The sequence below is a fragment of the Triturus cristatus genome, chromosome 9, assembly GCF_964204655.1.
Source record: "Triturus cristatus chromosome 9, aTriCri1.1, whole genome shotgun sequence".
In the NCBI taxonomy this organism is placed as follows: domain Eukaryota; kingdom Metazoa; phylum Chordata; class Amphibia; order Caudata; family Salamandridae; genus Triturus; species Triturus cristatus.
Genome location: NC_140592.1, coordinates 52,616,448 through 52,760,626, shown reverse-complemented (window position 1 = coordinate 52,760,626; position 144,179 = coordinate 52,616,448). Strand labels below are relative to the sequence as shown.

Below are 144,179 nucleotides of genomic sequence, written 5' to 3'. Positions count from 1 at the left end.
TAATAAATAAGTACGAACAGGTATTTCAGATTCCCACCACTCCTGAGAAATATCTAAGTCGCTTGTTCTGGTTTGTCTATACATTAGGACCACCTAGCTAGATCTAGGTTAACGAATGAGACACTAAGCTAGTCGGATAAGGGGTTCTGGGTTCTGAGGGGAGTTTTCTGGTACACCACAATTCTCTGAGGTCCTGGTCTCCTGCGCATAGTTCTGTGCAAAAGCAGAATCCCTGCAACACCCCTATGTTTGTTCTCATAGCAAGCTATAGTTCATTTCCTCTTCTTGCATGTGTATGATCAGCATACTGGACTCAGTGCAAAGCAAATTTCCTACACCCTCCTTTCCTAGCTGCTTCTACTGCCCTGCTCCAAGTTCTGCTAGAATCCATCAGAGTGCTCCACCTGCCCCGGTGTGCCTCTAGACGTCCAGGTACTACTTCAGAAGACCCTGCAGGCAGGAGTCTCTCCAGGAAAGTCTCAGTGACAGCCACTGGCACCACATCCAGACTTCTCTTTCATGGTGGATCACATGTGATCATCTCACTACAGACTCGAGATGTGTGTTGAATATTGCAACTTCCTTTAGATAATCTTCTTGCAAGAGGCATCTTTGGAGATTGTTAGTGGTGAATGTATTGTTGTATTTACCCTCTAAATACGGCAAACTGGACATCCATCACCTTTTAGCAGCTGTCCATCATCGACCAAATTCTAAATCATGCCCTTGGTCAGAGCATTCACCAGAACATCCCCTCTGTAGGCAGGGATTCCTATGCATGGTGACAGTTTTTCACTATTTTGTCACTGAATATTTCTTTACCCACTTATTTGATGTTATCGGGTTAAACGTTACAGACTATCATGTCGGTACCCCTTGGATATTGATGACTCTTTTCTGATGCCCCATGGCCTGCCAGATGTCTTACTTCCATGCCCAGTGTAGCAGCAGATCACACCAAAACACATTGACTAGCAGCTCCCTTCCGTGGCTTTGTGCAAATCCACCTGGGCTGGACTGGGGAACCAAATGCAACCGTGGCAAAAATGCTAAAACCAGCCCTGCTCCCTTTGTCTCCTTGCGCAATCTCTCTCTTTCCATCCATTCATTCTCTCTCTCTCGCGTTCTCTCTCTTTCCTTCTCTCCTCTTTCTATTCACCCTCTCTAATCACTTTCTCTCTACCTTCCCCCTCCCTCCCTCTCTTTCTTAGCCTCTTGAAGCCCACTGTGCCTGCTGCACTTCATCTGGTGGGGAAGTGACAGAGGCACCACCAGTGGTCCATGGCTATCAAAATGGGTCTCCAGCCAAATAGACTCCAAACCACCAGGGAAAAGCCCAGTGAATTAAAAGGCCTGTCCGGCCCTGAAATCCTCCTATCTTTATCTAACAGTTCAGAAACCCTTGATAGCACTAAGTGTGGGGTCATCACATCTAGGTCTGCCCTGTGTGTATTTTTGCTTACTTTGACATGCAACAAAGTTCTAGGTACAGAACAAGGAAGTGGGATAGAGAAGGAGGTGATGGCTCACAGCCTGCACATGTCAGAGAGGCTTTACACAAGTCTGTTGAGTGAATCAGTAATGTGTGGCACCTTCAGACACTCATGCCCTTATCTTGTGCAGTTGAGAGTCAAGAACCTTCACCATAGTATCTTAAAGAAAATCCCACAAGTCTGTTCACCGGCCAGTAGAAATTGAGTGACTGGATCTGTGTCTCACTGGGCTTGTGACTCTTCTCTAGGGCTCTTCTTGTCAGACTAATTTCCATCAAGGCTGTTTAATACATTTCTTCTATGATACAACCTCCCCGTTACGATCCGCGTCCGTTCACATAGTCTTTGTAAGAGTGCGTGTCTGATTTATCCTTTATTGCGCGGTGTGTGAGTAACTCCGTGACCTACCCTGTGTCTGACTTGCTGTTCCATTTATATGTAAGTGTTTCACATACTCTTCGAAGTTCTCACATACGTCTCTGTGTCACACCGCTAGACACTGGTATGACTTGTGCAAGCTCCAGAACCAGTCAAGCCTCAGTGGTTCCAAACCAAGTTCATGTGCCATTTTCAAAACCTGTACCAGGCCAGCAGAGTAATCTTGTTAGCTTTGATATTATCACTCCTCCAAATCCATTTTGTTGTTCTTTTTATTATTTACTCATGTTTTTCTACAATACTGGCGTAATCCAGGAGTGCTGTGCAATGAGTATGTGACATATTACATTTGCAGTTTAATGTGTATTGGTCTTGTAATTTACATTTAGATTAGTTTGTAGACTTGATACAGCATACATAAGAGCTCATGAAAATGTGTACATTACAGTTTTTAAAATATCATTTATCCATTGTAGTTTGGAAGACTGAATGGGACGTGTTCCCACAAAGCTTTGTGCCTCGTGCTGTTGTTACCAGGTCCGTTTGGATCCTCTAGACTCGTCGGTGTAAACAATCATTGCATCTTCTCTTTGTCTTGAAGAGTTACACACCTTCATCCGGTTCCACGACTGAAAGTTCTCTGTGCCCCATTGGGGCCTTCTCAGACCTCCATCAGGTGTGTAACATCTGTCTGTCCCCAGAGGACGACAAAACTTTCTGTGCACCTTGTCTCACCTTCCGTAATAGGAAAAACGTGCGCCACCACCGAGCTTGATGCCTCACATCCATCTCCATGCAGCATTAACAGACCGGCGACACTCCAGATCAATAAGGTGTCCACATCAACTACCTGGAGCTGCTGGCTATGTAGCTCTCAGAGCCTTCCTCTGCCACATCGAGTACAAGATAGTCCTCAATCCCACAGATAACATGATCACCATGTTCTACCGAAGGAAGCAAGGCACACTCCCTCTCCGCAGTTGTCTGCGTTAGCCCAGAACATTTGGTGGTGGAGACTCCATAACACAGTCACTCTACTTGTGGAGTACCTACCGGGAGCGGACAGCGATTTTGCAGACCTGCTCAGCAGGATGCAGTAACAAGTCCATGAGTGGGAAATTCACCCACAAGTCCTACTCCTGTACTTTTCAGGTACCCAAACCCCAAATCCTTGGGCAATACACTATGGATGAACTGCTAGGGATATTTGCCTACTCTTTTACACCTCTTCCACTTCCTTCGTTTGTGGTTCAGAAGCTTTGACAAGCATCCCTCACTCTTATTTTCATGGCCCCCACCTGGTTCACCACCGTCCTTGAACTCTCTCTTAAGTGCCTCACAAGAAGCTGCCCAGCAGGCCGAACCTTGTCACGCAGAGCAGTGGCACGCTGAGACACCTAAACCCCAAGTAGTTAAATCTTGCAATTTGACTTCTGAGGTCTTAGAATTTGGCCACCTCAGCCTATTCATAGAGTGTATGACGATCCTGAGGGAGGCCTGCAGGCCTTAGATGAGAGCCTGCTATTCAGTCAAATGGAAAAGATTTGCGCACTACGGTATTGCATATCAACCTTCTCCAAGCAGATAGAAATCCAAGACATTGTCTGTTACCTGCTTCACTCGCAACCATTGGGCCTTGCTTATACCTTCATAGACTTCAGTTAGCTGCTGTTGCTGCTTCCCTTCAGGACAAGAAATCTTTATCACTGCTCAGGATGCAGTTTTTAAAGCTTTTATGGAAGGACTTTAAAAAGTCATCCCACCCAGGGTGGCCTGGAATCTCAATATAGTCCTCATCATACTTATGGGCCCTCCTTTTGAATGACTTCACTCATGCCCTCCACAATTCCTTTCCAAGAAGGTACCTTTCCTAGTAATGATCACCTCCTGGTTGTGTGACGTGCGAGTGCGCTTCAGGTTCTAACACTAGAAGAACCCTTTTTTGAGTTAATAGTGATAGACTAGTCCTTATCCCAAATTCCTACCCAAGGCGGTCTCTTCTTTCCACCTCAACCAAACTATTAAGCTCCCAGTGTTCTTCCCTCGTCCAGAGTTCATAAAAGAGAGGGATCTTCACACACAAATGTTAATAAAGCCTTCATGTACTACATTAACAGGACAAAACTCTTCCTTGAGACACAGCATCTCTATGCTTCCTTGGCCAAATCACATTGTGGAAATTTTTAGGGGTACATTGGTGCAGGGTCACCCTTCTGTCCACGGGTTCAAAAAACAACAAAGTAGAGATCAGCACTGGAGTAGGAATAAATAACAAGTTTATTAATCACTCATGAGTGGGACCACGTCCACACAGCACTCTCAAGTGCTGAAGGAGGTAGTACACTGAAGTCACACAACACAGGTCTTTTATACAGGTTTTCTGCTTAGAAGCATGTGAACAGAAATAAGGAGAACAAGTTTTGGAAATAGTTTTCAGCAAACAAGGGCAGATGAATAACCACTTGGTCAGCAAAGTGGGAGGAGGAGCAGAGTGCAGCAGTAAACGATTGACAGTTAACAGGTGTACTGGCAGCTACAAACTCTCTGCACGTACATTGCTTTTAGCTGAGTCAGGAAGTTAACTAAAATAGATAGCACAAGCAGAGTGAAAAGACGAAAGAATTACAAAGGAAACTTGAATGGACACCACAGCCAAAGTGGCTGCAGCTTATGCCAAGCAAAATATTACACGTTTGCCACAAAATAAGGGGTGCACTCTTCAAAGCAGACCCCACTCTGTGGCCTTCTTGGGTAACATTCCAATAGCTGACATCTGCAAAGCAGCTATCCGGGCCCTTTTACAGATAGGGTGCACTTAGCCTGTTTGCGCCACGGTGCACCTTAAAGTAGGGTGCAAACAGGGAAAGTGTGCCCAATTAGGAAGAATGTGCTGCCTCATACAGTCTCAAACTCATGCTACTCCCTTGGGCATTTTATTCAAGAGATATATGGAGTAGCTGTTTAACAGCTACTCCGTGGTTCTCTATGCAGGGTGCACCCACCTGCAATTTTCAAAAGGGTTTAGAGGTCCCCTTGTAGGCAGGTGCAGTGAGTGACTGCACATGCCTGCAGGGGGATGTCTGTGGGATCCATTGGACCCCCTTTCATCCTTTGAGAGGGCTGCCCTCAGTGGGCTCACTGACAGTGTGCCACCTTTTTGTGGAACACTTTCAGTGCGCCTCCTAAGGTTATGTTTGCCTCTGCGCCCATTTTGGTAATACAGCATGAGTGCAGAGGCAAAGAGATTCCCTCATTCGTATAGGACCAAAAGGAAAATGTTACTTACCCTGTGATCATCTGTTTATGGGATGTAGTGCTATAGATTCACATGCGCCCATCCTCCTTTCTGGACGCCTTTGGATGTTGCAGATATTTTTCTTTCTTTTTTCTTCACATGGTCATCATCTTCTGTATCTCTATGCTCCATCCTCACCCGCCGTCCTGGAAAAACAATCTAACAATGGATCTGATGCCCATGCGCATTACCAACAATAGGTGCAGTGGTTAATTTGAACCTGTGGTTTCAGTTACTCAGCACCAGCACTTAATTTCTGGCACCGGCACTTTATTTCCAGAACCTGCACTTATGATAGCTGCCACATGGTAGCACTGTTTGTGCAATTTGAAGATGAGCAGAAAAACAGCTGTTTGTTAATTCAATATACATTAAAAACAACTAATACCTGCCAAGCCATTCTTAAAGCTTTGGCAGCCTCTAACACTCTGACTGTCACACTTGTAGCAGTGTGATGGTTAGTAGTTTTGTATGTACAGTGGCAATGTGTGGTGCAAACTGCAGTGGCCTCCTGAGGAGGGTCCCAGCACTTTTTTTTTTTTTTTTACAAATTAAGCACTGAATAGGTGGAGTGACTATACCTTGTGAGTCTAAGACCTTTTCGAAGGAAAACAATTGCACACATCCATGCCCAACACTAGATGGCAGGAGTACGCACAACATGTGAGTCTACAGCACTACATGCCACAAACAAATGATAACAGTGTAAGTAACCTTTTCCTTACTAACTCAGTGCATCAAGCGTCTGATATTTAGCAAGTCATAGTTTGTGTTCTAATAGTATGGAATTCTTTTTCAGGTCCATTTCTTGCAGCTGTCATTTGTTCTTCAGGGAAAGCGACTTTAATGTTTAGTAGATTATATTAGCACCTTAGGGGGTTTGTAAAGAGGGATTTCTCCATTTATATTACAGGGAACATGTATGTTTGTTTCTGTGTTAAGGCCTGTAGACAATCTGTGATGGTGACCATGGAACACATTTAGTTGTTGTTCTAGTGATGTGTTCTCATGTTCCAGGTTTGAGAATGTTGTGGTAATCATGGATTTCAGTGTTCTTGATTAAGACCTATCAATGCCCCATCCCCTCCTTTTCAGCTCCTCGAATGAGCCAGCCTTGTCTGCGCCCCTCAAGCCAAAAGAGGTACAGAAAGGAGAAACCCTAAGAATATTCGTGAAGAGATTTCTGCTTACTTTGAATTTGCTGATGTTCCTGCATCTTCATATAGATTGAAGAGCAAAGCGGGGACGTGATGCAATGAAGGCTCTGAAAGACAAGGGGCTGAGCAAACTAAACCCCATAATAATTATGTGTCACCAAACACCGCATTCATCCAAAAATACTATGTCTTGCTAAGCAATGTGGACATTAACTGGAGATCACAGACATAAATATCCGTCCATTGGCAGGTGAAGTGAGGGTTGGACTGACTTGGAAAGTTCTAAGAGCAGAATCAAAAGAAGGCCTATAATACAAGTCAATGGAAGCACCAAGATGGCGTCCGGTGCGCGGTATATCCAGCATGGGGTTAAAGAACACACCGCAACATGGAAAATGAAAGGGAGAAAGGAAACCTACAAGGTGCCTGAGGCAATGTTTATGACATGATGGGAATTCAAGAATATGTTGAATGTTTGGTTCTAGCCATCAAAGTAATACATTTTAGGATATGCAAACGGAAACAAATCTTCCCTCACAAGACATGAGTAAAGCAATCCACTCTCCAATTAGACCATCATGATACTCTAAGTTAATGGAGTAAATATTCTTTTGTAAAAATGCAATCTTCTGCAGGCGCTACTTGGAACAGTAAAAGGGATCAATATATTAGTTTCCCAATGAACAGTCATTTGTTGCACCTAGATTCCAATTCTAAAGCCCCACTCCTGTATGCTTATTAACTGTTTAGGAATAGATAGATGTGATTAGGGAGTTAATAATACCGAAGTGAAACCCTAACTGTACTGCGAGAAATTGCGTTATTGGTTGAGGGGGTAAAACCTTACACAAGCAACAAAAACAAGCTCTAGCAAGGGGGACCATAAAAATCACTAAATTATTCTCTATGTAACCCTCTGGTAGCTTGACACACAAGCAGTCAGGCTTAACTTAGAGGTAATGAGTAAAGTTTTTATGCAGCACACAGGCAGTAATAAAGTGAAAACGCAACACAAGAAAAATCCCACACAAATTCAGAAATGTCGAGTATAATTTAATTCGTTATTTGACACCAAAATTCCATTTAGTAGAACTGTAGATATGCAATTTCAAATATCTAAGGTAAGTATAGTGTCTAAACGCACAATGCGCTATTCGCTGTTAACTGGTCGTTCCTAGGTGAAAGTCACATGTTCAGGCCGACCGCGCTGGATTGTGGGCCAGATACAGGGACTAGTTTAATTCTGCTGAAAAAGTGACCTTCTCAAAGTTTGGTGACAAATGAGCCATTTTGCTGTAGAGGAGGCCTCGAGAAGCAGGGAGAGCACTGCGGATAGTCGTTGCTGTAGCACAAAGAACAGGCCGGGCATCACGGACAGTTGTCGCTGTGACGTGAAGATCCTGTCAGGATTTGCGGTCTATAGTTGCTGGAGTGTCACGTTGGCAGTCAGTGCCGGTGATCGATGCATAGCGCAAAGTGCAAATCTCGCGCTGTTAGTCACTGTAGCGCAGAGTTGGGTCCCCCGGAGCTTTAAGTAAGCTGTCATCACAGGTGGAAAGTTCTCAGAGCAAATAAGCCTGTTTGTATCACAAAGATCCAAAAGCTTCAGGATTTCTCTTCCTTCTTCAAAGAAATGCTCTCTGATGCCAACCAAGGGCCATGGCCTGGAGAGGACCCTCTTGGGAATCAGGGACTCACTATTTGCAGAGGCCAGCAGGGCTCAGGCAGGTCCTGTAGCAGATGCAGACAGGTCCAGTTGCAGCAGCTAAGCTGGGCAGTTCAGAAGGCCTCTGGAACTTGTTGTGACCCTGTAGTTCTGAACAGGAGATCAGTCATTGATCCTTGGAGTCACTTTGCCTTGGATTAAGAGAGCAGGTCCAGTCTTCCTTCTCAGACAGCAGGGCAGGCCTCAGGCATCAGGACAGTCTTCAGACAGAACGGCAGTCTTCCTTCCGCAGTATCCACAAGTCCAAGGGTATACTCAGGAAATGGTCTGAGGGTCCAGCATTCATACCTGGTGCCAGTTTTGAAGTGGGAGGAAGTTCTAGCCATCCTCCCACATCTGGTTGTGGAATTTCCTTCCTCTCTGCCCTAGTTTCATGCTATATTGACTCACAAAAGGCTAGTGGGAAGTTCTTTGTGTGTGTGCTAAGGCAGCTCCTTGGAAGTGTAAGTGTGATAGGCAACAGCTCCGGCCCTCCCATGAGATCAGGAAGGCCCATCCTGCCCACACCCTATCCTCGTTTGTGATACTGTCTGGGAGAAATACGCAAAGACCAACTGCCAACTTCACCCAGTCAGGTGACCCAAGACACAGGCTGTAGGCACCAAATGGTTAGGACCGAAAAAATAACAACTTTCTAAAAATGGCATTTTCAGAATTGTGACTTAAAATTCGATCTGGTCAATAAAAGGGTTTTACATTACAATCCTTTAGAGACTAAACATGGCATTTCTGTCTGTTCCCAAGCAAACATTACCACTTATTAAATGTAATAAGGTAACACAATATTATCCTATGGCAGAGGTAGGCCTTGCAGTGATTAAAAACTAATTTAAGAACTTTCGCTACCAGGACATGTAAAACTTAAAAGTACTTGTCCAACTTTTTTAATGCCCTGCAACCTGCCCCGTGGGCTGTTTAGGGCCTACCCTAGAGGTTACTTATATGTATTAAAATGTAAGGTGTTGGCCTTTCCAAAAGGATTTTTTTGCCAGGTCGAAATAGCAGTTTAAAACTGCACGCATGCTGCAATAGCAGGCCAGAGACATGTATAAAGGGCTACTTGAGTGAGTGGCACAATAAGTGCTGCAGGCCTACTAGTAGCATTTAATATACAAGCAGTATCACGTTACTAAGGACTTATAAGTAAATTAAATGTGCCAATTGGGTGTAAGTCAATTTTACTATATTTAATTGATTGAGAACAAAAGCGGGTTCACAAAACACGAGGGGTGAAGGCAAAAGATTTGGGGGGTTGATCCTACAGAGAGGGCCAAGTCCAGCATGTACTCAGTCCTTCAACCCATATTCTATGAACACCTAACGATCCTTTTACTTATTGATGCAATATGGGTTTTTCTCTTACTCATTTGCCACTTGGCGAGAGAGTTAACATTTTGATTTGTTTGAATTGATCACAGAGCCAAGAACCTTCTTTTTAATTTTCGGAGGCAATGTTTCTGTTTCGTAGTGCTGTAAGTATGAGCTGCTGTGACATCAGTGGAACTTATTTCATGGACATCAGAAGACTGGCTGCCTAGCATGACTTCATTGGGGTTCCAGTAGGCACCCTCCGGGGTGCACTCCTATGCCTACTTTGGATGGAACAATGCACAAACTGATAGGGTACCTCAGTGAGGTAGGCACCTGCTGCTGCAAGCTCTAGGGGGCATTTCAACAACAACCGGCGATAATTATCTCTAAGCACACTTAGCGTTAGGATAATTATCGCTGGCTAGCGTAAATTTTTATCGCTGAGATAGCGTGCTATTAGCAACGCTTATCTCAATAGCGATAAAAATCCTCACGCTAACAGGCTAACGTGAGATTATCGCTGGAAACCCAGCGATAATCTCACGTTACCTTGTTGATAGGGACAGGCAAACTTAGCCATGATATCCTCCTTCCATGGGATATCATGGCTAAGTCAGAAAAATACCAGACGTAAAAAAGCAGCGTTAACCGCGGTTAGCGCTGCTTTTTTTGTCTCTAACAGGGTTAGCGATATTCTTGATAATAGGAGAAATGTCGCTTAGCGACATTTCTCCTATTATTTTACACTGGAACGCCCCTTTGCATCTCATTAGAGATGCAAGGGGAAGCGTAGAGTAAAAGGGTGCTAACATGCAAATTTGCATGTTAGCACCCTTTTGTTGATAGGGCGCTAGTTTTATCTCTCCTTCTTTGGCTTTTAAAGCCAAAAAAGCAGAGATAAAGCCCTTGTTGATATGCCCCTAGAACACTAATTCCTTAGGTTGGAATCCTGACCCGACTGGCTCACTCTTTCAGCTGTCTGGGGTCGATAAAATGCGTGACATTGTTTTAGGCATTATTAGCACCAATTCTGATACAGAACAAGCCCTATAAAATCACGTTACTACTATCTTACTGGCAATCACACTGCACTATTTTGTCTGTGAGGTATGTTTTCGCATTTTTTGCCTTCTGTTTTGTCTGAAAAGAGTTGAACTTATTTGAAGTCATTGGAATGTTTTACAGAAATTTGCTCCCTTTTCATTTTTAGCTCAGATTTTTCATAAAACATGTTATTTCAGCATAGTTCTCTTTTATTATTTTCTGCTGTGAATCTGGTCTATTCAATAATTTGCCTCCATCACCCCTGCGACTTGGCTTCCCTTCACACCTTCTGTTGGAGACCCTCGGTGCCCCCCGCCCTTTCCCCCTGTTAGTACAGTGGGGGGTCTCTTATCACGCACCTTCCTATCTGCTCCTAGGATGGTATGTCTCGGGTCAGGATGAGGGCAGCCAAGGGCGCCCTCGAGTGTCGTGTTACTTACAGATAAGAGGAGTAAAAGTATCACCTTCACGACACGCAGAAGCCTTTCCTAACGTCCCACCTTTATGATCCGTCCCCCGGAATGTGCATCTTGTCGTGGTATGCGCGGCATGCCATGTCCTCCTTGGTGGCTCTCCGCCAGAGGCGCAACTAGAGCCAAATTTCGGGGGGGGCTGAGCAAAAATTTCGGGGGGGGCTGAACTTTAAGCAATCGGCAGAGTGGAGCTGCAGGGGCTCTTAGAAGGGGTGAAACAACAGCGAGGCGTCATTAACATGCAAATGGTCTTTTAAAGACCTGTGAAGTGCTCGGGTGCGGCTGCTTTTTTGCCCGGGAAGGTGTCTCATCCCGGGCTGCCACACACGACGGGGGGGGCTGAAGCCCTGTGATTCCAATGGGTGTTGCGCGCCTGCTCTCCGCTCTGTCGGTTCCCCTTTTTTCAAGGTTTTAATATTTTACAAAACTCTTGTATTTCCTTTAATGTTTTAAAAGTATTTTTGCATCTTTATATAGCGCGAACTCGACCCAAGGGCATGGGTTTGCTTTACATGAGCACGCGTCATAGGTCAGACTACCTTTTTTAAGGCACGGCGAGGTGAAGTGATTTGCCCAGACTCACAGGATGTTGAACCGCCGCCGGGAGTTATACCTGCTTCCCCAGTTCAAAAGTCGGCACCTCTGGTCCTAACGCCACATCCTCACCTTGTACTGTTGTTGTGTTCATTTCATATGTTTTTCGGACAGTATAGCAGCTCTATGTTATATTTTGTGTATTTTCGTCTGCCTGTAGAGTTGTTACGCGCTTGAAGCTTGTTTTTTGGCAGCACCGCATCTGCTATACAAATAAGCAATACTGGCATGGTTTGATATGGCATATCATGGCACAGTATGATGTGGTAAGCATGGTATGTTGAATTTCTGGTAGACTAGAGGAGGTCATGGCGTGGCATGAACAAGTCTTCTGAGATGCCATGACGTGTCATAGATGACGGCATTCAATGCTATGCTAATGCTGTGTTATGCTAAAGGATTTATAGTGTCGAACGAACACCCAAAGTGTGGGCACCATTTGAGCCAATGGATGCCCTTGGGGCGCTAAGGCGAGGCACAAAAAGATCTCAAATTAAATGTCTGCTTGAACAAATCCAAGTTTTGAGATGTTTGCGATAATGGCAACAACAATCGATCAATATGAGTTCAAGGGGCGCCAAGTTCCAGTATCTTGCATCGAGAGTGGAAGAAGCGTGGCCGCCAGAGAGGGTGGTAGGAAACAGAGGGACAGTGAAATCGAGCAGAGTAAAAGCGAAAAGAAGATGGTGGATGGTAGGGCAGACAGAGAGGTCCTCTCTCGTGATAAGCCAGGTGGGTCACACAGAGAGCTTGGATCGAAGAGCAGTCGTAGCGGAGAAGGCACGAGGAAGACCAAGGATGGGCCTCGCTGCTGCATTTTGGGATCTTTGAAGGAAGGGGAGTTGACATTTAAGAAGTCTGAAATAAAGTGTGTTGTGGAATTCTAGATGAGCGGAGAGGGTGGTCTGAACAGCAGGCGGACCAGAAGCGACGAGCAGCTTAGGAGGTTTACTGGTATACTGTGTCATGTTGTGGCATGGTAGAGTATCTCAAGATATGATACGGTATATCTATAGCATGAGCTTGGCGATGTATGTCATGGCATAATATGATATATATGCAGGATCTCACACTTCTTTGTGCCTATGTTGTGGGTGCTTCAGACTGGAGACAGCCCTGTGCTACCCGCCTTGAGAAGCACTAGATTTATTCAAGTTCACCAAAACCGACTGCTAGCCTTCACCCTGCCCTGATCACCAGATGGAAATGGGAAGAGGTGCTCAATCACAAACATTTCAAGTACAACTTTCCTAGTTTGTGGTTTCTTTCCATCTGGTTTATGGGAAAATGAAAGGATGTTTATTTAACTGTATTTACCCAGTGTGTGGTGGTGGTGTGTGTGAACACTGGGGTTCTCATGGCCTACAGTGGTACGTTTTTGCAAGCATCAAAATGTTGTAAGTTTGTGCCTGTTTGAGTTATGACTTACACTGCATGGTTTAGTTGTTGTTTTTCTGGAGTTGTGCTTTTAAACACGATGTTATAGGAAATGTGTTGCGGGTAGTATTTAATTTTTCCTTGGATAATAGCGGAGGGTGTTTATTGAACGTATGGGTTACATTAAAAAGATTATCATTTGTTGATTGTTTTTACTCTCGGTGGTTGGGCAGATGTAATATTTTTTGCACTAAATTATGGTAGAGTGCTGATAATTAGAGGCGAGAAATGCTGTTTGAGAGAAACGACTATAATGGTATTTTCGAATTTTCATGTTACGGTGACCCCTGAGGAAGCGAGCAATTCTCGAAATGCATTGGGTCTAATATAAATCATGTCACCAGGATGTAACACCATGGAATTATTTGTCAATGGAAGATTGTAGTTGAAAATAGCGTTCTGCTAATAAAATCTTTCAAACGTGTATGGCTGCGAACTCAGCTTGGTTAAATGAGAAGAGAAAGGGACAAGATTGTTTGAACTCAGAAAAAGAAAAAGAAATGTTTAAGCGAAAAGAAAACATGGACTGAACTTTGTATTATATGAGCCAATGACTCGCTTTTCACAGGCTGCGCACTTCGGACTGTTGAACCGAGTGGGCCACTGTTGCCGTACATTGGTATTGTAACACATGCAAATAATGTTGTTTCATGCAGTATTTGCGCGCTATCTCCGAAAGCCTCCACAATATTCCCTTAAACCCTGCATGAAAGCCAACCTTGACTTCAAGCGTCCAATTGTCGACTCTTCTTTTTCCTTCAAATGACCCTCTCCTTCCTTTCCATCCTCTGTGCGCCTCCTCTCTGTGAGCACAGTCCACTCTAAGTCACCTGCTTATTTGCCTTAATCCTTATTGTACCGCTGCCAAATGCCCACACCTTCTTTCCAAGATCACAACCTCTCCTTTAAAAGTCATATCCCTGCTCCCTACCAATACCTAATCTCCTGAAGCTGGTCTATTAACAGTGCCAACTAATGCATGACAACCAATATCACATGTATATCCACAGCACATCCGCTGAAAGGTATGGCTTGGAATGACCATAGTGTATGTTGGATAATGTATCTCCTATGTAGGATACACTGACTCGAAGTGTCACGTTAATCTATTGAATCCAGTCGGGACTATCGATATTTCATATCATTAGTAGTAACTTCAACATCCTTAAGCGCGCTATCCAGACCATGCAATCTTGGACGTATTACTTTATTGGTTCCGCACTGGTCAGCATCCAATGTCCATGTCTGCCGATTAGCTTGTGCAGTCAGAACCGTATGAGTCACATTATTATTCACATTTGTATTGGAGGAGAATACACAACAGCAACAGAAACCTCTCCAGTGTCAGCGTAAAGCACAGCAATGCCTCGTCTGTAATCACAATACAATATAAGACACACACTAAAGCTAATACCATAACCCTCAGCAGTCAGACAGTCGATTGTCGTTCATACTGGCTGCCTAATACTCCCCTTTACTGCTTGACTCTCTTACACTCACATAAGACAAACGGCTACGGAGCATATCCATCACCCAGCGCTACACCAGTCCACAGCAATAAACCACCCACTACCATCTGAACAGGCATGGGATGACTGAAGAGGTCTGCTACATACCCAAAACAATCTGTGCCAAAAGATAGTACACTTCCTACCCCAAACCCCTACATCCCTTGCAACCCATCCATCAAATGAAGGTTAGTTATCTTTTTATCAATGGAAATAAAATATACTACTCATACATGGAAGCACTTCCCACTTAGGATCAAAACAAAGACCATATGTTTCCACCAGATCCTACATGGTGTAGCGTGCTACCAATGTAAGCAAGCGTTTCAGAGCCTCACATAAATGGGTAGTATGTGCTGTATAAATGTTGCAATGCAATAGACTATGGGGCATATTTATAATAACTGACGCATCCCTGCATATCAGCAGGGATGCGCCAGTTATTTTGCGCCCCAGGTCCGCCATCATGGATGAGCCGCATTTATAATGCGGCGCACCATGGGGCAAAACGGCACAGATGCGTCACGCATCTGTGCCGTAAAAGTGGCGCATTGCTGGAGTTGCGTCGCAAGCGCGACGCAGCTCTAGCAATGCTTTGGGGGGCCCTATCTGCACAATGCTGCGTCAATCCTTACGCCTGCTTCAAGCAGGCGCAGGGTTTTGACGCAGCATGGGCTCAAAAGTGACTGAGTGAAATCTTGTAGATTTCACTCAGCCACTTTTAGGAGGCGTTCCTGCACCGGAACGCCCCCACCTGCCCTGGAACGCCTACATGTGGCGCAGGGCTTTACAACGTGACGCATCTCCCAGATGCGTCACGTTGTAAATACCCCGCACCATGGCGCAGGATTTGCGCCACTGCTGCGTCAAAAAAGTGACGCAACGGCGGCGTAAATGAGGCACAAGTCAAACATAAATCTGCCCCCATATATATAACACATGGGATCTTGTAATCCCCAAACAAAAACCCATCTCTGTTTTCCTTATTACAAGCAACTTGTGATGTGTCTAGTCAACTGTAATAAAGAAATGATGTTGCTGCTCAACTGTAATAAGTGATCACAGTTGAGTTCTGATGTTCTGCCAGCAGCAAGCATGAAAGGCAGGTCATGGAGCTTAATTATAGCCGCAGTTTAAACAAAAGAAAAAGGAACTGGCTTTTCTTTCTTCTGATATGTTTTTCTAAAATTAAGTGTTCAGGAGAAAGGATATATCCATGGAACATGCCTATTTTACACGCTAAGGTAATTACAGGAAAGATAGAATTTCTCCGACTTTCGACGCAGTATTTTTTAATCTGAGTTACATGAAACTGATCCAGATATCTTTTGGCACAACTAGTGACTGCTTTTCGGTGTAATAAGTTTTACAGTAGAAGTTCTACATTTATTGTTTATATCTATAATAAACATAGAAGAGCCAAATACCAAGAATATAAGCAGTTTAGGGGAGAGTGATGTTATGACCAAGTGATATGGGATAAAATACCCATTGGAACTCCTTGGAGACTGGTAATAACCGTATAATGTATGGCAATGGGTATGTTATCCCATATTTCATGTTCTGAGCTATATATATATATATATATATTTTTCTTTTTTTTCTTCCATATAATACATGGTCATACCATCACTCTTCCCCTAAACTGCTTATATTCTTGGTGTTTGGCTCTTTTAATTTTTCATATATATATTTTAATGTCTCGACTGAGCCGCCACACCGAGATTGGACTCACCTCCATACCCAGACACATCGCAACTCCCCCCGCCCCCAGTGCCTTGAGACCCTCACAGGTGAGTTGCCGCGCTATACAACTCCTGATTGGTACCTTTGTCCAAGTAGGGACCCTTGCTTCTAGTCAGGGTAAGGGGGATACACTCCTAAATTAACCCCTGCTCAGTCCCTTGGTAGCTTGGCACGAGCAGACAGGCTTATCTCAAAGGCAGTGTGTAAAGCATTTGTGAACACATACAGTACTACAGTGAAAAAACTAGAAATGGACACCACAGCAGTTTAGAAAAATAAGTAATCTTTATCTAAACCAAAACAAGACGAAACAACAAAAATCCACAATACAGTAATTAACAAGCATTGGCATAGCCAATAGGTCTCGCCTTTGGGACCTTATAAGTGTTTAGCTATGCAACAGTTGCATAACTAAATACTTATAAGGTCCCAAAAGCGAGACCTATTGACTATGCAAAGTGGCCGTGCGGCCGCGAAAGTCAAAGTGATCGCGATCACGACCAAACATCAAAGCGGCCGTAAGGCCGCAAAAGTGAAAGTAATCGCGGTAAAGCGCTGCACGCGTGCCCGCGCACATGCACTGTAGTTCTAGGCTGGCCTGGTAGCACTTTTTGGAGCCCTCTCAATAAGTCTCGCCAGACCAGCACATGTGCTGGGTCAGGCGAGACCTAAAAAATGACTTTCAAATGGTAGAAAACTGTTCTGTTCCAAGAAAATGTGCGATGCGACACTTTTCACATCAAGTACCTTGGAAGCGTCGCACACACAAACAAAAAGGGTCCCAGGGAGGGTGATGCGTTGGTTCCTTACACTCAGGGAAGGTGATGCGTTGGTTCCTTGCTCCGGAGGAGGTGATGCATCAGTTCCTGCAAAATAGACAGTTAGGGAAAGCAACAGCTGCACTACCCTCCTATACACAGGGTGTAAATAGTTTGTTAGATTCAGGTTGCCCACCTCTTTAGTCCACTGCCTTAGGACCATACACATCTAACACATAAAAATCATACACAGAGAGGCAACACTCCAAATTGTAAGAATTATGTATAACGTCTTGGAGTCCAAGTTTTTTAAAATATAAGGTGAGTTCTTTTATTGTTGCAAGTTGAACAGCATCAAAAGTACAGCCAACGCGTTTCGCCCGACAGCGGGCTTCCTCATGGAAAAAATGGAAAATAATCCAATCTAGTACAGATCCTTTAGATTGCCACAATCCCAGCTTGAAATGCTTGGCACTTCAACACCAGTTATCCTCAGATATCCAAATTTGTAAAAAAGAGAAAGAGGGGAATTCTTCAGTTGATCCCAAGTTTGAGGAAAGTGTTCCACCAAAAGAAAACTGTGACATAAGTAAGTCCGCAAATCACGATTAAAGAACGTTCTATCCCCGAAGACTGTCGGCGGGTCCAGGAACGAAGGACTCGGCGTTTCATGGAGCCGACTACTGAATAACCGTTCATGCTCAGAAAATTTCACCAATCGCAGTGAATTTTCGTGATTGTACCTAACTTTGGATCTTTAATCGTGATTTGCTCCCACCAAGTCAGAGCAAACACAAACTCCATTCTCAGCAGGAGGGTAGGTTCTTCCCACTTGCTGAGAATGGAGTTTTTGGGTATTTGCCTGCCCATGGTCAATTCCACTGTGGGGGACTTACTTGTGACAACAATAGGGGTTCTGGGCCTGCAACGACCCTCCGCAACCAAGGGGACTTCATCCCCCAACAAGTAGTGCGCCAGGAGGCTCCTTTGCATAGTGGTTGAGAAAAGGGGTGGGGCCTCCGAGGTCTCAGCAATTCTGCTGTGTGGGACTTACTTGTGGCAACAATAGGGGTTCTTAGCCCCAACGACACTCAGCAGCCAAGGGGAGTTCATCCCTCAACCAGTAGTGCACCAGGAGGCGTGTTTGCAGAGTGGTTGAGAAAGGGGACGGGCCTCCAAGGTCTCAGCAGTCCTGCTGTGTGGAACTAACTGGTTGCAACAATAGGGGTTCTTGGCCCCCAACGACCCTTAGCAGCCAAGAGGAATTCATTAGAGGTAGTGGAGCAATACTCTGTCCGCTCAGGAAACTCTGGAATTTGGCAGAGTTTTAGGTAACTCCATGGAATGTTCACTCTGCCTCTCTACCCCACTCACAGATCTACTCAGAGACTCCCGCACTGACTCACAGACCCTCTAGAGACTCATATACCCCCTAACAGCCCCACTCATACTCTCTCCCACCCACTTACAAAGCTTCTCAGACACTCATTCACCCACTTAGACACTCACTCACACTCTCAGTCTCAAAGGTTAATGGTTACAGTTAGAAAACAGAATAAAATAAACCTTAGAAATTCACTGAAAAAAACAAAAGTTATAGGGACATTATAGTTAGGCTGAGATTTCACTCATATACAACTAGTGAAATTCAGCAGTTATAGTTAACGGAGCTAACTATAACTTATGCCCCCTCAATGCACTGCTTAAGACCTCACATATTACATCACTCATGACATGGTCAGTGACGTCACCGATGACATCTCAAATGACATCACTGATGACATCACCCCAGACCCACTCACACCCCCATACAACCTCTCATACGCGCACACACACACACACACACACACAACCACTCACATACCTATTCACAGACCCATACAAGTACTTACACAACCACTCACATCCATAGAGCCACTTACACAGCCAGTCACTCACTTATAGAGCATGATTATACAACCAGTCTCTCACCCATACAGCCACTCACACAGCCACAGACTCACTGATACAGCTACTGACCCACCCAGTTATTCACCTATACAGCCACGCACACACCCACTCACTCACCCATACAACCGTTCAACAGAGCTGCTCACATAACCATAAAACCACTCGCACACTCCCTCACACACCCACACAACCACTTACATAACCATTCACACATCCATACAACCACTGACAGAGCCACTCACTCACCCGTACAACCAATGCCACAGATACTCACTCTTCCATGCAGCCACTCACACATCAACTCACTTAACCAAACAGCACTCACTCACTCATACAGCCATTTATACAACCAGTCACTCTCATACAGCCATTGACACACCGAGTCACTCATTCATAAAGCCATTCAGACATCCACTTACTCACCCATACAGTCACTCACACACCCGCCCATAGTCACTCACACACCCACCCATACAGCCACTCACACACCCACTTATTAATACAGCCACTCAGTCACCCACACTGCTACTCAGACACCCACTTATACTCCCATACAGCCACTCACACACCTGTACAGTCACCCAGACTGCCACTGACATACAGATACACGCAGTCACACAGCGACTCACATAAACTGTGTTAAAACAAGGAATTGCTCATTAGTAGAACACAAAGTATACTAATTTAACTTTTGTGGTACCTTAGTGTATATGTTTAACACAAACTACTAGAAAACACAATCACTGGATGATGTCATTTGAGATGTCATCTGTGATTTCACTGACCATGTCATGAGAGATGTAATATGTGAGGTCATAATCAGTGCATTGTGGGGTGTAAGTTATAGTTGGCTCAGGTAACTATAAAACTATAACTGCTGAATTTCTATGGTTTTGTTTGAGTGAAATCTGAGCCTAACTATAACGTCCCTGTAACCTTTGTTTTTAGTGTGTGAATATATATATATATGTATGTATGTAGGCTCTTTCTTTGGAAGAGGTGTTTTGGGATAATTTTCACGTCAGCTGGCAATGTGATTCTGAGGCCCCCGCTTCACAAGTTGGCCACGGACATTGCTGGTGGCTGCGTTTGCAGATTTGTTTGGGATCTGTGGTATCGGAAGGTCCGTGGCTCGCCTCTCTATTCAGGACACCAGACGGCGGCAATACGTAGGGCGGGTTGCATTTCACTCCTGCCTCCGCTACATTTGCTGCCTGAAGTGTGGGGCTGAAGCGGTGTTTGGGGACCCGAAGAGACACCAGGAACATTACTTAAGCAGGAAATTGGCAAGTTTGTTTCACCATTGTTTGTCCTGCACCCCGCGACTCCAGTTGGACAGCATATTCCCCCAGCAGCACCATACCTCGATCACAGATGCATCTTGGGACCTGTAGTTTTCACGCATTGCAGGTCGGTGAGCAAGAACTAGACAAGGGGGCGGAGCGGGTCTCCACCAATGGGGAAGCTGCGGGACGTTCATATTCAAGGTGTCTCAAAGCCTCCTGACATATAGGCATCTGAAGAAGGCTGGACTAAGCCGAAATGCATCATGCCGCATATTTCTATTAAAGGTGTTTCCGAACAGTCTCCCGTGAGGATTCGGCTCTTTCTTTGGAAGAGGTGTTTTGGGATAATTTTCACGTCAGCTGGCACCGTGATTCTGAGGCCCCCGCTTCACAAGTTGGCCACGGACATTGCTGGTGGCTGCGTTTGCAGATTTGTTTGGGATCCGAGGTATCGGAAGGTCCGTGGCTCGCCTCTCTATTCAGGACACCAGACGGCGGCAATACGTAGGGCGGGTTGCATTTCACTCCTGCCTCCGCCGCATTTGTTGCCTGAAGTGTGGGGCTGAAGCGGTGTTTGGGGACCCGAAGAGACACCAGGAACATTACTTAAGCAGGAAATTGGCAAGTTTGTTTCACCATTGTTTGTCCTGCACCCCGCGACTCCAGTTGGACAGCATATTCCCCCAGCAGCACCATACCTCGATCACAGATGCATCTTGGGACCTGTAGTCTTCACGCATTGCAGGTCGGTGAGCAAGAACTAGACAAGCGGGCGGAGCGGGTCTCCACAAATGGAGAAGCTGCGGGACGTTCATATTCAAGGTGTCTCAAAGCCTCCTGACATATAGGCATCTGAAGAAGGCTGGACTAAGCCGAAATGCATTATGCCGCATATTTCTATTAAAGGTGTTTCCGAACAGTCTCCCGTGAGGACTCTGCTCTTTCTTTGGAAGAGGTGTTTTGGGATAATTTTCACGTCAGCTGGCAACGTGATTCTGAGGCCCCCGCTTCACAAGTTGGCCACGGACATTGCTGGTTGCTGCGTTTGCAGATTTGTTTGGGATTCGAGGTATCGGAAGGTCCGTGGCTCGCCTCTCTATTCAGGACACCAGATGGCGGCAATACGTAGGGCGGGTTGCATTTCACTCCTGCCTCCGCTGCATTTGTTGCCTGAAGTGTGGGGCTGAAGCGGTGTTTGGGGACCCGAAGAGACACCAGGAACATTACTTAAGCAGGAAATTGGCAAGTTTGTTTCACCATTGTTTGTCCTGCACCCCGCGACTCCAGTTGGACAGCATATTCCCCCAGCAGCACCATACCTCGATCACAGATGCATCTTGGGACCTGTAGTTTTCACGCATTGCAGGTAGGTGAGCAAGAACTAGACAAGGGGGCGGAGCGGGTCTCCACCAATGGGGAAGCTGCGGGCCGTTCATATTCAAGGTGTCTCAAAGCCTCCTGACATATAGGCATCTGAAGAAGGCTGGACTAAGCCAAAATGCATTATGCCGCATATTTCTATTAAAGGTGTTTCCGAACAGTCTCCCGTGAGGACTCGGCTCTTTCTTTGGAAGAGGTGTTTTGGGATATATATATATATATATATATATATATATATATATATATATATATATATATATATATATATATATATATATATATATATATATATATATATATATATATATATATATATCCACTCAAAGGTTTGCCTGCTGTGAGAGGACACCACACAGGTGAGTTCGTTATATAGCTCCATTTATTCAACGAAGGCATGCTCAGAAAGAACCAGCATCTCGGCTAAAATCAAAGTCCCTCCCGACGCGTTTCGTGCTCTGAAAAGCACTTCATCCTGGGGTGCTGGGATACTGCTGTTGGAAGCCGGCAAAGTCTGCTTGCACATTTAAACAATCAGTCCCCGCCCTGGTGGGCGTGGCCACAGCCTGCGGCCTGATGGTAAATGTAGTGCTTGTATTCCTCAAGTGAGTTGCCAAGTCACAAACAACAACTTGAAATAAAATCCACAGTGGGTGAGCACACAGTATGCCAGGTTCTGTGCTGCCTCTCAATTCATTGAAAAGCACTCGCCTGCCCTTAGTGTTGAAATGCCAAGTGACACCGCAACAGGACTGCGCAAAAGTGTAGCAGGGTCTCTCCCGCGGCTCAGGCGGGGCCGCAACAAATCCACTCAAAGGTTTGCCTGCTGTGAGAGGACACCACACAGGTGAGTTCGTTATATAGCTCCATTTATTCAACGAAGGCATGCTCAGAAAGAACCAGCATCTCGGCTAAAATCAAAGTCCCTCCCGACGCGTTTCGTGCTCTGAAAAGCACTTCATCCTGGGGTGCTGGGATACTGCTGTTGGAAGCCGGCAAATATATATATATATATATATATATATATATATATATATATATATATATATATATATATATATATATATATATATATATATATATATATATATATATATATGCAGTCTTGATGCCTGAGTTGCTGTTGTATCCCAACACACAGGTACGGACCTCTTAATTTCTGCAAAGACGTTCAAAGAAAGCCGCTTCAAACAACCGGGGTAGCTTCTTGATGTAGTTTATTCAGCCATAGTAAAAAACAGACAAGTGTCCGCCCTGGACGCGTTTCGATCGACAAAGCGATCTTGATCACCTGACGCGCCTGTGACGGGTTGCCTTATTTAAATTACTTACAACCAATGACAACCTCTCAGTAATTAGACTCCCATGGAAACTTAAAGAGATACTAACATACATAGTAACTGAGGGTTTTTGACAGATTACTTTCAATTGAAAATGGTTACAGAGTAACACGCAAAGTGTAGCAGAGTTCAATGCCAAGCATATAAGAGTGAATGTCCTTGAATGAAGATGCATAATATAAACAAATAATTTGTTAACAATAAGTTCATGTCCAACTCTTAATATATGCAGTGACTAATTGTTTATAACAGTGAACATGTGAACACTGTTCCCCCACTGAATTTCAGATATCAAAGCGTATTTCAAAAGTGCATTTTTATATCGACATAAGACCCCAAAATGGACATAATATTGTGCTTAAGGCAAGTGCCTAGTAAATCCTCACTGCAGATTTAATCATGACTCAGTTTGTATTTCTCTTGTATAGGGCATGTGCCAAATGTTGTTTAATTAAAATTAAAACCACTGCATCAATAAGCTCATTCACCCGTTTCTCCTGTGAAACTATAAAATAACACCCACTGTTATTTACTATGCATTTCTCCAAGCATATTTATATGTCATTTTGTATCAGTTTCCATAATTGAGAAGCATTTTTGAAAGGATAATTCACGGTTGATTGTTTTTGTTAAAATCTTTTTGCTTTGGGTGGTACTGCTGGGAACAATATTTGTGAATTATATGCGCTTATTATAAGACAGTTGACGTGTGGATATGGGCATCAAACATAAAAGTTTTAATCATATGAGCTGTGGCGATATTGGGCAATGTCACCAATAGCCAAAATGGCACCATCTCCACATATTACGTTTAACAGCTTCAGACTAGAAAAAAGGAGAGAGGGGAGGTTTTTTTAATCCTCATATTACATTACCTAGGGCTTAACAGGTTTCCATAAACATATGATGCCCATATTTGAAAGGGTCTACAATAAACATGTGTAGATTTTTTACCTCATGTTTGTGTCATTCAGTTTTAGAACTCAGATCTTACATATTGTTTATAGAAAATGATGTAAATCTTCACTTGTGTTTAATCCATGCGGAATACGCGTATCTAGCATGAGAATAAACGAGGACTCTAACTGCCTCAATCTTCTCTCCCTGTTGCCACCCCGAAAATAAGGAGGGACTGCCCCAATCACGGAATAAGTCAGATCTTGTAGCCTATTATTATGAACTGCTGTGAAGTGCCGTGCTACAGGATAGTTTTCATATATATATATGTGTATGTATATCTTTGTTGGCCTGTCTGTTTGTTAATTCAATAAAATAACATCACTCGAATGGAGCCGTGCCACTTGTCTTCTTGGGTTCCAGTCTCGAAGTGAGGATGGAAGTTGGGAGCTGACCGTGGTATGTCTGTATATGTGTTAAGTTAAGTTATTAGATTTTAAATAAATGTATCTATAGAATCTCTATATTTAGTACCACAGTATTGTTGTAGTGTACAGTATAAGTGGTGATCAAATCACATTACGTAACAAGTGGCATCATTGTTGGACATCTATGATTTCACAAAATGGTTCCGAAATGTCATCAGTACATATGTTAGAAACAGTTTTTGAAGCCACACGAAGAACAACTGCTAGCATGTGTGCACAGTGTGTTGTTGATAATACATGCATTATGCTCTACACTGATGTGGTTTATTATTTTTTGACTTTGGAAATGCCCATCTTTAAAACTACATGACTAATTAGATAACAGCCTGCTTGAACACTGTTCACTGATTTGCAGAATCTTAACACCTAGTAGGTGTAAACTTCAGACACATTTGGGATTCTGCACTTTATTGGTTACAGAGCACACTACATGCAGACTTTCCTACCACCTAGTTAATATTTTACTGAATGCGTTATTTTTTGCTAAAGGTTACCTCCACCATGAAACGCTGTCCATAGGTTAACATGTGAAACATACAAGACAAATTTAGGTAACCAAACCATACAAACTACTGTTCAGCCCATTATTCAAGAAAAGTACTTAGGGGCATATTATCAACTGCCAGCGATAATTATCACTGGCCGTGCTTAGCGTTAATAATATTATCGTAGGCTATCTCTGGTATTTAGCCCTGGTAGTGCATTATTAACAACGCGTTTCTCCAGGGCGATAAAAATTCCAGAGATAGCGAGGTTATCGCCCTTTTGCAGGGAACATTGCTGGTTTTCCTGCGATGTTCCCTGCAAAACGGCGATAACCTTGCTGATATGACCCACAGGGTTGTATCAGCATAATCCACCCCCTATATTAGGGATGGCTAAGTCAGGATATTAGCAGATGTTAGATTTTGGCAAAAACTGCAGTTTTCGCCAAAATCTAACGTCTGCTAAAATCATGTGGGCTGCCTTGTAAATATCCAGGTAGTCCATCTGGGGTACGCCCAGTAACGCCCACTTTGCATCTCATTGGAGATGCAAAGGGAGGCGTTGGGAAAAGGGGTGCTAACATGCGATTATGCATGTTAGCACCCTCTTGTAAATAGGGCGCTGGTTTTATCTCCTCTTTTTTGGCTTTGTAAGCCAAAAAAAGCGGAGATAAATCCCTTGTAAATATGCCCCTTAATCCCTGCCTCCAGCTGGTGCATAATGTATGTGAAGGTCACAACCCTCATCAAGGGCAAGCATTTCTGCGTGGAGATTAATACTCAAATAGTACATCTTTCAGTGACACTTGGAGGTCTCACTCCTTTAGCCCAGTATTGGCTACCCAAAACATGAGGTGACATTGGCCATCTCTCTCGATCCTAAGTGCACACGGTCCATTTGTACTTGGGACTTGGGTAGGTTCTTCAAGAATAGTCTCAGATCTCAAACCTTCTCCCTGGCATTCATTGTACAGTATGTTTTTTTTTTTTAACCTATCTTTGGACTTTAGAAAATTCCCTAATCATTTTGTGTGCAAGCTTGACCTTCAAAATCTCTGCATCACACATTACACTTGTCTACACACAGTAGTGTGATTGATGATGTCTGAAGTGATCTCATCAGTGCTCATCAATGATGTGTGTGACATCATCAGTGATGTCATGTGTGAGGTCCAGTCTGTGGTTGCTTGTGCTCCTGTTCAGAGGAGACTGGGCCTATCAGGAGCAGGGCAATGGCTGCTTTGCATATTGCTAGTTCCTTCTGGGGTGGCATGGTAGGCAGAAATCAATGGACTGTGATACGGCTCGAGTAATTACCAGTTGCTAATATCAATTCAAGCATTCCACACATCACTTTTGTTTTAGCCGCGTTGCAACCACTTAAGTGCAAAGAAGATGCAATATGCCCAAATACTGGACCATGTTCACTGTGCCACAGGACCCAAGTGATATACCACTGGCGAGGCCGAACAAGGCTGAATCTGCTTGTTTTCCCATTCAGAGGGGGCCTGGCAGTTGGGGTGGTCGATTCCGATTGGAGCAGGCCCACAACTGATTTGCATATGTCTAGTTCCTATCTGAGATGTCACAGTGAGGAAAACTTCAGATTAGTACAAGCATTCATCCCTCACGTTTGAGAATTGTTACGCATGACGTCATGAGCAATGTATGGCTGTGCCTTGTATAATGGTTTGCGTAGGTAGCCACAACTGACCAATTTATGGTCAAATTGAAGGTGACTTCCATGGCACATGAATATTATTTCACTTCCTCTTGTGTTTTGGTTCTAGTTAAAAGCCGGAGCATAACTAATAGACATGAAATAACAGAGGGCGCGATCCCGCGTGCTGATCCACAGATTGAAACATGCTGTTTCTTACCATTGTTGATGGGGAGGGGCATCGTGACGCACTCCAGGCTTCGCCTTTTGAGGGCCATGGCACCCTAACACTGAAAGATGCTTCCATGTTAAATAGTTTCTGTAGCTCATAATAATGACCAGTTTTTCCCCTAGCAATTCATAGCAAATCTGACCTGTCGCGCTGTAATGAGCAAGTTCTCCAAGTTTCCAAAGTAATGCTTCTCAGTTTACCGACCTCACTGGGATGAAAGGCAGGGTTGGTATTGGCAGCATTCAAACTGGCGACGTGTAGGCTGCAAGAGATGTCAGCAGCAAGCATTGAACTACCTGAACTGGGCTACTTAGTGGTTTTAAGTAGAAGCATAACATGGCATCCGTTCGACGGCGCTAGGCTCTGTGAGTGGACCTTTCCTGGTGGGATGTGCATCGTCTACACGTAAATAACCTTGGGTTGATAATGTGTACCATTAATAAGGAGATGTTCTCGTTGTTCGGATTACAGACTTCTTGTGCTCGACTGGCCAGCATGTCATCCTGTGTTATGTAAAAGCACAGGCCTCTTTCCAGCAGCCTTCATCACTTACTTGTCTGCCCTTCAGTGCTGCGGCCTGTCCTGCGATTACCTTTTTGTGCACCTAGTTTGTCCGGTCCGAAGTTTCTCTTCTGTGTTTTGGGACAAGTTCAGTTTATTTCTGTGGTGCGGCCCAGTCTCAAGAGTGGGTCTGATATCTGAAAAGTGGACTTTCGAAGCATAAGACATTCTTTCCAATTCCACCTCTCCCCTTTCACCCGATTTGTGTGAATCTGGGCCAATCCCATCATCCTCATGTGTCTCCGTTCCCTCACTTGCTAACATTCTTAGTGCCTAGAAAGAGTTTAGCTGTTGGCGTGCAGCGCTGTATGTTTACATTCATACTGGTACCACTCCTAAGGGGAGGAAGATGGCGCTTTTCGTTTTGAGGCTCTTTGCTCCGTCGTTTGTGATAGTCTTTTTATTCCGATAGGTTTCGTTTCAGGGGTGCTAGCCTCTAAACATGCTCCCCTGTTCTTACCAGTCTCAAAAAACCCACTAGTGAGGCTATTCTCCTTCCTGAAGGCTAGGGGTGAAATATCCAAAATATGTGGGGCAGGGGGGCTTGAAGGGGTGCGTCTCGAGGCGCAGAAACAATACCGGGGGGCAGTAATTACAAAGCCTTGACATAGAAGTGCAAAAAAAACTCTGCTGAGCTCCGCAAGCAGCGGAGTGCGTTAGATAAATGCCGTTCGCAGTGATTTTCAGTGCCGGGTGTTTGTCCGCACTGTGTAATCATTGCGAACGGAACAATGCACATCGCAAGCGGGTGCTGTTTCCTTTCTACCGCTCGAGTAGATGTTTTACTCGAGCAGCAGCTTTCTCAGCGCAAGCAGACGGTTTCTCAACGTGAGCGGTTGTGAGCACACGCGACCATTCGCAATGAGAAATCCGACTGCCCATGTTGAGAAATCTAGCCGGAAGGTTAATTTTCCACGCTTGCCAACTTGACATTGACGGTCACAAACGAGGAAAAATCCCGCCTGGAGGTGGATTTTCCTCGCTCGTGCTCAACCAACTTGATGTTGACAAGTGCAAGCGAGGTAAAAAACGCTGCTACGCGGATCGGAGTTTTTCGGAACTCCGCGAGCTCCACGTAACATGGAGTGCGAAAAACTCCGCAAACTCCGTGAGCGGAACGGAGTTCACTGCCCAGGGTTAGTAATTACTTCGAGGGCGCTCATCGAGGGGACAGTGCAGGGGCCGAGAGTTGAACCTGCTGGTTGTGCTTCAGGTCCCTGCCCTGCTCGGCTCTCTAGGGTCTTGCTTCACTACTGCCCTTCTTCCCCATTCTACACACACACACACACACACACTGGATACCTCACCTCTGCACTCAATCATACTATGAAAAGGTACCTCTCATACCTGGGAGTCCGACTTCCCAATGCCCCTCCTTTCCCCATGTCAGACCTTCTCCGGACTTACCACTTTACTCCCACTCACCACTACCCTGCCTGGGGGACCTCCCTTGCATATGCGATCACTGGCAGCACCAGTCTGACCATCCTCTCTCCTCCATCCCTGGTCAATCCCCTCCATCTCTTCCTCACACTAGAGGTGGGCTAGCCTAGATATCACAGGGAGAGCGGAGGCAGAGCCGAGCCAAGGGTCTGGCTTGGCTCTAAGAGCTCCAACTCAAGTCGACCCCTTACAAGCCTGTAAATTGTACAGCAAACATTAAGTAAAGATATGATCAGGTCTTTTCCAAAATTCAAGCAAGTGCGTTTCTGTAACTCGAGGAAGCTTTTTGCTCTTGTACATCAGATTACATCACTGCATAGAATGCATTTATTACAAGTGATAGGTTTTAAATACGAACTTAAAAAGATTGATGCCTCCCCCGCCCTGAAGTCAACACCACGAGAGAGCTAAGATGCAAGTCAATTGTCATCTGTACTCTATACGTGGCCTAGATTCTTATACAGTAGTGTCTATAAATCAGACACCAGTTTTTGTACAGCGCACACCCTGATGTGAGGGTATCCTCAGATGTGATGATAAAAGAAAGGAGGCTTGGTGAAATAAAATACGCGTCAAGGATCACACGGTTTGGTTAAGCAAGGAAGCTGGGATCGGTCCCAGGTGTTCTGGTTCCATTCTGAGTAGGGGTCGGCGTTAATAAAATAGATCTAAATGCAATGGAACACCAGCTGGTCGCGCTCGCCAAGTTTGGTGTTTCTGTGCTCCTGTGGTGGATTTTTTTTAGCCAAATTACTCATAATTACCCAAAAGAGCATAATTGTGTAATTTTGAGTTCTATCATGGCAAAAGAGTAACACAACATTACCGAAATTACTCCAATTACACCGGCGTAGTTAACATTTCAGCCAGGCCGATTTGTCAGCCCCTAAGTGGGTATTTGTTTCTCGCGCTTGTTTTACATCAAAGGCTGCAGCTTTGTTTCTAATACTTGGCACACGAGGTTTGGGCGTGAGTGGCAGGCAGAAGCCACGCGATGAGTCTGGCTTGTTTTGGTCTCAGGGCCCAAGAGGACCTAGAGCGGAGCCAGAGCCAGGCATCTGGAGAGAGCCGGGCTCCATCCTTCAGCGGCTCACCTACCTCTACTTTATACCTCGTCTTTCTCTTGCTCTCCGCCGTTCTATTTCCAACGTGCCGGGCCGACCAGCGCTGCCTCTCTCCTCTACCTCCACTTCCAGCCTTCCCTTTACCGGGTGCAAGACTCGCCAGCGCTCGCCCTCTCTCTCTCTCCTCCTCCATTCCCTTGGTGCAAGACTCGCCAGCGCTCTCCCTCTCTCTCTCCTCCTCCATTCCCTTGGTGCAAGACTCGCCAGCGCTCTCCCTCTCTCTCTCCTCCTCCATTCCCTTGGTGCAAGACTCGCCAGCGCTCTCCCTCTCTCGCTCCTCCTCCGTTCCCTTGGTGCAAGACTCACCAGCACTCTCCCTGTATCTCCTCCACCGTTACCTTGGCTCACCAGGCCCCCTTCACCTTTCCTTGGTACATGGCTCGCCAGGCCCCTCTTCACCCTTACCTTGGTGCATGACTCACCAGGCCCTACTTCACCCTTCCCTTGGTACATGACTCACCAGGCCCCCCTTCACCCTTTCCTTAGTGCTTGGCTCACCAGGCCCCCTTCACCCTTCCCTTGGTGCATGGCTCACCAGGCCCCCCTTCACCCTTCCCTTGGTGCATGGCTCACCAGGCCCCCTTCACCCTTCCCTTGGTGCATGGCTCACCAGGCCCCCCTTCACCCTTCCCTTGGTGCATGGCTCACCACGCCCCCTTCACCCTTCCCTTGTTGCATGGGTCACCAGGCCCCCTTCACCCATGCCTTGGTGCATGGCTCACCAGGCCCCCTTCACCCTTACCTTGGTGCATGGCTCACCAGGCCCCTTTCACCCTTCCCTTGATGCATGGCTCACCAGGCCCCCTTCACCCTTCCCTTGGTGCATGGCTCACCAGGCCCCCCTTCACCCTTCCCTTGGTGCATGGCTCACCACGCCCCCTTCACCCTTCTCTTGATGCATGGCTCACCAGGCCCCTTTCACCCTTCTCTTGGTGCATGGCTCACCAGGGCCCCCTTCACCCTTCCTTTGGTGCATGACTCACCAGGCCCCCTTTCACCTTTCCCTTGGTGCATGACTCACCAGGCCCTCCTTCACCCTTCCCTTGGTGCATGGCTCACCAGGGCCCCTTCACCCTTCCCTTGGTGCAAGGCTCACCAGGCCCCCTTCACCTTTCCTTGGTACATGGCTCGCCAGGCCCCTCTTCACCCTTACCTTGGTACATGACTCACCAGACCCCCCTTCACCCTTCCCTTGGTGCATGGCTCACCAGGCCCCCCTTCACCCTTCCCTTGGTGCATGGCTCACCAGGCCCCCATCACCCTTCCCTTGGTGCATGGCTCACCAGGCCCCCATCACCCTTCCCTTGGTGCATGGCTCACTAGGCTCCTTTTCAGCCTTACCTTGATGCATGGCTCACCACCCCCCCCCCCTTCACCCTTCCCTTGGTGCATGGCTCACCAGGCCCCCTTCACCCTTCCCTTGGTGCATGGCTCACCAGGGCCCCTTCACCCTTCCCTTGGTGCATGGCTCACCAGGGCCCCTTCACCCTTCCCTTGGTGCATGGCTCACCAGGGCCCCTTCACCCTTCCCTTGGTGCATGGCTCACCAGGGCCCCTTCACCCTTCCCTTGGTGCAAGGCTCACCAGGCCCCCCCTTCACCTTTCCTTTGTACATGGCTCGCCAAGCCCCTCTTCACCCTTACCTTGGTACATGACTCACCAGGCCCCCCTTCACCTTTCCCTTGGTGCATGGCTCACCAGCCACCCATCGCCCTTCCCTTGGTGCACGGCTCACTAGGCTCACTTTCAGCCTTACCTTTGTACATGGCTCGCCAGGCCACTCTTCACCCTTACCTTGGTGCATGACTCGCCAGGCCCTACTTCACCCTTCCCTTGGTGCATGGCTCACCAGGGCCCCTTCACCCTTCCCTTGGTGCAAGGCTCACCAGGCCCCCCTTCACCTTTCCTTTGTACATGGCTCGCCAGGCCACTCTTCACCCTTACCTTGGTGCATGACTCACCAGGCCCTCCTTCACCCTTCCCTTGGTGCATGGCTCACCAGGGCCCCTTCACCCTTCCCTTGGTGCAAGGCTCACCAGGCCCCCCTTCACCTTTCCTTTGTACATGACTCACCAGGCCCCACTTCACCCTTCCCTTGGTGCATGGCTCACCAGGCCCCTCGTCACCCTTACCTTGGTGCATGACTCACCAGGCCCTCCTTCACCCTTACCTTGGTGCATGACTCACCAGGGCCCCTTCACCCTTCCCTTGGTGCATGACTCACCAGGGCCCCTTCACCCTTCCCTTGGTGCAAGGCTCACCAGAGATCTCTCTCTTTCTCCCCTGGATGCATGGCTGGCTGACACGTGTTCTCCCCCTCCCTATCCTCAACTTTTCACTTTCCTGTGTTTCTGGTTCACTAGTGGCGCTCTCTCTCTCCCTTCCACCTCCATGCTTCCCTTTCCTGAGCGCAGGGCTCACCTGGGCTCTCTCCCTCCTTCTCTGTCCTCCACCCTTCACTTTACTGTGTACCAGGCTCACTGGAGGTCCCCCTCTCTCCTCTCTCCTCTTTCCCCTCCACCCCCACTCTTCCCTTTCTGGTGCCCGGCACACCTGACCTGAGCCTCTCGCCCCTCCAACTCCATCTCTATCCTTCCATTTCCTGGGACCGTGGCTCACCTGGGCTCTTTCCCTCCCTCCCTCTCTGCCCTCCACCCTTAGCTTTCCCATGCGCCTGGGCCCCCGGAGAGCTCCCTCTGCTCCAGCCCCACCCTCCCCTCCCTAGGTGCCTGCTTCGCCTCGGCTCTTCCCCTCTCCAGCCTCCTTTGAAGATCTTCCCGAGGACCTCTCAGCCTGTAAAAGGCTTGTGTACAGAGGGAGTGGGGTTTCCCAAGCCATAAAGTGCTCGGAGAGCGCGAGAGGGGGCAGAGTGTGCAGAGACAAGTGCCTGGTCGGTTTGATGTTGTGTCTCCGGGGAGGGGCAGTGAAGAGAGCATGGGGGGCAGACTGCTCTCCCGCCGGTGCCTGCTGCCCTGGCTGTCCCTACTGGTGCTGATGGGGCCGGACATGCTGGGCTGCGAGAACCCCGACTGCAGGGACCGGAGGGAGGACCCCTCCTGCGTGGACAGCCTGGTGGCCATGCCGCCCGAGGCTGGCTGTGAAGGGGCACTGGGCTGCAGGCTGCACTTCCTGGGCCCCGAGGAGCAGGCGGCGCCCGAGGAGGTGAGGGAGACCCCCCAGGAGCCGCAGCAGGAGTTCAAGCAGACCCTGAAGCAGGCCGGCGGAGATGGCAGTGCCAAGCAGCAGAGCACGCGCTCCAAGAACGTGGGCGACCGCCTGGCAGTGGCGGAGGCCGGCTTGCTAGCCGTGAGCGCCCGGCTGCAGAGGCTGCAAGACGAGAGTCGGCTGAACCTGAGCAGGATGGAGGAGCGGCTCAACTCCCTGGTGGTGCTGCTTCTGGGCATCCTGTCCGGGTGCGAGCTGCCCTGCAACGAGTCCGTGCTCCGGCTGTCGCTGCTGGGTGAGTGAGTGTGAGGGCATCGGCGCGGGCTGTCTCTGCTACGTCTGTGTGAGAGTGCAAGGGCCAGCCTCTACGGCTCTCTGCTAGGGGTGTGTATGTGAGTAAAAGGGGGAGCCTCCGCTCTTGTCTGCCAGGTGAGTGTGAGGGACATCATCATAGGCTGTCTCTGCTAGGTGTGTGTGTGTGTGAGGGGCAGCCTCCCCATCTGTCTCTGCTAGGTGTGTGTGTGAGGGGCAGCCTCTACAGCTGTCTCTAGTAGAGAGTGCAAGGGGCCAGCCTCTACAGCTGTCTTTGCTAGGTGAGTGTGAGTGCAAGGGGCCAGCCTCTACAGCTGTCTTTGCTAGGTGCGTGTGAGTGCAAGGGGCAGTCTATACAGCTGTCTTTGCTAGGTGAGTGTGAGTGCAAGGGGCAGTTTCTACAGCTGTCCCTGCTAGGTGAGTGGAAGGGGAGCTTCTACAGCTGTCTCTGCAAGGTGTGTATAAATCCGCTGGGGTATAATCTTAAGCTGTCTCTGACAGGTGAGTGTAATGGGCCTACCTCCCCACCTGTATCTGCTAGGTGTGTGTGAGTGTAAGGGGAAGCCTCGACAGCTGTTTCTGCTATGTGTGTGTGAGTGCAAGGGGCAGCCTCAACAGCTCTCTCTGCTAGGTGTGTGTGAGTGCAATTGGAAACCTCGACAGCTGTCCTTGCTAGGTGAGTGCAAAGGGCCAGCCTTTACAGCTGTCTCTGGTAGTGAGTGCCAGGGGCCAGCCTCTACAGCTGTCTCTGACAGTGAGTGCAAAGGGCCAGCCTTTACAGCTGTCTCTGGTAGTGAGTGCAAGGGGCCAGCCTCTACAGCTGTCTCTGGTAATGAGTGTGTGTGAGCGCAAAGTGAAGGCTCTACAACTGTCTATGCTAAGTGCTTGTGAGTATAATGGGGCAGCCTCCCACCATGTCTCTGCTAGGTGAGTGTGAGTCCGCGGGGGAATAATCTTAAACTGTCTCTGATAGGTGAGTGTAAAGGGGCCAGCCTCCCCACTTGTCTCTGCTAGGTGTGTGTGAGTGTAAGGGGAAGCCTCAGCAGCTGTCTCTGCTAGGTGTGTGTGAGTGCAAAGGGCAGCCTCAACAGCTGCCTGTCTCTGCCATGTGAGTGCAAGGGGCCAGCCTCAATAGCTGTCTCTGGTAATGAGTGTGTGTGAGCGCAAAGTGAAGGCTCTACAACTGTCTATGCTAAGTGCTTGTGAGTACAATGGGGCAGCCTCTCACCATGCCTCTGCTAGGTGAGTGTGAGTCCACGGGGGCATAATCTTAAACTGTCTCTGATAGGTGAGTGCAAGGGGCCAGCCTCCCCACGTGTCTCTGCTAGGTGTGTGTGAGTTTAAAGGGCAGCCACAACAGCTGCATGTCTCTGCCATGTGAGTGCAAAGGGCCAGCCTCAACAGCTGTCTCTGCCAGGTGAGTGCAAGGGGCAGCCTCAACAGCTGTCTCTGCCATGTTATTGCATGGGGCAGCCTCAACACCTGTCTCTGCTAGGTGTGTGTGAATGCAAAGGGCAGCCTCAACAGCTGTCTCCAGAGCCGGCTATAGGACAGTGCGACTGGTGCGGTCACGCTGGGCGCTGACCTGTGGAGGGGGCAGCCTTAACAGCTGTCTCTGCTGGGAGTGTGTGAGTGCAAAGGGAAGACTCAACAGCTGTCTCTGCCATGTGAGTGCAAGGGGCCATACTCTCAAGCAGCCACTCAAGAAGTCATAGTCAATTTTAATGTACGATAATTTAAAACCATTGCAAGCAAGCAAAGAAATTGAGAGTATTCAACATACAAAGTCTAAAACACATTATAAGAACAAACAGAGGTAAGTTTGGGACAGAAAAGATTCAGCTGAGCCATATTTTAAGAAGATAAAACAGGCAAAAGAGTAAAGTGAAGAACCACTCTTTTTTTCCCCGATCGATGCCGCACAAATTGGGGTGAAGAGTGGTTGTGAACGACGATGGCATAATGTAACAAGCATTGGCATAGCCAATAGGTCTCGCCTTTGGGACCTTATAAGTGTTTAGTTATCCAGCACAATATCCTTGGTGCAATAACATCAACTGTTGCATGGCTAAACACTTATAAGGTCCCAAAGGCGAGACCTATTGGCTATGCCAATGCTTGTTTTAAAGGCTTGTTATACAGTCTTTAGGTGGCACTGTAATATTTGAGTTCTGGTTAGGTGTTGATTTCTTCTTTTTCCTTCATAAATACTAAATTAAAATACAATGGACATGCTGTGACCTACCTCGTGCCTGCAGTCTGATTCATTTGCTGCCCACTCAAGTTCTATCTGCCACTTTTTTCTCAATTTATAGGGCCTGCACTGCACCACTTCATGCCGCCAGCCTTTGTTCTCTGCTTCGCCTGATCAACTTTTCCATCCTTTTTTTAAAAGTTCTTTGTTATATTCCAGATAGCTGCTTCTCATAGTTAACACTTACTGGAAAGGTCGCTTAATTTCCTTTCATTCGTTATATTGATTAAGACATACATAGCGTGCAAAGTCAGTAAAATGGACGATTCCCAAACACCTCTTTGGAAATTAATAAAACCCATTTTAAGCAAAACCTGACTTTAACGGGGTACCGCAGGGGCATGCTCGAGGCATTTGCGCCTTCATGTTTCGCATATCAAAACCAGACATATTGGCTTTGCCAATGTTTATTTGTGGTACGTGTAAGCACCATGCACCATATAAACACATAGGGTAGATCGTGAGCTTACCTATAGTGAAATGGTTAATTATCATTATAATAGTTGAAGCAGGCACTTTATTTGCTTCCTTAGTCCAGAGAGGGGGTTGGGCTAACAAGAGGCAAGGTTTGGGGAGATAAGACCTCAGGGATGCCTGCAGGAACTAAAGGCTCTATCAGTACATCTGCATTCTTCTACCCGTCGACGGCCTGACCGTAAAAAGATATTTCGCATGCATTTGCAAAGGGGAAGGGGTCCGCTGGTAATTGTGAGTGTTTTGCGACTGCAATTGCGGTCGCAAAACATTAGTACATTGTTTTGAGACTCGCTATTTGGAAGGGAACGCCCCTTCCAAATAGCGAGTCTCAAAACCTATTTAGCGAGTCACAAAAATTGCGACTCGCTAAATAGGCTATGTACATGGACCAATATGTTTTTGCATCCGCAAACGGGTTCGCAAACTTGTTTGCGTATGCAAAAACACGTCGTACATCATCTGGCCCATAGTGCTCTCAGTACACGTTTAGGGCTAAATCCTGATCCCTGTTTTACCAGGAGATTTTACAATGATTGGAATTTCGAGTTGTGTGATAGTTACCACACCCTCACAGTTTTCCCCTGATAGATTCCGGCAGGTCAGACCTGCTGAAATTTCTCTGGGTTGGTGGGTGGAGTCTTGAAAAAGACAAAACGTGTGGATTTGGGTGCTTCATTGAAAAACGGTCTGCATGTTATGCCTCATTTTCATATTATCAGGTCGGAATAGATAGTGTCTTCCTCACCTGGAAAATACTTTATCCCGTGGTAATAGTATTTACCTGGCGTGGTTAATATCTCACCCTATTCCGCACAACTTCCGGGGACCATAATTAGCACGTGAGGCCTAGCTCTGAGGGAGCTGTGTGTGTTCTACTGTCTGAAGACCTGTGTCCTGAAGCAGAACTGTGCTGTCTCAGGAGCCTCTTAAAGATTTGAATATCCTACGGGTGAGCTTGTTCCGAGGCGCCCATTTCTACTGCACTCCTGAGTCACTTTTAGACCCAGAGGGGGAGCTTTGTTCTGAAAGCAAATAAGTCAACAGCGGACGACATTTATGCTGTTTAGGTTGTGAAACCTCTGACATCTCTACTGCCCCATAGACATACTGTGAGATGCGTATATTGTGACAGCTCCTGCTTAGACGATCAATTTTTTAAGAATGTAACTTTTTCTTAAATAAAGTCAAGGTACCTTGAGACGTAATAATACCTCCTTCAAGCGTTCTTGGTCGTGTCGTCATTTTAAAGCACTTTTCCCCACTGCCAGCCACTGGTTTCCAGATCCTGAAAATAAATCTGCACACATAACCAAGGCGACTGTGTAGGCGGGCAACTGCCTGAAAGGGATATTTTGCTTGAATTGTCAGGAATGTTTCGCCCTGAAGGTCACAGGTCACAACCTTGGAAGAGCAGGTTTATTGGTGGTTTCTTTTTTTGATGTCGAGTTGGGCACCGCCTCCATTGCTCTCTCCCCGTGTGCCGTTGAACCCTCCCCTCCATAGTATTTATGGCCCAAAAATCATAGGCTTGTAATTGGAAAGGAAATTGTGCCCCTGGCTTTCACAACAGAATCATTTACAGGTGCCTAATGATTGCCGTTCAGTCTCACACAAAGGCACGACATTCTCTGGAGGGAAGACAAAGGCGTGCGCACTCCTAGTAGAATGTAAAATGTGCAACAGCCTCAGTGAAACAAACATACACATAGAAGCGCAGAAGGTAGGTGGTTCCAACAACCGAACGGTTTTCTGCAAGTAAATCGGCATTTTCAGTACAGAGAGGCACTCCAAGGTGAGCGGGCCGCCGGATAGTGCAAGACGCGCAGCGTTTACCTTGCCACTTGTGCACGTTTGGCATTTCCCTTGCGGGAGCGAGCAGCAGAGCAATCTGTTTTGAAAGCGCGATCAAGATAATTAAAACCAGATGGCGACGCTGCTCGCCCCCGCAAGGGAAACGCCAAATATGCACGAGTGGCAATGCAAACCAATGGAAAACATGCATACGTTTAGGCAAAAGTCCTGAGCGTTGGCTAAAGGTCCCCCTATGCCGTGCTTGCGCGCTACGTAGGCGAGACCTAAAAACACTAGGCAGCACCCAGTGCCAAGCAATTGGAGCAGCAGACTTGGTCGTTTAAGACAATGTTCAAAAACGCAATAATGGCAGTGGGAAACCAGGTTTTAAGCAGCATGAGTAGTCACTAAAGTGCAAAATGTGCTGGAAGCATGACTAAACCCAGCCCGTTTACAACGAACTGTGTTGACAGGGATGTCATTAATCTTAAAGCTGTAGCGTAAAGGCCGTAACATTTGTGAGGGGCTCAGCCCGGCCCGATATTGCACATGCAATGATAAATACCACAAATGTTAAATAAAAGAATAAAAAAAAATAACGAGTGCATGGCAGAAAACAAACAGGAAAGTAAAATGACAGCATTTGGCAGCATGTTACCACAGCAATGGGAGAACTGACATTGTCCAGTTTGGTCTCAACCATCCGGAGAAACTTGATAGTTTTGAAATTTAGTAATGAGTTAAAAGGAGTCAAGCAAGCAATAACTGCCCGCCCGCAGGTGCGGACTCCGAGTCGGATGAAGTCGGGACAGAGAAGGATTCTCCAACGCTGCAACAATGAAGGGCAGATACAAAGGATGTCGATTAGAGTTTCTTTTCCTTGGCCACAAAGATGGCAGTCTCTGCCAGGTGAGTGCGAGAGGCAGCCTCTACAGCTGTCTCTGCCAGGTGTGTGTGAGGGGCAGCCAATCAAGCCATCTGCCAAGTGAGAGCAAGGGGGCAGTCTCTCAGACTGCCTCTACCAGGTAGTGCGAGGGACTCAACAAATCCTGAGGATACTGTAGACTTCCCATTCCACCCATAGGTGCGAGTCTGTGTTGAAGGTGAGTGCAGAAGGCTCAACCACCCACCCTGCATCATTCCAGGGTTGAAGCTGTCTCTGTTGTGTGAGAGCATGGTGCCAACCACCCATCCTGCATCATTTCAGGGGCTCAACTGTCTGCCGTGTGAGCGCATGATGCCAACCATCCTCCCTGCATCATTCCAGGGTCTAAGGCTGTCTCTGCTTTGAGAGCATAGTGCCCACCATCCACCCTGCATCATTCTAGGGGCTTAAGCTGCCTGCTGTGTGAGAGCATGCTGCAAACCACCCCTCCTGCATCATATAAGGGCTAAGTTGAGTCTGCCTTGTGAGAGCATTGTGCCAACCACCCATCTTGCATCATTTCAGGGGCTCACGCTGCCTCTGCTGTGTGAGGGCATGGTGCCAACCATCCACCCTGCATCATTCTAGGGGCTCAAGCTGTCTGCTGTGTGAGAGCATTGTGCCAACCACCCATCCTGCATCATTTCAAGGGCTCAAGCTGAGTCTGCCGTGTGAGAGCATGGTGCTAACCACCCACCCTGCCTCATTCCACGGGTTCAAGCTGTCTCTGGCATGTGAGAGCATTCTGCCAACCACCCACCCTGCATCATTTCATGGGCTTTAGATGTCTCTGTTGTGTGAGAGCATGGTGCCACCCACCCAACCTGCTTCATTCCAGGGGCTCAGGCTGTCTTCTGTGTGAGAGCATGGTGCCAACCACCCACCCTGCATCATTCCAGGGGCTCAAGCTGTTTCTGCTGTGAGAGCATGGTGCCAACCATCCACCCTGCATCATTCTAGGGGCTCAAGCTGTCTGCTGTGTGAGAGCATGGTGCCAACCACCTGTCCTGCATCATTTCAAAGGCTCACGCTGCCTCTGCTGTGTGAGAGCATGGTGCCAACCATCCACCCTGCATCATTCTAGGGGCTCAGGCTGTCTGCTGTGTGAGAGCTCGGTGCCAACCACCCACCTTGCATCATTTCAGGGGCTCACGCTGTCTTTGCTGTGTGAGAGCATGGTGACAACGATCCACCCTGCATCATTCCATGGGATCAAGTTGTCTCTGGCATGTGAGAGCATGGTGCCAACCACCCACCATGCATCATTCCACGGGTTCAAGCTGTCCCTGGCATGTGAGAGCATTGTGCCAACCACCCACCCTGCATCATTCCACAGGTTCAACCTGTCTCTGGCATGGGAGAGCATTGTGCCAACCACCCACCCTGCATCATTTCATGGGCTTGAGATGTCTCTGTTGTGTGAGAGCATGGTGCCACCCACCCATCTTGCATCATTCCATATGCTCGAGCTGTCTCTGCCGTGTGAGAGCATGATGCCAACCACCCACTCTGCATCATTCCAGGGGCTCGAGCTGTCTCTGCTGTGCGAGAATATGGTGCCAACCCACCACCTTGCATTATTCCAGGGGCTGAAGCTGTCTGCTGTGTGAGAGCATGGTGCCAACCACCCACCCTGCATCATTCCACGGGCTCAAGCTATCTGCTTTGTGGGAGCATGGTGCCAACCACCCACCCTACATCATTCCAGGGGCTCAAGCTGCCTCTGGCGTGTAAGAGCATGGTACCAAGCACCCATCTTGCATCATTCCATGTGCTCAAGCCGTCTCTGCTGCTGTGAGAGCATGGTGCCAACCACCCACCCTGCATCATTCCAGGGTCTCAGGCTGTTTGCTTTGAGAGCATGGTGCCAGCCATCCACCCTGCATCATTCTAGGGGCTCAAGCTGTCTCTGCTGTGTGAGAGCTTGGTGCCAACCCACCACCTTGCATCATTCCAGGGGCTGAAGCTGTCTGCTGTGTGAGAGAATGGTGCCAACCACTCATCCTGCATCATCCCAGGGGCTGAAGCTGTCTGCTGTGTGGGAGCATGGTACCCACCACCCATCCTGCATCATTTCAAGGGCTCAAGCTGAGTCTGCCGTGTGAGAGCATGGTGCCAGCCACCCATTCTGCATCATTCTACGGGTTCAACCTGTCTCTGGCATGTGAGAGCATTGTGCCAACCACCCACCCTGCATCATTTCATGGGCTTGAGATGTCTCTGTTGTGTGAGAGCATGTTGCCACCCACCCATCTTACATCATTCCATATGCTCGAGCTGTCACTGCCATGTGAGAGCATGGTGGCAACCACCCACCCTGCATCATTCCAGGGGCTCAAGCTGTCTCTGCTGTGTGAGAGCATGGTTCCAATCCCCCACCTTGCATCATTCCAGGGGTTGAAGCTGTCTGCTGTGTGAGAGCATGGTGCCAGCCACCCACCCTGCATCATTCTAGGGGCTCAAGCTGTCTCTGCTGTGAGAGCATGGTGCCAACCACCCACCCTGTATTATTCTAGGGTCTCAGGCTGTCTCTGCTTTGAGAGCATGGTGCCAACCACCCACCCTGCATCATTCCAGGGTCTCAGGCTGTCTGCTTTGAGAGCATGGTGCCAGCCATCCACCGTGCATAATTCTAGGGGCTCAAACTATCTGCTTTGTGGGAGCATGGTGTCAACCACCCACCCTGCATCATTCCAGGGGCTCAAGCTGCCTCTGGCGTGTAAGAGCATGGTACCAACCACCCATCTTGCATCATTCCATGTGCTCAAGCCGTCTCTGCTGTGTGAGAGCATGGTGCCAACCACCCACCCTGCATCATTCCAGAGTCTCAGGCTGTCTGCTTTGAGAGCATGGTGCCAGCCATCCACCCTGCATCATTAGAGGGGCTCAAGCTGTCTGCTGTGTGAGAGCATGGTGCCAACCACCCATCCTGCATCATTTCAGGGGCTCACGCTGTCTCTGCTGTGTGAGAACATGGTGCCAACCACCCACCCTGCATCATTGCACGGGTTCAAGCTGTCTCTGGCATGTGAGAGCATTGTGCCAACCACCCACCCTGCATCATTCCACAGGTTCAACATGTCTCTGGCATTTGAGAGCTTTGTGCCAACCACCCACCCTGCATCATTTCATGGGCTTGAGATGTCTCTGTTATGTGAGAGCATGGTGCCACCCACCCATCTTGCATCATTCCAGGGGCTCAAGCTGTCTCTGCTGTGTGAGAGCTTGGTGCAAACCCACCACCTTGCATCATTCCAGGGGCTGAAGCTGTCTGCTGTGTGAGAGAATGGTGCCAACCACTCATCCTGCATCCTTTCAGGGACAGAAGCTGTCTGCTGAGTGGGAGCATGGTACCCACCACCCATCCTGCATCATTTCAAGGGCTCAAGCTGAGTCTGCCGTGTGAGAGCATGGTGCCAACCACCCATCCTGCATCATTCCACGGGTTCAACCTGTCTCTGGCATGTGAGAGCATTGTGCCAACCACCCACCCTGCATCATTTCATGGGATTGAGATGTCTCTGTTGTGTGAGAGCATGTTGCCACCCACCCATCTTACATCATTCCATATGCTCGAGCTGCCAACCACCCACCCTGCATCATTCCAGGGGCTCAAGCTGTTTCTGTTGTGTGAGAGCATGGTTCCAACTCCCCACCTTGCATCATTCCAGGGGCTGAAGCTGTCTGCTGTGTGAAAGCATGGTGCCAACCACCCACCCTGCATCATTCCAGGGGCTCAAGCTGAGTCTGCCGTGTGAGAGCATGGTGCCAACCACCCACCCAGCATCATTTCATGGGCTCACACTGTCTCTGCAGTGTGAGAGCATGGTGTCAACCACCCACCTTGCATCATTCCAGGGGCTCAGGCCGTCTGCTGTGTGAGAGCATGGTGCCAACCACCCACCCTGCATCATTCCAGGGGCTCAAGCTGTCTCTGCTGTGTGAGAGCATGGTGCCAACCACCCACCCTGCATCATTCCAGGGGCTCAAGCTGAGTTTGCAGTGTGAGAGCATGGTGCCAACCACCCATCCAGCATCATTTCATGGGCTCACACTGTCTCTGCTGTGTGAGAGCATGGTGTCAACCACCCACCCTGCATCATTCCAGGGGCTCAGGCTGTCTCTGCTGTGTGAGAGCATTGTGCCAACCACCCACCCTGCATCATTCCAGGGGCTCAAGCTGTCTGCTGTGTGAGAGCATGGTTCCAACCACCCACCCTGCATCATTCCAGGGGCTCAAGCTGAGTCTGCCATGTGAGAGCATGGTGTCACCCCTCCACCCTGCATCATTCCATAGGCTCAAGCCGTCTGGCATGTGAAAGCATGATGCCAATCAATCACCCTGGATCATTCCAGGAACTCAAGCTGTCTCTGCTGTGTGAGAGCATTGTGCCAACCATCCACCCTGCATCATTCCACGGGCTCAAGCTGTCTGTGCTGTGTGAGAGCATGGTGCCAACCACCCACCCTACATCATTCCAGGGGCTCAAGCTGTTTCTGTTGTGAGAGTATGGTACCAACCACCCAACCTGCTTCATTCCAGGGGCTCAGGCTGTCTCTGCTTTAAGAGCACGATGCCAACCATCTACCCTGCATCATTCCAGGGTCCCAAGCGGTCTCTACTTTGAGAGCATGGTGCCAACCATCCACCCTGCATCATTCCACGGGATCAAGCTGTCTCTGGCATGTGAGAGCATGGTGCCAACCACCCACCCTGCATCATTCCAGGGGTTCAAGCTGTCTCTGCTGTGTGAGAGCATGGTGCCAACCACCCACCCTGCATGATTCCAGGGGCTCAAGCTGAGTCTGCCGTGCAGAGAGTGGACCACTTGTCCTGTGTAGCCAGGGTCTTATCTCAGTTAGTTCCTTCATAAAAGAACCCTCATAACTATACACAGGTATCAGAGGCGGCATGAACTGGGTTACCGCTTATGTGTATTAGTGCAGCATCATCATTGGGTCTTTTTTGAATGTACGCTGCCCTCCACCCGGAGGAAGACCTTCTGGTTCAACAGTAGTATCCAGACATGAAAAACAAAAAATGTGAAAGGGTTCGTATCTAGTGAGCTAAAATCTATTGGTCATTGTTTCCATAGTGACTTTATTACCTGCATTATTGCAGGTGCTCACGCTGTCTCTGCTGTGTGAGAGCATGGTGCCAACCATCCACCCTGCATCATTCCACAGGCTCAAACTGTCTCTGACATGTGAGAGCATGGTGCCAACCACCCAACCTTCTTCATTCCAGGTGCACAGGCTGTTTCTGCTGTGTGAGAGCATGGTGCCAACCACACACCCTGGATCATTCTAGGGGCTCAAGCTGTCTGCTGTGTGAGAGCACGGTGCCAACCACCCATCTTGCATCATTTCAGGGGCTCACACTGGCTCTGCTGTGTGAGAGCATGGTGCCAACCATCCACCCTGCATCATTCCACAGGATCAAGCTGTCTCTGGCATGTGAGAGCATGGTGCCAACCACCCACCCTGCATCATTCCAGGGGTTCAAGCTGTCTCTGCTGTGTGAGAGCATGGTGCCAACCACTCACCCTGCATCATTCCAGGGGCTCAAGCTGAGTCTGCTGTGTGAGAGCATGGTGCCAACCACCCACCCTGCATCATTCCAGTGGCTCAAGCTGTCTGGCATGTGAGTGCATGGTGCCAACCAACCACCCTGCATTATTTCAGGGGCTCACGCTGTCTCTGCTGTGTGAGAGCATGGTGCCAACCATCCACCCTGCATCATTCCACAGGCTCAGGCTGTCTCTGACATGTGAGAGCATGGTGCCAGCCACCCAACCTTCTTCATTCCAGGTGCTCAGGCTGTTTCTGCTGTGTGAGAGCATGGTGCCAACCACACACCCTGGATCATTCTAGGGGCTCAAGCTGTCTGCTGTGTGAGAGCACGGTGCCAACCACCCATCTTGCATCATTTCAGGGGCTCACACTGGCTCTGCTGTGTGAGAGCATGGTGCCAACCATCCACCCTGCATCATTCCACAGGATCAAGCTGTCTCTGGCATGTGAGAGCATGGTGCCAACCACCCACCCTGCATCATTCCAGGGGTTCAAGCTGTCTCTGCTGTGTGAGAGCATGGTGCCAACCACTCACCCTGCATCATTCCAGGGGCTCAAGCTGAGTCTGCTGTGTGAGAGCATGGTGCCAACCACCCACCCTGCATCATTCCAGTGGCTCAAGCTGTCTGGCATGTGAGTGCATGGTGCCAACCAACCACCCTGCATTATTTCAGGGGCTCACGCTGTCTCTGCTGTGTGAGAGCATGGTGCCAACCATCCACCCTGCATCATTCCACAGGCTCAGGCTGTCTCTGACATGTGAGAGCATGGTGCCAGCCACCCAACCTTCTTCATTCCAGGTGCTCAGGCTGTTTCTGCTGTGTAAGAGCATGGTGCCAACCACCCACCCTGGATCATTCTAGGGGCTCAAGCTGTCTGCCGTGTGAGAGCACGGTGCAAACCACCCTTCTTGCATCATTTCAGGGGCTCACGCTGGCTCTGCTGTGTGAGAGCACGGTGCCAACCATCCACCCTGCATCATTCCACGGGATCAAGCTGTCGCTGGCATGTGAGAGCATGGTGCCAACCACCCACCCTACATCATTCCACAGGGTTCAAGCTGTCTCTGGCATGTGAGAGCATTGTGCCAACCACCTACCCTGCATTATTTCATGAGCTTGAGATGTCTCTGTTGAGTGAGAGCATAGTGCCACCCACCCATCTTGCATAAATCCATATGCTCGAGCTGCCTCTGCCGTATGAGAGCATGGTGCCAACCACCCACCCAGCATCATTCCAGGGGCTCAAGCTGTCTCTGCTGTGTGAGTGCATGGTGCCAACCCTCCACCTTGCATTATTCCAGGGGCTGAAGCTGTCTGCTGTGTGAGAGCGTGGTGCCAACCACCCACCCTGCATCATTCCACGGGCACAAGCTGTCTGCTTTGTGGGAGCATTGTGCCAACCACCCACCCTGCATCATTCCAGGGGCTCAAGCTGTCTCTGGCGTGTGAGAGCATGGTACTAACTACCCATCTTGCATCATTCCATGCGCTCAAGCCGTCTCTGCTGTGTGAGATCATAGCGCAACCACCCACCCTGCATCATTCCAGGGGCTCAAACACCCACCTTGCCTCTTTCCATGGGCTCAGCGTGTCTCTGCCATGCGAGAGCATGGTGCCAACCACCCACCCTGCATCATTCCAGGGGCTCAACCACCCACCCTGCCTCCTTCCATGGATTCAACATGTCTCTGCCGTGTGAGAGCATGGTGCCAACCACCCTCCCTGCATCATTCCAGGGGCTCAACCACCCACCCTGCCTCATTCCATGGGCTCAACGTGTCTCTGCCGTGTGAGAGCATGGTGCCAACCACCCACCCTGCATCATTCCAGGGACTCGAGCTGCCTCAGCTTTGGGAGCATGTTGACCCACACACCCTGCATCATTCCATGGCCCCAACCACCCACCCTGCATTATCCATTGCCCCAACCATCCATCCTGCATCTCTATGGTCTCAACCACCCACCCTGCATCATCCATGGCCCAACCACCCTGCATCATTCCTTATGCTCGGGCTGTCTCTGCTTGTACATGGGTCACAAACACCCACCCTGAATCACTTCTGGTGCTCAAACTGCCTCTAAGGGAGTGCTTTGGCCCCGATAACCGCCTTGCATCACTCGCACTTCCGCCTAATATGTTCTCAAGGTGTCTGTGCTAGGTGCGTGCAAGGCTCCCAGCCGTCAGTTCTCATAGAAGGCTCTGCCTCTTCTCCTGGTGGAAAGTGACGACCTGACACACTGACAGACTGACTGGCGCCTGTTTACCCCCGGAGTATCCACTTGCACTCGAAATCCCCTGCCTCGGAGTTAGTGTAACCTCTGCTTGTCCAGTAATCGTATTCGCGTCATCAGCTGCCCCCTCCCGCACCCTCACCCCTCCACACTCGCTTCTCCCCTTGACTCTCCCATCCGAGACCCCCTGTGTGGAGCTCTTCTGTACCCCACTTCTGCACACCTCTCTTTGTTGCTTTGTACCTACCTCGGATATAACGCAGTCCCTTGCAGCGCCTGCGGGGCATGGCGCACCCACTGTACAGTGCCCCCCCCCTTCCTATCACCTATGGGTCTTTCTGAGTCTTGGTCCCCCCACCACATTCTGCAGGGGCGTAGGCATTATTTTATGTTGTGCCATCGATAGCTTGGTTTGTGCTAAGTCCCCCTGGCAGTCTTTGATCCGGATGCAATGCCCATGAAAACAGGGCCATGCCTAGAGCAGCACCGTCCTCCCGCGTGCACAGCTCGCTGAGGTGCTGAGCCCAGGCAGGCCGAGCGAGGGGGCACCAGACCAGTAAGCAGCTGCCCAGCCCTGGCTCCCTCTGTGGCACTCATGGCACCCTGCGTTGGTACTGCCCTTGCAAACACTTGCTGCGCCCCCTCGCCGTGCCGCAGGTGCTTTACCTGTTCAAGGCATGGTGCACGGGACGCACGTGCTGCGCCTGTTCAAGGCACAGTGCACGGGACGCACGCGCTGCACCTGTTCAAGGCACGGTGCACGGGACATGCACGGGACGCACACGCTGCACCTGTTCAAGGCACGGTGCACGGGACGCACGTGCTGCACCTGTTCAAGGCACGGTGCACGGGACGCACGCGCTGCACCTGTTCAAGGCACGGTGCACGGGACGCACGTGCTGCGCCTGTTCAAGGCACAGTGCACGACACACACGTGCTGCAAACGTGGCATGGGGAGTAGGTCAAAGAGTAAGCTGTGCTCAGGAACAGGGACCCGTTATGTCGATGTTTTTTAGGTCGAGCATGGGCAGTGCATTCGCTGTATTCAGGGATGGACTTGAAGCTGCGCCAATTTTCCACCCATCTTTTCAATTGTCTCCTGTTACTGTAGTTTCTAAATGGCTGCTTTTGATTCATGAATAGGCTTGTTAGTCCCCCCTTAGTACCGCCTTGTCTGTATTTGTAACCTCCCATGAGGACTGGACTTTTTACTTGTATTGTTACACGGTCTGTTACAGTCTGTGAGCACTATTTTCCTTAATTTAACGATTTTACCCTATTGCAGGCACGAAGTGCTTTCCTGCAGGGGTGCCGGATTTGCCTCCGGGCTCCGCGCGACGGTTTTAGCATGGCGCCCGCTTTAAATTTTTTATTACCAATAGGGCCAACTTGACAAACAAATGCTTTTTTTTGGTAAAAGGGCCCAAAACCGCGCTTTCACTTTAAGGGCGGCCGTGCACCTTTATTTAGATGAGCCACGTCTAAAGAAAGGGGCATGGCCGCCATTACAGTGAAGGTGCGGTATGGGGTGCTTTTACAAAAAAAATACATTTGTCAACTTGACAAACAAATGCTTTTTTTGGTAAAAGATCCCCATACCGCGCTTTCACGTTAGTGGCAGCTGCGCACCTTTCTTTAGTCAAGTTGCGTTTTAAGAAAGGTGCTTGGCTGCCATTAATGTGAAAGCGCGGCATGCTGCAGTTTTACAACAAAAAAAAGCATTTGTTTGTCAAGTTGGCCCTATTGGTAATAAACATGTAAATGCACTGTCAGACCTGATGTCAGCAGTGGCGGCTCCTCAACTATGGTGGAGGAGTGTCGCCCACCCTGCTGAGAGCCACCTGAGGGAAATGGCAAAAATGAAATGATAATAAATTGGTTTTATTATCATTTTATTTTTCCCTTTTCCCTCTAGAGCTAGCCAAGTCTGGGCGGGGCTTGGATGTTATCACAGTCAGCAGGGAGAGGAGGTGTGCTCACGGTAAGTATGCATGACGGTTTGGCTGGCTGTCCCAGGATGGCCAAACTGTCATGAGCGCTTATAGGTGTCTTCAACGCAGCTGTGTTGCACAGCTGGGTTGGAGAAACAGCACAGACTCCCAGACACTGTCTCAGCAACAAACCAAGCTGCTCAGGCCAATCCTGGGACTGCTCTCATGCCATTGAGAGCAGCACCGGGATTGGGTGGGGAGCCTGTGCTGGTGTCCCTGGGACTGCTGGGACACCTTCAGGAGAGAAAAGGAGCACAGAGGTGGCTGGCAGCAACGGAACAATATGTTTTTTAAAAAACTATAATTATTTCCCTAATCCCTCATCCCGCCCCTGCTCTCCCATCCCCCCACTTGAGATTTTCGGCAGCCGCCACTGGATGTCAGTCCTGTCACCCTCCACAGGTTACACGGAGGAGGCAAATGCCAAAGTGAGTGAGTGTTGGTGGGTGGAATAAAGACAACAGCCTCCTACTCAGCTTCCGGTTGTAAGCCACTGTGCATGTGTGTGATTGGTCTTGCAATAAAATATAGTGCATGCCTTATAATAATCCACATTTGTAAAGCGCGAACACTCACCCGTAAGGGTCTCTAGACACTGGTGGCCGTCGGGAAGATTAAGCAAGCTATTGCCCAGAGTCACATGGTGCTGGGCTAATCTGCTGCCGGCACCGGGGATCGAACCGGGATCCCCAGATTCCGGAGTCAGTCGCCCTGGCTGCGGCGCCACACCTCTTCCACCATCCCTTCTAGTAATATACATCCCTAGGGCCTTATATATACATCAGCAGCCAGGTAATGTATCAGCTTTAGACTGTTACTAGGAAAGTATTTCACTCGGACAGGTACTTTCCTGCTCTTTGAAAACAATGCTTTGACCCATTGAGAAAGAGGGGAGTGTGTGTTTATGTGCGTGTAAGAGCACGTGTGTGTGTGCGTGTGCATGCGTGTCTGTGTGTGTGTTTTTGTCTATGTGTGTGTCGGGGGGTCATATTTCAAGGACTAAGCATTCTGACTGAAGGAGGGTGGTTCATTTTGGTATCAGCATCATCTAATAATGTTCTTCGCGATTGTTGTTATCTATTAAAATGCAGCAGTGGCTGGTAACATTATCTCTGGTTATTATTGTTGTTGTCATTATTATTACATGGTTACCATTACTACTAACCTTTTATGGATTGTTAATCTGAAAAAAACAATTACTACTACACTACTAGGTCTAGTTTTAACAAAAAGAATAATTTCTGACAGTAAAACTGATATGTAGTAATGTTCACGTTATTATTTCTGTTACTAGTAGAATTAGTATCACATGTAGCACTAGAGTTCCTGTCCATGGGAGTAGTGTCAATAGCAATGGTAGTGATAGTAATGTTATTGTTAGCTCTCCAGATAATGGAACGAATAGTACTAAAAGTACTAGTGACCGTAGTACGAAGAACATGCGCAGTGATAACTTGCTTGAATGTAGCGGCTCATCCAACGCGTCCGCTCTTTTCAAGTTCTTCTTTTTCTTCTTCCTCTTCTTTGTTCTTGTCATTGTTGCTGTTATTGGTATTATTATTAGTTGTAATAATGGTATTTTTAGTGGTACTAGTCATAGTATCAGTAACACCATACTCGCCTAAGAACCCATTACCAGTAATTGGCTGAACAGTAAAGTTGTGAACCTCACAGCACCAGCTGCATGCACATCACCCACGCGAATGCCATTTACACCAGTTGCATGCACATCACCCACGCAAACGCCATTTACACCATCGGCATGCACATCACCCATGCAAAACGCCATTTACATCAGCTGCATGCACATCACCCACGCAAACGCCATTTACACCATCGGCATGCACATCACCCATGCAAAACGCCATTTACATCAGCTGCATGCACATCACCCACGCAAATGCCATTTACACCAGTTGTATTTACATCAACCACGTATGTGCTACTTACACCAGCTGCGCGTACATCAACCACATAAGCGCTATTTACATCAGCTGCATGTACATCAACCACGCAAACACCATTTAAACCAACTGCATGTACATCAACCACACAAACGCCATTTACACCAGTTGTATTTACATCAACCACGTATGTACTATTTACACCAGCTGTGCGTACATTAACCACATAAGCGCTATTTTCATCAGCTGCATGCACATCACCCACGCAAACGCCATTTAGACCAGTTTTATTTGCATCAACCACGTATGTGCTATTTACACCAGCTGCGCGTACATCAACCACATAAGCACTATTTACATCAGCTGCATGTACATCAACCATGCAAACACCATTTACACCAACTGCATGTACATCAACCACACAAATGCCATTTACACCGGCTGTATGTACATTAACACACAAACGCCATTTACACCAGCTGCATGTACATCAACCATGCAAACATCATTTACACCAGCTGTATGTACATCAACACACAAACGCCATTTACACCTACTGCATGTACATCAACCATGCAAATGCCATTTACACCAGCTGCATGTACATCACCCATGCAAATGCCATTTACACCAGCTGCATGGACATCAACACACAAACGCTATTTACACCTGCTGCATGTACATCAACCATGAAACAACCTTTACACCTGCTGCATGTAAATCAACACACAAACGTGTGGCCTTCCACCTCAACACATGTCTGTGAGTTCTCGCCTCTTGTCCTTTAGGGCTCTCGGAAGCTGCCTTCTCCAACTTCAGAACTTGCTGAGTAACATCTCGGCCTGGATGTCACTGAACTGTCTCAAGCTTAACTCAGAAAAAAACAAAGTGCTCTTTTTTAATCAAAAATCTCCTCCTCCCCTTGTGCTCTGGTGGCCTTAGGAGATGTATCTTCCTCCAGAACCTGTTGACTCAGTGAGAAATCTCGGCTTCAGATTTGACAATGATCTCTCCTGTAAAGCACAAATTAGGTAAGTATCCTCCTCCTGCTTTGGGAAGCTTGGAAAGTTGCGGAAATTCCTCCACTTCCTCCCCTTGGAATGCTGTCGTACATGCGCTAATCACATCCAACCTAGACTACGCAAACAGTCTCTATTTGGGAGTTCCCGCCTATCTGACGCCGCGTCTGCAGATAGTACAAAACGCAGCCGCCAGATTGATTTGTAAAATTCCTTTCTGACACTCTATTCCCCCACCTGAGGATCCTGCACTGGCCGCCTGTTATCAGGCGCATTGAATTCAAGGCACTTACCCTGGCATATAGAGCATTCCGGGGACTTGGCCCTGCGTGTCTGAGAGCTAGACTCCAACACTACCATCATGACCGGGTCTTGAGATCTAACCACCAGTGTCTCCTAGTCTTCCCCCGCTTTCGTAAGGCCAGGACGGGTGGCAGAGCCTTTGCGGTTGGAGCCTCTAAACTTTGGAATGCCTTACCACTCTCCATCCGCTTATCGTAGTCAGAACTTACTTTTCGGAGTGCCATGAAAACCTGTTTTTTCACCAGCACCTAGTTTTATTTTTCATTTTCTTTTCCTTCCCTCCTGCCGCCTACCGTCTGCCTCAGCGCCGGGACACCCCCGTAGGGGGTAGCTGTGCACTCTACAAATGCCATAAATAAATAAATAAATAAATAAATAAATAAATAAATAAATAGGGCTGCAGACCTTGAGAGTGCTTTACGATTGTTAGTAAAAGTGCAAATAGAGCATGGTACTTCCTGTCTGTACTAACTGTATATTAATAATCCTAGAGTCTTCCCAGTTCATTCCCATTTTAGATGTCTAAGGGCCAATTCACAAAGGCACGTGAGAGTATATAAAAGAGTACTTCATACATCTTATTTTAGGTACTCTATAGTGCCTATATGAATAGGCTCATGGTGTGGATTTGTATGTAAATAGTATGGTGATTTGATCATGTAAGGGGGATAGGATACAGCGTCACAGGCTGGGGTTTTTATTTGAGAATGCAGTGGCGCTGGGTGAGACTCACGGTGCAGTGGGAGAAGCAGCAGGCCTGTCGAGGGGGAGGGAGCTGGCTTGGCAAGAGGTAGTTGGTTGTAGGAAATCAAGAAGGGTAGTCTGACTTCCACGCGCTTGCCCAGGGATGTGACTAGCTTCTTGCAAATATTAGTTGGAATATTTCAAGGCTGTAGTTTTACAGCAGTAGGACTTCTCCCTCAAGAAGGATTATTTTCATGGGCGAATATTTCACCTGGTGATGGGATGCACAAGTACCGTCCTATAAGTCGAGGACAGATTGTTCCCTAACAGAATTTGTCCGGTCAGTGATAACTCTTGACAATTTGCCAAGATCCAAGATTTGCACCCAGTCTAGCAATGATCACAGGTTCATTGGATCAATAACACAAGAAGCACTTGACACCTGCTGGCCCATGCTGGCTTCACCCAGCTGATGGGCCTAGTCACTCGTATTTGTGGTTCTTCCTCGTTTACGCCTCGACACCCCGCTGGCATGCGTTGCTGGATGATTGGTAAACCTTGTAACGGTTTGTAAGGCTGCAGTGGTCCTTAAGTTCTCATCAACATTCAGATGTGGAAGGCGTCACTGTAGGTTTGGAATTAGAGATGTTGACATGCCTCTCAACTCACCTACATTTGGATAATGTCCCCTTCCCAGCAGATCAGCCACCCCGCCTTCAGTCCCTGCTCATCATCATTGTCACCCACAGTGACGTCACTGGGAGGACCTGACACAAACATCTCCACTTTCTTTGAAAACTCAATAGTTTCAGGGATGTGTTTTTGACTCAGTGACTTTGGCAAGTGCACAACCTTCAGACTCATCAGAATCATTGCATGACAATATTTTCTTACATGCTAATTGGCTATGTTATCTTTTCATCATACATGTGTTTTTAGTCCTTTTTGTTTTCATTGGCTATTTGCGCTTATTCCTAAAGACAGCCGGTGTGGTCGCTGTGACGTGTTATTGATTTCATCTTAACTTCACTGGCATGGTGCTAGGCGCTTTCTAGCGTGTGAATGATGTGCATACATTTTTACCATGTAGTTGTGCTGCCACTACACGCTTGTGTGTTTTTGTGACTGTGAAATGTTTTCACCCATTCATCTGCTGCATTCTGAGATATTTTGGGCAGGTGTGTTGCAGTGTTGTGCATGTCTGCTTGTGCTTCCTCACCCTGCTCTCACTGGTAGTGAACAATACATGCGCTGTAACCGAATGAAGATGCTCTTGTTTCATTCGACCGCTGCAGAAGAAAGAGCTCATTACCCAACGCCACATTGTGTGTCAAAGATGTGCTGGTAACAACAGCTCCAGGCTTCTGCAGATTAATATGGAAAACCAGGGTCAGTGTGATTATTGGTATTTATTCCCTATTTATGCGTGGAAAAAGCTGAATCAGCGATGTTACTGTCCCCTCCAACCACATCTGGAGGAGGACCATGATACTTCTGTTCTAACTTCTCATTGGTTGGTTGGCCTGGTGAGCCAGATGCCCTGAAAGAAGAGTTATATTTACGCCAATGGAGCACCCTATAGCATTCTATGGGCAAGGTCAGCAAAGCGCCAACTTCGAATTCAACTCTGCCGAAGATAATGCATTGTCGCTAGGATACCCGAACATAGGTCTACATTTCTTTTGAGCACCCTCAACACAAAATCCATTTTGGCATCTACTAAGCCACGTTTTTTGTGGTTTAGTATATAACATACTAAAGCAACGCAGCGCATGCAGGTGGGTGTTCCCGTACGTCCGGTCATGCATTTTGATGCAACCCTAGATTTACAAAGGCTTGTAAACATGGGTTTGTGCCAAGATGGTGCGCCTACCTGACAGAGATGTAACGAGGAGAAACATCTTTTCTTCCTGCTACTTCCTCTTTGCATCTGCGCTACATCGTGCAGCACACATGGAAAGCGGAATATGCCTCGAAGGCTTGTTTTTGTGCACAAACATAATCCTGCCTGTAACGCAGGCATCCTTGCTCTATGGTGCAAGGGTGCCTGCATTAGCACTAGACCGTCACAAGTGCGCCAGCACATACTGGTCGATGAGCAGTGCCATATCCTGGTAAATATGGCACTGCTCAGCTCTCTCCCATCCACGCAGCGCAGCAACTTGCCTTTCTGTGCTGCGTTGCGTCGTGTTGCATCAACTAGTAGTAAATATGCCCCACGGTGCTTCAGGGGGCCAGTTTAGCCTCTTGGAGAAGGTTAAAGCAGAGATCTCCTCCATGCAGTAGGAGCTCTTCACCCCCTTCTCTGCAGAGATAAACTGAACCTTACATCCATGCCCTTGTAATAATCACATGATAACTCCTTCAGTACTGCAAGATCTACCAAGATCAAACTCATTTTAATTTCACACCCACATACACAGGCCACATATAAACTCAACATTCAACAGAGTGTCACATCCAATCAATTCATGGCACTCTCAGTTTAGGAAAGATATTTGATGTTAAAATTATATGTACTGCACTTATTTGTCATATAGCATGACAGAACCAAGATGTCCCAGCTAACTAAAACAGGCGATTTTTTTAATAAGGGTTTATGGGGCATATCAACAAGCAGGCGATAAAAAATGATCGCCGCTTTTGCGGCCGTTTTCGGCCGAAAAGCGGCGATGATTTTATCACCTAATCAGCAAGGTCACGCTAACGCGTGAAACCTTGCTTTAGCGTCAGGATTCCTAACGCCCAGCTTTGCATCTCTAATGAGATGCAAAGTGGGCGTTCCTGACCTGGCATGACAGGAGAAATGTCGCTAAGCGACATTTCTCCTATCAGCAAGCCTAACGCTATGAAGCATAGCGTCAGGAAAAGTAGCGATAACCCCTGTTATCGCTACTTTCCTTACGCCTGCTTCAGGACTGACTTAGCCATGATATCCTATGGAAGGTGAATATCATGGCTAAGTTTGTGAGTCCCTGTCAACTAGCTACCGTAAGATTATCGCTGGGTTTCCAGCGATAATCTCACGTTAGCCAGTTAGCGCTAGGATTTTTATCGCTGATGAGATAAGCGTTGCGAATAGCACACTATCTCAGCGATAAAAATCGGCGGTAGCCGGCGATAATTATCCGAGCGCTAAGTGCGCTCAGCGATAATTATCGCCGGTTGTTGTTGATATGCCCCTATGTCTTCACACGTCTGGCGCAAAAAAAGCTTACGGTTCAGGGGAACATAAACTTGGGATTCGGGGGCCATAAAAAAAGAATTCATTTTTATATTTAGATTATTAAGTACATCTTCTCTAACACGGGGTCATCTTATGTAAACAGGTTAAGCATGTACCTGTTAGTGTCAAGTTTGAGATCCTGCCCTACAGGAACTGTCCTTAATTATTTTGGACTCTTTCAGATTAAATGTCATGATACATCTTGTCTGTGGGCCAAATATGCTTAATTTATTACCTGCGTACGTTGGTTTTGTTCAGCAGTCGCTCTGATGAGCTAACCTGTCATCGGTGAGCAGGCAAACCTGGTAACGTGGAACAATAGAGATTTATCCGAAGGGCATCCAACAGGAAGCATACCTCCTTCTGTATCCCACTTATCTCCTTTGACTTTCAAGATGTCTTTTCTTCTTTCAGTACCTTTCGTCGCTCCTTTCCAATATCTCGCTTACTACTTGTCTTTGATGTCGGGAAAGCAGAACTGGACATAAATGACTTTGTTGGAATTTAAATGCCCGACCTTTTAAAAAAGAACTCTACCTGTGTGAAAGGTTCAAGGCTCCTTCGTGAAGATAACTAGCACAAGCCTCACTTTGTTACTGCTTGTCCCAGTACTCCGTAAATCGCATTCCCCGATGAACAGCCGCTTGTCCTGATGCTTGTCCCCTTGATCTCGATAGCCCAAGGAGCAGCAACATGTCGGTAGGATGAAGACGGTGCAGCTTCAGAGCTCTCTTTGATGTCGATGACTTCTGATGTAATTCTTCATTTCTTGGCATCTTAGGCAGCGACTAAAATGATAAGAGAGATGGTTTTGACAGCGTAAACACATAATATTCCTTGTTCCGTTGTCGATGTCTTTCACGAAGATCCCTCAGCCAGCCACTCATATCTTAAAGATCCACAAAGACCACAGTTATTGCAGAGCAGTGAGATCAATTTACATGCAATTTGCCGCTCCTACAGTACTTATAGTATGGCTGATTGTTAAAAATGTACATATTATACCTTCGATTCAAATTAGGTGGTGTTTTTTTTTCTCTTTTTTATGTTTTCCCATTGTCTGAGTATTTCACATGGGTAAATATGTATTTAATAAACGTATCAAACATATACTTTGAGAACAGCGGAGGGGCTTATGTTCTTGAAATCTTGATCTGCTAGAATGGATTGATGTGTACAAATACAAAGGTTCAACCAAATTCTAAGTTGTGTACCTGAGTGTAAGGGTTGATGCAATATGGGATCCTGCATATAGGACATCTTTAAAGATTATTTCTCATTTGGTGTAAGTACGAGGACTCAATAGATTGTGAAACATCTTTCTAGTAGTCCTCCTCTGGTCTAGCACCTAGAGCTAAATTCCCAGCTACATGAGTTGCCTGCTATCTCAGGGACCCACAATTAAATTCAAGCAATACTAAGATATCAAAGAGATTTTTTTGAAACCCCTGTTGGAGTTACTAGCTTGGTTAAGAGATATTGCAATTCTAGTTTAACCCATATAGAGCTAGTAACTTGGCTAAGAGGTATTGCAACTCAGGTTCAAACCCTCAGTGGGTTACTAGCTTGGCCAAGAGCTATTGCAACTGGATTTGAAACCCTTGGTAGGCAAGTAGGTTGGGCAAGTGATATTACATTTTGGGTTGATACCTCCATTGTCATAGTAGCTTGGCAGGAGACATTGGCTGGTTCATGCAGAACAGCAGATGCCGGTTAGATACCATTGTGTTTTTGAGACTCCTCTCGACTGGCCAACATACATATGTTCTCCATACCCAATTACACATGTGCAGCATTGATGGACTTGATGAGACCCGTATGAAGAGTTAACTGAAAGAGGAAATACCAGAGCTGCAATTCTTTGCCTGTGTAGGGTTAGAGTTACTATTCACAATCCAGTCTAAGCAACAGTAGGGAAAGTGTAGGAGTTTGGCGGCATCGGATTTACTAATACCACTTCAAGATGAAAAAAAGTAAGAATAGTGTTAAACCTTGGAGGGGTCCGATTTTATGGCCCCACTCCAATCTGATCAACACTGATGAAAGTGTTGATCTTTGGATTGATTAGATTTACTACTTCTCCTCCGACCTAAGCAACAGTAGAGAAAGTGTTGGACTTTAAAGAGTTCAAACATACTTTTCACAATCCAACCTGCCCAGAAGTAGAAAAAGTTCACACCTCTAAACAACAAAAACAGGAACATAGAATCATAGTAAAACATATAAAAATATACATAATAATATAGAAGTAAAACATTATCACTAAAAACATAATAAAGCCAATACATTAAGTAAGTTAAAATAAATCTGCATCAATGTAAATCAAATTTTGTCTAAAAATTATAAATAGACAAAAATATGAATGATAAGTAAAACAGCAACTGATTTAAAAATGTCTTTATATATACATTAAAAAATAAACATTTTTAAATCAATATAAATTATTTAAACAGTTAATTTACAATTTCACCAGTGATAAAGTAATAAATAAATTGTCAAATATTCACATTTTTTGACAGTATATTTAAAAACACTTCCCCAACTGCAAACCAAGCAACCCCCCAAAAATGTTAACAAAATTTACAAAGCAACCAAATACTCATAAATGTTTCCCAAAACATTATTTTAAATAATGTCCATGTTTATAATGCAAAATAATGAATTAAAAATTAATTAATGTTATTAAAATATTTTATTTAAAATGTTCCTCACCCCAATTCACTACAAACCAAACAACCCACTAAAAAAAGGTTTTTAGGTCTTTTCGAGCATGCAAGACCAATTAGAGCGGTTGCCTTTCGGTTAAATTGCAGTCATGGGTGTGCCAATGCATTAAAAGGGACAAGGTTGGTCAGTAGCTAATGGCTCAAATCAGCAAGAGAATTCATCATCTGACCATAATGTAACATTTACAGACCTAATGAGGATGATCCCTTAGAGTATAATCAGTTATTTGTAGAGCTTGCGGGATGGAATGACATATTATATTTTGTGGGAAAACTAATCGCCCTTAGTACCTGAGATTGACATGTCGTGAGGTCCAATATCCACTTATATGAAAACTCTAGAGAAGCTGTGGAACATAATATGAGTATTCATGGGCTCATGGATGGAGGAAGATATTGTTACCCCCCTGAGTGGTGGCTGGTAATTCGAGAAGGAGGGAGGGTGGGCCACGCATGCACACGCATACACCCACCTATATACACATTCACTCACACCCATGCAGTCACAAGTGTGCACACATACACCCACCATTCACAGGCACATACACCCCATTCACAGCGCGCATGCACAAATATCTATACATTCATACATACACCCATGCATGCACACACCAAACATTAAAGAAAAATAACTCATTGGCTGCAGGGGTGATCTCTGGTGGCGGTTGAGAAGCCACCGAGGTCCTGGAGGGTGAGGACTGATCCCTTCTCTAATTGGCTGAGCACGGGACTTGACATATTATCCGACCCCACATAATACCCATTTAAGGATACATGTTATAATGGATTCTCAAGATATGACTCCATTTATATCCATTAAATATACAGCTGAGAATTGTCTTGGATTATACTTCTCTGGTATTGTATACTTAGGGAGAATGTTTCCCACCTGAAAATAGTGAAAGAGGTGGACGTTTGATCGATCTCTTTTGAACAATGGTGATTACACAAAGAATATGACCGAAGTAATCATGGACTTCATCAAAGAAATGTGGGCCCTGCCCGGTAAGTATTGTTTGGGATGCACTGAAGGCTGAAATAAGAGGCGCAACATTAAGGCACACAATTAATAGGGATAAATAAGATAGGGGGAAACAAAAGATCACAGAAATCACTAGAAATCGCTCATACTAGTCTAGCCAGATCCAACCGTGAGAATTCTTTAATGCAGAAAATAATAACAAATAGATTGTTGCTTAAAAAAGATATGGGGCACCACCTGGATTTTCCAGGTGTAGGAACACCAGATCTGATTTCACCGGCTGGAAAAACCGGTTGATAAAATTGATTGAGGCTTCGGATGCAGTAGCAGCGAGGCGTCAAAATCTTGCCCAGAGTGACCTTTTTCATTAGCAAGGGAAGAGAATTCAAGATCTCCACTAACCTCCCTACACCCTCCATCCACACTGCACCAACCAGAATGACCTGCCTACATTTAGCACTTTTTCAGGGCAGGTGGTATCAATCAATCAATCAAAGACATTTCTAGAGCGCGCTACATACCCGTAGGGTCTCAAGGCGCTGGGGGGGGGGGTGCCGCTACTGCTCGAACAGCCAGGTCTTCAGCTTCTTCCTGAAGGAGAGGTGGTCTTGGGTCAGGCGCAGGTCGGTCGGGAGGGAGTTCCAGGTCTTGGCGGCCAGGTAGGAGAAGGACCTTCCTCCTGTAGTCGCTCTTCGGATGCGGGGGACGGCGGCGAGGGCGTGGCTGGCAGATCGGAGGTGGCGTTTGGGAGCGTAGAAGTTGACTCGGCTGTTGAGGTAGCTCGGGCCTTGGTCGTGTAGGGCTTTGTGTGCGTGGGTGAGGAGGCGGAAGGTGACTCTCTTGCTGACGGGGAGCCAGTGGAGGTCTCTCAGATGTCCGGAGATGTGGCTGGTTCGTGGGATGTCGAGGATGAGTCTGGCTGAGGCGTATTGGATCCGCTGGAGTCTCTTCTGGAGCTTGGCGGTGGTGCCGGCGTAGAGGGCGTTGCCGTAGTCCAGTCGGCTGGTGACGAGGGCCTGGGTGACGGTCTTCCTGGTCTCTGTGGGGATCCACCAGAAGATCTTCCGTAGCATGCGTAGGATGTTGAAGCATGACGAGGAGACGGCGTTGACTTGCCTGGTCATGGAGAGGGAGGAGTCCAGGATGAAGCCCAGGTTGCGTGCATGGTCTGTCGGTTTGGGTGCGGTGCCCAGGGCGGGAGGCCACCAGGAGTCGTCCCAGGCGGAGGGTGAGGAGCCCAGGATGAGGACCTCCGTCTTGTCTGAGTTCAGCTTCAGGCGGCTGGTCGTCATCCACTCGGCTACCTCTTTCATCCCTTCTTGTAGGTTGGCTTTGGCGGCGGCGGGGTCGTTGGTCAGGGAGAGGATCAGCTGGGTGTCGTCGGCGTAGGAGATTATGCTGAGGTTGTGTTTGCGTACGATGGCCGCGAGGGGGCTCATGTAGACGTTGAAGAGGGTGGGGCTCAGAGAAGATCCTTGGGGGACGCCGCAGATGACTTCGGAGGCCTCTGACTTGTATGGTGGTAGGCGGACTCTCTGTGTTCTACCGCCGAGGAAGGAGATGATCCATTCTAGCGCCTTGTCCTGGATTCCGACGTTGCTGAGGCATGGTAAATGTGTGCATTGAATCCCTTAGAACGGGGAATACGGTGTGGACTTCTGCACAGTAACTGTCTGCAGCCATGTTTCCTCTGAAACCTATCCCACATACATCTCTGGATTATTTAAATTGAGAGGTTTGGTTTCTGAGTGACTGAACCATAATTCCTTGCAGCTTATTTCGATTGTAGATGGTGAAAACCCATTGTCTAGCTGGTTGTGTTGGGTTGTGTTATCTGCCATCCGAATATATGATGTTACTTAGCATGTGTTTAGTTCGCATGCCATTACTACGCGGTCGTTAGTACGACCGCGTTGTTAGTTTGCATACCTTTACTACTCAATTCGGAACAACGAATTGCAGTAGGGGGCGCTGGATGTTGGAATAGTATAATTTACTATTCCAACTCCAGTCTATGCGGACACTAGGGAAGGTGTTGGATTTTAAATCCGACACCTTCTCCCCCCTAACGCAAGTCGCTGTTCCGACTTGCGTAGTAAAGGTTTGATAAGTAACAACGCATGCGTACTAATGTCCGCGTTGTAATGGCATGCGAAGTAACGCATGCGAAGTAAACGCCGTTTACCCTGCCATCCTCTTGCCAAGTATGTATAGATTTACAATTCTTCACCCCACATCTACATATCTGGAAAATATATATATATAATCTAGGTATATATATGTGGAGTTAAGAATAACCAATCTATACGCACCCTCACAATAGTTTTGTAGTCGATATGCTAGCTACAATATTTTTAAAGCACAATAGGTCACCTTTACCCGGCCCGTGCGCTGCCGGTGCATCACTTTTTGACGCTCTGGTGGTGCAGTGTGCCAGCCCATATTGACAAGGCCATGTAAAGCTACTCTGAGTGGCTTTTCATGGCCTTGTAAATATGGCCCCCTTTCTCGCAGTACTCTGTGTGAAAGGGGCGTTCTATGGGTGTTGCTGTGGGTGTTCCCAGCAGCACCCATGGATTCTGACGCATTCCCAGATTTACAACTTTGTTTAAAACTGGGAATGCGTCAGATTCCAATACCTTTATTTTAGCAGCATACATAGAAGGAGAAAAACACCTCTTGTGATTGTTTTGTGCAGGAATGTGTCTCCTCCTGCTCATAAACAATCATTAAGTAATTACGAGTTGCTACTTCTGTGTGTGTTGCATAGAAGTAACAAATAGCCATTATTGATAGTTTATGTGCAGGAAGGGACACCTTCCTGCACATACACAATCAGGTCACCTTCCTGCACATACACACTCATTCCCTGCAATGCAGGCAGCCTTGCACCATGGCTCTATGGGTGCATGCGTTGGCGCATAGCAGCCCATTGTGCACCAGCGCAGGGGAAACGGACAGGAATGTGCCGTATCTCATATATATGGCGCATTCCTGCCATTTTGTTTTGACCCGGGGCAGCGCCGCAAGATTCCTTCTGCGCTGCCCTGCGCCAAAATCTGATAAATGAGGCCCAGTATTCCAAACTGCATATTCTGGTAGTATACGCTAGTGAAAGCTGAAAACAGCTGTTTACTATGTCTATGCTATGAACCGTTTACATGAAGACAGACTCTGCTCCCTGGGACACCGACTGGTGCCGCTGCTAGTCCAGGGTAAGGCAGCGTGTCCTCCCATGACCCTCGCCTTCTCCTCCCTTCATGATGCGGCAGATAAAGTGGCACTGATGGAAATCACTCTGCTTCCACTCACTGGGCCAGGAATTCCTGGCTTCCCTCCGAGCTCCTGCTGTGCTCCTGGGCTCTGCAGCCTCTCCAAAGCATGCTTCATTTACTGCTGAATGTTCCAACGCTGGAAGGTGCTCAGTCGAAGCTGGCTTCTCCCAATATTTATTTTCGGCAGACTTCTATTTAATTACTGTTTCCCTGACCATTAAGGGCACTGTGACCTGCCAACATTAGCACTACTGAACTTATATTATACAGTGGAAACTCTGCCAAGGAATTAGTTCCTTCATTTGCAAACTCTGCTTTAGTGTTGCCGAGCATATATCCACGTTTATAAGGCACACCGCGCGTGGACATGCTCCTCAGCGCCTTGGTAAAAGATGGCAGCATTGCCCCACTCCATGGCACCCATTACATCCACCTATGAAAGATGAAAGGCTGAGTCCTGGCACCTTCAAACTTGTGTGACCTGCAGTGACTTCCTAAAGTGTCACTCTGGGGAGACCTCAGGTAGTGCTCGCGAAATGTGCCATGGAGGAGACTTGGTGCAATGGTCTTCGTGACTTGGGTATTGTGACTGGCTGTCGCCCCTTTCAGGGGTAGTGTGGTAGTGCAGGGCGGAACAATCCACTGAAAAGCGAAACAAGTGAAATCCAGCTTTTTATAGTTCACCTAGAGTGCAAACTTGAGAGTGGAATCTGCTTAAATCTGCTCCACAACAAGGGGAGAGGATGTAGCCTTACGGCTAGATTGGTCGGCTTTGAAGTTGGGGAACCGGGTCGAGTCTCGGCAACGACGCTCAACATCCTGTGATTCTGGGTAAATCACTTGATCTCCCTGTGCCTAACAAAAATGAATGTATCCTTGTGTAACGAAACTGGTGCTATGTAAAGTGATACCCGATATCTTCGAGTCTAGTTCGCACTATATAAAACTAAAAAAAAAAGGTAAAAAAAGGGTGAATTTCTACTCTGAATAGAAATAAGTGTGTGTTCCTGCTTTCAATGGTTTGTAAAACGTCGTCCAGGAGCATGTGGGTTGCCCACAGAAATTCTGATTGGAAGCAGCCAATCAGAATGGTCCTAACAAAAAGACCATTTCAATCAATTGGGATATGGCCTTGTGTTACAACCATTCTAATTGGGCACATCCACAACCAGTTATTGCTGATGCTGAACAGCATCAGCAAAAAAATAAAATAAATCCCAGTACAATGTTGTATATGCTTCATCATGCATGTGAAAGTATGTGTCATGGTGCTATGGCCCCTGTGTGATGAAGTATGTTCCACCATGAATGCACATGCATATGTTATGAATTTGTTAGTGCAAAAGGAGCTCCTGAAACAATAATTTAGGAAACAATATGAGTGAATACAGGAAGGTTGGAATCGTATGACTCCAGCCTACTTAACTGAATTCATCATCAAAAGAGAATAAATGTAAATATAGATAGGCGTACTCTGTACAAATCAACAATAATAAAGGAGGCACTTTGAAGAAATTTGGGGACAATGTGGAATAATCATTGACATTTCAGTCTCTAAGATCAACAGTACGTGTGACCATGCTCAGGACATTTAACAGCCTTCATTTGCATTCCACACGTTATAGATTCCACAAGATCCCTGGGAATAACACTTGATAAGAATCTCAACATGCAAGAACATTTCATCTCAGCCACCAAAGAAGCCGACCTTCAAATAAACATACTCTGAAAAATAAAAACCCTTCCTCCCCTTCGATCTCAAAGCAGCTGTGCAAACTCCAGTGATCCCCGAGGTTAGACTATGGGAGTGCTACCCTTTGTGGTCTGCCGAGATCCAAGCTGGTCCCACTCAGGGCATCCCTTAGCTCTGCTGCAAGTCTCCTCACTGGATCAAAGAGAAACAACCGCATCACTTCCGATCTGAAGGCACTTAACTGGCTCCCATATGAGTAAGGATACAGCTAAAAATTGCTTGCTTGACCCATGAAGCCCTACACTTCAACACACCGAAGTACCTAACTGATAAACTGGAGTGTCTGGCGGCTGCAGATCCTCTAGGAGTGCCCACGCCTTACTGTTAAAACCTCAGAAATGTCGGAAAAGAAAACCTACAACCGAGCTTTCTCTGGAATGGCCCCTAGAATCTGGAACTCCCTGCCCCCTTAAATCAGACTGAACCCATCAATCTCATCATTCAAAAAAGTCAAACCGCTTTTGATGAACAAAACTCTACCCTAGAACACACTGGCTCAGTATATGGATAATTATTTGACACAGCGTGTCAAACTTGGCTTTCACTAGCCTTACTACATCCTGGGTTATAACTCTCTGACCTTCTTCCGATTTGCAACGGGTATTGACAGCATTTGGGTTTCTTGGTTGTCATGTCTTCTTCTTGCCTACCCATTAGTAAAGTGCTCTGATACCCTACTAGGGTCAAGTTTGTGCTATATAAAACTTTATAAATAAATAAATAAAATAAATAAGACTATGCAGCATACTGCCAAAATGGCCAACCCTTTGAATCCCAAATGTCAAAAGCAGAAGAAAAATAATTCCTACGCTTGGAAACGAGTCGCTACTCAACAAATATATCTTTAACATGCATGCACTTGCAGTTGTATAGTTCGAGGATAAATAAGAATTCTGTCCTTATAATACCAGGACCACTATGCAGGGAAGTGAACACCTACAGCAGGCGCTGCAATTGCTTAGTCAATTGGCTGAGGATGGTCTCACATACTGTTGTCCTTTGAGACCGAAACGTCAGCGATTATTTCACATAAGCCCCAAATTTCTTCACAGTGACTTCTTTGTTACTAATATGAAGATATTTATGGACACTGTCAGAACCTCTACCAGAGGGCTACAGGGCAAGAAGGGGTTACTGGGTCCAATCATGGGGGTGAGGCCTTTTACACCGGATATCCTAGCTCCTGACACACTATGGATTCCAAGCAACTAGGCCAAACGTCCCTCCTGCACTGGACTCTCAGGAATAGCGTGGTCTGAGCAGTCAAGGCTCCCTCGGGGGAAGGGGGGAGGAGAGGTGTTGATACAGGGGAGTGAACACAGGCTCACAACTCAAAATGTACGCAACAGCAGCAACAAATCATTGTCCAGCCAAATACTTATTTTTATGGAAAACCAGAAGTATTTTATTTCTACTGCTAGCATTACAAGGAAAGATATGACATTCACAAACAACTACACAGTCCCCCTGACATCAGGGCTTTAGTGTTCTGTTAAGAACTTCCCCGGGTCCCACTCCCTCCTTGCATCTAGCGGTACTGGTTATTCCCCATTCACCATTGGCAATATCCAGGGTAAGCCCCACTAGTAGTCCGAGTCTCAAGAGTCCGCTATGGACTCTCAGGGAGATGTTTCATGTTGCTTCCTAAATTATTCCTTCTGGCGCTTCTTGAGCACTAACAGTTTCATAGCCAGTCTCCTGGGGATTATTGGGTTGGCCTATTTGTGTTTAAATGTGTTTTGCCTGGGCAGTCGTATTGGCTTTTTAAAAAATGTACTGCCCATCTTGAAGCAGTACATTTAAAAAAGAAAATGGACGGAATACAAAAGCGCATTGGCAGAAGGGAGCAGCTTGTAAGAAAATTTAAACTGCATGGACTACAAAATGCAAATATGTTTTAAAACATGGGGAGCAATGGAGGAGTGGAAAGGTGGAGGAGCACGCACATATAGCTGCTGAGTTGCTGCGGTGGACAGAGAGGGGTAAGGAAGCAATGGAGGAGGTGTTGTGAAAAAAGGCCAAGCAGAAAAGGGCACTGTGGGGAAAGCAAGGGACAAGCTGGGGTGTGGGAGAGCAACACAGTGCAAAGGGGACATGGTATTAATGCAGGAGCAGTGCATAGAGAGGGAGCAGGAAAACATATACACACCCCCTAGAATCCTAAATTCAAAAGAAAAAGTAGTTCCCTCAATGTAAGGAGGAAAAGCATACATGTCATCAGCGGCGACCGGCACCGATTGGGGGTGGAAAGGCGGCGGTGGGGTGGCGGTGAGGTTAAATAAAAAAAATTAATTCAACTTACCTCCTTGCCGCGTCCTCCTTGCTGCTACTCCTGGTGGCGTCTCTCCTCCTCCCGCCGGCAGGAACAGGAAGCAGCCTGGAATCACCCAGGCTCCCCTGAGCCAATCACAACTCTGCAATGCAGCATTGTGATTGATCCGAGTGCCGTGGCTCGGTGCTCAGATGGGGCATGGGGGACTGGGCATGTTCTCCAACCAGGCTGCCCTGCAGCCTGAGTAGAGAAGAGGGCAAGTGCGCATGACTCTTACGGTCGGCCCGAGAGGACAGGCCAAGGAGCGGGGAGAAACCACTCCTCGGCTGCTCTGTCAGCCCCACCCCGCCTCACCTTGCAAAGCTGCTGTGCACAAAAAAGAAAATAATAGAATGATAATAACTAAGTTATTATCATTTTATTTTTTCTTATACTGCTGAAAAAAAAACAGTGGGAATGACGCTTCTTTGCCTTAGCGTAGGAGCCGCCACTGGTAAAGAATGGGAAAAAAGCTCCAGTGTAGGGACAAACACTAAAAGAGGAAGAAAAACATTGAAAAAGAAGCAAGCTAATGAAAGGTACAAAAAAGCCAACCAATGCTAAGCAATGGACTGACCCAAAGTCCACTGTAAATATTGATATTGCCCACAATAGGTCTAAAAACTGTGGAGCGAAGGGTTAGGGGAACTGGTAGAGAGAAAGGTGTCCATATATATGGATAAGGAGATAAAGTGGGTTAAATGAGGTCTGTTGTCCAGGACTAAGCCTTCCCCCACACAGACATGAAGCTGGCCAATAAATCTAACCAGCTGAGAGCTAAGCAAGGGCAGGAGTGCATACATAAAGGTGGAAAAGGGGATGTTTGGGTGCAGCTGGCTCTCACCCTATCCCCAGTCATAGGGAGGGAATAAATAGGGCTAGAATGATTTTTTCTAAAGAACTAGAAATGCAACAAGCTAGATAAAGTGCATCATCCGTTTATCTACCAAAGAGAATAAAACAAACACATTTATGTTTGCAGAGCTCACTGTATAACTTAATTTCTTGTTGATGCTCTTGGGAGAGTCAGCAGTGTTACAGCAGATGGTGTAGATGCGAAGCTGTGTTCTACGTCCCACACTGTGCTCAAGTTTCTTATTGTGCCTGTCATGGGCCCTCTGTTTCCAGAAGAGGTGAATGGGAACAGCGTGAGTTAATTGGTCCATGTAGGAGGGCTGGGCTTTGGAATAGTACCTCTGTTTTGAGGCTCTTGCTTCTGGCATGAGTCCTTTAGATATGCTCTTAGATTGGTCCTTGTCTCCAACAGTCCAAGAGTTTGGCATACATGCTGAGAGAAAACTTGCAAGAGCCTATGTGTGATAGGGCTTGATTGGAGGGCCAGTGTCTGAAAGTAAATGTTTTCAATATTGGATAGCATGGGCCAACATGTTTGCTACTGATTGAAGGCAATGGTAGGTGATATTGTGGCCTAACACTCGAAAACTGCAGAGAGATCACACAAAATGGGCATGCTGAGAGAGCTCTGGGTAGCAGCTTGTACCTCATTTAGAGGATTCGGTGTGTAATCCATGATCCTGCCCTTTTCGGCAAAGCCATCAAATGCAGCATGTGTAAAGCCATTTGGCCTGATTCACAAAAGTAAACTTAGACCAAAAGTTTGTTTAGACCTGAAGTCTAAGTTTAGACCAAAAGTCTAATTTTACTACTACTAAAGTTAGACAAAAGTCTAACTTAGACCAAAAGTCTAACTTTACTACTACTAAAGTTAGACTTTTGGACTAAGTTTAGACCAAAAGTCAAACTTTACTACTACTAAAGTTAAACTTTCGGTCTAAGTTAGACTTTTGGTCTAAACTTAGACCAAAAGTCTAACTTTAGTAGTAGTAAAGTTAGACTTTTGGTCTAAACTTAGACTTCAGGTCTAAGTTTACTTTTGTGAATGAGGCCCCTTCATTTTTTTCCACTGCTCTTTTTAGGTCTCGCCTGCTGACATCACATGCATTGTGGGAGGGGCATTGTTTACTATAAGGCGCTTGGAGCTATTGTTATTATTTCTTGGCATTATTTTCACTTTTCTTTGCTTCCTCCTAATTGACCAGTGCATGCCAGGCATCACTTCCTTTTCTTTGTGTGGACCATGGACCAAGCACAAATCGATTCATCTCAATTAGTGTCCGTCCGCTGCTCGCACTGTGATTCAGGTACCATTCCTTTCACTGTATTTTTTATATATACATATTCTTAAATATTTTATATCATCTATTACCGTACACATACACGCCTCCGGACACTTCTGCTGTTTACAATTCCTGTGCTGCTTTCTCCATTCTGTATTCAAATAATTTTTGAGAACATTGTTTATCTATGCCTGCATCTTTTGGCTTACTTGTACAACGCCTGCATCTTTTGGCTTGCTCGTACAACTATAATAAAATGATATTCTACGTGGGTCTAACTAAGCCATTATGATGTATAAATGCCACACTAACACATTTCCACCTTCATGATGCTTGCCACGCCACGCCTATTTTTGTTGCCTTTCAGCCACCCCCCACTATATGGCTCATACTGTTGCATTGATTTTAAGGTTAATTCCTTGGTTAAGTTACTTACACCTACAACTGTACTACTCTATGCCACTCTACTCCTCTCTACCCCACTCTACTCCAGGCCACCGCACTCCACTCTTAACGACTTCACTCTACCCCACTTTACTCCACAGCACTGTACTTCACTTCACTCTATACCACTCCACTTTACTTCACTCTATTCAACGCCACTCTACTCTATGCCACTCCATTCAACTCTACGCCACCCAAAACTACCCTGTTCTACACCACTCTACTCCACTCAACGCCACTCTACTCTTCCCCACTCCATGCCACTCCACGTCACTCTATGCCACTGTTCGCTACTCCACTCTACTCCACACTACGCCTTTCTACACCACTCCACTCTAAGACACTCTACTCTAACAAACTGCACTCTACTCTATGCAAGTGTATGTTACTCCACTCTTTGCCACTCTATGCCTCTCTACATCACTCCACTCTATGCCACTCTACTCCAGTCTACACCACCCCACTCCACGCCATGCCACTCTGAACCATGCCACTCTGCCCCACTTCTTTCCACTGTACACCTCAGTGCTGCCCTACTGTACACCATACTACTCCACTCTATGCCACTCTACGCCACTCCATGCCATTTAACTTTACTGTACGCCACTCCACTCTACTCTACACTACTCCACTCTGTGCCACTCTATTCCACTCCTCTCTACACCACTCCACTCTATGCCACTCCGCTCCATGCCACTCTATACTACTCTATGCCAGTCTATACCACTCTGTTCTGCTCCACTCTACTGCTCTCCTCTCTAGGCCATTCTGTTTCATGCCACTCCACTCTACACCTCTGTACTCTATGCCACTCCACTGTACTCTACACCACTCCACATTTTTCTATGGCACTCTACGCAATTCCACGCCACTCCATGCCACTCTATGAAATGCCACGCCACTCTGTTACTCCACTCTATACTCCACCACTTCACTCTGTACCACTTCCCTCTGTGCCACTCCACTCTACACCACTCCGCTCTATGTCACTCTAACCTATGCATGTCTACTCCATGCTACTCTATGGTGCGCCACTTCATTCCACTATACACCACTCCACTACCCTACACCACTAAATGCCATGTCACTTTACTCCTCTTCAGTCAACGTCCCTCTACTCCACACCATTCTATGCCCCTTCATCCCACTCTACGTCACTCCACTCCATGCACTGTACTGTACATCACTACCCTCTATGCCAGGGTACACTAATCTTTGCCACTCTACTCCCTCCACTTCACTCTACTGCATGGCACTCTACACTATGGACCTCCACTCTACACCACTCCACTCTACACCACTCCACTCTATGCCATTGCACTCTACTCAATGCCACTCTAATATTCAAGGATGGAATGAGTCAGGCAGCTCCTCCTCAGCCTGCACCCTGAGGGCATCATTTAGGGCTATGGTGTATTCAAGGCTATAGTACATTCGTTTTTTTTCTCCATGGGAACATCCAAGGTAGCGCGACATCCAGTGTGGTTGTAAATTGTGCTGAAGTATTAGGGCCCTGTACCCTGCAGTTAAATAATTCACGATACTAAGGCGCCTAATGTTGCGGGGAAACCCAGGGCTGCAAAGCACCCAGAGCTGTAGAGCATCAGGGACTATGTGACTTCCAATGGAGCATTCCATGGCCAAAAGGCATCAAAGACAGGGGAACATCTGCAGGGTTGGGAGCAGTCAGTACATTAGACCATCAGGGATTGGAGCATTAACCAGAGTGGTACACATTTGCCTGGAAGTGAACACGGTATTTGCAGGTGACATTCACCAGGCCTGGAAGCTTCCAAGGTCTAGATAAGAGGCACACTGTAAGAATCTCAGACAGTATTGGCATCCATTGCTGCAGCAACTAAGACGGGGAAATCAATCGCAGAGCACTTATTGGGCACTCAGAGTTATGGGGGTTTGGGAGGATAAATTGAGATATGGGAGGGGTGTACACAAGGTAGTGGTATTCGAGACAGGGCTGGGAAAGCTGGGGTAAAGTTGACATTCAGGGCTTTTAGATATCCTGCAATGAAGACTTGCCAGGGCAGGTGGGAAGCCAGGGCTGGGAGCAGGTCATCTCAGGCTGTGGGATTTCTTAATCCAAGGAACATATGGGACTGTACCTACTAAGTGGGAGGGGGCAAACCTTTGTAGAGGACATCGAGGATAGCAGGGCCTTTAATGTTGTGGGCCTCCAGTGCCTAGAAGCATCCGGTGTTGTGGCATACCTAGGCTACAAGGGCATCCAGGGTATGTGCTTCGAGGCACCTTAGAGTGGAAGGCAAGTGAGCAGAACTCAAGGGCAGCGCAGGACTTAGAGTCTGGCATTCATGTTAGTAGTCTCAGTGAGAGCCATATATAACATATAGATGGATGATAGTGAATTACAGGCAGGTTTTCCACTAAGAGGTTCTGAGTGACATCAAATAGACAATGAGAGAAAAGCTCAAGTTGTCTATGGTATCTCTTAGAACCCCAAGAAGGAGTTGACTGGTTTATGTGAAAGAGGCATTATGTTGAGCCATCACTTTGGTTATCGCCTTTGGTCGTAGCACACAAGCGCAGCAGGGAGTTGAGGGTGCAAATTGATCTCTGCAGTTTCAATAAGGAGACATGGGTCGACACATGCCCTTTCACTAAGATGACAAAGATATTGACTACTCTAGATAGTGATGCTTGGTTCACTAAGTTTAGGTCTCACTTCCACTTACCATCAATTGTATTTGACACTCAGTCCAGGCATTACACTACTTTCATTTTGCCCATTGGATGTTTCAAATTTTACAAGATGCCGTTTTGGTTGGCTTCTGTGGCATCAGTATTTAGGCATATAATGACCCACATGCTCAAAGATTTCATTGGAGTCTCTATTTTCCAGGATGATCTATTAATCTCTGCAACAGATAGAGATTGTCACAACGGTATGCCAGAGCATATTTTGTCCATTTTTCAAGACAAGGGCGAGTTCTTGAAGAATTGTGGAGACTATCTAGGGCATATTCCTATAAATGGTGTTGAACTACACTCTGCTCTTGTTAAGGCTATATTAATGTTCCTGGTCCCTCTGATAAAAGTGGATTCAAAACGTTTGCAGGCATGTGTGAGTTTTATGCTTGTTTCATTCAGTATTAAGCCACCCATGCTAAACCGTGCCACAATTTACTTAGGAAAAGAGCACCATTCGTGTGGGACCAGAGTTGTCAGAGAGTTTTTGAGTGATCTCATGGTACCATGCTGTATCACTGTGGATGCAGGCAAAGTGTGTCTTGGTGAAGTTTTGATGCAGAAGAAAGATGATGAATTTACTATTCGGTTTGAATTACAGGTTTTGAAGGATGCAGAGCTAGAATTCTCAGTTTTAGAAAAAGAGCTTTTGGTTTGTTGGTGGGCCATTCAAAGTTTCATAGTTATATATGGGTAGCACGATTTGTCCTTCAAACTGTTGACAAGCCTTTGATTTTTTTTTTTTTGTAAGAGGTTGAAGGACCTTATGCGTAGGTCACTTACGAAGTTACTTCTGTACCAATATAATTTCCATATTCCTGTGGTCAAGAGTGCCAGAACAGATTATTTATTAAGATTTCCGGAGGAAAGTGAGTCTTTGGAACAGAATATCGATAATGATCTTCAGAATTGTTTTGTGACAGCTATTGATGTACAAGGCATTAGTGTGTTTTTTATCAGCAGTATTGGCATGAGGCAATGGTAGAGATGAAATGTTGAAACTAAAATGGTTGTCCAAAAGAAACAAATGGTTGTGGAGATATGCAATTGTATATTAAAACATCTGATAAACAGACTGTGGAGGATGGTTTGGTCATGTGTGATGACAGACTAATGCTACCTTTACATCTGAATTCAAGGCTTATGAGAGTTACTTGGGTTGTACTCTCACCAAACGCAGAGTATGCACAGCATATGGGTGGCCATGAATGGACAAAGATATTGACACATTAGTCAAATAGTCTGTCATTTGTCCAAGTTGTGAGAAGAAGTTGAAGATTTCCACTTCTCCTTTACAACCTATGAAACTACCTTCACGGCTGTCAGAAAAGGCGGGGATTGATCTGGTGGGCACGTTCATTGGTTTATCTGCTCAGTCCCAGTTCACACCGGTATTAATTGATTATTACAGCAATAAGCCTGAGTTGTGTTTCAATTCTAAACCTAACTTGATGGCTGTGGTGGATTTTCCAAGGGACAGCTTTCTATGTGAAGAATTCCCCAAGAGTCTGGTATCTGATAATGGGGTACAGTTTGTGAGTGAGGAAGTGTGAGATTATTTCTTGAATCTGATGGTGTATGACACCTTATACATTCTCTGTATCATCCCTAGACAAATAGGTTAGTTGAGCACATGAACAGAGTCCTTGGACAGTACCTCTAATGGGGGAGTCTCTTGTCCTAATGCTGTAAGAAATAACCATGTTCTTGTTTTATTCCACCAAGCCACATTCTTTCACTTAGGTTACTCTTTTAAACTTCTGAGAAACATCAAACCAACAACTACTTGGCTTGCAGATGGGGTCAAGCGAGGCCATAGTTCAAAACTTGGCAGGATTTCGATAGCTTTGTCAGGACCAATGTAAAAGTTAATCAATCTAAACATAAGAGACATTTTGATGAGAGAAAAAGACTGAAGATGAGAACATTCAAGTTTGGGGATGAGGTCTGTATAAAGAAGCAAGTTAATTTGAGGAAAGGTGGAAACAAGGTTGGCAAATCTGTTGTGGTGATCAGACGATGTTTTAAATCTATAAGAGCGGATTGTCGGCATTCTTGGAATGTGGAGAGAGGGGTAAGATTGGAGCGGCAAGAGTTTCATAATAAACATGATCAAGAGGATACTGCTTCAAACTCAGGTGTGCCGGCTCGTTCATATTCCTTAAACTTAGCTGCCTTGTTACAATTCAGTGTAGGTGCCTGTCTATAGAAGTCCACGTGTAAAATCTCTACCTTTCAGATACAGATAACTCTATAACTGGAGTTGTTAACAGTGATCTAGTTTCTAATATCTTAGGAGGTGTTTCTATGTGTCTTCTTATTGATGTTGTTTTTTGTTGTTAGTTGTTTTCTTTTTGTGTGTTTCCCGAAGAAGAGCCATGCAATATTCTATATGTAGTTTTGCTACCAGAGGTTTGGAATGTTGAGGTGAAGATCCATGGAATGATCATGGCATTTGTTTGAAGAATGACAGTTGAACTGCCTGTTGACTTCCTTCGTTGAGATGATTTGCTGGAGCTATTTGTAATTATGCTCGCCTTTGACTCACTTATGAAGATCCAACACTATTACATTGTGTATAGTTTGTTGTCAAATGCAAGAACCAATGGTCTCGAGACAACTGAAGTATACCAGATCACATGCCTACACTAACAAGCATTGGTAAAGCCAATAGGTCTGGCTTTAATGTACTAACAAATGTAATACAGGCGTTTACAAGTGCAGTTTGCAAGCATTGTAGGCATTAAATCCTGTCCTACTGGATTTGCCAATGCTGGTGTAAAGTAGCAAAAAATATTATTTTCTTTGTGGGAGGTATAAAAGAAAAAAGAACTGTAGATGACAAACAGCACTGTTGAGTATATTTTTCAGAGTTAGAATAATCCCTTGTGAATTCTAATGGTAGCACTTCCTGGAAGGTGGAATGATACATCGCCAACTGATAGCATGAGGTGAGAGAGCAACACTCCTCTGAGTGCAACCAAGCCAAAGCCCACTCTATGCATATTTTAAAGAATTCCCCAAAAAATGTCATGCATCGAGGTGTGCTGTCAAGATAGACCTAAAAAGGGAAGTTTACCGTACCTAAATAGGTAATTATTACAAATAATTTATAATAGTCATACACTAATATCTGATGTATTTTGTCATTCACAGTTGCACTGCTTTGGGGGTCATTTAGAATGTTTGGAAAGCTGTAAAAACATTGGTAAAATGAGTAAAAAGTGGTTTTCAGTTCATTTAACGCTATATTTTATTTAAAAGAAAAGTACTGCATTCTGAGCCTATTAGTACCAGAGCACAAGCAAAAAGCTGGTGCTAAAGGTACACCAATAATTATGAAAAAGAGACAAAAATAATCCTTGCACATTTACCTATGAATGTGCAGTAACGCCATGATAACCGATTGTGATAATGGTATTGCTGAATTATGGTATAACTGCAAAACATCTGACATTCCGTAAATTGCTCATTGTTCCCAAATAGCAATGCAGGACAGCTCCACTGTAAATAAACAGCAGAATGTAGGCCTGAAAGTGCTTCCATTGATGCCCTAAAATGTTCTAATAACTGTTTAAAGAGGTAAACCTTTGTGTGTGGTTCAACAACACCAAGGGCCTGATAATCATGCCCCAGATATCACCTGGTAACTCCTCCCCAGAGTTTCTAATACTGGAGCCTTTGAAAACTGCAGGGAGGAGGTGACCATAGAAATAACAGGGATCTCAGGTGGGGCCCAGATGAATAGGGACTTTTTAGCATTCAGGGGTGTGTAGTGTTAAGGAGTAGTAAGAGTTTGTAGGGTTCAGAGAAGGGTAATGTTAAGGTGTAGTAAGGTTTTTTTTTTAGGGCTCAGGCTTAACAGGAAATAAAGTTTTTAAGGTTTAAGTAAGGGTAGCTTTGAGGGGTAGCATGCGGTTTTTAGAGTTCATGGAAGGTTAGCATTTAGGGGTAATAAGGATTATTTGTGTTCAAAGATCTGTACTTTTGAGAGGTTGCAATGGGTTTTTAGCGTTCAAGCAAGGTAGCAGTGAGGGTAGTTAGGGTTTTCAGGGTTCAAGCATGGGTAGCATTGAGGGATAGTAAGGGGTTCGCAGGGTTCAGGAAAGGGTAGCATTAAGGGGTTTTAGTGTTCAGGGAAGGGTAGCATTAAGGGGTAGTAATTGTTTTTTCAGATTCAGGGATTTGTAGCATTAAGGGGTAGAAAGTTTTTAGGGTTTACATAAAGGTAGTGTTAAGGGTTGATAAGGCATTTTTAAGGTTTAGTTAAGGGTAGTACTAAGGGGTAGTATGGGTTTTTAGGTCTCAGAGAGGGGTACTGTTAAGGAGTAGTGAGGGATTTTTAGAGTTCAAGGAAGGGTAGCGTTAAGCTGATTCAGGGGCAGGTTGTATAAAGGGACAGTAAGGAATTTGTAGGGTTCAGGGTAGTATAGCGTTAAGGAGTTTGTAGTGTTTAGGGAAGGGTGTGTAAAAGGGTAGTAAGGAGTTTTTAGGGTTCAGGAATGGTTAGTGAAAAGGGCAATATGGGATTTTGAGGGGTTCAGGGATTTGTAGCGTTATGGGATAGTACAGTTTTCCAGTTCAGGTAAAGGTAGCGTTCGGGTGTAGTGAGGGGTTTCTGGGCTCAGTGAAGGTTTATTGTATTCAGTTAAAGGTAACTGTAAGGGTAAATATTTTTTTAGGGTTTAGGAATAGGTAGCATTAATGGATGGTAACAGATTTTTGTGGGATTCAGGGAAGGGTAGCATTAAGCAATAGTAAGGATTTTTAGGGTTCACTTAAGGGTAGTAAAGACATTTTGGGTTCAGGGATGGGTAGTATTAAGGTGTAAGGTTCAGGGAATGGTAGTGTTAAGGGTCAGTAAGGCGTATGATTCAGCGAAAGGTAATTTATAATTACAGTATATTAAATTAGTAAATAAAATAAATGCATAAAAATATTACATGTGAAGTAAATTAAATAGATTAGTAATGTAATGTTTACAAATTAGTGAATTCAAATAAAAAATCGAATTAACGTTTGGGAGCCAAGTAGCTTAAAAAAACAGTCCCTCCTGCTGATTAAACTTAACATTTGGAATTAGAAAGAAAATACTCTATTCTCTTCAGGAGTGCCGTTGAGGCCTCTTTGAAGTTGATGATGGAAAGGAAAAGGAGGCGGCGGCTGGTACCCTAAAACAAAGCAGCACATTCCTCCTGACTGTCCTCCTCCCATCTGTGCTGCTACCACAGAAGAACAAACACCATAATTATGTAACAGTCTGGGAGACATATACGATTGCAGTGATGTGTGTAACCTAAAGGTCAAGCTCTGTTGAAACACAATAGCTATACTTGGTAAAGAGCTCTGGCTCACACATCTTGGTAAATTATTGAATATGGCTCTCGGGGAGTAAGCATTTATTCTGTGGAAGCACACAACTTCTGCCCAATCAAAACATGTACTCCTGTCCACCAGCATGTGGGTGGAGCCAAAGCCCCTCTCTGTAATACTCCTGAAAGCTGTTTCTTAGGTTTGATCACCAGCGGTATCAATTCAGACCTAATACAAAACATAACCAAGCCTGAATAATGCCTTGTGACACATCTGACTTTGTGCTGTCGTGTGGTGCACTAGTGGTTACTCGGGTAAAGTGAATGGTTTTGCAAACCGTTATTAAGTTTTTTAACAAAGCATCTAGTTAATTGTTGGCAAAAATAAAAGCAGGTGTTGAAAAGATTGAAAAGAAGTAGCCAGAAAATTAGAAGTTACTAGGCTGTCCTTTGCAGACCACCGTAGTGCACTCACCGTCTCCGGACCTGAAATTGCACCAGACTGTCCCATTTGAGGACTGTCCTTTCGAGTCTTAAGGTTTCAATACAAGGCCCTAGCTGAGTAGCCCAATTCGATGACTCCTTTCTTTAGTTGGGCCTTTTCTGAATATAAGATTTGTGTAGGAGAGGCTTGCCTATCAATAGTACAGCAGGTGCAGCGGCACTAGTCTGAGGGGGGCCTCTGCACCCCAGTCAGTGTTTAATTTCTAAATAAAATAAGTGCCAGGGCCCTGTCTCGGGGCCACTACAGAACAGAAATCCTCAGCACACGTATGTTATATTACAATAAACGTGGACGTGTGTAACCTAAGCACAAATTAAATACAAGTAGGTAAGTTCTCGTTCTTTTTCTTTTTATTTCTGGATGTTCAGACAGCCGACACGTGTTTTGTCGCATACATGGGAATTCGCCCCACGACTTTATCAAGGCTATTGTCTTCTTGTATGGAATCCTTTATTTGTGGTGATACTTCCAACCCACAGTGGGGTTCAGTTTCTCGCAAAGTCCCAAGTGTCAGACCTTAAATCCAAGGGATCCCTGTATGTCACCAAAGCTAAAATTCGTTTTTCAGTAAAATCGGTCCCAAACGCAGACGTCGCTCCTCGTGTAGCCAAGAATGTGACTATTCATCTTCAAATGTGATATTACTTTCGTAGGGGGTGTGAACATTAATCAAACAATTCCTAGAGGTGCGGGGCATAACAAAGGATGGAGCCCATTGGCATATCACTAAGTGTAGAGGAGACTCAAACGTGACAGCAGGCTCCTTGGGGAGGTGCGGACCAAGGAACGCTTGAGCTATGGAGAGCTGTAAGCACCTCAACACAGACAACGGTCTGTTCCCCACATGGGTTAATTCCAGCAACAGTTACAGTATGATTAACAGAGCCCAAAAGCTCCTCATTTACTTGTCACGAGCCAAATGCAATGCTCGGTTTTGCCCCCTTCCAGTAGCGCCATAGGTCTATTTGTACTGTGGGATAACCTGTCCAATAGAGGAATATTTGAATTTGGGGGGGGGGAGGGGTGGAGTTGATCATGCCAAAGACAAAGTTAATGACAGCTCAGGTAGAAGTGCCTCCCACGCACATGTAAGGTAAGACCTTTAGAAAATGAAGTATTATACACGTTTCCCTTGCCAGTTGTTAATATCTAGTCTACCCTTGAGTAAGATACAGAAGAGCCACTTCCAAGACACCTGGAGCCTTGACTGCTGATGCAGGGACAAGAGTTTCCTGTCCTGATCATCACAGACCGATGACTAATTCCAGCCTTCCACTCCCATCCCCATCACTCACTGACAACATATAGAGGAATGTTACCAACTATTAGAATACACACATGTAGGACATTATCACTAAAAGTGTGGTTATTTGTATAACTTTAAGCATTGGTACTTAAGATGTTTCTAAGTACACAATGTTGACAGTTCTGGAAACTAAGGAACAGGGAGACAAAGTCCAGAATTGCTGCTGGGCAGTCTTGTAATCCTAGAAGGGGCACCGCACACCCAGTTAGGCCTCAAGGGGGCAAGCATATCCTACCCCCTTCAGAGAAAAGGAGAACCGACCGGTGTCGCTCACTCTTCTCTATGACAAGTTAGGCACATTCAGTTTCAGATTGTTGTGAGTCAGACCATCCTGCCCGATAAACTCTGGCTGCAGGTTTTTTTTATATATATGCACGACCCTCATCCGATTCCTAGAAACAGTAGATATACACAGTAGTTGGAATTTAACAGTTTATTGTTTATTGTGTACTATCAGCAATCTTGCTGTCAGAATGATGCAAATTATTATGATTATCTCAGGAATAATAATATTAAACAAAATGAATATTAGAAAACCCAAAAACATTTTACATCACACGTCCCCACTTCCACAGATGAATTAGACTAATCCCATATATATATTGCAGCTATGCGCCTCTGCATGCCTTAAGTCAAATACGCCCTCCACTGGAAGGGGGCCAGGGACTCGGGATTTTCGGAGTCCTTTGGAAGCAGCGTGATGGATGGATTACAAACTGCGGTGTTCTGGTGAGGCCCATTCAGGGCTGAACAGGGAGAATTTTTGCAGCGAAAATATGGAGGCATTAAATGAAAGCGCACTGCAATTAAAAAACTTCAAAAGGATGATTCCCTTATTATAAGGAACTCTGATAAAGGTGGCAATGTTGTGCTCTGGCCCAAAAAACTATATCTAGAAGAGGCCATGCTGCAACTTAATGACAGATCATGCTACAAATTAAGTAACAAACTAACATTGGTGGCAGCACAAAATGAGCTTTTTAAACGTCTCTTGGCATGGAAAAGCGCAGGATTAATCAACATGGATGAATACAAGTTTTTGAAAAAAGACTATCCTGTCACGCCCGTGATATATTTCATCCCAAAGATCCACAAAGACATCAATAAACTTCCAGGCAGACCCATCATCTCGGCCAAACAAAGTCTGTTGGAGAACATTTCCATTTATATTGACTCATTTCTGCAGGAACATGTCAGAGCCTTACCATCATTCATAAAAGACACTACAGATTTTTTAACAAAAATCCATGAACTTAAATGGTGTAAAGATTTTTTATTGATCACTATAGACGTGTCAAGCTTATATACAAGCATACACCATAATGATGGAATACGAGCTCTTAAACATTTTTTGGACAGGCGACCAATTCAGTTTCTCAATCATAATAAAATGTTACTAACCTTGACTGAATTTTGCCTAAACAACAACTATTTTCTCTTCCAAAACCAAATCTACCAGCAAACTCGAGGTGTGGCTATGGGGGCAAGCTTTTCACCTAGTTACGCTTGCCTCCATATGGCCTGGTGGGAGGAGGAAATAGTACATACCCTGTATCAGGACATAGTCAACAAACATGTAATCAAATGGGTTAGATATATAGACGACCTTTTCTTGGTTTGGCATGGCAACAGGGAAAGTGCAGCATCATTCATTAGCATGCTCAATGAGAATGATATCAATTTGCAGCTCACTTACAATATCAGTGATTATTTGGTTTGCTTCTTAGATGTGGAGGTTTTTATACATAATGACAAATTGGAAACCAGATTATATCGCAAGCCTACAGCGGGCAATACCATTCTACATGCCTCTAGTTTCCACCCGAAACACACTATACATAGCATTCCGTATGGAGAAATGCTGCAGTTACGCAGGATATGCAGCAGAGATGAGGATTTGATTCAAGCGCAAGAAGAATGTAAAAATTGTTTCTTAGGAAGGGGTTATTCTATACGTACAATCTCTGCGGCTATGAATAAAACCAATGAACTAAGCAGAGATGAATTGCTTTTCCCCCTTCCTAACATAGAAACGTTCATAACTTCTGGTCAAAATACAAAAGAGCCTTCCGATCCCAGACTAATAATGACCTATAACAAGCAAAGAGATATTATTAGCCGTGTTATAAGGAAAAACTGGCACATCGTGCGCACAGATCCCATAATTGGCGAACACCTGTCGGCCAATCCAGTCATCACGTATAGAAAGGCTCCATCATCCAGTGATTACTTAGTCAAAAGCAGTCCGGAAATCTCTACTAACAAAAACTGGCTAATGAGCTCTAGAGGGTTTAAAAAATGCTTCTCGTGCAAAGCCTGTAAATTGGGTTTAAATGAAAACTCCTTTACAACCCCATTCAAATCAGCCCCAACTACAATCTCCAAATCTTTGACATGCAAATCAGAGTATGCAATTTATGTGTTGGAATGCGCTTGTGGACTGAAGTACATCGGTAGCACTAAGCTACAAGTCCACAAGCGAATTCTTCAACACACCAGAGCTATAGCAAACGCAGATCCAAGCTATCCTGTGGCCCGACACATAAAGGAAGTCCACAACAGCCTAGTACAAGACCTCAACTACTATGTTGTGGATTCTATACCACCATTAAGGAGAGGGGGCAACAGAGAGGCCCAATTGAGGAAACTGGAGACCAAATACATTTTAGAGTTTGATAGCAAGTATCCGAATGGCCTCAATACAACGGAAGACTTATATACTTGGCTCTAGAAAAATTAAGCAAAACATATTGTCTTATTTGCCTTTTAAATGGATTTTATCAATACGGACAATTGGCAGCTAGCATCAGCCACATGGCCTATATACATCACTCCAGTTACAATAATTGTGGTATCCCCAAAACATCCTAGCTGATTCCCTAAAAGTCCAATTCTAAATCACATTTTTTTTTCCTTTTCTTGCTAAAAAAGGAATATGTTTCTTTTAAGCACCGAATTATAATTGGTCTATTCCAAATCAATTTTTAAGCACTTTTTGCACTTTATCTATTCAGGTGTTGCACATATTTTTAGCACTGTATAATATATGATTTAGCCCAACATATCGCTGAATTTTTTAACATGGGTCAAGAAATTATTGTAAGATATAGTAAGGAAGTGCAATTTCAAATAACATACAATAGGTTTTGAGTGCTAGAATGTTTTTAACACCCATAAATTGTACGCCTGCCTATTTATTTCCTGCCCCATGTTTATGCCATAGGATCACGATATCAGCACATTTATACCGCTGTATTTTTTTACTGTTTTTATGGTATTTATACAGAGAGTGAAATTGTTTACATTTATACAGCGATATAAACAACTATTGCCTTTGGCATTAAGCCACAAAGCGAACAATACAAAGACAGATATCCATAATCTGTCTCTAATGTCTTGTTATTTGGAATAATAGATTAATTACGCTATATATTTCAATGTATTCAAATAGTGTATGTAGTTGTTTATAAATTGCAACATCGTGTAAAGTAACCTTGTGACATTTGGCATTATGTCGTGAATCGATATGTTGGAAGACAGACACATAGTCTGTCTTCATGGTTAACCACTGCACTAGCACTTTAAAATGGGAAAAAAAGCAAATGGCATGTCATGTGATCAAGGGCTTGTGAGCCCGAAACGCGTCATGGCGGCATTTCTTGCATGTGAATAAACAGCAACAGCACTAACTGGTGTCAGTTTCCTGCTTTAGAAGTTTTAGTGCATCAAAAAGCTTCTGACAAGTTGGATTTTGGTTTATATACACATATATATATATATTGATGAAAATTCCACCGCAATTGATCAAAGGAACACTCGCACTCCAAGGTCCGGTATTTCAATAAAGTTTTATTGGCAACGCGTTTCGAGCAGACGCTCTTCTTCACTGGCCACCAAAAGTATAACACTCGTCCTCCATTTAAAACATGAATAAACATAGAAAATGGACCAAGTGTGGCTCGCTATTCGAGCAGTGTAATAGACAGAAGACTTCAAAGCCCTCAAAATGAGGAAGAACGAAATCCTTAAGGTTTACAAACGCAAGTGCGTAAACAAAAGAGTGTAAATGATAACAACAAAGCCAAGTGGCTCTAAACTAGGAGAGATAGCAAATATACTCTTCACAGGCAATTATTTCCATATAAACACTCTAGTAAACACTGGTCATGTGACCTTGAACACATGGTCCCATCAAATAAAAGTCTTTTGTGAGTGAAAAACAAAATCACTGAACAATTGTTTACTATGAGAAAATGAGAAAATGAATGTAGCAGGGGAGAACCCTACAGGACATGCTGGTAAGAAGCTACTTGGGAGCAAGTAAAAAGCTGACATGGATTCAACAACAAAAAGGCTTTTTCAAATGTGGGAAATGCAAGGCTTGCACTACTAGCAAAATGTTAAGACCTATCCCTTACCCACAGGGAAGAGTGGTGCCATTAAGAAGTTCATCAACTGTAATTCTGATTTCTGTGTGTATGTCATCAGGTGCCCATGCTCCAAATTCTATGTAGGAAGTACGATCTTTCCTGTAAAAAAACGTATTTTGGAGCACTTAAGGGCTATCAGAAATGTTGATTTGAACTACTCAACAGCTAGGCATTGGTTGAAACATCATAGCAAGGATGCTAACTGCTTTTCATTCTTTGGTATTGACAGGGTGCCGGCCAACCCCAGAGGGGGAGATCGTCAAAAACAACTGAGAATCCTGGAGTCACAGTACATTATTCTTCTTGAGTCGAAGAATCCCTTTGGTCTCAATGAAGATGAGGAACTTTATGTACATATTGGATGAACAATTTATGGAAATGTATTCTGAATAGCTAGTTTGGTTGTGTGACTTATTTTACACTCCTAGGACAATGGTGTCCGATCAGTGCCCCCGGTTCTCCCCTGCTACATTCATTTTCTCATAGTAAACATTTGTTCAGTGATTTTGTTTTTCGCTCACAAAAGACTTTTATTTGATGGGACCATGTGTTCAATGGTCACATGACCAGTGTTTACTAGAGTGTTTATATGGAAATAATTGCCTGTGAAGAGTATATTTGCTATCTCTCCTAGTTTAGAGCCACTTGGCTTTGTTGTTATCATTTACACTCTTTTGTTTACGCACTTGCGTTTGTAAACCTTAAGGATTTCGTTCTTCCTCATTTTGAGGGCTTTGAAGTCTTCTGTCTATTACACTGCTCGAATAGCGAGCCACACTTGGTCCATTTTCTATGTTTATTCATGTTTTAAATGGAGGACGAGTGTTATACTTTTGGTGGCCAGTGAAGAAGAGCGTCTGCTCGAAACGCGTTGCCAATAAAACTTTATTGAAATACCGGACCTTGGAGTGCGAGTGTTCCTTTGATCAATTGCGGTGGAATTTTCATCAGTATTTACCGGGACCCGAACCCGGGAACTCGCACCGACCCCGAGAGGAGTGGAGCTGACAGTGTCGGGATTCTTTCTACTATATATATATATATATATATATATATATATATATATATATATATATATATATTTATATATATCAAAAAACAGGTGTGCCCATGCACTGAAGTGCACTCAGACCAGCGCAGGTTCGAGGAAAACCTTTATTTAGGTCAAACTGCTTGTGAAACCAGGAGTCAATATAGGAGTGTGGAGCTTGGCTCCACGACGCGTTTCGGGCTCTTCCCTTCTTCTTGGTGGAGCACCATATTGCAGCTATGCGCCTCTGCATGCCTTAAGTCAAATACGCCCTCCAATGGAAGGGGGCCAGGGACTCGGGATTTTCGGAGTCCTTTGGAAGCAGCGTGATGGATGGATTACAAACTGCGGTGTTCTGGTGAGGCCCATTCAGGGCTGAGCAGGGAGAATTTTTGCAGCGAAAATATGGAGGCATTAAATGAATGCGCACTGCAATTCCCAGAATACATCTGGGTGAGTCCACTTACCTGATTGGCCCATTGGAGGGCGTATTTGACTTAAGGCATGCAGAGGCGCATAGCTGCAATATGGCGCTCCACCAAGAAGAAGGGAAGAGCCCGAAACGCGTTGTGGAGCCAAGCGCCACACCCCCATATTGACTCCTGGTTTCACAAGCAGTTTGACCTAAATAAAGGTTTTCCTCGCCTGCGCTGGTCTGAGTGCGCTTCAGTGCATGGGCACACCTGTTTTTATATATATATACATATATATATATATATATATATATATATATATATATATATATATATATATTACCTACTGGCGGTCGCCAGTAGGTAGTTATAGTTAGGACCCCTTTTCCATAGGAAATCCGCAACATTCTATTTTGAATAACTTTGGCGCCGGTCGATGAATCCTCGCGAATTTCTCAAAATAGGTGGGGCGCTACGCTCCGCTCCTACCCTGAAAGTCTCGGGGGGATTCGTCAAGCGGGGGCTGAGATAAAAGGGGGGTCCCAAAACGCGTTTTTCCCATGCATTTTTCCATAGGACCTTTAGACAGAGCTACAGCCCGAACGGCTGAACAGAATTACTAGAAATTTGGCAGAGAGGTAGTCCCTATGTCAAGGAAGTGCCTTTTGTAGGTTTGGTGTAAATCTGTTCAGTAGATTCTGAGAAAATAGCCTTTAAATCAATATATATATCTGAGCCCGCTTACCGTACGCTTACCGTACGCTTACCGTACGCGTACGGTGGCGTGCGCGAGCGCGATTCTGATTGGCTCTTAGATCTTAGTAAACATTCGAATCGGCCGAAACCAGGAAGCGGCGTCTGCCATTTTGTCTCTCGCACTGAGTGTTATTTATCAAACATGATGCCCAAAAACATGTTACGGGGCTGTTTTGACAACTCCCTCCCACATAGTCATGTTGAGGGAGTCCCCAAACATCCCCCAAGAGCAAAAACGGTTTTATTTTTTTTTCGGCAATTTCGCCGAGTACGCTTAGCGTACGCTTACCGTAAGCGTACGGTAAAAAATAGAAATAAAAAAAACACTATCCACACTTACCCCACCCCCTGTGCTTTTTGTGGCCGTAGGCCACCAAATGTACATGGCTTATTACATCAGTAAAAAAACTATATTTTGGCAACATGAAATTATAAAATCGAAATAAAAAAAACACTATCCACATTGACCCCACCCCCTGTGCTTTTGGTGGCCGAAGGCCACCAAATGTACAGGGCTTATTAAAGTTGATAAAAACCGTGCACAGAACGCACTGCGTTAAGTGGGCGCGCACGCCTCGAATGGCGTAAAGTAACTTAGCATTTAAAAAAACGTACAAATTCACTGAAAAAACCATAGGTTTCACACACGTTATAGTTAGGAATTAGCATTTAAAAAACCTTGCAAATTCACTGAAAAAACCATAGGTTTCACACATGTTATAGTTAGCGGAAATTTTACTGATAAAAAACCAATGAAATTGCCCCGTTATAGTTAGTGCTGGCAACTATAACTCACGCGACCGCAATCTTCTGCTGATGACATATGTGTCTTTATAAAAAAAAATATTTGTAATATATGTATAGCTAAAAATGTATGGAAGAAGACATGGGCAAATAAGTGTCTAAATACAGTATTAGCATCAGCAGAGGATTGCGGTCGCGTGAGTTATAGTTGCCAGCACTAACTATAACGGGGCAATTTCATTGGTTTTTTATCAGTAAAATTTCCGCTAACTATAACATGTGTGAAACCTATGGTTTTTTCAGTGAATATATATATATATATATATATATATTGAGAGAGAGAGAGAGAGAGATATTACATTGTTTTATTGTTTTATGGCCCTTCTTAACTGTCATCTCTTGCGCAAGTCATCTCAGATCAGAAACTAATAAATGCTGCATTAGTAAGCTATAATAACACAGACAGCTATGAGGTGTGAACCAAAAGATGCACACAAGAAACTTAACAGTGACAGAAAGAAAAGAAGAATTATTAAAATGACCAAGAAAAAATAAGTTAAAGGCATATGGAGTAAGAGGGCAAAGGAGACAAAGTTGAATGCAAGTAACGAAGGGAGGAAAGAAAAGAATAAAGGAATAAGAAGAATAGAAAGCTAAAACAATGGACAGATGGAGTAGAGAAAATGAGCAGAACGAAAGAAAGAATGAAAGACAATAAAACAGAAAGGTGATGGAAAGAAAGAAGCATAAAAGGAAAAAGAGAAGATGGAAAGGATGGAAGAATGAATGGGATAAATAAGTCAGTATTGGTAAATGTGTAGTTTGGGGTCAAAGTCTTTCAAAACCATGCTGTAGTATCCATCATTTTGCACAATTTTCTCCAAATGTCCTACAGAGGTACAATTCCCATGGCACTTCGTAAGAAGGGTTGGGATCGCCCACTTTGCTCAGACATTTAGCACTATATATTGTTCAAAGTGGGGGGGGGGTATTTTTCTGGCAACTCCCTTGCACACAATCATTCCTCACGTCCATGTAGCATGTATGTACCCCTAGGAAGGCCCTGCCACACACGAGAGCTGGACTCCAACACAGGCTCTGGGCTACTCATGGATGTATGCAAGGGGTTGCTGGTGGGGCTGAATTGTTCTATGCTGGTCTCTAGGCTCGATCAGACTCTGGGTACAACTCTGGACTGGGCTGGGTTCAGGCTGGAAAGGGTTTTTCTCTCAGAATGCCGTGGGCAAAGATAAGGCGTGATTTTAAATCGGACTGGGCTAGGCTAGACTGAGCTGGGCTGCACTAGGCTGTGCTGGGCTGGCCGGGCTGGGGCTGGGCTGCCCTGAACTAGACTGTGCTGGGCTGGGCTGGGCTATGCTGGGCTGGACTGGCCGGGGCTGGGCTGGGGTGGGCTGGACTAGGATGTGCTGGGCTGGGCTAGGCTGTGCTGGGCTGGCCGGGGCTGGGCTGGGCTGGGCTAGGCTAGACTGGGCTGGACACGCTCGTGGGGTTTTGCTCTAAGAAGCCTGTGCATTGGGCTAGGGATTGGGTTTCAATGGGTCTGAGCTGGGCAGCCTGCCAGCCCTTGCTATACCTTGGTTGGTTTCTCTTCTGGATTATGAGCTAGAGTAGGCTCTGGTCTGGCCCTGCATCCCATTGGCGACTGGTTAGCCTGGGAATGGATGCATGGATGTTTGTAAACATACCCTTTACCATTGCCACTTGTTCTGCAGCCCTTTTCTGGCCGGCAGCACAAGCCGCAATAGTAAAGGGTATGTTTCCGGCTGCCGTGTTTTCGGTCGCATCGTAATTCAGCGTGAGACCTCCAACTCCTTGTCGCGCAGTCCAATTCCCACTACGATATCGGTGGGACGCTCGTCTGACCGGCATCGTAATGAGGGCCTTAGAGTCTATTTAGTTTTTGATGCATGCTAAATAGACCTTAGCATAAATTATAACAAAGTTAGAAATAAACAACCAGTCAAAATTTTCATCAATAAAGTCAAACAAAATGGTATCGCTGTCAACGTATGTTAATTACCCCATAACACTTTTTGCTGCTTGTCTATGCGAGATTCCGCTTTATGCACAAATCCAGCATTGACTATAATTCGTTTGAACTATGCAGGCATCATACTTATGCGGTGACTAATCGAGTAGTGGACTAGCTACCAGTTCTGAACTGGGTTTACTTTTTCTACACTGTCCACTCCAGGCCATGTAGGAAGAGGCCCCCAGCACTTCAGAAGCACGTGTTTCTCAGGAGTTCTCTGTGGCTTGTCAGTCCAATAGCATTCATGGAGGTGTTTGCTCCCTCTGTCCATGCCAATACATGGTGTCTGTACTGTGTCCCTGGCATAAGGTCAGGTGGCTTTCCAAACCCTCTTCTCAATGAGGTCATTAAAGGCAACACGGACCCGTCTCTCCATTTATTAATGTGTAAAAATCTCTTTTCCCACCAAAACTAGTGCTTGTTTACAAACACACTGTGCCTGTCTGTGTGTTTTAAGTGCTGTGAGTGGCTCCAGTTCTTCTACTTCTTTCCTAGCTACATTAATGAAGTCACTGGTGTTTTTGGCCTGATGTCCTGGGGTCTTCAGGCACTCTGGAACCTGTACTTGCACAGCGGAGCTCTCTGGAATCTGAACTTGCACAAAGGAGCTCTCTGGAACCTGAACTTGCACAAAAGAGCTCTCTGGAACATGTGCTTGTACAGAGGGGCTCTCTGGAACATGTGCTTGCACAAAGAAGCTCTCTAGAACCTGTACTTGCAAAATGGAGTTCTCTAGAACCTGCACTTGCAAAAAGGAGCTCTCCGGAATCTGAACTTGCACAAAGGAGCTCTCTGGAACATGTGCTTGTACAGAGGGGCTCTCTGGAACCTGAACTTGCACAGCAGAGCTCTCTGGAACCTGCACTTGCAAAAAGGAGCTCTCCGGAATCTGCACTTGCATAAAGGAGCTCTCTAGAACCTGTATTTGCACAAAGGCCCTCTCTGGGACCAGTGGATGCACAAAGGAGCTCTCTGAAACATGTGCTTGCACAAAGGAGATCTTGGTAACCTGAGCTTGCACAAAGGAGATCTTGGTAACCGGAGATCTTGGTAACCTGTGCTTGCACAAAGGAGCTCTCTGGAACCTGTACTTGCACAAGGGAACTCTCTGGAACCTGCAGTGCACTAAGGAGATCAATGGAACTAGTATTTGCACAAAGGAGCTCTCTGGAACCTGTACTTACACAAAGGAGCTCCTTGGAACCTGTGGTTGCACAAAGGAGCTCTCTAGAACCTTTACTTGCACAAAGGAGCTCTCTGGAACCTGTACTTGCACTAAGGAGCTCTCTGGAACATGTGCTTGCACTAAGAAGCTCTCTGGAGCCTGTGCTTGCACAAAGGAGCTCACTGGAATCTGTACTTTCACAAAGGAGCTTTCTGGAACCTGTACTTGAACAAAAGAGCTCTCTGGAACCTGTACTTGCACAAATGAGCTCTCTGGAACATGTGCTCGCACAAAGGAGCTCTTTGGAACATGTGCTTATACAGAGGAGCTCTCTGGAACATGTGCTTGTACAGAAGAGCTCTCTGGAACCTGTGCTTGCACAAATAAGCTCTCTAGAACACGTGCTTGCACAAAGGAGCTCTCTGGAACCTGTGTTTGCACAAAGGAGTGCTCTGGAACCTGTACTTGCACAAGGGAGCTCTGTGGAACCTGCACTTGCGCTAAGGAGTTCTCTGGAACTTGTACTTGTACAAAGGAGCTCTCTGTAACCTGTACTTACACAAAGGAGCTCCCTAGAACCTCTGCTTGCACAAAGGAGTTCTCTGGAACCTGTACTTGCACAAAGGAGCTCTCTTGAACCTGTACTTGCACTAATGATCTCTCTGGAACCTAGACTTGCACTAAGGAACTCTCTGGAACCTGCACTTGCACAAAGGAGCTCTTTGGAGCCTGTACTTGCACAAAGGAGCTCTCTGGAGCCTATGCTTGCACAAAGGAGCTCTCTGGAACTTGTACTTACATAAAGGAGCTCTCTGGAGCCTGTACTTGCACAAAGGAGCTCTCTTGAACCTGTATTTGCACAAAGGACCTCTCTGGGACCTATTCTTACACAACAGATTTTTCTGGAACCTGTACTTGCACTAAGGAGCTCTCTGGAACATGTGCTTGCACTAAGAAGCTCTCTGGAGCCTGTGCTTGCACAAAGGAGCTCACTGGAATCTGTGCTTTCACAAAGGAGCTCTCTGGAACCTGTACTTGTACAAAAGAGCTCTCTGGAACCTGTACTTGCACAAAAGAGCTCTCTGGAACATGTGCTCACACAAAGGAGCTCTCTGGAACATGTGCTTGTACAGAAGAGCTCTCTGGAACCTGTGCTTGCACAAAGAAGCTCTCTAGAACACGTGCTTGCACAAAGGAGCTCTCTGGAACCTGTGTTTGCACAAAGGAGTGCTCTGGAACCTGTAGTTGCGCAAATGAACTCTCTGGATCCTGTACTTGTACAAAAGAGCTCTCTGGAACCTGTACTTGCACAAAAGAGCTCTCTGGAACATGTGCTCGCACAAAGGAGCTCTCTGGAACATGTGCTTGTACAGAGGAGCTCTCTGGAACCTGTGCTTGCACAAATAAGCTCTCTGGAACACATTCACGCAAAGGAGCTCTCTGGAACCTGTGTTTGCACAAAGGAGTGCTCTGGAACCTGTAGTTGCGCAAATGAACTCTCTGGAACCTGTACTTGCACAAGGGAGCTCTGTGGAACCTGCACTTGCGCTAAGGAGTTCTCTGGAACTTGTACTTGTACATAGGAGCTCTCTGGAACCTGTACTTACACAAAGGAGCTCCCTAGAACCTCTGCTTGCACAAAGGAGTTCTCTGGAACCTGGACTTGCACAAAGGAGCTCTCTTGAACCTGTACTTGCACTAATGATCTCTCTGGAACCTAGACTTGCACTAAGGAACTCTCTGGAACCTGCACTTGCACAAAGGAGCTCTTTGGAGCCTGTACTTGCACAAAGGAGCTCTCTGGAACATGTGCTTGCACTAAGAAGCTCTCTGGAGCCTATGCTTGCACAAAGGAGCTCTCTGGAACTTGTACTTACATAAAGGAGCTCTCTGGAGCCTGTACTTGCACAAAGGAGCTCTCTTGAACCTGTATTTGCACAAAGGACCTCTCTGGGACCTGTTCTTACACAACGGATTTTTCTAGAACCTGTACTTGCACTAAGGAACTCTCTGGAACATGTGCTTGCTCTAAGAAGCTCTCTGGAGCCTGTGCTTGCACAAAGGAGCTCACTGGAATCTGTACTTTCACAAAGGAGCTCTCTGGAACCTGTACTTGTACAAAAGAGCTCTCTGGAACCTGTATTTGCACAAAGGAGCTCTCTGGAACCTGTATTTGCATAAAGGAGCTCTCTAGTGAGCAATGATCAAGAAAAGCATAGGTGGTTTAGAAGAGAGGGACCCAGGAGAATAGAAGATGCAGAAGATAAAAGGAGCTTCAGAAGAATATATGCACCTTGACTTCCAGGCCTTAGATGTAAGAAAAGAGAAGCAACTGCCTGCCTTGGATTGAAGCTTATGATGAAGAAAGAAAATAAGAGATTCTCGTACACCCATGAGAGTGTGATAGGGGTCTAGAATTTATTTCCATTCTTTCACTGTTTCTTAAAGTTTAATGTATAATTCATTATTATTTGGCATCATGATGGCTTGAATTGGCTCAAAATAAGTAATAAATGTAAGGTTTTCTGAACATTGAGTCATAAAATACATTTTGCCCAAGACCTCGAAAATCATTAAAATGGCTCCAAACGGTTGGTGGCCCCAATAGGCAGGTATTTCACCCCTCCACATGTTTGGACCAGCAGCTACAGATGCTTGTGACACGCCAACCACAGCAGCAAGTAATGAGAAATGCTGCAAAATAGTTCTGTTGTGCTTTGAGACGTTTCTTAAGTTGTGACTTTGTAATCAGGAGGAATGAGGTTGAACCCAATGAATATTATTTGTCAGTCGTAGGTCATTCGATGATCTATAGAATCCACAAAATGTCCTCAAATTACTTCTGAAATGAAGGTATGAATGTGCGATGGGCTTTGTTCAGGTGTCTGTGAGCCTTTCCACTGTCCTGCACCTCTGTGTGCTCTCCAGGGAAATGGTATCTAAAATGTCTCTACTACCTCGCAGGTATTACAGGTGGATGTCTTTATGTGTGTGGACTTTTCATTCATTCATCCATTCATTCACGGGAGTCTCTGTTTCAGAGAGCAGACGCTTCAAGACACTGGAGACCAAAGAAGAACTGCAGCTTGGACTGAAGGGGGTCCGGCCGGTGGGAACACCAGGTAAGCGTACAGACGAAACCTGCCACCCATTGCTCTCACTGTCACTCGTGTTTGCTGGCAGCAAGAGAAGGGCATCGCGTAGATGTGATGCTACCAGTGAGGTGAGTGGACCGCTCGTACATTCAACATGTTTTACTATGAGGTCGGACCACTTTACTGCACACGTAATCTGTTCCCGTTAGCACTAGTCAGAAGGTGGTGCTATCTGAGGACTTTTAAAGGAGGAAACCCATGTGGAAACAATAACTCAGCAAGTTATCCCCCATTTTTAATTACACTTGTGGGATTAGTATGTCTACTAGATGTGGTGGCGCAATTACAGACTCATGGGGCCAGATGTACGACCCGTTTTTGCATGCGCAAACGGGTTTGCACATGCAAAAACCTACAGTTCCATGTACAAACCCTATTTAGCGAGTCGCAATTTATTTGCGACCCGCGAAATAGGATTTGCGACTCGCTGTTAAGAAGGGGCGTTCCCTTCCTTATAGCGACTCCAAATGCATTTATGACTGTTTTGCGACTGCAATTGCGGTCGCAACATAGTCGCAGTTTACCACCCTTCTGGGAAGGGTGGTAAACCACTCGCAAACAGGAAGGGGTCCCCAGGGGATCCCTTCGTGACTGGCTCTAAAAATATTTTTTAAGGACAGGCAGTGGACCCAGGGACCACTACCTGCCCTTAAAAAATGAAACGAAAACGTTTCATTTTTTTCTTTTTTAAATGCATCCCGTTTTCCTTTAAGGAAAACGAGCTGTAGTTAAAAAAAACTGTTTAATTTAAAAGCGGTCCCAGACATGGAGGTCTGCTGAGCCCAGGAGGCCACCATACCTGGGAGGGCCTGCCATTCCCAATGGGGTCACAAATTGCGAGTGCCTCATGAATATTCATGAGGCATGCAATTTGCGACCCCATTGGGAATCGCAAACAGTGTCTGAGACACTGTTGTACATTGGGGCATATGTATCAAATACCGTTATTGCGGTTCTCAAATAGCGATTTTTAGAGAATCGCTATTTGAGAATCGCAAAATGGGATGTAATAAAAAATTCGCAAATATTTTGTGCTTCCTCTGCATTCCTTAATTATGATTAGCAAATTGCGAATCGCAATTAAGGAATACCTTCCCATACATTCCTATGGGCTAGGAGGCCCATAGGAATGAATGGGAAGACATTCTCAATTTGCGATTCGCAATTATAGATTCGCAAAATGAGAATGCAATTTCAAGGGTGCCAGGGTGTCAAAAGAACACCCTGTTGCACCCCTGAAATATGTATGTGTGCACATGTGATGCACATACATGTCCTAAGGGCATGTATGTGCACCACATGGCACTTTGAAAAATGCTAAAAAGTGCATTTTTCAACGAAATCGCAAATTACCACCAACTTGAAGTTGGTAGTAATTTGCGATTCCTTAAGGCTAAATCGCACTTTTTCTGTGCTTCATACATTGCATTTAAGGAATCGCAATTTGCGATTCCTTAAATGCAATCATAAAATAGAGAATCGCAAATTTTGCGATTCTCTAATTTGCAATGCCCCTTTGGCCTTTTCCCGTTCGCAAACGGGCCGATTCTCAGAATCGGCCTGTTTGCGAACGGGAAAAGGGCTTGATACATATGCCCTATTGTGATTTGCGATATGCAAATTGCGACTCGCAATTTTTTGCAATTTGCGAGCCGCAAATCACAATGGTCGCACATCTGGCCCTTGGTGTTCTAAGTGAAAGGGCAAGTTGTATTATAGTTTAATATTTAGATAGCACTTACTACCCTTAGGTGGAGTACTGAAGTGCTTGTGTGCACTGGTAGCATGGTAGGCTGTGTACGTTCTAGATAAGTGTGTGCAAGGTTGTAAAAGTTTCATAAATATGTTCAGGAGTTTTACAAACTTTGCAATGCTTGCTTACTTTTTGAATATAGTTGTTAAATGAAGGGTATACCCAAAATCACTGGGACCTGGGTGTAGGATAATATATTAAAAAATGGTCCCAGCACACCATAAACAATACAAAACAAACATTAAGTAAACAAAAATTAAAGCAAAAAAAGAGAGAGTTCAAGTGTTATTTAATCACACTGAACATCCAATTTCATGTATACAACTTAAACATTTCAGCAAAAAACACTTCACGGAATAGACCAAGTGTGCCCAAACAGAGAAAAAGTGGGAAAGAAAAATTCTGTGAATTGGTGTGGAATCAGAAGAACAAGTGAAGAGGACAGAATGTAATTTCATTGACAATCAAATTGACAGGCATGTTCTCTTAATGCCACATATTGTACATGAGACTAATCACGAGATATAATACACTATGCCTATAAGTTGCCATGTAGACTGAAAATCACAGCGCAGCATGCACTGTTGATGTTACTGGTAGGTAGATTATGTCGACGTTTCGTGTAGGTTTTCTTCGGGACCTGACAAAATGGGGTCTTCCTCAGGACGTGGGTGAAGGGTGAAAAAGTGGAAGGGCACCTATAGTGAATAATATGGAAAATAAAGTGTGTCAGTTCTAAACATGATGTACCGACGTCTAAGGAAACACAAATACATTAAAGTTTCAAGAAATTACCGTTACTGCCTGGGTTGGCAGGATTCTGAGACGCAGAAAGACGTCAAAGAAAAGGGGTCATAAGTCGCCCAGCGGTACTTGGGTGAGAGTGATGGCCACCTAGAAAAATGAGGGGCTAATTAGTATAGGCCTCATAAAGATTCGAGGTCCCACTATACAACAACCGTCGGCGTCAAACTTACTTAGCCAAGGTGAAATCAATCCCTTATCGATTGGATTACTGTCTGTGTACAGCCATGGATGAATCAAAATGGGCTGCGGCAAGTCGAGGGGTGTCACATCCACTCGATCACCGTGAGAGAACCAATCTAGGAATCAAAGTAGAGGAGAAATAAAATCAATGCTACGGACCGAGTAGCCAAATCTATCGTATGGAAAACTCTGTCTGACTCTCCACAATAGCTGTTACAAGTGGTGCAGTGGAAAGCTTACAGGAGTATACGCGAACTATACGGCAGCCGCTTCACATCCGATGGATGTAGATAACTCACTGTTTAAAAGCAGATGGAAAAAGCTCGGAACTAGTAGGGCTTAGTGTGTTATTAAAAAGAAAGCGCCGTTCTAAAAACCCACAAAGGGACAAAACACGCTACTCGATAAAATCATGACACTCGATAAGTGCATGACACCACAAGATGAATCATTGAAATGGCAAGGTATGTATGTATGCGGTATATAGTCCCCAATTAACATACAAACAAAAAACGGGTTCGTTATCAACCCGAGACAGTCCAGGTGCAAAAAGGGCCTGCAGAACTAGCGAGGTCGTTACTAAGTTTCTATGCGCGAGGCCTCAACGTTTGAAATCAGACCGGCAATGTGTCTGGTAGAATTAGGCCATGATGAACAAAATCTAGCTATTATTGAAAAAAACGGACTCACCCTCAATGTGTGTTCTCCTGCTCTTAGCTGAACCAGAATGACAGAGCTTACCGAGGCTTTAAGCGGGGGACGCGGAGAGACACGTGGTCTCCGTTACCGTGCCGCCGCTAAATGCCGGTGTATGTTATTCATGAAAGGAAGGGAAAAAAGACTATTCCCGAAGTCACGGACCCGTGTAAAATGTAGGCATACGTATCCTTAAAGTCATATGGAGAAGGGACAACAATGATATAATGGTGCGGTCAATGATATAGAAATTACAGATCAAAGGAAAAACCATTATTTACTTGTCATCAATGCACATATCACTCATTATTAAATGAACATAATCAATGAACAAACGGTCATATATAATGTGAGCATATGTGTCCCTACTGCATTGTGTAAATCGATGAAAGAACCAAACAGCAATGCTGCGATCGTACAGTCCCTGATGCATACATAAATTACATACCAAAAGGAGATCTGTGTCAAAGTAAGCAGTACGTGCACAGTATTTCATATACATATTAACAATGATTCATTTGGTCCACATTGTGTCTATAAATGATCATAGATACTGTTGAATTTACACTAGTGAATACGTTTGTTAAGAAGCCAATCATATCCATGTTTTCATATACATACTAACAATGATTCATTTGGTCCACATTGTGTCTATAAATGATCATAGATACTGTTGAATTTACACTGGTGAATACGTTTGTTAAGAAGACAATCATATCCCTGTATTAATAAAGCAGCAGACAAAAGGGGAACAAAACCTTCTCGTGATTCAGATAAGGTCACATATACGGGAGGAGCAATCCTATATGGCCTCCCTCTAGTAGTTGCAACTACCCATAGGTTCTCATGCAGGCTACTCCCAACCTACTGAAAAGGTAGAATAAGGATAAAATCCAATAATGGACTCGGGTGTATAGACATGCTAATTGTGCATTACTGCAGTCAAGTTCGTTTAGCCCATTGGCTATTGTGTCCAAGCGGATCATCCATTTGGATTCCCTCAGGTTCAAGATTGCAGGTAAATTTCCACCTCTCGGTCCCAGAATGACTTTTTCAAGTACCACCCACTGTAGGTCATCTGGATTATGTTGCTTCAGTTTGCAGTGTTCAACCAGTGGGGCCCCCACTACGGTGCAACGGATCCTACTATGATGTTGCAGAATCCTTGCTTTAATCTTCTGTTGCGTTCGGCCTATGTAGAGTAGCCCACAGCGGCAGATGATACCGTAAATCACATTGGCCGAGTTGCAGTTGGTGAATGCATTCAGAACAATTGTATGTTCCTTGTAGACAAAGGTTTTTGAAACGATACAGGTATCACATGCCTTGCAATGTCCACATTTGAAATGTCCCATCACTGGTTGAAGATTCCAGAGGGAATGGATCATTGGTTTCTTGATGGTCTCTAAGAAGGAATGGACTACATGATCTTTAATACTCATTGCCTTCTTAAAAAAATGCATCGGTGGATTCGGCTGGTCGATATCATCAGCTACCAAGTTCCAGTGCTTGTTGATTATTTTCTTAATGGCGTTGCTTTTTGTAGAAAAAGTAGTGACGCAGATCATTCTCTGTAGAGGCTTGTCCATCTTGTCTTTAGGTGTCAACAATGCCTCACGGGGATTAAACCATGCTCTCTTCCGTGCCCTCTTTATCAGTCTTCTTGGGTAACCACTGGATAGCAAGCGGTTGCTTAGATCTTCAGATTCAATCATATAGTCCTCCTTCTTGGTGCAATTCCTTCGAATCCTCAGAAATTGGCCTACTGGAAGATTATCTCTCAATCCTCGAGGGTGATGGCTGTTGTATCTGAGGAGAGAGTTGCGCTCTGCCGGTTTGCGGTATAGCGTAGTGTGCAATTTATTATCTTCACAGTAGATCTTTATGTCAAGGAAAGCTAATTCCTTACTGTCTGATTGTACCGTAAACTGGATGTTATCGTTACATTGATTGAGCCATCCATGGAAGCTAGCCAAGTCGGTTGAATCTCCACTCCAAATGATAAGTATATAATCGATATACCGTTTCCACAGATTCACCCGGTGGGAAAAAGGAATGTTATTAAAAACAAACGATCTTTCAAAATGGTCCATGAACATGATCGCCAAATCCAGGGCAAAGGAAGCTCCCATGGCGACGCCTTTTGTTTGTACATAGTATTCTCCTTGAAAGAAGAAGAAATTTCTCTTCATGGCAATCGTCAATAAGGCAATGATGAAATCTGTGGGTACTCTCATGGGTTCTGGTCGTTCGTTCAAAACATCTCTCATTATTATCAGGGCAGGTTCCTGAGGGATACTTGTATACAAAGATACAATGTCGCATGTTACCAATAATTTATCACAAGAATTGAAGGGTAGTTGGTCTATCAATGTGATCGTTTGCATTGTGTCCCTTAGATATGATTCGGTACTCTCTGCCAAAGGTTTGAGAAAAAAGTCCACATATTTGCATAGAGGCTCAAGCACCGAGCCACACCCAGACACAATAGGGCGACCCGGTGGATTGCACACGTCTTTATGAATTTTAGGTAAAGTGTATATTGTCGGTAAGCGAGGATGTTTCTGGTTCAAGTAATCAAATTCCAACTTGCTCACGACACCTTGTTCAAATGCTTCAGAGGTAATTTTAAGAATCTCATCCGCCAACTCCTTTGTAGGGTCCAACCTTAATTTAGAGTAGCTCACCCCATCCTGCAGTTGTCTCATAATTTCTGCTCTATACGCTGTAGTATCCTGAATTACGATTGCCCCACCTTTATCCGCAGCCTTGATGACAATGTCCTTGTTGTTCTTGAGGTTTGTCAATGCTGTCTTCTCCAACTTGCTCGTATTGGGAGTGGTGTATTTGTGCGTCGACAACAGTTTCATCACCTCCATTAAAACCATACTTTCATAAGCTAGAATCCTGTTCGTCATAGTATTCGTAGGGGGGACAAAGGTAGATGGAACCCTCAGTCCAGTCACTGAACGTGACGTGTCCATCATGGAGTGTTTAAAAAAATACCTAAGGTGAATTTTGCGGAAGAAACTCTGCAATTCTATCCTCGTGTCAAAATTGTTCGGAAAAGACGTAGGTACAAAAGATAACCCTTTAGAAAGGATTCTTTGTTCTTCCTCCTTCAGGGTGTAGGATGAGATATTGACAACAGGGTTGTCCTCAACTCCTACCATCTGTAGACCTTGCGTCTTGTCGATATTTCCCCATGGTTCTCCGGTTGGAATCGAACTTGCTTCGCTGTAGAGGCGTGACCCCTTTCCCAGTTCGCTGTGGTGGGTTGGCGACCTCTCTGTGTACCACACCAGTTGCCTCGTCCCCTGGGCGGTCTCCATTGGCCCTCGCCTAAAAAAGGCGGATAATATGCTTGTGGGGCATACCAGTTGTCGCAGTAGTTCTGATCAGAGCTGGTACCTGGTTGTTCGTTGTCACTTTCAGAACTTAGTGATGAATCGGAGAAAGTGGTAAAATTCCTTCTGCCTCTATAAGAACCTCTGCCCCTGCCGGTAAATCATCCCTGTGTGTCTTGTTTGTAGTAATCCTCGTTGAGGTAGGGATATGTGTTCTTCTTCTCGTAAAAACGAATATCCTTAGAGAGTTTGTCAAGTTTCTTATTCTGGGTTGTCGTTTCGAAATCCTTCAGTGATTTTGTCAAATTTTCCAAAGCCTCCTTGGCGTTCGTCAGTGTTGAGTCAGATACAATCTCCTGTTTAAGGGATGAGATTTCTCTAGTAAGTGTCTGTACCTGCTTGGCGTACGTTCTAGATAAGTGTGTGCAAGGTTGTAAAAGTTTCACAAATATGTTCAGGAGTTTTACAAACTTTGCAATGCTTGCTTACTTTTTGAATATGGCTAAATTTAAGAAAAAACTAAAAAACATAGCTGAATGTGGATTTTAGCCAGTGTATTCTGTCACACAAAAGGTTTGCAGACACTTTTCACACAATTACCTTTTTTGCGTTGAAAACATCTGTGCGCAAAGTTAGGTGAAGTAGGTAAATTTCACCAACTTAGTGAAATTAGTTTCACCCATCTATAGATTTGATCTGTGGTCTAGCCATTTTTACTGGTGAGGTTTTGTTGATCAGTGGAGTGAAGTGCTTTAAACAGTAGCAGGACACTAGTAGCAGTCTTGGCCAGTCATGACAACTAGGGGTAGGATACAGCAGCCTTACCTGCCATTAAGGTGGAGCTGCTTTCTGAGATGATGGAGTTCCTCAAAAAACTTGCAAATTCACTCACCCACAGTCTCAGGGCAAGTAAAGCAAACAGCAGTGAGTAACAATTAGTAAAGAACAATAACAAGCTTCAGTATTACAGTAGAATTCATGCTGGTGACTCAAAAAGAGCTCTCCAAACTCCTTAGAGTGCACAACAGTGTGGCTCAGCTCATTTTCTGTATGTGACACAAGGACCACATCAAACCAACTCTGGAAATCCTGAACGGTCTACCCACAAGGAGTGAATGCAGCTGATGACACAATACCTCGCTTACAGGCTCTTAATAGCCATAGGTCAGAACACGTTTCCAGCATTTTATATAGTCTTATACTTTCCATCCATACAAAACAAAATCACCACCCATTCAAACAGATTCCGACGGCTTAGAGTTAGGCCCTTTCTTGCACGGGGCTCTTCATTCTGGAACCCCTTTTCTGAATATCTGAGACCGGAAGTAGACTTCCTCAAGTTCTGTAAGAGATTAAAGGTCCACCTCCTCAGATTGGTCTATCACAATGGGGTGTACCTACCATAACACGTGAATCATCTTCCTGGCACAAAGGCCCACCAATAGCTCCCCTCTAAAATACATTGATGCCCAGTAGGATGCCTAAGACTAGCCAGCATCTCCTGATGACGTGTCCTGTTTACTACAAAAAAACTCCTCGCTTGACCAATAGTTTGGGCCTGATATGAAGTTTGGCGGGTGGGTGACTCTGTTACAGAAGTGACAGATTTCACATCTGACTGATCACAGGTGCATCCCATCCTGTGACACTCGTAATAAGGTGGACTGAATATCCGTTGCATCACATCCTGTGACACTCGGAATAAGGTGGACTGAATATCCGTTGCATCCCATCCTGTGACACTCGTTATAAGGTGGACTGAATATCCGTTGCATCCCATCCTGTGACACTCGTTATAAGGTGGACTGAATATCCGTTGCATCCCATCCTGTGACACTCGTATAAGGTGGACTGAATATCCGTTGCATCACATCCTGTGACACTCGTAATAAGGTGGACTGAATATCCGTTGCATCACATCCTGTGACACTCGTAATAAGGTGGACTGAATATCCGTTGCACCCCATCCTGTGACACTTGTTATAAGGTGGACTGAATATCCGTTGCATCCCATCCTGTGACACTCGTAATAAGGTGGATTGAATATCCGCTGCATCCCATCCTGTGACACTCGTTTTAAGGTGGATTGAATATCCGTTGCATCACATCCTGTGACATTCGTTATAAGGTGGACTGAATATCCGTTGCATCCCATCCTGTGACACACGTTATAAGGTGTACTGAATATCCGTTGCATCCCATCCTGTGACACTCGTTATACGGTGGACTGAATATCCGTGGCATCCCATCCTGTGACACTCGTAATAAGGTGAACTGAATATCCGTGGCATCACATCCTGTGACACTCATAATAAGGTGGACTGAATATCCGTCGCATCCCATCCTGTGACACTCATAATAAGGTGGACTGAATATCCGTTGCATCCCTTCCTGTGACACACGTAATAAGGTGGACTGAATATCCGTTGCATCCCATCCTGTGACACACGAAATAAGGTGGACTGAATATCCGTTGCATCCCATCCTATGACACACGTAATAAGGTGGACTGAATATCCGTTGCATCCCATCCTGTGACACACGTAATAAGGTGGACTGAATATCTGTTGCATCACATCCTGTGACACTCGTAATAAGGTAGACTGAATATCCCTTGCATCACATCCTGTGACACTCGTAATAAGGTGGACTGAATATCCATTGCATCACATCCTGTGACACTCGTAATAAGGTGGACTGAATATCCGTTGCATCCCATCCTGTGACACACGTATCTGAAAGAAACACGTTAGTTAGATTCCTCACCTTAGAATATCCCCAGGCGTCAGACTGGATCCGGAAGATTTTTCGTCAGCAATACCCCTTGCGCGTCGCTAGGCGTCGTCTGCGGCTCCGCGTCCGTCGTCGGCGTCGTGCGCCGGAATGACGTCGTCGGAGTACTTAGACGCCGCCCTCGCGCGCTGATGTCAGTTCTTCTTTTTTCCGCGCCAGTAAGCGCAGATCCGGGAGAGCTACCCCTTTAGTCAATTTTTGACTAACTTTTTGATCCTTTTTGATCCTGTCAATCGCCGCCGACGCCGGTCGACCTCGTCACGCCTTCTCCGCCGGCGTCGACACCGGTACCACCCCCGACGCCGACGTCGACTCCGCTCGACGTCGAGCCCCGGTTCAGTCCCACTCCGGGCCCGGCGCCGGTACGGCGTCGATGGACGCCGCGATCGGCGCCGCTAGAGACACATTATGTCTACCACCCGGCTCCGTTACTTTCTCCTGTATACCAGGAATCGGATGATGGGGACAACTGGGAGGGATCCGAGGATCCTATGGCTGTTCAGGCTCAACTGTCCCAGGACTGGGCAGATGAACTGGGGGAGGCCAGTGGCCTGGATACCTCTCCAGACACTGGATTTGTCTCTCCTCCGACTGTGGCTTCGGAGGAGGGCGCTGCTTTCTCTGTGGTGCTGCGCAAGGCGGCCGCAGCCCTTGGGATCGAGCTGCCTGCCGTGGCTGTGAGGACTAACGTCCTTACTGAGGTGCTTCAGTCTGCAGCAAGCTCCACTGAGCCTCTGCTGCAATTCAATGAGGCCCTCATTGACGTTCTGCAGGGCACCTGGTCCAAGCCCTCCACAGTTCCTCCTGTGGACAGGAACGTGGACCGGGATTCCAAGAGACTGGAACAGTTTGGCAAGAAGCTGTTCTCCTCCCTTAGTTTGGGCCTGCGGTCTTTGAACACCGCTTGTCTCTTGGACCGTTATTCCCACTCTCTGTGGGATGCGGTGGAGGACGCGCTGCCCCTGTGTCCAGAGGAGGTCCGGACACGACTTACCCAGGCTCTGGCCGATGGGAGGGATGCCACGCGACATGCTATACGATGTGGGCTTGACACCACGGACTCGCTGGGTAGGGCCATTTCTACCACAGTGGCGCTTCGACGTCACGCCTGGCTGCGGTCCACGTCATTTTCGGGCGATGTCCAGAGCACTCTCATGGACATGCCTTTTGATGGCACTCGCCTTTTTGGCGAGAAAGCGGACAGTGCGCTGAATCGCTTTAAGGACTCCCGGGCTACGGCCAAGTCCTTGGGCCTCTCGGCCCGCGGTTGCAAACTTCCGCCTTTCGCCCCTTTCGTGGCCAAGGAAGGGGTGCCTCCTCACGTGCGCCTAGCCACCAGCCGCAGAACCAACCTGCGCGCGGTCGCGGACGTGGTTTCCGCCGAGACGGTTCTGGAGGACGACGAGGTCAGCCCACATCCACCCCGGCAGCATCCGCCTCAAAGCCTTCCTAGTCCGAGCTTTCAGGCCCATTCCACGCCAGTGGGCGGCAGAGTTCGCCATCACCTGCTCCACTGGCGGTCCATCACATCGGACAGGTGGGTGCTGCAAATCGTCCGAAGGGGCTACTCCCTCCCCTTCGAGACGACCCCTCCAGCCATGCCACTGCAGCACCACCGTATCTCGGGGGATCATTTGAATCTTCTCCACGAGGAAGTTTCGTCCCTCTTGGCCAAGGGGGCCGTCGAGCGCGTTCCGAGCCCAGAAGTAGGTCGTGGTTGTTATTCCCACTACTTTCTGGTTCCCAAGAAGGGCAAAGGGGGCCTACGCCCTATCTTGGACCTCCGGAACGTCAATGCCTTCCTCCGGAAGGAAAGGTTCAAGATGTTAACTTTGGCTCAGGTTCTAGCTGCCCTAGACCCCGGAGACTGGATGGTAGCGTTGGACTTGCAGGACGCATATTTCCACATCCCCGTCCTGCCGGCCCACCGGCGTTACCTGCGGTTCACGGTGGGCCAAGAGCACTTTCAGTTTACCGTGCTCCCCTTCGGCCTCACCAGTGCCCCTCGGGTGTTCACGAAAGTGATGGCGGTGGTTGCAGCTCATCTGCGCAGATCAGGGGTTCCAGTCTTCCCCTATCTCGACGACTGGTTGTTGAAGGCGGGCTCGCCCCAGACAGTCGTCTCCCACCTCCAGACTACGGCGGATCTCCTGCATTTGCTGGGATTTTCCATCAACGTGCCGAAGTCACACCTGAGTCCCTCTCAGAAGCTCCTCTTCATCGGAGCGGTTCTCGATTCGGCGCAGTTCCGGGTCCATCCACCGGAACAGCGGGTCCGGGATATACAGGCCCTGATTCCCATCTTTCGGCCTCTATCCTGGGTTTCGGTCAGGCTAGTGTTGCGGCTTCTGGGGCTGATGGCCTCCTGCATCCTACTAGTGCATCACGCCAGGCGGCGCATGCGGGCTCTGCAGTGGGACCTGAAGTTTCAGTGGGCCCAGCATCACGGCAACCTGTCCGACCATGTCTTGATCTCGGAGGGCACTGCACAGCAGTTGCAGTGGTGGCTCACGGACCGCGATCGGGTCAAGGGCAAGAGCCTCTCCCTTCCCCAACCGGAGCATGTCGTAGTGACGGATGCGTCCCTCCTGGGATGGGGTGGCCATATGGGAGAGGCGGAGATCAGAGGCCTCTGGTCTCCGGCGGAGTCTCGTCTCCACATCAACCTGTTGGAGTTGAGAGCGATCCGACTTGCACTGAAAGCCTTCCTTCCCTCTGTCAGGGGAAGTGTCGTGCAGGTGTTCACGGACAACACCACCGCCATGTGGTATTGCAACAAACAGGGCGGGGTGGGGTCGTGGACCCTTTGTCAGGAGGCTCTGCGCCTCTGGACATGGCTGGAACACCAGGGCGTCACCCTAGTGGTTCAACATCTGGCGGGCTCTCTGAACGCCAGAGCAGACAAACTCAGCCGCCGGTGCATGATGGATCACGAATGGCGTCTGAACTCCGAAGTGGCGCAAGGTCTCTTTCAGCAGTGGGGAGAGCCTTGGTTAGATCTATTCGCCAACGAAGAGAACGCGCAATGTCAGCAGTTCTGCGCGTTGGAATTTCCAAGGCGGCACTCGCTCGGCGACGCTTTTCGTCACGAGTGGAGTTGCGGTCTGTTGTACGCCTTTCCGCCTATACCACTTCTGCCCAGAGTGCTGAAGAAGATCAGGCACGACCGGGCCCAAGTCATCTTGGTGGCTCCGGATTGGGCACGAAGGTACTGGTATCCCGAGCTACTCAGTATGTTGACCGATCCTCCGATACGTCTGCCCCTTCGGGAGGATCTTCTGTCGCAGCAGCAGGGGACGGTCCTCCACCCGAACCTGTCCAGCCTCCACCTCCATGCGTGGAGATTGAGCGGCGGCAGTTGATGCCATTTGACTTGCCTCCTGAAGTCTGTGATATCATTCTGGCAGCCAGGCGTCCCTCCACCAAGACGGCATACGCCTGCCGGTGGAACAAATTTGTGGCATGGTGCACAGCAAAGGCTGTGGATACCCTTTCCGCCCCTCTTTCTGAGGTTCTCCTCTTTCTTCTTTCGTTGGCCCGGCAGGGCTCTGCCCTGGGCACCCTGAAAGGTTATCTTGCTGCCATCTCTGCCTTCTTGCGGCTTCCTGATCAGCCTTCTCTTTTCAAGTCCCCTGTAGTTACACGCTTTCTGAAAGGCATTACTCACACGTTCCCTCCTGTCCCTTTTGTAATGCCGCAGTGGGACTTGAATCTTGTTCTCACATTTCTAATGTGCGCTCCCTTTGAGCCGCTTCATAATTGTCCTCTTCGTCTGCTGACGCTTAAGACTGCTTTTCTGGTAGCCATCACCTCGGCTAGACGGGTGAGTGAGCTCCAGGCTTTATCTTCAAAGCCTCCTTTTCTCTCTGTTCATCCGGACAAGGTTGTCCTTCGGCCTCGTCCCTCCTTTCTTCTGAAAGTGGTGACTCCATTTCATCTTGGGCAGTCTGTCACCTTGCCCACCTTCTTTCCGCCTCCTTCCAAAGAGGAAGAGAGGCTCCACCGTCTGGACCCAAAACGTGCGCTCTCCTTTTATTTGGACCGCACAAAGCAGTTCCGGGTGGACGACCAACTTTTGGTAAGAAGGGGAAAGCTGTGCACAAACGGACCATCTCTCGGTGGGTCGTTTTGTGCATCAAAATTTGTTATTCCTTGGCAAAAAAGGACCCTCCTGTTGGGCTGCGCACCCATTCTACTCGGGCCACAGCGGCTACTACTGCTTTGGGACGGGGTGTCCCTTTGCAGGACATCTGTCAGGCGGCTACGTGGGCTTCGCTCCACACGTTTGCCAGGCATTATTGCCTTGACAGCCAAGTCCGGAGGGATGGCTTCTTTGGCCGTTCTGTCCTCCAGGACTTTCTGGTGTGATCTTGGTTCGCAGACCCACCACCGGGGATGGTATTGCTTGGGTATCTATTCTAAGGTGAGGAATCTAACTAACGTGTTTCTTTCAGATGAACAAGTTACTTACCTTCGGTAACGATGTATCTGTAAGAAACATTAGTTAGTTAGATTCCTCACCGACCCACCCATCCTCCCCGTTCTGCGGACTGACATCTAGGGTTAAGGTTATTCTTTTCAGGCCCCTAGATTTTATTTTTGGCACCAGTGTCGGTCTTTGCATGGCTCTGCGTTCCTGGCGCGGAAAGCTATGTACAAGAACTGACGTCAGCGCGCGAGGGCGGCGTCTAAGTACTCCGACGACGTCATTCCGGCGCACGACGCCGACGACGTACGCGGAGCCGCAGACGACGCCTAGCGACGCGCAAGGGGTATTGCTGACGAAAAATCTTCCGGATCCAGTCTGACGCCTGGGGATATTCCAAGGTGAGGAATCTAACTAACTAATGTTTCTTACAGATACATCGTTACCGAAGGTAAGTAACTTGTTCAATAAGGTGGACTGAATACCCGTTGCATCACATCCTGTGACACTCATAATAAGGTGGACTGAATATCCGTTGCATCACATCCTGTGACACTCGTAATAAGGTGGACTGAATATCCGTTGCATCCCATCCTGTGACACATGTAATAAGGTGGACTGAATATCCGTTGCATCACATACTGTGACACTCGTAATAAGGTGGACTGAATATCCGTTGCATCACATCCTGTGACACTCGTAATAGGGTGGACTGAATATCCGTTGCTTTTGTGACAGAGTATTTTATATCAAGCCCTTTATCATTTTAATATCTTTACTCAGGGGGTTTTGCAGTGTAGTCTTGTTCAGGATCTATTTAACCTGCCTGGACCCATCTGATGATCTGGTTTAGGTCTACACTTGGCACTTCCTCATATTGAACCAGTTCTACAGCATTTGAACAGGAAATCCTGGAACTGCAATATCATCACAATACCACAGAATCAGCTGTACTCCTTGAAATACCCTGCAAGGCGCTTCGAGGAAGCTAAAAGTGGCGTATAGGCCTTAAAAACATTAAATAGATGTCTACAGGACTGGACGCGGTGATGGTCTGATCAGCTTCTTTTTCTGAATACCTGATCATTTGGGGCTTACTTCCAGAAGCTATATTGTCACCCGGCACTGTAAAGCACTTGTGAAAAGTGTTTGTCTCCCCTTAAAAGAGCACCAGTTGGGAGGAAAAACCATAAGGTAAAAAAAAACCTCCTTGGCAATGTGATAATACTTGATTGAAGGTGGAGATTTATGTCACAGTAAATAAACCAGGCAACAGACCATCTGACATCACCAAGGATATTGTACTGCATAACTAAATACTTATAAGGTCCCAAAGGTGAGACCTATTGGCTATGCCAATGCTTGTTCTCTATGTAGCAGCAGCCTACATAGAGAAAATGGCCCGGCTAGGCGCTCTCCGCTGCGCCTCACCAATCACAACGCTGCCATTGCAGTGTTGTGATTGGCAGAGGGGGGGAGGCTGCATTGATGACGATGAGAGCTGCAGCCAGGAATTGGAAAATGCAGGACGGCGGGAGTCGGGATTGGACGATTCGGGAGTGGACCCATTCAGAAGCTGAGTTAGCGTGGGATGGTAAGTTGTATTTTATATATTTTTTTAATTAAACCCCTCCTGCCTCTTCCCCACCGCGACAACCCCATTTCCACCCCACCCACCCGCCCGTCATGCCGGCTGCAACTGTTTGTTTCTATTCACGACAGATGTCTGCATAACACTTTCACTTTTTAGCACACTAACGATAGAGGCCGTAGCTGAATAGATCCTTGGTGGGAAAAAAGATAACACACTATAGTCGCTGCTATGGGGAGAATGGCTATTATCAGAGTACAATTTCAAAAAGTGAGAGGAGGTGAATAGAGAATTTCAAGTGAGGATAACAGCTTTGTTTCATACTTTTAACGATTGAGTACAGTACAAAGAACTTCCAGAAACGACTTTCCTTATTCCCAAACACACCGCATAGAGTACTTCCATTGTACCCTTTTGGGTGCCATCACTCACGAAAGGTGAGACTTAACTGTATTGGAAACCAAAATCAAACCTATTAATGTTATTTTTTGCTCACACAAAATAAACGTTTACTTATTACTGTCCAAAATCAGATCGTCTAGCTTTATCATCGTAGCCTCATAAAGTATTCCTTTACGTGAACGTATACCGACTCACTGACAAAAGCACCCATTCTTGAACAAAATAACTCTAGTGGGCTATACACTCTTGATAAAGAACAGAACTAACCAAAGGACAGGCACATTAAACATCAAATATCACCCAAAACTCCCCCTGTGTTCCATGTTCCAGGCAGTGGCATAACGAAAGGTGAGGGGCCCCCCTGCAAGGTACACGGGGGCATATCAGCAAGGGCCGGCGATAATTATCGCTCAGCGCTCTTAGCATGAGTATAATTATCGCCGGCCAACTCTGAATTTTATCGCGGAGATAGCGTGCTATTAGCAACGCTTATCTGCAAAGCGATAAAATTCAGAGCACAAGCTGCCAAATGTGCGATTATCGCTGGAAATCCAGCGATAATCCCACAACTTTTGGTGATAGCTTGCTGATAGGACCTCACATACTTAGCCATGATATCCACCTACCATAGGATATCATAGCTAAGTCCATTTCAAAGCAGGCGTAAGGAAAGTAGTGATAACAGAGGTTATCGGTACTTTTCTTGTCGCTATGCAGCTTTGCGTGAGGCTTGATAATAGGAGAAATGTCGCTTAGCCGTTATCCTGGAAAGGAACGCCCACTTTACATCTCATTAGAGATGCAAAGATGGGCATTAAGGGAAATGGCGATAAGGCAAGGTTTCACGCGATAGCATGACCTTGCTGATAAGGCGATATAATTTTTTATCACCTGCTTGGTGATATGACCCACGGACAGGCCCCGGCTCCAGATTTAATCTGGAGCTCTCGGGCCTTAGTACTGTGCTGGCCCCCCTACAGCTCGCCCCCCCCCTTCCCTGCGGGGGCTGCAGAGGCCCGTGTTACGCCCCTGGTTCCAGGCTGAAATCCAAATGTGCAACACTACAAACTTTCATCTATCATCGCACGCTTCGTGTTCCCCATCAGCATGCACCCTGGACCGAATGCCATATTTGCTGACAGGGTCACAAATACCCTTAAAAGCATATTAATCAATAACCTCAACATCACCAGTATTAACCACTTCACCACATGACTCAACCAGCCTCACAAATTGACAACTCGTACACAGTTGACAAGTAGGCTTGACACGCTAGAGTTCAGACAACTTTCCAGAGATGCACTCATATTCTTTAGGCCACCTGCTACATAAAGTCTGCAGGAGTCATGATTACTTCCATTAACTTCGCCTGGTGCGCCCGCTTTTGGGGGCATATTATCAAGGGCAGTATCGCTGCTTTAGAGGCACTTTTTGCCACTAAAGTGGCGATATTCTTACCATTAGCGCATGTTAGCAAACGAATTTCTAACGCTACGCATCTTAGCGATATACATCGCTAATGAGATGCGAAGTAGGCGTGTCCCCCTTGGGCACTCCAAAATCACACGAATGACGACCACCGCATAGTGAGGTATGAAAACTATTCTGTTAGTAACAACTCGTTAGTTCTTTAAGTTAACCGTGAATATTGCTTTACCGTTTTCTAGTTCAATCTAATCGAACATCCTTGAAGAACCGCTCACGGACATTTTTCACTTGCGTTTATACCCGCTTTCACAATTTGCTTACTAACTTTTGTTACAAATGGTTTGAATGTACTGCTCTCAGCATATCAGACTTTGTACCAACCGCGAACGTCTTTCCTTTCTTTCTTTTTAAAAAAAAACACGGGGGCCACAATTAGCTAATATCACGTTTTCCTTTCACCCGAGAAACGCTGACATTTTTTTTGCAATCACTGTTTCTTAACCAGCACGTCTGATCATCTCTGTTTTTTTTTCGTGAGCATTCAAAAACTTTATTCACAAATAAACCAGCACGTATTTCACTAAACGAACGTACGCAAACATAGCGCGAGTAATTTTCAAGCTAATTCTGAAGGCACATTACTAACAGCTATGACACACAGCACACTTTAATAATAGATTTTTTTAGACATAAAGATAGAACACTCCTCATGGGAATTTTTACGTTCATCCTAGGACTAATCCCTGATGAAGGGGTCAAGAAAACCTGAAATGCATTGGATTGATTAATAGTCTGTACACTATGAATTATAAGCGATTTGAAAACAACAAAACAACATGTATGAAGAATTAAATACATGAATTGATGTTCACAACAAACCGAACTTGTTCTCTTTCATTTACAAACTGAAGAACCTATTTTCATAGGACTTTTGGAGTGCCCAAGGGGGACACACCCAAGAATGGGAGTGCAACATTAATCATTTGTCTAACCGACGTCACGATTGAAGATGCCGCCCCGGGTGCACACAACAAATATCACAACCTCAACAACCTTAAGCAACAAAAACGTAGTAGCGCGTATTTCAACCCCACTATTATGCGAAGTAGGCGTGCCATTCTGAAACAACATGAGAAAGGTCGGTAACACAACATCACAGTATTTACAACGCGGCCCCGCAACCGCGTAGCGATGAAAAAAAGTCCCACTAACCGCGGTTTTCGACGTATTTTAACACCTCAAAAAAATCTGACTTAGCCATCTCGTCAATGGGAGGTGGATTGTCAGGCTAAGTCCACCATGGCGTATTATCAAGGATTTCCCTATCGCTGAGGTTTTATCGCTGGATTTCCAATGATATTCACGCATTTCGCCGCTATTGCTGGATTTTTTATCGCCTTGGAGATAAGCGTTGATGATAACGCGCTAAGTCGGCGATGGAATCCAGCGATAGCCATCGATAAGTAAAACAGCGCTGAGCACGCTTTGCGATATTTATCGCAATTTCTTGATAATATGCCCCTTGCTGTCTGTTTCCACTTCCAAATATTCTCATTCGCACAGAAGCTACGGTCATACAAATACACACCTTGCTTTGAAATGTAGTACCATCTCCAACCTCACCTGAATCTAAGAGGGTTCTTAAAAGTCAACACTTTATTGGCACCTCAACAATATTTAACCTGGCACAATTCTGGACCTGCCTTACACTGGCTAACTAACCAATTGCCAAAACCTGCTACCGAACGACACACACGTCTGCAACTCAGTAGTTTAGCATAGACAGCTAATAACAGCAGGTAAAAATCCCAGCACACATCCTGCTACCGCGTGTCCCACCAGAAAGTATTCGTTTTCAGAACTATTCTCGCAATATAGAATTTAAAGAAGATAAAGAACTATAACATATGGGCGGTGTTTTCACATGTTCGAAGAGCAATTGTTCGAGCATCTGAAGCAAAATGCACATTTCCTTCAGTTCAGATGAGATGCCAAGCAGTGACCAGTTTGATCTCAGACTGATATCCGCGTTGGGTTTTCCTGACTCCTTCACATACTAGATTTGTCTGGCAGAAGCATCAAGAGGCATTTTGGGCGCACATGGCGCTATATTCAATAATCACAGGGGTACCAGAGCGGAGTTAGTACATAACTATCTGCGTGACTTTCTAAGTGCGCAGTCTGTACTACATAAAACAAATGACAGTGTCAAAAAACGAGTAAATTAAAATATCTTAGATGAATAATGTATGTAGGTCGAGTGGCCGACTTTGGCTACATGACATAGAGGTTCGCATTGCAAAGCAAACGAAAGCACCAGAAATTAGAATTACAAATAAGTTGTTTGAAAGCAATAGTATGCAAATGAATATCAGGAGCATGCATAGTTATAATTACCCCTAATTAAAAATTACTAACGACAAAAAAAACCTGTGCGCCCAAAATGGCAGCCCTTTCCATAAAAAGGAAGATATATATTTTTGGGGAAAATAACGTGATTTATTTGTTCATGCCTGGGTTGATCAGCTTTGGTCACATACTGTTTTTAAGCTATTGTCAATTATTGAATTATTTAATTATTGAAGAAACTGCATTGTAGTATACTATGAATATTTAAATACAATCGAGACACCTACGAGTTTTTCACTTTTTTGTTAATATATTTCAAGCACTTTATCATTTGTCTTTAAAACCTAGACTTGGATGTAAAGTATATAGGCTACAAATAATGTAAAAGCAACATTTGATGGACAGAATGCAGAACAATGTCATACATTCACCGCAGTACAGAGATCTGGGCCTAAATCCATCGTCTTTTTTGCTCACCATGCCATTCCAGTTTGAACCCAGTCATATGCAAATCAGTCTTGACCCTGTGCCTCATGGGAACAGTCCAGCCCGAACTGCCAAGCCAGGTCCTTCCTGGACTGGAAACAAGCATCCTAGGACCGGTTTCGGGGTTTCATCCCTCTTCAGCCAGGATAGCTTGATTCCAGTGGCATGGAGAGCACGGGACCCACGTCTGGGTATACAAATAATGTAAACGCCATTTACAGGACGCAAAGAGCATGCATAAACTTCAGTTTTTTTCTATAGGAGGAGAAGGGGTGTGAATGTGTGAGTATGAGAAGAGAGTGGGTGTTTAATTCTCGTGTTGCCTGCAGGTGTTGTGCACACTGGGATGTCAAGTGACATTATGGACAACTCTCAATTTACTTTTTCTGGCTCTTGGAACCCCTCTGGGGGGACACGGCATATTAGACTTCTTTAATTTGCAATGCCATTGTGGTATTCATTTAAGATTGCTTTAAAACATATCCCCACAATGATTACAATGGTAGCCCCAGGGCCTGGAAATGTTTCCGCTAAAAACATTGGTTCTTCAAGGCATTCAGCAGTTTCTTGCATGGTGAAAATACGGCATTTTGTTAAAGCAGAAGAAATGGCTGAGGCCATATCTGTTTATGGAACGTTGATATGATTGTGACTTCCTTTTTGTCTAATTTTTTTTTCAAGTCGATGGATGGATGTATGGATTGATTGATGGATTTATTTATCTTGGTCAGCCCAATTCGGCCACAGCCTTGCCTGCGTTTTTCATGCTTTGCCATTGTTTGGATGGACTGTCTCTCAAGGCTATGGCACTTTGAAGATGGTGTCAATGACCTACTTGTGTTTCCTTTGGTTTTGAGTGATGTGGTGACAACCTAGTCCTGGTTCTCATGTATCTACTGTGCTCACTGATTTGTTATACTTTGTATCACAAACCCGCCTTAAACACACAAGAATGTCAAAACTTGATGGGGTAAACAGAATTTTTTCAACTAAAGTATTTTTGGGCATAACTAATATAAAGTATTTTTTAAAGCAAGTTGTGTTGCATATAGTTTTCTGAAAAATACCATAGAAACTGGTATTTTGTTTAAGTTTCACTCCAATCGCCACCTTGTGATTTTGCTTCTTCTGTCATTGCCTCCAGATATATAATATGAGTGACATTAAACCTATAACCAGCCAGGACTTTAGGCTTTGTCAATGGTTGTAAGTTGCATAAGATAAATAAGAACAAACTGCAGCATTTTCATTATTATATACAATGAAAACATAGGTGGTTCAGAGATGTGTTACAGGTGGGAAACACTTAGAGGGCCTGTTTCCGTTGGTTGTATGTGCTTGGCTTGGGGGTCATTTTGCAAGCAGACCAGTTTGAGGATTGGGCACATTTTTGATTTGCTTCAATGTTTTCTTCACACTTGTGCTTCAAAATGCTATATTTGGATCCCCTTTTTTCAACAATTTGTAGTAAACATGTGGTGTAAAACCCACCATTTGAAACCATTTTTTTCAAAATGTTCTTGCAGGGGGAAAACCACCCCCCGCACCCTCCGTTTGCAGTTCGGCCTCGCTCGCTCGCAAACGCTAGGGTAGAATATTTTTACCACACCACTTTCAAAATCCACCAGCCGCCACTGATATATATCTTTGCACTGCAATTAAAGGGAGGAACTTTCACTTACCTGTGTGGGCTGACATCCTTTCAAGAAGGGGAAGGACGTTTTGTTTTGGTGTTAGGAGCTAGCCACAAGCTCTTTTAAGCCCCCTTCCATAGGAGTTCGGCGGTCAGTGGCAAATGTGTGGAAAATCTCAAAGCGTTTGGGAAACGCTGAACTGCCACACTCCGCAGTGAGTTGTAAAGCCAGGATTTGCTGGGCCATGACTGCGTGGCTACGTTCATGCTCACTGTAGCGGTGGATGTCTGGGCTCGCTGTGGTGACTTGCGGCTGGATGAAGGAATGAAAGTTCAGTTCTTTTTACTACAAGATTCAGTGGTGTAGCTGCAGACACCGCCCACTTGGGCAAGTACTTACGCAGGTGGTGCTGCAGCTGTGGAAGTTCGGACATTGGTTTGAATACCCGCCCCTGAAATCATATGGGAGTGTCTCTACCAATCGGAGTGAGGCGCTTTAAAAAAGTGAACAGTGAATCACTATTCGATCAAAGGCATCTGAGGAAGGCTATTAGGCTGAAATGCATCATGCCGATCGTTTCTTTGCACTGCAATAAAGGGAGCAACTTTCACTTACCTGTGTGGGCTGACATCCTTTCAAGAAGGGGAAGGACGTTTTGTTTTGATATATATATATATATATCAATGTAGATCCCGCTCTCCCAAAGATGAAAGCAGGCACCGGCAACCAGGAATCTGTGAAGGTGTTTATTTAAGAAGAGGTGAACCCTGGACATATATAGATATATATATCTGGCTTTAAACTAATATTTATTACTCTGTTTTTGTGCGGTTTGCATGCTAGTAGCAACGTGTGGCTGCCTGTCCCACTGGTAAAAACTTGTACCAAGCTTGCCTTATCACTTTACGTATGTTGCTGGATCAATCTTCATGTCTAGAAAAGTAATGCAGAAAGAGTATAAACTTTATTAGTTTGTAGGATTACTCACATAAAATGAGAGTTGCAGCGCTCAAATCCTCTATATAAAAAAAAATGGTTGGTTTTACCCAATATTGACGCTCTTATATCCCGCAACAACTTCTGAAAAATACAGTTGTGTGTAATTACAGCCTTGTTTCCAGAAGAAACAATGATGACGCATACAAAGGTGGAACAAAACAGATGTCATAAGATCAAAGACCACACCAACCAAAAAACTCATCCACACTTACTCTTGGAGTAAGTAAAGGGAAAATTGCTTGAGCATGCACATGCATCTGTGTATAGACAATAACAAACCGTTGTGTAAAAGCGTGCATGCTTGCGGGGACTTGGAGAGCCAGTGGGTATCGTAAACGGAGGCCCTCTCAAATGGAAAAAAGAGATGGTACAAGTAATAAAAATATCGAAATAATGGGAAAATAACCTGTGAAGGTCATTTATAAACCAGCGGAGGAAAAACCTTTATTAAATGTGTATATGAATAGACCCGGAAAAAGACTATTAAAAGAAAAAAAATCAAGATTTCAAGGGAGCAATAATAAGCTTAAGCTAAAAAGACTAAAATATGATTTCAAAATGCAACAAGCATTGGCATAGCCAATAGGCCTCACCTTTGGGACCTTATAAGTGTTTAGCCATGCAACAGAAGGTGTTGTTGCACCAAGGATATTGTGCTGCATAACTAAATACTTATAAGGTCCCAAAAGCGAGACCTGTTGGCTATGCCAATGCTTGTTTCAAATTGTGGTGTGGGTTCTCGTGTATGAGTCCCACCACTCATTATACTTAACCTGTGCTGGGTTTCAGACCGCCGGTTGTAGAGACTAACTTTGTGGTGACAAATGGTGTAACTAGGGTGATACAAACATACTAGATAAACTCGAAATTATATGATACAAATAGTACGGACTTTCTTCTAACAAAGTAGACAGAGGAACAATCACCACCCGTCGTAAAGAGACGGGTATTGATTGGAACTACAAAGATGGCTGCATACGATGGCTCAGCAAAGATGACGTCACAAACGCGTCGCTCCATTTTTTTAGACGCAAGCACAGTATGTCTTATTTTATAGACAGTGTTGTTCGAGCAAATGGTTGCACCGTCTCTGAACACGTCGGGACAAGTCTGGCACAAAGTACTGGTGAATGCCACAGTATGGGGATGATAAAGCTAAGGCTTTTAAGTTTGGAAGGACTACGGAAGAGGGGTGGAGAGATACCTCATTCTGTTGGTTGGACTGCTATCCAGCCGGCCTCATCGCCGCCGATCGTTATCCTCATTTCAGTTTAAACCCGCTTTCCTTGTCCACACCTTGAAGATAGCGCTCTCTGTCTCACAGTTCTACTCAAGCACTCAAATGCAGCCTGTTTAAAGCAACGCGGAGCTCTACAAAAACTTCATGTAAAATCACAGTTGCCCTGGAAGGAACAGAGCAAGGCAGGCAGGCAGGCGTCTATTTGTTTTAGAGGCGAAACGTAGCGCGGAGTTCAACGCCTGCTGTGAGTGCGCACTCGGTGCACACTGCCCGCCCGTGCAGTGAAATCAGCACAGGGTCCCGAGTAAGAAGGGGCTCTGAAATTACTCAACACATGAGCAGCGGGATTGTGACATGGCCAAATTAGGGAATTTTCCACTGCGGTTACTTCCGGGATAACAAAGCTGCATTTGTAATATGTAAACAGAAACTCGTCTCGAGATGCACTAAGTGTTTCTCTGGTGTTTTTTTTTTGTGGGAGCTACACTCAGGCATGCGCAGCGTGAACGGAAAATGTGAGGCAGGGGCACTTTACAGCTTTTCCACTGCGCCGTTTCTCTTTTGAAGCGCTAGGGGACTTCAAATAATAAGACTTTAATACATTTGAATCTCGTCTCTGAAGTGCTAATTTCGGAAACCTTTACTTAACTCAAAGTAGGAAGCCTTTGCCTCACGTGGTACCACCACACTGGTTTTTCCGAAGAGACATGCGCGTCGTCAAATGCGAATATTTACTTTAGTAAATGTGCTGATCCGTTTAATGCCCTGAGAGTGATTCTAAACAAGTGATCTGTCCCTCTGATGACCCGCCCTCCCTCCCGCACAGGTGCCTGCAGAGCCCCCACTGCTCCCCGGTCCGCTTTCACTTTCGTCCTTTACGAAAGCTTTTCTTGTCTTTATGGGGCCATATGTTTGAAACACATGGCCCCATAAAGATAAGAAAAGCTTTTACCACAATCGTAAAGGAACCGAGCCAGTCCAACTGGGATGGCTCTAAAAGAGAAAAGTGTACGTCACTAGACGCTCTTTTAAAATGGCTGGCCACCGTTTAGCATAAACGGTGACGCCAGCCAATGGAAAAGAGGGGCGGGGCTTAAAGCCCACTAGAGAAATCTCTTCAAATCATTAAATCTCGCCAGCGAGACTGCGCATGTCTGCGCAGTCTTACGCCAGGCGAGACCTAAAAAGGGGGCAAAGTATTTTAGGTGCAATATGACTACTGAAGAGCCGCATACCCGATCACTGATGCAGGCGAACCGTAAGCAATTCTTACTGAGCACAAATTGTGGCATTGAAAGGATCATCTGTGTAGAACACAATCATTTGGTGTGAGTCATTTGTGAGTGCACAGATAAAAAACTGCGAAGCATTTCCGTTAGGGAAACAACGTAACATTTTACCCATTCCTTACGCTCATCGAGTCCATTCATAATAAAGTCCATGGTATCCATCCATTTACATTCTATGAGATTCAAAGTGGCTGAAATGTCTCCATCCGCTGGGATTGAGTGTTAGCAGTATCGGTGACCCACCATCTCACATCATCCAAGGTGTGAATCAGCGCTTTGAAGTGTCCAGGTAGTGGTGGTCCTGGTATTTCTCACCTTATTCTGCTGCACATGTATAGCATGAACGCCTTTTTGCTTTGACAGTATATTATAAGTTACATGGGCAAAGGAGCACACTCATGGCATTGAAGTTAGTGAAATCATTAGCAGCAGAATTCTTGCCTCCGTGTTGAAAAGGTTTAGTCTCAATACATAGGCCGCACGGCCTACAATTACATATTTAAAGTGACCCACTACTGTGGACCCCTTCACTGCGAGCAAATGGTGGGCTGTGTTTTTCTGGGTAGCTGTGACCATACCACACAACCATCTCTCTCTTTGTTTTACCTCTTTAAAAGACAAATAAAGGTTTGTCTAAATCACTGACATTATCTCTCACCAGACTGCCCTATTGGAGCAGGATCAAGCCTGATTTGAATATGGCTGGGTAATCTAAGGTGGCCGATGAGCAAAAAAACGATGGACTGCGGTCCACGTAATTACCAGTGGCTGAGATTAATTCAAGCATTCCATCCTTCACTTTTTTGTATTCCCCAAGAGGAACCTGTGCTCATTAACTGCAAACCGTATCACGCAGTGTTTGTTTGGGATGACACACATAGGGTGTTACTGGGACATACAGGGCCAAGGCTGTGACATGCACTGAAGCCGATTTCAAAGGCGAGACACACAAACTAAATGTGCTTCATACAAGGTCTCAAGATTGAACTGGCCTGAACTCCTCTCAAAAGATGGGAGCTATTGAAGGATATCAGAGTAATATCCACCGCCCTCTGCCTCGCCCACTCCCGCCGCAGCAACAGTGAAGGACGCTTCTTCTCCTTCCTCGCAGCGAAATCCTGGACCAACCACCCGCTTCACCCCTGGACCGCGTCCTTCCTGCTGGAAGTCAGGAAAGGACTCAAGGCCTGGCTATTCAACGAGCCCCCTACAGCAGCACTCCCAGCGCCTGGATACCCTGATGGGCGAATAACCGCGCTACACAAATCCTGATTGATTGAGATTCATTGATTGATTGATAAGGTCCTCCGTTGCCGACTGCACTCCATCTCCCGTCTTCGACTCAATATCCAGACCTGTACTCACTTACAGCGCCCTGGACCTTCTACAAGGTGGCATACAGGGCTTTATAAAATTGCAATATGAATGTGACACTCAGGCACTAAGCCCACTGAGCTATCTTACCAGCAGACAATGAGATGGATCAGCAGGGATGGTGGTCAGGGTGGCAGCATCATAACTCAGTTTATGGATGCCTCGTGGCCATGGGTGGTAAAGGCCAGGGGGGGGCAGGTTTGGTCAGGGTGGGCAGAGGCTGTGAGTGTGGTTGGGGTGCCAGGCAGTGAAGTGAGCTCGGAAGAATCTCCCGGATTGGTACCCAGGACTGCTCAGCCTGTCCGTCAGACACCTTGAAGGCACTCTGGGAGGACGTGGGCGGAGGGAACTGCAGATCAAAGGAGCTCTGGGGAGTAGAATGTTTAAGATGAAGTAAGGATTAGGATGAGGACGAACATCAAAGGAAGGCAAAGAAAACAACATTCCACCCTGGCTCCAATTACAGGTTTAGTCTGTCTCGGTGCTCCGAGGGGCAGGTGCAGTCAGGCGCTGTCCCTGCAGAACCGTCCCTTGATGCGACAGAGCTGCCTGCCTCGGTAAAACAGATGTGCCTATATTACCACAGCAGTGGTAGAACTAGCGCTTCGAAGCAGAGCAGGTGCAGTCAGACGCTGGCCCTGCAGAACCGTCCATTGATGCGACAGAGCTGCCTGCCTGGGTAAGACAGATGTGCATATATTACCACAGCAGTGGTAGTTCGCAGCAGGAACAGAACTAGCGCTTCGAAGCAGGGCAGGTGCAGTCAGGCGCTGTCCCTTCAGATCCGTCTTTTGATGGTACAGAGCTGCCTGCCTCGGTAAGACAGATGTGCCTATATTACCAGAGCAGTGGTAGGTCGCACCAGGGACCCATCTAGCGCTTCGAAGCAGGGCAGCCGTCCTTTTTAGGAGTCAGTACCAACACCTTTCAGTAGGCCATGTGTACATTTGTGGGGTCAATGCCTCTACCTCTCCGAAGGGCTGCTGTCTCCCTCTGCACGAGTGCTATATATGTAACGGGACACTAGAAACACATTACTGCATCCTTTCAGTATGTTTAATTTGTCAGTAGCCCTTCCCCACCCCTCTTTCCAGCAGCCCTGCTATTTTTTCATTGGAACAGTACTAGTGATCTCAGCAGGGATGGGTCATGTATACATGTCACAAGCGAGCACCACGTGATCCCAGCAGGACTGCTATGCTGTGTTTGGGACAGTGTCACTGCTTCGCAGGAAGCCTTCTGCACTTGTAATGTGACCTCACCCACACTTACCAGGAACAGAACAATCCACCACTTTAGTTGGGAAATGTCGATTTTAATCAACAAAGCTCTATCCTTTGATCCAGACTGTCCGTGCACTGCCTGTCGTATGTTTAATGGGGCAGTGTGGGCAGCAAGGCACTTGACACTCTATACGGGCTCTATAGGTGCACTCGCCTCAAGACTGATAGTCCTATACATGTAAGGGGTCGATAACACCATGTGATGTCTTAGCAGAGCAGCCACGCTTTCAGTGGGACAGTCCCAGCACTTCTCAGTAGGATTGCTATCCCTGTAATAAGACAGTATCAGTGGGGCAGTGCCGGCACTTCTCAGTAGGACTGCTATCATTGTTATAAGACAGTATCAGTGGGGCAGTGCCGGCACTTCTCAGTAGGACTGCTATCATTGTTATAAGACAGCATCAGTGGGGCAGTAGCAACACTTCTTAGTAGGACTGCTATCATTGTTATAAGACAGTATCAGTGGGGAAGTGCCGGCACTTCTCAGTAGGACTGCTATCCCTGTTTTAAGACAGCATCAGTGGGGCAGTGCCGGCACTTCTCAGTAGGACTGCTATCATTGTTATATGACAGTATCAGTGGGGCAGTGCCGGCACTTCTCAGTAAGACTGCTATCATTGTTATAAGACAGTATCAGTGGGGCAGTGCTGGCACTTCTCAGTAGGACCGCTATCATTGTTATAAGACAGTATCAGTGGGGCAGTGCCGGCACTTCTCAGTAGGACTGCTATCATTGTTATAAGACAGTATCAGTGGAGCAGTGCCGGCACTACTCAGTAGGACTCGTATCATCGCAAAGGGATAGTCTCTAAGCAGCAGGACTTCCATGCTTTCAGTGGGGCAGTGCCGGCACTTCTCAGATGGACTGCTATCATTGTTATAAGACAGTATCAGTGGGGCAGTGCCGGCACTTCTCAGTAGGACTGCTATCATTGGAATGGGACAGCCCCAGTCCTAAGCAGTTTCCACACTGTCAGTGGAGCAGTGCCGGCACTTCTCAGTAGGACTCGTATCATCGTAAATGGACTGTCTCTTAGCCGCAGGACTTCCACACTTTTAGTGGGGCATGCTTGCACGTTTTCAGTATGACTGCTATCCTTGGAATGGGACAGTTCCAGTGCTTAGCAGCAAGTCTTCCCTACTTCCACTGGGGCAGTAGCAACACTTCTCAGTAGGACTGCTATAATTGATATAAGACAGTATTAGTGGGGCAGTGCCGGCACTTCTCAGTAGGACTGCTATCATTGTTATAAGACAGTATCAGTGGGGCAGTGCCGGCACTTCTCAGTAGGACTGCTATCATTGTTATAAGACAGTATCAGTCGGGCAGTGCCGGCACTTCTCAGTAGGACTGCCATCATTAATATAAGACAGTATCAGTGGGGCCGACCGGCACTTCTCAGTAGGACTGCTATCATTGATATACGACAGTATTAGTGGGGCAGTGCCGGCACTTCTCAGTAGGACTGCTATCATTGATATAAGACAGTATTAGTGGGGCAGTGCCGGCACTTCTCAGTAGGACTGCTATCATTGTTATAAGACAGTATCAGTGGGGCAGTGCCGGCACTTCTCAGTAGGACTGCTATCATTGTTATAAGACAGCATCAGTGGGGCAGTAGCAACACTTCTCAGTAGGACTGCTATCATTGATGTAAGACAGTATTAGTGGGGTAGTGCCGGCACTTCTCAGTAGGACTGCGATCATTGTTATAGGACAGCATCAGTGGGGCAGTAGCAACACTTCTCAGTAGGACTGCTATCATTGTTATAAAACAGTATCAGTGGGGCAGTGCCGGCACTTCTCAGTAGGACTGCTATCATTGATATAAGACAGTATTAGTGGGGCAGTGCCGGCACTTCTCAGTAGGACTGCTATCATTGTTATAAGACAGTATCAGTGGGGCAGTGCCGGCACTTCTCAGTAGGACTGCTATCATTGTTATAAGACAGCATCAGTGGGGCAGTAGCAACACTTCTCAGTAGGACTGCTATCATTGATGTAAGACAGTATTAGTGGGGTAGTGCCGGCACTTCTCAGTAGGACTGCGATCATTGTTATAAGACAGCATCAGTGGGGCAGTAGCAACACTTCTCAGTAGGACTGCTATCATTGTTATAAAACAGTATCAGTGGGGCAGTGCCGGCACTTCTCAGTAGGACTGCTATCATTGATATAAGACAGTATCAGTGGGGCAGTGCCGGCACTTCTCAGTAGGACTGCTATCATTGTTATAAAACAGTATTATTGGGGCAGTGCCGGCACTTCTCAGTAGGACTGCTATCATTGTTATAAAACAGTATCAGTGGGGCAGTGCCGGCACTTCTCAGTAGGACTGCTATCATTGTAATAAGACAGTATCAGTGGGGCAGTGCCGGCACTTTTCAGTAGGACTGCTATCATTGATATTAGACAGTATCAGTGGGGCAGTGCCGGCACTTCTCAGTAGGACTGCGATTATTGTTATAAGACAGCATCAGTGGGGCAGTGCCGGCACTTCTCAGTAGGACTGCGATTATTTTTATAAGACAGCATCAGTGGGGCAGTAGCAACATTTCTCAGTAGGACTGCTATCATTGTTATAAAACAGTATCAGTGGGGCAGTGCCGGCACTTCTCAGTAGGACTGCTATCATTGATATAAGACAGTATCAGTGGGGCAGTGCCGGCACTTCTCAGTAGGACTGCTATCATTGATATAAGACAGTATTATTGGGGCAGTGCCGGCACTTCTCAGTAGGACTGCTATCATTGTTATAAGACAGTATTATTGGGGCAGTGCCGGCACTTCTCAGTAGGACTTCTATCATTGTTATAAAACAGTATCAGTGGGGCAGTGCCGGCACTTCTCAGTAGGACTGCTATCATTGATATAAGACAGTATCAGTGGGGCAGTGCCGGCACTTCTCAGTAGGACTGCTATCATTGTTATAAGACAGTATTATTGGGGCAGTGCCGGCACTTCTCAGTAGGACTGCTATCATTGTTATAAAACAGTATCAGTGGGGCAGTGCCGGCACTTCTCAGTAGGACTGCTATCATTGTAATAAGACAGTATCAGTGGGGCAGTGCCGGCACTTTTCAGTAGGACTGCTATCATTGATATTAGAAAGTATCAGTGGGGCAGTGCCGGCACTTCTCAGTAGGACTGCGATTATTGTTATAAGACAGCATCAGTGGGGCAGTGCCGGCACTTCTCAGTAGGACTGCGATTATTTTTATAAGACAGCATCAGTGGGGCAGTAGCAACATTTCTCAGTAGGACTGCTATCATTGTTATAAAACAGTATCAGTGGGGCAGTGCCGGCACTTCTCAGTAGGACTGCTATCATTGATATAAGACAGTATCAGTGGGGCAGTGCCGGCACTTCTCAGTAGGACTGCTATCATTGATATAAGACAGAATCAGTGGGGCAGTGCCGGCACTTCTCAGTAGGACTGCTATCATTGTTATAAGACAGTATTATTGGGGCAGTGCCGGCACTTCTCAGTAGGACTGCTATCATTGTTATAAAACAGTATCAGTGGGGCAGTGCCGGCACTTCTCAGTAGGACTGCTATCATTGTAATAAGACAGTATCAGTGGGGCAGTGCCGGCACTTTTCAGTAGGACTGCTATCATTGATATTAGACAGTATCAGTGGGGCAGTGCCGGCACTTCTGAGTAGGACTGCGATTATTGTTATAAGACAGCATCAGTGGGGCAGTGCCGGCACTTCTCAGTAGGACTGCTATCATTGTTATAAGACAGCATCAGTGGGGCAGTAGCAACACTTCTTAGTAGGACTGCTATCATTGTTATAAAACAGTATCAGTGGGGCAGTGCCGGCACTTCTCAGTAGGACTGCTATCATTGATATAAGACAGTATCAGTGGGGCAGTGCCGGCACTTCTCAGTAGGACTGCTATCATTGATATAAGACAGTATTAGTGGGGCAGTGCCAGCACTTCTCAGTAGGACTGCTATCATTGATATAAGACAGTATTAGTGGGGCAGTGCTGGCACTTCTCAGTAGGACTGCTATCATTGATATAAGACAGTATTAGTGGGGCAGTGCCGGCACTTCTCAGTAGGACTGCTATCATTGTTATAAGACAGTATCAGTGGGGCAGTGCCGGCACTTCTCAGTAGGACTGCTATCATTGATATTAGACAGTATCAGTGGGGCAGTGCCGGCACTTCTCAGTAGGACTGCTATCATTGTTATAAGACAGCATCAGTGGGGCAGTAGCAACACTTCTCAGTAGGACTGCTATCATTGTTATAAGACAGCATCAGTGGGGCAGTGCCGGCACTTCTCAGTAGGACTGCTATCATTGATATAAGACAGTATCAGTGGGGCAGTGCCGGCACTTCTCAGTAGGACTGCTATCATTGATATAAGACAGTATTAGTGGGGCAGTGCCGGCACTTCTCAGTAGGACTGCTATCATTGATATAATACAGTATTAGTGGGGCAGTGCCGGCACTTCTCAGTAGGACTGCTATCATTGTTATAAGACAGTATTAGTGGGGCAGTGCCGGCACTTCTCAGTAGGACTGCTATCATTGATATAAGACAGTATCAGTGGGGCAGTGCCGGCACTTCTCAGTAGGACTGCTATCATTGATATAAGACAGTATCAGTGGGGCAGTAGCAACACTTCTCAGTAGGACTGCTATCATTGTTATAAGACAGTATTAGTGGGGCAGTGCCTGCACTTCTCAGTAGGACTGCTATCATTGTTATAAGACAGTATTAGTGGGGCAGTGCCGGCACTTCTCAGTAGGACTGCTATCATTGGTATAAGACAATATCAGTGGGGCAGTGCCGGCACTTCTCAGTAGGACTGCTATCATTGTTATAAGACAGCATCAGTGGGGCAGTGCCGGCACTTCTCAGTAGGACTGCTATCACTGATATAAGACAGTATTAGTGGGGCAGTGCCGGCACTTCTCAGTAGGACTGCTATCCCTGTTATAAGACAGCATCAGTGGGGCAGTGCCGGCACTTCTCAGTAGGACTGCTATCATTGTTATAAGACAGTATCAGTGGGGCAGTGCCGGCACTTCTCAGTAGGACTGCTTTCATTGGAATGGGACAGCCCCAGTCCTAAGCAGTTTCCACACTGTCAGTGGAGCAGTGCCGGCACTTCTCAGTAGGACTCGTATCATCGTAAAGGGACTGTCTCTTAGCCGCAGGACTTCCACACTTTTAGTGGGGCATGCTTGCACGTTTTCAGTATGACTGCTATCCTTGGAATGGGACAGTTCCAGTGCTTAGCAGCAAGTCTTCCCTACTTCCACTGGGGCAGTAGCAACACTTCTCAGTAGGACTGCTATAATTGATATAAGACAGTATTAGTGGGGCAGTGCCGGCACTTCTCAGTAGGACTGCTATCATTTTTATAAGACAGTATCAGTGGGGCAGTGCCGGCACTTCTCAGTAGGACTGCTATCATTGTTATAAGACAGTATCAGTCGGGCAGTGCCGGCACTTCTCAGTAGGACTGCTATCATTGTTATAAGAGAGTATCAGTCGGGCAGTGCCGGCACTTCTCAGTAGGACTGCTATCATCGTTATAAGACAGTATCAGCCGAGCAGTGCCGGCACTTCTCAGTAGGACTGCCATCATTGATATAAGACAGTATCAGTGGGGCCGACCGGCACTTCTCAGTAGGACTGCTATCATTGATATAAGACAGTATTAGTGGGGCAGTGCCGGCACTTCTCAGTAGGACTGCTATCATTGATATAAGACAGTATTAGTGGGGCAGTGCCGGCACTTCTCAGTAGGACTGCTATCATTGTTATAAGACAGTATCAGTGGGGCAGTGCCGGCACTTCTCAGTAGGACTGCTATCATTGATATAAGACAGTATCAGTGGGGCAGTGCCGGCACTTCTCAGTAGGACTGCTATCATTGTTATAAGACAGCATCAGTGGGGCAGTAGCAACACTTCTCAGTAGGACTGCTATCATTGATATAAGACAGTATTAGTGGGGTAGTGCCGGCACTTCTCAGTAGTACTGCGATCATTGTTATAAGACAGCATCAGTGGGGCAGTAGTCCTCTGACAGCGACCCAGCTAAATCACCTACCTCCGTAACCAACTCCACGGATAACTCACCACACTTTAAAGGAGGGCTGATCAACGCTCGCTCCATGTGTCGGCACAGTCAAGACATAAGGGACCTTATCCAAAATGTAGATCTTGATTGCCTCCTGATTACTGAGACTTGGCTAACGGACGATAGTAACCCTGATCTAGCCATAGCCCTCCCCCAGGGCTTTTCCATCTTTAGGCAAGACAGACTGAAGGGAAGAGGTGGTGGTGTCGCTGTAGTACTCAAAAACAGCTTCAACTGCCACACGTTTAACTTAGACCCCCTAAAAGACATGGAAGGTCTTGGCTTCTCTATCAAACTTAACGACTCTTCGTCCTTCTCCGGAGGATTGATATATCGCCCCCCTGGTAATGCCACCAGATTCCTAGACTCTTTGAGTGACTCCTTGGCTCACCTCCTCCTCAGATATCCACATTTCACTCTCGTTGGGGACTTTAATCTACACCTTGAGTCCAAAACCGATGTACAAGTCAACAACTTTCTTCAGACCCTAGAAATCTTTAATCTCCATCAAAGAGTTAATCAGCCCACTCACTTACTAGGGCATACACTTGATGGGGTTTGCACTAACCTCTCCCCTCTAACAACCCTACCTCCTGTCCCTCAAATATGGACTGATCATAGCCTGATCCCGTTCCAAATTAAAACTTCACGTGTGCTGACTACCAGTAAACCTAGCTCACACCCGGATAACCTCGTTAACTGGAAAAAGGTACAGGAAAACATCGACCTAAATCCCATCACCAATTATCAGATTCCTAACTTTACCGGTAACGTCGAACATGACGCTAACCTTTTCCACAGTTGGATCCGTCAGGAAATTAAACTTGTGAACCTCCCAATCGTCCCCGAAGAATAGATAAAAAATCTAAGACCAGAGCCCTCTGGTTCACCCCAGAGTTAGCAATAGCCCATCTAGCTTGCAGAAAAGCTGAACGCAAATGGCGTAGAATGTACTGCATGGCAGACAAACTTTCATATATCCAGCTGAGGAAAACCTATCATTCCAACATTAAAACAGCTAATTATACAAACGCCATTAAAGAGTCCAAACATAAACAAAAAACATTGTTTTCAATTGTGAAGACGTTCACCCAGCCCAGAGCGTTACAACCTGAAATTCCACCATCCCAAGAGTTTTGTAACCAAATTGCCGACTTCTTCGAGGAGAAAATAGATGCCATCCCAAAAAAAGTTCCTCCTCCCCAAGTAACACAGACCTTAAGCAAATCCGCCCAGAAAGAAATCCCTGTTGGAAGTCTTAAAAACTTCACTCCAGTTAATTTAGATCAAACTAGAGAAATTATCTTGGCATGCAAATCTGGTTCACCCTCTGCCCCCTGCCCCCCTAGAATACTCCATCAACTCATCGACGTGGTGAACCCAATTATTAACAAGATTGTTAATTCCTCTCTTAGCACTGGAATTGTACCTTGCCTGTGGAAACAGGGAATAGTCAAACCCCTGATGAAGAAATCTAACAAATCCCCCTCCGAACTTACTAATCTCCGCCCAATATCGCTCCTTCCAGCACTAGGAAAGATCACCGAACAAACGGTTTATAGAGAACTTAAAAGGTATCTTGAAGCACACAATGTACTCCATCCCCAACAATCAGGCTTTCGCCCCCATTACTCTACAGAAACTGCACTGATTGAGTTAACAGACTCTATAAAGCTGCTGCAGGATCAGAAGAAGAATGCCGTCCTCATTCTTTTAGACCTCACGGCAGCATTCGACACCATCTCGCACTCCATTCTGATTAGCAGACTGAAAGATATTGGTATTTCAGAGGTGGCTCTAGCTTGGATAACGTCCTTTCTAACGGACAGATCGCAAACGATCGCCCTAGGTCCTTTCCTCTCCAAAGAGAAGAGGGTCTCATCTGGAGTCCCTCAGGGCTCCATCCTGAGCCCTCTCCTCTTCACCATTTACCTAATTCCACTCATCTCTCTGATTGAGTCATTCGGCATACTCGTAACATCGTATGCCGATGATACGCAACTCATTGTGCCCCTAGAAGAACACTCGACTGAGGCGGAGCAGAACCTCAAATGCTGTCTGAAAGCTGTTTTTCATTGGATGGATCTAAACCATCTAAAATGTAATTCCAGCAAGACCGAGATCCTCCCTATGGGAAAAAATGTCAATTTTTGTCCTAGCCTATGGTGGCCTGAAGACTCAGCCGTTCCCCTCCAGACTGTAACAACTGCAAGGAACCTTGGAGTCCTGTTTGATACTGATTTGTCTTTCGACCAACACGTGAGGACTGTGGCCGGCCGTTGTTTCGGAATCATCAAATCTCTAAAAACGTTTTTTGACTTTTTACCAATAGACTCTAGAAAAACCGTCGCAGTGGCCCTAGTTCTTGTTCGCTTGGACTACTGCAACGGTCTTCTGGCTGGCGCCAAGAAAGCTACACTTAAAAAACTCCAAAGTGTACTTCACTCTGCAGCCAGATTAGTTCTGAAGTTACCTAGAAAATCTTCAATATCCGCTGCTTTAAAATCTTTACATTGGCTCCCACTGCACAAAAGAATATTTTTCAAGATTCTTATTGAAGCATTTCGGGCATTTAATCACTCCGGCCCAAAATATCTTATCAAGCGTTTCCCTCACTACAACCCTAGCAGATCCCTGCGTTCCTCTAAGGACAATCTAATCCTTCCTACTAGGTTCTCTTCGAAAACCAAAGGTGGCAAAACCTTAAATCATCTTGCCACTAAAGCTTGGAACAGCATGCCCAAATTCCTGAGGTCCTTAACCCAAGAAAAACACTTCAGGAAAGCACTAAAAACTTGGATTTTTAATCTTCCCGACGACTACACCATGGCAGCCATCTAACTTTTCTACCTTTAGGAAGTTACTTGATCTTCTACCTGGAAATCAGCGCCAAGATGCTCCTTCCGGAGCGACCGTTGCGCTCTACAAATACCCCCACAAATTACAAATTACAAAATTACACTTCTCAGTAGGACTGCTATCATTGTTATAAAACAGTATCAGTGGGGCAGTGCCGGCACTTCTCAGTAGGACTGCTATCATTGATATAAGACAGTATCAGTGGGGCGGTGCCGGCCCTTCTCAGTAGGACTGCTATCATTGTTATAAGACTGTATTATTGGGGCAGTGCCGGCACTTCTCAGTAATACTGCTATCATTGATATTAGACAGTATCAGTGGGGCAGTGCCGGCACTTCTCAGTAGGACTGCGATTATTGTTATAAGACAGCATCAGTGGGGCAGTGCCGGCACTTCTCAGTAGGACTGCGATTATTGTTATAAGAAAGCATCAGTGGGGCAGTAGCAACACTTCTTAGTAGGACTGCTATCATTTTTATAAAACAGTATCAGTGGGGCAGTGCCGGCACTTCTCAGTAGGACTGCTATCATTGATATAAGACAGTATCGGTGGGGCAGTGCCGGCACTTCTCAGTAGGACTGCTATCATTGATATAAGACAGTATTAGTGGGGCAGTGCCGGCACTTCTCAGTAGGACTGCTATCATTGATATAAGACAGTATTAGTGGGGCAGTGCCGGCACTTCTCAGTAGGACTGCTATCATTGATATAGGACAGTATTAGTGGGGCAGTGCCGGCACTTCTCAGTAGGACTGCTATCATTGTTATAAGACAGTATCAGTGGGGCAGTGCCGGCACTTCTCAGTAGGACTGCTATCATTGATATTAGACAGTATCAGTGGGGCAGTGCCGGCACTTCTCAGTAGGACTGCTATCATTGTTATAAGACAGCATCAGTGGGGCAGTAGCAACACTTCTCAGTAGGACTGCTATCATTGTTATAAGACAGCATCAGTGGGGCAGTGCCGGCACTTCTCAGTAGGACTGCTATCATTGATATAAGACAGTATTAGTGGGGCAGTGCCAGCACTTCTCAGTAGGACTGCTATCATTGATATAAGACAGTATTAGTGGGGCAGTGCCGGCACTTCTCAGTAGGACTGCTATCATTGTTATAAGACAGTATCAGTGGGGCAGTGCTGGCACTTCTCAGTAGGACTGCTATCATTGATATAAGGCAGTATCAGTGGGGCAGTGCCGGCACTTCTCAGTAGGACTGCTATCATTGTTATAAGACAGTATTAGTGGGGCAGTGCTGGCACTTCTCAGTAGGACTGCTATCATTGTTATAAGACAGTATTAGTGGGGCAGTGCCGGCACTTCTCAGTAGGACTGCTATCATTGTTATAAGACAGTATTAGTGGGGCAGTGCCGGCACTTCTCAGTAGGACTGCTATCATTGTTATAAGACAGTATCAGTGGGGCAGTGCCGGCACTTCTCAGTAGGACTGCTATCATTGTTATAAGACAGCATCAGTGGGGCAGTGCCGGCACTTCTCAGTAGGACTGCTATCATTGATATAAGACAGTATTAGTGGAGCAGTGCCGGCACTTCTCAGTAGGACTGCTATCATTGTTATAAGACAGCATCAGTGGGGCAGTAGCAACACTTCTCAGTAGGACTGCTATCATTGTTATAAGACAGTATCAGTGGGGCAGTGCCGGCACTTCTCAGTAGGACTGCTATCATTGTTATAAGACAGTATTAGTGGGGCAGTGCCGGCACTTCTCAGTAGGACTGCTATCATTGTTATAAGACAGCATTAGTGGGGCAGTGCCGGCACTTCTCAGTAGGACTGCTATCATTGTTATAAGACAGTATCAGTGGGGCAGTTGCAACACTTCTCAGTTGGACTGCTATCATTGTTATAAGACAGTATCAGTGGGGCAGTGCCGGCACTTCTCAGTAGGATTGCTATCATTGAAATGGGACAGCCCCAGTCCTAAGCAGCAGGGTTTCCACACTGTCAGTGGAGCAGTGCCGGCACTTCTCAGTAGGACTCGTATCATCGTAAAGGGACTGTCTCTTAGCCGCAGGACTTCCACACTTTTAGTGGGGCATGCTTGCACGTTTTCAGTATGACTGCTATCCTTGGAATGGGACAGTTCCAGTGCTTAGCAACAAGTCTTCCCTACTTCCACTGGGGCAGTAGCAACACTTCTCAGTAGGACTGCTATCATTGATATAAGACAGTATTAGTGGGGCAGTGCCGGCACTTCTCAGTAAGACTGCTATCATTGTTATAAGACAGTATCAGTGGGGCAGTGCCGGCAGTTCTCAGTAGGACTGCTATCATTGTTATAAGACAGTATCAGTGGTGCAGTGCCGGCACTTCTCAGTAGGACTGCTATCATTGTTATAAGACAGTATCAGTCGGGCAGTGCCGGCACTTCTCAGTAGGACTGCTATCATTGTTATAAGACAGTATCAGTGGGGCAGTGCCGGCACTTCTCAGTAGGACTGCTATCATTGTTATAAGACAGCATCAGTGGGGCAGTAGCAACACTTCTCAGTAGGACTGCTATCATTGTTATAAGACAGTATCAGTGGGGCAGTGCCAGCACTTCTCAGTAGGACTGCTATCCTTGTTATAAGACAGCATCAGTGGGACAGTAGCGACACTTCTCAGTAGGACTGCTATCACTGTTATAAGACAGTATCAGTGGGGCAGTGCCGGCACTTCTCAGTAGGACTGCTATCATTGTTATAAGACAGTATCAGCTCTTTGCAGCTCTTTCAGTGGAGCAGTGCTAGCCCTTTTCAGTAAGATTGTTATGCTTGTAACGGGACAGTGCCAGCTCTTAGCAGCAGGGCCTTCATATTTTCAGTGGGGCAGTACCAGGATTTCTCAGTGACATTGGTATCCTTGTAATGGGCCAGTGCCAGCTCTTAGCAGCAGAGTTTCATACTTTCAGTGGGGCAGTGCCAGGATTTCTCAGTGACATAGGTATCCTTGTAATGGGACAGTGCCAGCTCTTAGCAGCAGGGTTTCATACTTTCAGTGGGGCAGTGCCAGGACTTCTCAGTGACATTGGTATCCTTGTAATTGGCCAGTGCCAGCTCTTAGCAGCAGGGTTTCATACGTTTAGTGGGGCAGTGCCAGGACTTCTCAGTGACATTGCTATCCTTGTAATTGGCCAGTGCCAGCTCTTAGCAGCAGGGTTTCATACGTTTAGTGGGGCAGTGCCAGGACTTCTCAGTGACATTGCTATCCTTGTAATGGGACAATGCCAGCTCTTAGCAGCTCGGCATTCATTATTTAAATAGGATATTATAGCCCAAGCACTTCTCGTTTTTAATCCATGCTAGACGTCTGTCCCTTTTTCCAATGTAAGCATCCTTGTGTACTGACGCAGTAGTAGACGAAGCACATGCGTTGCCTGTTCCGGGTTGTAGGCAATGGTCATGAGATAGCGAGTGTGGGCTAGAGGAAGCCATCAGATGAGCATTTAAAGCAGGAACGAAGTAGAGAAGCTCTGCTGAATGTAACAACAACTGCACAACATCACATAGTGTCACCGTCATTAACAAATGCTGAACTGTACAAATTCCCAGTAACATAAAATTTTACACCAGTCGATACCAGTTCCGCCTCACATGCAACTCTCAGGAAGGGCCGGTTTTATTCCAAAAGGGTAGGGCACAAGCCTATAATACTCTTGCCTCATACTGATGTACAACTCTTTGTAGAGTAAAGTCATTGACCCTGTGCTTTATTTGAGCCAGGGTTTGCCATTGCTCACCACCGCTACTTAATCCTCAACACTGCACTTGTGAAAGTCTGCCACATGGTGGCACTATTTGTCTTTTTTTAAGGTGAGCAGATCAACAATGTTTACTAATTCAATATACATAAAAAATTTATCACACCAGTCGTCCAGGCAAAATTTTATAGTTTTGTGCGGCCACGAATAGTTTGGATTGTCACCCTTGTTGGAGTGTAATGCTTAGTAGTTGTGTTGGTAGTGCCATTGGCAGCACTGGCTCTGGCAGTGGGTTGTGCAAGCTGCAGTGGCCGCCTGAGAAGGGCCTGCAACTTTTTTACAAATAAAACACTCCAAGTTGGGTTTGAAGTTTGCTGCCTGTGTGCTCCTCCCCTTATGCCTCCTCTTCTTTCTGCAGTTGAATCCTCTGAGAAGTCTGACAGATCCTTCCCGCGAGACTGCGCCGAGATTCACAAGCAAGGCATCCGGGACAACGGGATCTACACCATCCAGCCCATCCCGCAGAAGCAGCCTTTTGAGGTACCTGTCACAGCTGCGCTGCGTGAAAGGGCAGGAATGCGCTGTATTTCATATTATACAGCACATTCCCGTCCTTTCCTTGCACTTGCGCATAATGTACTGCCGTGCGCCAACGCAGACACCCATGCCCTGTGGTGCAAGGGTGCCTGCGTAGCAAACAGGATTGTTTTTGTGCAAGAAGGGACACCTCCCCGCACAAAAACAATCCTCAGAGGCATTTTCCTCTTTCTATGTGTGCTGCAGAATGCAATTTGTGCTACATTGCGTCAGACCACACAAGGTGGCTTGCGTAGCTCGATAAATCTGACTTAAGTGGTGTGTCAGCCTTGTATAAAGAGATTTGGTTATGTTAGTGCAGCCTTGCTCATATCAATATTTTCCCAATAAAGTGTGATTATCTGTCTACCATCCAGGCATACTGTGATATGGCCACAGACGGAGGTGGCTGGACAGTCTTTCAGCGTCGCCAAGATGGCTCAGTGGACTTCAACCGCACCTGGCAGGAGTACAAGCACGGCTTTGGAAGCCTCCATGCCGAGCACTGGCTGGGCAACGAGAACCTGCACAGCCTCACCCGCATCGGCCAGCATGTTCTTCGCATAGAGCTAGAAGACTGGTATGGCGTGAAGCGACACGCTGTCTACAAGAAGTTCAAGGTTGCCAGTGAGCAAAACAAGTACCGTTTGACGTCCCGGGAATACCAGGGCAATGCTGGGAATGCCCTGAGCTACAGCCGCAACTACAACCATGACCACAAACACTTCACCACCGCTGACAGTGACAACGACAACTACCAGACGGGGAACTGCGGCACCTACTATGGTGCCGGTTGGTGGTTCGACTCTTGCCTGGCAGCTAACCTCAATGGAAAGTACCACAAAGGACGCTACATCGGACTGACCGATGGCATTTACTGGGGCACATGGTACATTTTAACAGACAAGAGGACCAAGCAAAAGTACTCGTTCAAGAAGGTGGAGATGAAAACCAGAATCCTGCACGCGTAAACTAAAAGATTTGCAGCTACCTTTGGAGATTGACATAGGCAGAAAAGAATGTAGATTTCTTTATATAATGGTTTTAAAACACATTTATATAATGGTTTTCAAACACATTTAAAAAAGTTTGTCCCCATAATCACAAATCTCTTAAAGATATAATAACGAGAGAATTGAACAGTAGCCGCTTCTTGGTCATCACATAAGGCCTATTCTAGAGAAAAGGCTTAGGTGAAACATAAATTGGTTGAAATCAAGCATCTGGTATTGGTTAAAAGTGAGAAAACCCACATTTTGAAAATAAAAGTTAGAATACAAAAAGTTCCAAAAGTTAAAAATAAAAGGGGAGTGTCTGGGAAAATAAGTTGAAACTAAAAACATTTAAAATAGTTGAGTGATTGGTTCAGAGTTAGTGAGGGTTTAGAGTGAGGGTAAAGACCTACATTAGGATTAAAGTTAGGGTGAGGGGTAGAACTAGGTTAAGAGTTGAAGAAAAGTGTAAGGTTATGTATACTGTTAGGTTTAGGGTTAGGGTTAAAGATAGGGGTGGAATTAGGGATCTCAACCAACCCACTGCCAGGGCACCATCAGACTGCAGACTAATACGTGGAAAAATGAAAAAAAAACAAGACAGCAGGCCTTTGCCATCTATGCGCCCAGGATCTGGGAGAGCATCCGTGTATCCATCCGGACCGCCCCAACACTGCTCCAATTCAGGAAAGAGTTGCAGACTCACCTCTTTAAAGAACACTACATCACAATGCATTAACCATCCACATCCCAGACTTTTCTCCTACTTGTTGACGTTATGCTCGTCCTCGGCTTGTACAGCACTCCGTTGCCTTTTGGCTAAGTTCACTCTATAGAATGCTGTATACATACATACAGGATATGGGTAAGGTTTAGGGTTAAAGAAATGCTTACAGTTATGTATACTGTTAGATTTGGGTTAGGACTATAGTTAAGACTAGGGTTAAAGTGAGTGGTAGGCTTAATCTTAGAAATAGGGTTAGGATTAAGGATAATGTATACTTTCAAGTTTAGGGTTAGGCATAGGGCAACAAACCGAATTAAGACTAGGTGTAGTGCTGGATATTAGGTTATTGTTAGTATTAGGGTAGTGGGCCATACCTTTAAGGGATCCGTGATAGTAGGAGTATTAGAGTTGGGGGTGGGAATTTAGGGTTAGCGTACCTTAATGCAAGAGTTACATCCTGAAAAAATATATGAGAAAAGCTAACACAATTTGAAACTTTTGGTTTCTTATTTTCATTTCCAAAATCAAGGTTTTTACGCTTTTTATTTTCAATATTTCAACCTTCCTTTTAAGCATCCTGCTTTTGTCATGTTTAGTTATGTTGTTAAAAGTATACATCAGAGAGAAGGAGCAACTGGGCAGTTAATAAATCCCATCCTTTGTCACTGGAGGACAAACAAATAATTTCTGTTAGAATTTTATTCATTGACACTGAATACCAGAAGTATTCACCTTTGACCACCATGACATGGTGTATGTAAATCGTTGACTGGAACTGCACATACCTGAATGGCATTAATAAGACCCATTGTCAGTGGAAACCCATAGTGCTGAAACATGTCTATAGTGTGATGGTTGGCACACAGCTTTGTTTAAAAGGCTGCTTCAGCAAAGCTGCCAAAGATTCTGGAGGAAATGTATATGTAATGTATGTTCTATTTTGTATCTGAATTAAAATTATGCTATTTTTTACAAATGGCTCATTCTTGTATTAAATTAATGCAGGTTGTCGCTATGGCTTAATGATGTTCAAGCAACACTTGTGGGTTTAAAAAAGAATGACCAGTTGAACTTCATAGTAGAGGAGATGGTGCAGCATTTAAGATGGATACTCTGTTTACTGTTCTCAGGGGCCCAGTCACTTCACGTGACATCCTCGCCTAGTCAGGTGGCATAAAACCTGTGTGTCTTCTGTTTTAAGTTGAGGTCTTTAAATCTGTACAGAAATAACTATAAGCTAGTGTGTAGTATACAACTTCACTCCAATTTTAGCACTAACTCCAGGATATGAATAATTTCTTTAGAATGTATAAGAACAGTGCAGCTAGATGGACAATGTTTATGACGGGGTATAAGAATTCATAATGTTTCATGTGCCCGTGCCCCTTTAAATCCCCTGTGTGGGAGATGGAGGAAGTGACTTACAATGCCACATCAAGAAGGGGGTGTGTCTAGAGATGGCTGCGGATGGTGAGTATCATTTGAGTTAGACATTTATTCAGGTAAGTGCATTTAAAAACAAGCATTTGTAAAGCAATCGGTCTCGCCTTTGGGACCTTATATGTATTTATCTATGCAGAACATTAGCCTGGGTGCTGAAACATCTACTGTTCTTTAACAGTAAGGGAAAGTAAGCACCAAACTGCGTGACACGCGAGGTAAGGGAACACATGGAGAAAAATATTGCCTTTCAGCGGGAAATGGAATAGTCCAAAACTCTGTTTTTAATATAAAATCAGGGCCTTCAGTGGTCATATCACTGAAAATACAAGATTTGAAAAAAATATTATTGTCTACGGGTGCTTGTGGAAGACAATTTCTATGGACTGGAATCTAGAGAATGCTAAAGTGATTCTGGTATTTTACTGACCTCTGCTGGTCGTTTTCTATCAAGAAAGTTAAACTGAGGCAGTTGCCAGAAAAAAAAAAAAAAGAAAGTCCCTCAGCAGAAAGCAATTCTGGTATTTTACTGACAGCCACTGGTCGTTTTCTATCAATCGATGATCATCGGAGTTCCGTAGCAGCAACTACAGGTTGAGAGGAGGGTCCTGAGCTCATACGCAAGCCAGCACTCCTGCCGGATACCCATGGGGCATTCACAGCAAAACGCTTGTTAATGCCTTGAGAGGGAAGCCCCCTCTTACATATAGTGCACCTTAGCGCGTGCAACACATTCTTTTGCTCTATGAGACAATCAGTAGCATAGATTATACCTTCACACATCACATAGGTCCTGAGGAAAGCCAGTTTATAACATAAGGCCTGGCTGAAACATGTAGACCACCCACTGGATGCAAGAGTACCCTAAATACTACTCCACCTGCATCCAACGCCTTGCTTTTATTACTGCCAGAGGTCCAAACATTAAAGTAAATCCTTTGGGTAAATGGGACCACTGGACAGTTTTTAAACCTATCACCTCACGTCACTAACACTCAGTAACATACCCGCTCCGCTGTAACACAGGCGTTGAAGCACACCCGGGACACATTCGGTGTCATCGGGTGGGGCCCGATGATGAAGCATGCCACCAACTAGGTTGGTGGGTGAGGGCTTTATAAAAAGAAACAAGACTTTTTCTTTAAACATACATCATCAACCATACACCTTTGTGACTCCTATCACGTCTAGGTAGACTAGTTCTTCTAGATTAGATACATTACTCCAGGGGATCAGGACTAGTTCTCTCTTCCTCTCTCTCATTTTGATACATAATAATATCATTTGAATTAGACATTTATTTGTAATGCAATCGGTCTCACCTTTGGGACCTTATATGTATTTATCTATGCAGAACATTAGCCTGTGTGCTGAAACATCTACTGTTCTTTAACAGGGAGGGAAAGTAAGCACCAAACTGTGTGACACGCCAGGTAAGGGAACACATGGAGAGAAATATTGCCTTTCAGCGGGAAATGGTATAGTCCAAAGCTCTGTTTTTAATATAAAATCAGGGCCTTCGGTGGTCATATCACTGAAAATACAAGATTTGAAAACAATATTATTGTCTACGGGTGCTCGTGGAAGACAATTTCTATGGACTGGAATCTAGAGAATGCTAAAGTGATTCTGGTAGTTTACTGACCTCTGCTGGTCGTTTTCTATCAAGAAAGTTAAATTGAGACAGTTGCCAGAAAAAAAATAAAAAAATAAAGTCCCTCAGCAGAAAGCAATTCTGGTATATTACTGACAGCCACTGGTCGTTTTCTATCAAGACAGTTAAATAGAGGCAGTTGAACAGAAAGAAAAGTCACTAAGTGGAAGGAGTCAAGTCCTAGGGCTGATCTCCAGAGCCCCCAAGTACACACACATATAACTATATACTAAAGTATATACAAGAGGTCTCAAATGCTCGACCTAAAGAGCAACAGGTGAAGAGCTCTCAGCAACTGTCCCCTATTTCAAACATTCAAACCTAACAATACTCTCATTTTCAAAGTCCTCTACACCCTCTATTCCACATTTTGATATTCACATAATTCTGCAGCATGCTACCACTCACCCCCTTTACGCAATAGCGCTCACATAAAGAACCCTCTAACCAAATAAATAAAAAATAAGTGACATATAACTGCCTCTACACTTACCCTACTACTGAGTCAAACAATCTAGAAGAAATGCAACAACCCCACAATACCCTACACAACACAATAGTTACTTCTCCTACTGTGTCCCACTCCCCACTCATTGTCTTTCCCTCTCAACATAACACCAGAACACACACTATTCCTTCCCCCAACACTATCCTCCAAATACCTATACATATTGCTTGGCCTTTAACTTTTGCCTTCAAAACCATCTATATATATAAACGGAATCTCTTCCCAAATTCAAAACCCTATCTTCAAACTACTACAATATTGCAAAACACTTCCACCACTTGTTTTTTGCATCCGACCAACTTGCTATCAATTTCGCATTATCCATAGGTTTCTAAACTCTGACCAATTCTGATTGTTACTTCTTTAGATTTAGTCACATGCTCTGATTGTTAACATTTTCCCTCATCTTTAACTAGAAATTTCTCACTCTTCCATTAATTTCCTAACAATGTACCAATTTACTATCCTCATGTAGGTCACCATGGAACCAGCCTCGGCACTGGCTTATGTATGTGTCCCCAACAATTCAAATGGAGTTTTTTATATAAGTGCAAAGTCACCTGTAAATATGTCTTCCTACTGTGCTTCATGTAACTGCACGTTGAATTGATACACTCACTACTTTGTTAAGTCTTTCAACCTGCCTATTAGCTTCTGAGTGATATAGTTCTCCTGTGACTAATTCCACCTTATAAATTCAGACATTTTGTCACTCAAATCTGAAATTAATTCTTCTAGCAAACTCTCTCTACAAAGTACATCCTCAAGAAATGCAATAAACAGTTTTAATACTCTTCATCCGAAACTCTGTCAACTTCCAATAATAACTGAATTACACAGTGACATAAACTTCCCTCCAAGGAGCCATTAGCAATAGCCATCAGATCAATAGCCAACTTCATCCAGAGCCCTTAAATCAGTTCCACTTTACATATAGGGGCTATACATGTGGTAGCTCGCTTTTCTCTTTGGTTGCACACTCACATCATTTATCTATTAAAGTGTCCATACATGCAACCAAGAGTGCTCCCACGCCTGCATCTTGGTCCCCTACATTCCTCAGTACCACTTGTGCCACCGGTGTACTGTGGAAGAACACATTTTGCAGTTGGTCCATACAGTGAAAAACCCTACAGAAGGAAACTTTAAACCAGAGAAATTAAAATCAAAATGTGAACTGCACCTCACCCTATATGATATTGGGAAGATCATAGTGCAATCAACAGATATAAACCTCCACATCTTAAGTGTCATTGTAGACGCACTCAAACCAATAAAACACCACCTGACAAACTGGAAAACCCATACTAAATTTTAAATTCCTGGATTACGCCTGACTATCTCCTCCCTGCCCATTTACTTCTATTCCTCAGTATAGACCGCACTCCCAGAAGATCTGACGCCTCCTGTGGTGTCCTCACCACCCACCTCTGAACAATCACACAAGGCTTCTTACATCAGAGCTCACCTAGGACAAAAAATACCCACTTTCAGCTCACTACCCAGCACAATCAATCCAACACCTCACCTAAAGGTATGACCAGCAAAAAACCTCCTACGTTGTCTAGAGGTAGTCACCATCAACTCAAAATCAATCCCCTACAAAGGTCTTCAGCTGAAACAGCAGTAACCTCCCACCTCCTAGGGCCTCCATTGCACATGTGAAAAACATCTCCCACACCTCTCCTATGGTAAAAAGTCAACTGTTCACCCTACCTCTGACTACAACTCATCTCCTCTCCTACAACAATAAACCCTATGCAAATGAGTACAACAAAAATAACCACTGCTAGACATGGTCAAACATCTATCCAAAATCAAATCACCAACACACACTGGTATTATTATTATCATTATTACGGAGTTTTATATAGCGCAAACTTGACCCGAAGGTATCGGGTATCAGAGCGCCTTACATAGCACCAGCTGCGTTACATGAGGACGCATTCATTTTTGTTAGGCACGGGGAGATTAAGTGATTTGCCCAGAATCACAGGATGTTGAGCGTCATTGGCGAGACTCGAACCCGGTTCCCCAGATTCGAGGTCGACCGCCCTAGCCGTTAGGCCAACTCCATTAAGTGCAAAGCCTCCAACATCATCCCTTTGCAAGTTCCTGAATCCAGCCTCAAGACTACTCAGAAAAACGCAGCACAGCTTGACCCCAACACATCACCACCCTGTGTGACTCATCAAACTCATGCCTCCTCGGTCTATGAAATGACCTTTAGCACATTGGAAGAACCATCACCTCTACCTTCTCCAAATAGATCTATCTTCTCTGTTTCCTTGTTGTCGTCATAGTTCAAGTCGATACACAAGACAGATGTATCTGCGATGTATGTATGCCATCAGTTTTCCTCATTTCTTAAGTTACATTCAAGTCAATACGCTAAGCATTTCACCAGGAGAAATCTTGCAAAAAGTGAACAGGAAAAAGCGCTTGGAGCAGGAAACTTCTGAATAGGGAGGCACTAGCGCACCCTATAAATACTGCTCCCTATGGTATCGGTACCGAAGTGACCCCACCTGACACTGGCGGGATTCTCCCTCTGTATAAAGCACACCTTATTGACCTGGAGAGGGGACACCCACACTGACCAAGATAGGACTTCAACCAAAAGCTGACAGACCTGAGCACAGGTCATACCTGACACTTTCTATTTGCAGAAATACTTGTGCTTATTTCTCTACCTGCTATTTTTAGCTCTCTTTAAAGTTGCCCTTTTCTTGGATATGAAGGTGAGATCAGATGTTGCCTGCCTGCTCCTGTTCCAAGAAACAGTGATTACATACCACCCCTCAAGAGGCGTGAGAGATAGCACTGTCTGCAAACAGAGCCTTTGAACTGCAGGCGCATGACACAGGCCTGGCCACCCTAGGACTGTTACACCAACATTCTCTCAGGGAGAAAATGGGGGCGTAGTCAAAGGTGCCATAATCTCGCACTAAAGATCTACATGTTAAAAAGAAGCATTGGCAAAGCCAATAGGTCTGGAGTTGACCCCAACTTGAATTTGTCAATGTTTGCTTTGTTTTTGTAATGGGTTTTGCAAATACTTTTGTTGGGGAGGCTACTGGACCCTCATCAATCTAAAACATAAACACTGATTACAAGTGGAAAACCTTTTTTTGGGGTCGCAGAGTACACCTTGTTGTGTAGTCCATGACAGTTTATGTGGACGTGCTCTTTGATGAAAGAGCAAAATGCTGTCACTCACAGGTAAGTAAGCCAATGGCTGAAGTGGGCTGACCCACTGCTGCATGCAGTATGCTGTAGTGGCCGGAAGGAAAATGTGAATGACACAATAACAGACCAATGGATGGAAAGGGCTGGATGAAAGCCCTAATAAGTATATTATACAAATATTTTTTAGTAAAACCAAAAGGTTCCAAACAGATTACACCCTATTTCCGTTTAAAAGCATAATACAAACAAATCTTTATCTATTTAATACTGACCGTTGAGATTAAATTTGAAGCTAAATCAATTTTAGAAGGATATGGGCAGTTTTGCTGGGATTATGGAGAATCATATTTTGCTAACAAGATCACTAAATTTGCTAACAAGATCACAAGGAACGCCATATTACACAGCAGGGAAATGTACCGTATTTTGCAAGGAAAGGCAAATAATCTCCTTATGATGCACTTAAAGGCAAATTATACAGCACATTCTATGGCACTGTTGTCTAACTATTTTGATATTTTAAAACACTTATACAAAGAAGACTCCAATAATAGAAAGTGTGTGAGAGAAGAAAACTAAAGATTCATTCAGCTGATCATATTGAACATTTTATTTACTAATAATAAATCATTTGGGGCTTAATTTAGAGTTTGGCAGACAGGGTACTTTGTCACAAACACGATGCAGTACTCTGTCCACAAAACTCTGTTGGCTCAGTCAACGGAAAGCTTACTCCGGCAGTGTGAACAAGTAAAGACTGTTGGAGGAAGGCCAAAATACCATCCACCCTTTTTAGGTCGAGGACTACGGTCTGAAAGGCAGAACCGGAAGTCGGAGATTTAATGACTTGGAGAAGAGTGGCTTGAACCTGCCCCTCTTCTCCCCTGTTCTCCATTGGCTGGCCTCGTAAATGCTGGCCAGCCACTGGAGAAGAGGTCAGTCACTCCGATTAGGCCCCGTCCTTTTCGGATCGGGGGGCGTGTTTTTTAAAGAAAGTCTCATTCTCTCCTCCAGCCAATGGCTGGAGGAGAGAAAAGACAAACACGCCCCCGAATCCGAAAAGGACACTGCGTTTCTCCGAGGCATTTCTGCTCGGAGAAAGGCAGTGGTGTGCTTGCCTTTTGCTCTGCCTTGTTGTTAGGGCTGTTGTGTTAGACCCTTAGCGGCTCTGCTGCCAGTGTAGAAATGTAACAGACAATTGCTGCGGACGTGAATTGATGTGCAAGTCACAAGTCTGCATGCCAAAAAAAAAAGGCCAACTGAGCAGTCAGTCTGTCATTCCGAGGTTGGTAAACTGAGTATCATTAAACTGGGCAATAGTATCACCTGTTAATTACAGCGCCTAGAAACGGCATAAGTGCGGCACGATGCACTACATATGAAACATGCATCATGCAACTGCCACCTTCCCATGCTGAATTGACAAAAATCCGGGACGCCAGGTCACCCTACTTGAGTTGAGCTGCACATAAGTATACTGCGTTATAATAAGAAGTG

General features: G+C 45.7%; 1 protein-coding gene across 1 annotated transcript; it reads left to right on the top strand.

Annotated features, from left to right (window-relative positions):
- Positions 1-32,554: 32,554 nt before the first annotated feature.
- Positions 32,555-136,848, top strand: LOC146797381 (fibroleukin-like). The gene is made up of 4 exons (XM_085624381.1): positions 32,555-33,223; positions 92,728-92,808; positions 134,015-134,136; positions 134,550-136,848. Exons 1-4 carry the CDS (start codon positions 32,698-32,700, stop codon positions 135,141-135,143), a joined length of 1,323 nt encoding a protein of 440 aa, XP_085480507.1. The 5' UTR covers positions 32,555-32,697; the 3' UTR covers positions 135,144-136,848.
- Positions 136,849-144,179: the final 7,331 nt, after the last annotated feature.

Coding starts and splice junctions, on each gene's coding strand:
- LOC146797381 (XM_085624381.1), top strand. CDS start 32,698: ATGGGGGGCAGACTGCTCTCCCGCCGGTGCCTGCTGCCCTGGCTGTCC. Junction 92,809..134,014: donor CCGGCCGGTGGGAACACCAG/GTAAGCGTACAG, acceptor TTCTTTCTGCAG/TTGAATCCTCTGAGAAGTCT. Junction 134,137..134,549: donor CGCAGAAGCAGCCTTTTGAG/GTACCTGTCACA, acceptor TCTACCATCCAG/GCATACTGTGATATGGCCAC.